Below are 144,179 nucleotides of genomic sequence, written 5' to 3'. Positions count from 1 at the left end.
TTGTCCTCCCAACCTCCTCTTCTAGACTCTTTAAGTCAAGCAGTTTTTAACGCTCTGCCACATTTGTTTTGTTATTCTCTATCTCTTTATCTGATTAACCCTACAGATTAAGGCTTTTATTCTATTTGCAAGACTAGGGGCAAAGGATCTAACCAGGGGTATCCAGGGAGAGAATATGTCATGGGTCCTTAGTTTCTGTTTCTGGTTGGGCCAGTAAAGCCCTTTCCTCATTCCTTTTTTCCGCTTATCACTAGAAACAGAAACTAAAAACCATGGCTTCAGGCTGCTAAAAGCCTAAAACAAAACAACAACAAAATAAGGCAGGTAGGACAAGCTTGATTCTAAGCCAATTCTTGCCTCTCCCACAAGAACTTCTATGAAGAACATTATTGGGTTGCTTGACAGAATTGTGACATGCACTATAGATGATAAAAGTATTGTGTCAATATTAAGTATCTTGAAGTTGATAACTATGGTGGAGTTATGGAAGAAATATCACTATTCTTATGAAATGGACACTAAAGTATTAACAGGTATTAATGGCATGATGCGTGCAACCTCTTCTCAAAGGATTTGGGATAGATAAGGCAGATACAGATAGACAGATAAAGAGATAGAGAATAACAAAACAAATATGGCACAGCATTAAAAACTGGTTGACTTAAAGCATCCAGAAGAGTTTCCTGTATCATAAAATTGCAACTTTTCTGAAAATTTGAAATTATTTCAAACTAAAAAGTGTGTTAGAAGAATCAATTTTTTCCACCCAGGATTTAGAGAGCTGGAAGAAGCATTACTCCCATCCTTAAAACAACATCAAAAAGGAGGCAAACTAACTTCAAATTTATAATTTTTTGGAAGTCTTTCGAAGAGCCGAGGTTGCACAATAACTAAATGACCCAACAACTGAGGAGAGACAAGCACTTGCAGGGATAGAAGGGGACTCACCACTGCCTTCCCTGGGTTGGATGTAACCAGTAGACACCTGTAAGAAGAGTTCCGCCAGAATCGTTGAATTGGTGAAGGGACAAGTGTGAGTTGGTGGAATAGTGTTGAGACTTGCTGTCATTCAGGTGATTCTTTCAGTCCCAGTCCCATAAAAAAAAAAGTTAAACCACAAAGAATGATCTAGAACTCTGGGGTTAAGAACAACCAGTGTCATTATCTCATTGAAGGGACAAGAGGAGGGCACTGTCATCAGAACTTGGACATGGGACATGGGACAGCAGTGTGGCTGTGGGAGGAGATAGCCTCTGACAGGAATGGAGACTTCTCTGGAGACATGGCCAGCTGAGACCACCCCATAGGAAGGAAGCCTGGAAAAAATATACCTGGAATTCACCCTCTTCATTCCTTTTGAGAATCTTCTGCTGTTATTGCAGAAATGGGCTCGCTGCCCAAAACACACAGAAGCCAATACTATAGCACCAGCTTTTGACAAAAGAAAGGTTTATTGCGAGGCCAGTTGGCAAGGAAAGAGGAGACTCAGCTCAAATCAATTTCCTTGATTTGGGGTCTGAGGCGGGTTTTAAAGGGTCACAGGTTAAGGAATTTAGGAATGTTGGTTTGGCAGGGTCTGATTGGAGGGCTTCACATTTGAGCATTCAAGGTAAGTTATGTTGAGGTGGATTTTAATCCCAGATCTTCTAGGCCAGTGGACTTCTCGCTTTTGAAAGAGTCCTGGAATTCACGTTCTGCTCATGTCCCAGTCTTTTTCGTTCCACAGGGAGGATTCATTGGCTTATTGTTGTTAGAGGTCAAAGTTTTTCTATTTCAAATGCCCAGGCTACGTGACTTGCAATTTTGGCTCTCTTATACCTACAAGGTAACTCGATGTTCTGTTATCAAAAGAGTAGGCCTAGTTTGGGCTGGTCCTGTGGTTACACTGCAGCCCCCTCCCTTTGGCTGAACCCAGACAGCCAGGGAGCTGGGTGGTGTGGTCTAACCGGGCTGCCTCCTGAGGCACACAGCATGGAGTGGGGCCGACTGAGGAGAGGAGCCAGCAGAAGTTATCCATAACACCTGCCAGGCTGGTGGGTAAGGGACAGCCGGAAAGCATAGGAATTAGATCAAATTTTGAGTTTGGAACCTGCTTCTTACTAACCATATGCCTTCAGGCTGACTCCTCTCTCTGGTCCTGTTTTTGGGTTTATAAATGTTGGGAGCATAGCATCACTTGTAGGATGTGGGTTTAAAATGAGATAAGCTATGTGTGTAAAGTGCCTGGCCCATAATTAGCTCTCAATAACTGGGATCTTTTAAAATATATATATATACATACACACATATATGTATATGTATATATACATACACACACACACACACACACATATATATATAAGAATAACCATGCGTTTATGGAAATGTCAACCTCTCACAGTGTGGCAATGCCAGAGAGAATGGCATCCTCAAATGTGAATGAATAGTGAGGTTAAAATAAGAGAAACACTCCGAGCATTTACCAAGGATATTATACTTTTATACTTTCAGTCCAGTAAGGTCCACATCTAGGAATTTATGCTAAGAAAATAATCATTTGAAAAGCAGATAACAAGGTGGCCTATACCCTTGGTTCTGCAGGCAGAGAAATCTAGACAGAAATTCCAGCTTTGTCACTAAATAGTGATACGGCTTTGAGCAAATTCCTCAACTTCTCTCAGCCCTCCTCTATCTTTCTATAAAGCAGAGATGAAAATAGTACTGGTAGATAGTTCTTCTAGGAATGTAAAAATGTAGCACAGAACCTGAGTCATATAAGACACTCAACAATATTAGCACTTTTATTTACAGTAGTGGAAAATAAGGTACAACTTAAGTATCTAAAAAATAGGAAAATGGTGAATTTATGAAATAAAATATTATGCAGCCATTAAAATGATGCTTTAGGATAACATCTTCATTACCTTGTAGACAAAGGTAATTAAGATATTATTTTTTAGGACACAAAAAACTTAAACCAGAACAGTTGGATATAAAAACTTCATTAAAATTAAAAACTCTTACTCATCAATAGACACCATTAAGAGAGTGAAAAGGCAAACCACAGAGTGGGACACCCATATCCAGGATATAATATATAAAGAACTCCTGCAAATCAACTTAAAAAGGTAGACAACCTAATGAAAAAATAGTCAAAACAGGCACTCTACAAAAAGAATGTCCAAGTAAAAAGGTGCTCAACATCATTTGTCAGCAAGTAAATGCAAATTAAAACCACAAGGAGAAACCATTATACTCAGAAGAATGACTAAAATAAAAAGACTGGCAATACCAAGTGTTGGTGAGAATGGGAATAGCTAGAACTCTCATATGATGCTGGTAGGGGGGTAAATTGGTGCACTACTTTGCAAAATGGTTTGGCAATATCTACCAAAGCTAAACATACATTTATCATATGCTGTAGCAATTCTACTCCTGGATACATATCCAAGAGATACATACGGCTTACGTCTAAAAAGAGGCAGATGCAAGAATGTTCATAACAGTTTTACTCATAATAGCTCCAAATTGGAAACAGCCCAGATGTCCATCATAGTAGAATAAATAAATGTTGATATCTTTATACCATGGGATACTGCACAGCGGTAAAAAAGAATGAAGTACTAGGACACTAAAGAACAGACAGATACTACAGAGCTGATATTTAATTAAAGAGTCAACTATAAAAGAGTACTTGTGATATGGTTCCATTGAAATCCAGCTCAAGAATAGGCAAAATTGGGCACGGTGCGATTGCTCACACCTCTAATCCCAGCACTTTGGGATGCTGAGGTGGGTGGATCACTTGAGTCCAGAAGTTCAACACCAACCTGGGCAACATAGTGAAACCCTGTCTCTACAAAAAATACAAAAAATTAGCTGGGCGTGGTGGTGTGTGCCTGTAGTCCCAGCTACTCATGAGGCTAAGGCCAGAGGGTTACATGAGCTGGGAGGTTGAGGCTGCAGTGAGCCGTGATGGCATGTGGAAAATTTTTATATAATGCTAAATGGGAAACAATCAAAATACTGTATAGAGAATGAGCACAGCATTACCGTAAATATTCAAATGAATAACAGGAAGAAAATAATCTAAGGTTTAACAGTTGATCTCTTTGAGAGTGGGATTAAATGTTTTCTTAATGCTTTTTTGTTTCTTTAAAATTTTCTTCAATGAATATGCACTACCTTCATAATTAAGAACAAATATTTTTAAAAATTAAAGTGCTTTTCTGAGATTTGCAGGCCAGAAATGAAATGGAAAGAAAAGAAATAGCCTGACAAAATAGCATTCTTTATTGACTTTCAGACATTTCAGCAGAGCTCTGCCTATGCATGACCACTCCTGTCTCCCCTCACCTTGCAGGGGATGGGTTCTGAGTACTCATTAGTTTGAGGTTAAATGGTCATTGTGGTTGGGGGAAAGCAGAAGCCTGTCAGGCCCTGTTGGACCCTACCTGAGGCAATGTATTCAGTCTTGTCTGATTACCTTGCTTCTTATTAAGACCACATTCCCAGGTAATTAGCACATATAAAAGAGCCAGTCAGACCTGTGGTGGCCATACCCAACCCTCTGCTGGTTGGTTCTCCATTGCTTTCCTGCTAACTGCCCCCACCCCCACCCCACTGCCACAGACTCAGGCTCACAGGCTAGAGGGGAAGGACCCTTCTCCCCCAACTTAAAACTACAGCAGGGAGAAGACATTAAGGAGAGGGGAGGGTTCAGGACCTTACTTTTTAAAAACAAAAACGTTTTATTATGGACATTTTCAAATATATATAAAAGTAGAAATAATAGAATAATGAACCCTAAGTTACACATGACCCAGCTTCAACAATTAACAAAATATGGCCAATCTTGTTCCTTCTATTCTCCCTCATTCCGTCTGGATCTCTACCTATTATTTTAAAGTAAATCCCAATTATCATATAACTTCCATCTGTAAATATTTCCAAATAGAGATAAGAACTCTATTTTTAAAACAGAACAATAATAACATTATCATATCTTTAAAAATTAATAGTAATTCATTAATAGTAATTCATTGGCTGTCCTCTAATATCCAGCCAATGTTCAAATTTCCCTATTGTCTATAAATAGCCCTCCCCCCCCTCCCAGCTGATATGTTTGAATCAAGATCCAAACCAAGTCTTTGTACCTTAATTTGTTGGTAAGTCTTTTAAGTCTCTTTTAATTTCTAAATTTCTCCTCCCTCCTTTCTTCTTGCAACTTATTTGTTGTAAAAAATCAAGCCATTTATTTTGTAGAATTTCCTAGATTCTGCTTTGGCTGATTGCATTCCTGTGGCATCATTTAATATGTTCTTCTTTTCTGTACTTCTTTTAAACTAATAGTTGGGTCTAGAGGTTTGATTAGATTCAGGTTAATTATTTGACAAGACTACTTAAAAGGCAGCACTGTGAGCTTCCTATTATATCATATCATGATGCATATACTATCTGATTATCTGTTTTTTGATGATGTAAGATTAATCCATGAGTTCAAGTTATATTATCTTCACCCATTTATTATACAGTTATAAGATTGTAGAGAATATGTTTCTGCAGAGTTAGGGCTTTCTGAATAGATTTTACTAAAGTGTGTTTCCCGGCCTGAGAGCAAGCTTAGAAGGCAATTTACGACTGATCAGATAGTGAACACATTCCAAAGAGATTGATCTAACTCTGGCAGTAAGAGGCTCAGGGCCTTGGAGCCATCTCTGAGTTGTCAAACTGAAGACACTGCGCTCTTCTTTTCCCTCAGAGGTTTACTTTCCTACCAAAGGGTTAGGGTAAGGATCCCTCCATCTGATCTCTAAGGATTCTCAGAAGGTGAGGGGGAGAGTGATGTCTTTGCTTTTTATAAACAAAACAAAATCCATATTTCTCTATATCTCACTTATAGAGTCAACCTACCACCTGTACAGGGCATTTATTCCATCTGGCACTCACATGGTACTCTGCAGGCAGGCTGGGTGAGGGGGACCAATGCTGCAATGTTACTTTGGCTGTTGATCTTTCTGTGAGTGTAAAAAGAAATCTGTCTCTGGTCCAAAAACCTGATGTGTATAATCAGAAAACATTAATAAAAATGAATATTAAAAGCCTAACAATTGCAAAGGAAATAATCAACCGATTGAAAAGGCAACATATGGAATTGGAGGAGATATTTGCAAACGATATATCTGATAAGACGTTAATATCCAAAATATATATGAAACTGCGAATAACTCAATAGCAAAAAAAAAGCAAATAACCGTATTTAAAAACGGGCTAAAGACTTGAACAGAAATTTCTTATAAGAAGACATACAAATGGTCAACACGTATATAGAAAAGGTGTTCAACATCACTAATCATCAGGGAAATAGAAATCTAAATCATAGAGATATTATCTCACACCTGTTAGGATGGCTTTTATCAAAAAGATAAAAGATAAAGTGTTGGTAGAGTTGTAGAGGAAAGAGAACCCTGTAAGCTGTTATAAACCATAAATTGGCACAGTCATTGTGGAAAACAATATGGAGGTTCCTCAGAAAATTAAAAATAGAACTACCATATGGATCCAGCAATCCCACTTCTGGGTATATATCCAAAGGAAATGAAATCAGTGTGTTGAAGAGATGTCTGCCCTCCCATGTTTATTGCAGCACTATTCACAATAGCGAAGATACGGAAACAACTTAAATGTTGTTTCAACCTAAATTTCTGTCAACAGGTGAATGAATAAAGAAAATGTGGTGTATATACTTGTGTGTATGACACACGCACACAAACACTCACAATAGAATATTATTTAGCTTTAAAAAAAGAAGGAAATCCTGCCATTTGCGACACTGAAGAACCCAGAGGACATTATGCTAAGTAAAATAAGCCAAACAAATAAAGACAAATATGTCATGATCTCATTTATTTTTGGAATCTAAAATAGTCAAATTCATAGAAGTGCAGAGTAGAATGGTGGTTGCCAGGGCCTGATGGTTGGGGGAATTTGGGAGATGTTGGTCGGAGGATATAAAGTTTCAGTTATGGAAGATGAATAAATTCTGGGATGTAATGTACAGCATAGTGACTATAGTTAATAATACTGTATTGTATACTTGAAATTTGCTAAGAGGATAGATTCTAAGTGTTCTCAACACACACACACACACCCAACTATGTGATCTGAAGGATATGTGAACTAGTTTGACTGTGGTAACCATTTCACAATGTGTGCATATATCAAAACAACAAGTAGTACATTTTAATTATACACAATTTTTGTCAATTATACCCCAATAAAGCTGAAAACAAAGAGCCTAACAATCCTCTATTGGCCTTGTACCTTGTGATTTCTAACAGCTATTTGTGATCATTGCCTACAATCATTATTTCATTAGGAGCTGCAAAATAGTAATATTTGAATTGTATCTTTTATTTTGCATTTAATAGCTTGAATTTCTTATAAAAAAGAAATTTATCTCATTTACTATGTGGCTGCTCTGAAATATATTTCATATAGGGAATGCGGGAATTATTCATTTAATTCATTTACCAATTTTAGAATGTGTTAGTGTCCTAGCATCCTTCAAAGGCAATCAATGAGATTTTAAAAAAGTATTGGTATAAGCACATGGATTTTAATGTTTTTATATATTTCAATGTACTATAGGCATTATTACCCAGTCTTTGACCAATGAAACTAAGTTATCTCTTGAATCCTCTGATATGACCCTAGTAGCCTTGTTTTCTGTTATGAAAGATGTTTCAGGTTCATCTTGTACATTTCATGTCTCAGACCTGAAATCAAACATTTCTCCATGGAGACCTAGTTCCCTGTAGTGAGAAATGGTCTTTAGAGACTCCAGTCTGGGTGTTAGAGGTGCTCACTGAGATGGGGTTGCTCATTGCTTCTATACCTTTTGGTGGACAGAACTGGGAACTATTTTTTTAAGAGTAGAATACATTGAGATTTCATATTGGTATATCCAAATCTAAGATGTACAACTTTTACTCAACTTCTTTAATTTTATATGTCTCTTTTTTGTATGCTAAAAATCTCAATTTTTAACAATATTAACATATCCAATTATTTGATTATTTTACTATATATGTACATAATAGTTTACAAATAACACAATATTTTTATTAAAAGTATGCTTAAGTAAGCTTATTGAATATTATGGGTTTTGTTTTGTTTTGTTTTTGCAATTCTTTGACATTAGGATCTACTTCACCAGGGATATATACAGTCAAACTACTATGTTTTAAAGTCACATTATTACCTGAGAGAGGTATGTGGTTAAAGTACCAATAGGATGTGTGGTTAGATTTATTTTCTAAATTTTATTTTTAATTTTCATTTTTTTTTGCATTTTGTTTTATACTTGTACAGAACATTTACATGGTTCTGATGCCAAAGCCATAAAACAAGATGCATTCAGTCAAATCTAGTTTCTATCCCTGTCTCTCTTCATCCTGTTTTCTTTCTCTTCTATAAGTAAAAATTTTCCAATAGATTTTAATTTATCTTTTATTTAAACATTATAAGCAAAAAAGAATATGTATATTGGTAGGCTGAATGATGGCCCCAAAGCTATCCAGGTCCTAATCGCTGGAAACTGTGGAAGTTACCTTTATAGCAAAAGTAATTTTGCAGGTGTGATTAAGTCAAGGATTTTGAGATGGGGAGATTATCCTGGATGATCATCCAGGTGAGCCCTAAATGTAATCATAAGTATCTTTACGAGAGGGAGGCAGTGGGAGATTTGACTGTCAAAGAAGAGAAGGTGATGTGGTGATGGAAGCAGAGATTGGTGTGATGCACTTTGAAGATGAAGAAAAAGGTTACAAGCCAAGGAATACAGGTGGCCACCAAGAAGTTCAAAAAGACAAAGAAATAGATGTTCTCCTCAAAGCCTCTAAAAGGAACCAGCCTTGCCAATACCTTAATTTTAGTCTCATAAAACTCATTTCAGCCTTCTAGACACTAGAATTGAAAGGAAATAAATTTGTTGTTTTAAGCCACTAAGTTTGTGGCAAATTTTTACAGCAGCATTAGGAAACTAAATGTGTGTGTGTGTGTGTGTGTGTGTGTGTGTGTGTGTGTGTGTGTAGCAAAAATATACATGCTCATAATTTCCAAAATAAAGAATTAATTAAAATCTATAGAAATTGATTCCTCATGGGGGAGGGAGGAAGCAAGGTGAAGAAATATGGAGATGAAAACAGACTTGACTGAATGTGTCTTATGGTTTTAACTTTGGAACCGTGTAAACATACGTATAAACGCACATTGTTCTGCACCTTGATTTACCTAACAATATACCCTGGTGATTATGAGCAGTTTAAAAGATCTTCTCCATTCCTTTTTATAGCTGCATAATACTCCATTGCGTGAATGTACAGTATTGAGTTCATTCCAATCTTCTCTTGATAGAAAATTGGGCTGTTTCCAGGCTCTTGCTATTTATTATAAACAGTGCTATAATTAACAAATGTTTGCATATATTTGATATTTTTGTTAGCATATCTGTATAATAAATTCTTATAAGAGGAATTGCTATGTCATGGGGTAAATGTATATGTAGTTTTGCTGTATATTTCAAATTCCCAATCCCTTCTATGGAGGTTATGCCTTTATTTTGCATTCCCACTAGCAATGTATGAATGTGTCAATTCTTCCACAGCCTTAGCAACAGAATATTTTGTCCAACTTTTGGATTTTTTTTGTCATTCTGACAGGGAGAAAAGTTATCATGGTTTTAACTGGTGATTCTCCTACTGTAAATTCAAATAGTTTTTCAAATGTTTAAGAACCATTTGCATTTTTCTTTTTGTTAACTGCCTTCACATCTTCCAGAGCATTTTTTCTATGAGGTTATTGGTCTTTTTTCTCTTAATGTTTAGAGTACAGTAAGCTAACTTTTGAGAGAGAAAATAAACAAGTAAACATAATAGATAAATGAATGAATTCAGCTCATAATTTCCAGGAGGGGAATGAGAATGAATAGGTGACAGAGTGAGGGTGTGGGGAGAGCTTCTTTAGCTGGAGAGGAACAAGGAAAGTCTACTGGAGGAAGTGACTTTTTAAGATGAGATATTAAGAGAAGCAGGCATGTAAAGAATGAATGTGTCTGGAGGTAGACTTAATAATCCAGGCAGGGAAAACCTCATATGCAAAAGTCCTGAATTAAATAGTTTGAGATGTTCAAGGAATAAATTTAAAAAACCAAATTGGCTAGCTTCAGGATAGGGTCATTTTTGGGGACAGTAAGTGGAAGAAGAATTATGAAGCTTTAATCATGTTCTGGTTTTTGTCTTTTTATTTGGGTGCTGATTATGTCTGTGTTCACTTTGTGAAAATTCATCAACATATGCACATATGATATATCCGTGCTCTATACATGTGCTATAAGTCAGTAAAAAATTTGCCAAAGAAAAATGTGAAGGAGACAGAGGAGGGGAGCCAGTGTTACTGAAGCCTACTGAATGCAGGGATGATGGGAGAATTGGGAAGAAAGCAGGAGATGCAGGGCTTTAGAAGTCAGGATGAGTTTGGATTTTATTTCAATAAGGTGAAAGATTATTGCTAGATTTTAAACAACAGAATGGCATGTTGTTAAGAATATAGAACCGAAAAAGTACAACACCAATTTTACTTAAACCTGCAGTTTGGAAAAGGTTGTTTTGGGTGCCTGGCCCCCCATCCTACTCACCATGACACCTGAGTGAAATAATAAGAAGGGGTTCTTAAATGTTTTATGAAAATGGATTTCTCTACTATCAGTATCTGCAGCCTTCCCTACGCTGTGAAATCCCCTGACTGTAGATGAATGCCATTAAACCCTGGTTTTGAGGCACTTGTTTGGGGATCCTCCATAGGCAAGGAGAGGAGAAATGTATTCAAACTGTACACTGATGATGAGAAAAGAGTGAAATTAATACCAATAGCATGTTAAAATGTGAATCAATGGGAAAATGTCTTTTAAAAATGTATTCTCCTTTTTTTAACATTTTTATTCAGTCAAATTGGTGTGCGTGTGTGTATGTACACGTGTGCATGTTTACAGTTCTATGAGTTTTAACACATGTATAGACACACATAACCACAAAAACAATCAGGATGCAAACAGCTCCATGACCTCTGAAGACTTGCTCTGCTGCTCCTTTGTAGTGAAACCCTTCCCCTGCCCCTAACTTCTTGCAACATCTCTTCTCCTACTGAGGTAAGCATAATTATAAAATGGACCCCATGACCTTTGTCCTGTTCTGTTATCCCCTATTTAATGCCTCACATCTTGAGTGTGGGCACAACCTATGACTTAATTCTAGCCAATAGAATATGGCAAAGATTACGGGATGTCACTTTCCTGATTAGGTTGTTATATGGTAAAGTTTATGAGTTGCTACTCTCACAATTACACTATCTTATATAAGACTCTCTCTTAGAAGACTGGAGCAAGAGACTCTCCCCTGTTTGCTGTGAAGAAGCAAACTGCCATGTGTGATTACCAGTGAGGAGGGCTATGTGGCAGGAAACTGTGGGCAGCTTCTAGCACCTGAAAGCATTCTCCAGCCAACAGCCCATGAGAAGCTGGTGCCCTCAGTCACATAGCTGCAAGAAGATAAATTCTGCCAATAGCCTGAATTAGCTCAGAAGTCAATTCTTCCCTGGTTGAGCCTTCAGATGAGAATGCAGCCTGCTTGACATGTTGATTGCAGCCTTGTGAGACCCTGAGCAAGACCCAATTAAGCCAAATCCTGACTCCTAACCCACAGAAACTGTGAGATAACAAATGTGTATTATTTTAGGCCACTAAGTTTGTGGAAATTTGCTGTGCATCAAGAGAAAATGAATATACCTCCCTAGAGCTCTGCCTTTTCCAGATGTCATATAAATGGAATCATATGCATATAAACATACAAGACTAGCTTTTTTCTTTTTTCTCTCTTTTATTTTCTTTTCTCTCCTTTCCTTTTCTTTTGTCTTCTTTTCTTTTTCTTTTTTTTAAGAGATGGGGTTTTGCTGTTTCCCAGGGTGGTCTTGAACTCCTGGGCTCAAGTGATCCTCCCAGCTTGGCCTCCCAAAGGGCTGGGATTACAGACATGAGCCACCACATCCTGCCAGGCTAGCTTTTTTCACTCCTTGTGATACTTTTGTGATTTGCCCATAGTGTTTCGTGTATCAATAGTACATCTTTTTGTTGCCATGTGGAATTTTATTATATACAGGGACCACAGTTTGTTTATCCATTTACTTGTTAAAGGACATTTGAGTTATTTCTAGTTTTCAGCAGTTATGTCTGGAACTACTATATACATTTGTATACAGATGTTTGTATAAACATAGAGTTTTATTTCTTTGGAACAAATACCTAGGAATATGATTGCTGGTCCATAAAATAAGTGTAAGTTTAACTTTACAAGAAACTGTCACACTGTTTTCCAAAGTAGCTGTACCATTTTGCATTCCTACCAGCAAAGAATAAAAGTTTTTTGCTAATCCTTATTATTAGCAGCTAATCCTTTTTATTACCAGCACTTGGCATTATCTTTTTGTTGTTGTTGGTTAGCCATTCAACAGGTGTGTAGTGATATCTTGTTGTGGTTTTAATTCCCATTTCTTTAATGGCCAATGATGTTGAACATCTTTTCCTGTGCTTATTTGCCATCCTTACATCCTCTTCAGTAAAGTGTCTGTTCAAGTCTTTTTGTCTATTTTTTAATCGGGTTGTTTCTTCTTATTGTTGAGTTTTGAGAGTTTAAAAAAACATTCTGAAAATAATTCTTTTGTCAGATGCATGATTTGAAAATATTTTCTTCAAGCCTCTAACTTGCCTTTTTATACTCTTAAGAGAGAATTATTGTGACATAATTCACATACCATACATTTCACCCATTTAAAGTGTACAACGTAATGTATTTTACTGTATTCACAGAGTTGTGCGATCATCACATAATCAATTTCAGGACATTTTCAGCACCCTCAAAAGAAACTCCCCAATCCTAAAATGTTTTAATCTTGATGAAGTATAATATATTAATTTTTTCTTTTATGTATCATGTTTCTGGTGTTGTATCTAAAACTTATTTGCCTGACCCAAGATAAAAATTTTCTCTTTTCTAAATGTTTTACAGTTGTACACTTTACTTTTAGATTTATGATACATTTTGAGTTAGTTCTGGTATAAGATACAGAGTTTAGGTGAAGGTTCCCTTTTTTCATATGGTTGACAAAATTAATTCAATCCAATGATTGACAAATTAAACAATTTAATCCAATTAAGACTAATTTGTTCAATAGACTCTCCTCTCTTAATTGAATTACTTTTGCAGTTTTGTAAAAAGTCAACTGGCCCTATTTGTATGGGACTATTCTTGGCCTCTCTATCCTATTCCATCAGTTTATGTGTTTTTCCCATTTGCCAGTACTACACTGTCTTGATTACTGGAGCTTTATAATAGGTGTTAAAACTGGGTACTGTGAGTCTTTCAACTTTGTTCTTTTTCAATATTGCTTTGGCCATTCCAGTTCTTTGGTATTTCCATAAAATTTTTAAAGCTTGTTTGTTAATACTGAAAAAGGATTTCTGAGCTTTTGATTGAATTTGCATTAAATCTATAGACCAATTTGAAAATCTTGTTGACATCTTACCTCTTGAATCTTTCAAACTGCAAAGTATGCCTTTCTGTTTAAGTTTTCTTTATTTTTTCATCAGTAGTTTGTGGTCCTCAGCATATAGATCCTGCATATGTTTTGTTAGATTTATATGTAAGTATTTCATTTTTGAGTTCTTGTTAATGGTATTGCTTTATTAAATTTCAGTTTCCAATTATTCATTATGAGTAAAAATATCACTGATTTTTAAAACGTTGAATTATAATCGCGACCTTGCTAAACTCATTAGCTCTAGGTTCCTTGGGTAGATTCTTTGGAATTTTCTACATAGACAGATAATCATTTTGTCTGTGATAGGGTTAGTATTATTTCTTCCTTTCCAATCCAAATACCTTTTATTGTTGAGTAGGAGCAGTGAGAGTGTCTTTTTGTTTTGTTCTAGATCTTAGCAGGAAAGCAGTCAGTCTTTTGTCATTAAGTGTGATATTGGCTTCTGCCATGATCTCAGCTTGTAGCAGGACGAGCCACAGACAAAACTCCTCAGACACTGAGTTAAAGAAGGAAGGGGTTTATTTGGCCGGGGGCATAGCAAGACTCCTGTCTCAAGAGCTGAGCTCCCCAAGTGAGCAATTCCTGTCCCTTTTGAGGGCTCACAACTCTAAGGGGGTGCATGTGAGAGGGTCGTGATTGATTGAGCAAGCAGGGGGTATGTCACTGGGGGCTGCATGCACCAGTAATTAGATCAGAACAAAACAGGATAGGGATTTTCACGGTGCATTTCTATACAATGTCTGTAATCTGTAGATAACATAACCTATTAGGTCAGGGGTCTATCTTTAACTAGGAGGCCCAGGGTGTGGCCCCGGGCTGTCTGCTTGTGGATTTCATTTCTGCCTTTTAGTTTTTACTTTTTCTTTCTTTGGAGGCAGAAATTGGGCATAAGACAATATGAGCAGTGGTCTCCTCCCTTAGGCTCACTGCAATCCTCACCTTCTGGGTTCAAGCAATTCTCCTGCCTCAGCCTCCCGAGTAGCTGGGATTACAGGCACCCGCCACCACGCCCAGCTAATTTTGTTGTTTTTTTTTTTTTTTTTTTGAGACAGTGTCTTGCTCCGTCACCAGGCTGGGGTGTAGTGGCGCAATCTCGGCTCACTGTAACCTCCGCCTCCAAGGTTCAAGTGATTCCTCTGCCTCAGCCTCCCGAGTAGCTGGGACTACAGGTGCGAGCCATCACGCCTGGCTAATTTTTTGTATTTTAGTAGAGACGGGGTTTCACCATGTTGGCCAGAACGGTCTCCATCTCCTGACCTCATGATCCGTCTGCCTCAGCCTCTCAAAGTGCTGGGACTGCAGGCGTAAGCCATCATGCTTGGCCGTGATATTGGCTTTTAAAAAAATTTTTGGTAAATGCCCTTTCTCAGGTTAATTTTCCTTCTATCCCGACTTTACTAGGAGTTTTTATCATAAAAGAATGTCAAATTATTTTCTGCATTAACGGATATAGTTATGTGGCTTTTCTTCTTTAGTCTTTCATATGGTAGACTACATTGATTTTCGAGCGTTAAAACCATCCTTGCATCCTTGAAATAAACCCTACATGCTTGTGGAGCATTATTCTTTTTTTTTTTTTTTTTTTTTTTTTTTGAGACGGAGTCTCGCTCTCTTGCCCAGGATGGAATTCAGTGGCGTGATCTCGGCTCACTGCAAGCTCCGCCTCCTGGCTTCTTGCCATTCTCCTGCCTCAGCCTCCGAAGTAGCTGGGACTACAGGCGCAGGCTGCCACACCTGGCTAATGTTTTTGTATTTTTAGTAGAGACAGGGTTTCACCGTGTTAGCCAGGATGGTCTCGATCGTGGAGTATTATTCTTTTTATGCATTGCTGGAATCAATTTGCAAATATTTTGCTGAGATTTCCTACATCTATGTTAATGATGGATTTGGTCTCTAGTTTTCTTCTCTTGTAATACCTATGCTTTTGGTATCAAAATAAGACTGACCCCATAAAATATTTCCTATTTTCTATTTTCTGGAAGTGATTGTATAAAATCTATGCTATTTTTCTTTAAATACTTGGTAGAATTCACCAGTGAAACCATTTAATCTTGGAATTTTTTTTTCAAATGTTCTTAAAAAAACTATAATTCAATTTTGTTAATAAAGAACTACGCCTGTTATGTATTTTTTTCCTTGGGTAAGTTTTGTAGATTGTAGCTTTCAAGTAATTTGTTCATTTCATCTAAGTTATTGGATTTATATGTGTAGAGTTGTTGGGCGTATTCCTTTATTTTCCTCTTCATGTCCATGAGGTCTGTATTAATGTCTCCTTTCTCATTCCTGATATTGGTACATTATATTTTCTCTCTGTTTTACCTGGTCAGTCTGGCTAAAGACTAATCAATTTTATTTACGTTTTCAAAGGACTGGCTTTTGTTTTCATTCATTTTCTCTATTGTCTTTCAGTTCTTAATTTAATCAATTTCTTCTCATCCTTAGTATTTCCTTACTTCTCCTTGCTTTGGGTTCACAATTACCTTGTTTGTTTTAGTTTGTTAAGGTGAAACCCTAGATTGTTGATTCAAAAATTTCTTCTTTTCTAATAGAAAAGCAGCTATAGCATTTTATGCTATAATTTTCCCTCTAAGCACTGCTGTAACTGCATCTCACACATTTTTAATATATAATATTTTCATTTTCCTCCATTTCAAAATATTTTCCAGTTTCCCCTGAGACTTCCTATTTGATGCGTGGATAATTTAGAAGTGTTTTAACTTCTTAGTATTTGGAAATTTCCCACTTGTTAGTATATCCCTGTTGTTTACTTCCAGTTTAATTCCATTATGAATAGGGACAAATTGTTGCGTGATTTTAATTGTTATATTTGTTAATGTTTGTTTTATGACTCTGGATGTGGTATATCTTTATGAACCTTTAATGCACACCTGGAAAAACTGCACAATCTGTTGGGTGGAATGATATTACAGTGTTAATTAGATCTAGTAGTTTCATGATGTTAAGTTATTCTATATTTTTGCTGATTTTCTGTCTTTTTGCTTTATCAATAACTGAGAAAGGAGTGTTAAAGTCTCCAAGTTTATTTCTATATTTCACTATTCTTTCAGTTCTGTCAGTTAATACAACTGAGTTTCTTGAATTTGTAAGTTGTTTCATATATTTTGAAGCTCTGTTGCTTGGTGCATACACATTTAGGATTAATATTTGTTTTTGAATAATCAATCATTTTATTATTATAATGTCCCTTTTTATCCCTTTTCCTTGCTCTTAAGTCTACTTTGTCTGATATTAATTAGTATAGTAATTCCAGCTTTGTTTTGATTAGTGATTACATGGCATATTTCTTTTATTCTTTTACTCTTGATCTACTTGTATCATTATATTTTCACTGACATTTGAGAATTATGTTGACAGCACATAGCTGTGTGTTGTTCTTTCATTTTTTATCCATTTTCAGAATCACTGTCTTTTAATTGATGTGTTGAGATAACTTATATTTAAATAATTATTGGTATGTTTTGATTTAGGTCAGCCACATTATTACTTGTTTTCTCTTTTTTCCCTCCATATTTCTTCATCCATTCCCCTTTCTTGCCTTATTTTGATTTCTTTGAACATTTTTTCATATTTTAATTTTTTGAGTTTTTTACTTATCTCTTTGTATATATTTTCTTTTCAGTGGTTTCTTTACAGATTATAATATACATACTTAACTTTTTACAGTCTGTTTTGAATTACTATCCAACCACTTAAAGTGGATTATAGAAAGCTTGTATGGTTTCCTTTACCTGCCCCTTATATTGTGTTTTCTCCATGTTTTGCACCAATTGCTATAGAAAACCCCATTAAACAATGTTTTAATTTTTGTCTTTAATTATCACACATATTTTAAAGAATTCACAAGGAAAAAGCCTAATTTATTATACTGAATTAGATATTTACCACATCTGCCACTCTTCATTCTTGAAGTTCCAAGTTTTCCTCTGGTGTCATTTGCCTTATGTTTGAAGAATTTCTTTTATGGCAGGTCTAATGACAATGAATTTTCTTTGTTTTTTTTTTTTCATCTGAGAATGTCTTTATTTCACCTGTATTCCTGAAATATATTTTTGCTGGTTACAGAATTCTGAACTGACAATGATTTTCTTTCAGTAGTTTAAAATGTTCCACTGCCATCTGACCTGGATTTCTGAGGAGAAATCCAGTCATTGTAGCCATTTTTTTCCTACATGTAATGTGTTATTTTCCTCTGGCTGTTTTTTCCCCTTTGTTCTTAGTTTTCATCTGTTTGTGTCTGGGTATGAATTGCTTTGGGTTCATCTTCTTTATGGTATGCTCAGTGCTATGGTTTGGCTCTGTGTCCCCACCCCAATCTCATGTCAAATTGTAATTCCCAGTGTTGGAGGAGGAGCTTGTCGGGAGGTGATTGGATCATGAGGGTGGTTTCTAATGTCTTAGCACCATCCGCTTAGTGCTGTCTCATGATAGAGTTCTCACAAGATCTGGTTGATTTAAAGTGTGTAGCCCCTCCCACTTTGTTCTCGCTCTCTCCTGCCAGCCATGTGACCATGTACCCACTTCGCCTTTGCCTTCCACTATAATTGTAAGTTTCCACAGGCCTCCTCAGAAGCAGAAGCCAATATAGCCTGCAGAACCATGAGCAGATTAAGCCTTTTTTCTTTATAAATTACCCAGTCTCAGGTATGTCTTTATAGCAGTGTGAGAATGAACTAATACATCTGAGTTTCTTGAATCTGTAAGTTTAAGTATTTCACTAAGTTTTGAAAGCTTTCAGCCATTATTTCTTTCAATACTTTTATAAACCACACTCTTTTTCCTTTCCTTTTAGGACTCTGATGACTCAAATTTAGAGTTTGTTGTTCTTGTTGTTGTCCTTCAGATCCCTACGACACTGTTCTTTTTTTTTTTTTTTTTTTTTTGAGTCTGAGTCTCACTCTGTCACCCAGGCTGGAGTGCAGTCGTGGGATCTCAGCTCACTGCAACCTCTGCCTCCCAGGTTCAAGCTATTCTCCTGCCTCAACCTACTGAGTAGCTGGGACTACAGGTGTGCGCCACCACACCTAGCTAATTTTTATATTTTTTGTAGAGGTGGGGTTCCACCACGTTGGCCAGGCTGGTCTCAAACTCCTGACCTCAAGTGATCCACCTGCCTTGGCCTCCCAGAGTGCTGGGATTACAGGCGTGAGCCAGTGTGCCCAGCCATTTTTTAAAATAATTTTTTTCTTTGTTGTTCAGATTGAATAATTTCTATTGACCTACCTTCAAGTTGACTGACTCTTTCCTCCCATTTTTGTTCTACTATCGAGGACTACCCATACGTTTTTCGTTTTGGTTGTTGTATATTTCAGTTCTAAAGTTTGCATTTGGTTCTTCTTTTATATCATGGCTCTCTCTGCTTAGACTTTGTGTCTTTCCAGTCATTTCAAGACTGTTCTTTCTTATTTATTGGCGCATTGTTGTAATAGCTGCTTTAAAATCTTTGGTAATTTTAATATATGTGTCATCTTGTGATTGATGTATTTTGGTTATGTTTATCCTTATGAATTGTTGAGATTCTTCTGGTTCTTCATTTGGGACATTTTGAATATTGTATTGAGACTCTGGTCCTAATTGATTCTTATGGAGAAAGTTGATTTGTTTGCTTGTTTCAGCAGGCAATGAACTTGGTTAGGACCCATGTCTGACCTGCCTTTAGTGGGCTGTGGTTTTAATATCAGTTCAGTTTTCCAAGTTTTTACAGTGATATTCAGACATGTCCCATCTGTCTACCTCCCAGTGACCAATCTGGGAACCAGGTGGTTGCCTAGTTCATAGTTCAGTTCTTGAAACTTTTGGTATGCTGTCTAGGGTCAGATCAATGCATTTATATTCCTGGAATAAGCCAACATGCTCATACAAAACTTTAGGGGATTGCTTTCTCGAATTTTCCGTTTACCATGATCTCTGTGACATGTTCTGGCCTCCAGGGATTGCTTCTCCTGGTATTCTGTCTAGAAACTGAAAATTTAGCTTCCCAACTCTGTAGCATATTTCTGACTGCATCTTTCCTCCAAAGCCAAGCAGTGGGAGAATAGACACAGATAAAAAGCAATTCAAATTTTCTCTATGCTCTTCGGACTATAGTCCCTCTGGTCAGAGAGAAGGGTTCTACTCCCTCAGAGTTTTAGGTGCCTATTCAGTTGCTGCTGCTGTTACTATCACTGTCACCACCATGGGGTTTCCTGGAGGGTTGGGTGGGAGATAAAATAAATGACTAAAAATAAAGGGGAATTTCTCCCACTCTCTCTGAGTCTTATGGGCTCCCTTTCCCATCCTCAGGTCAGAAGGAGACAGCTTCTCTTGGAGCTTGCTTCGGTTTGGGTGTTTGTCACCTCCAAATCTCATGTTGAAATCTGATCCCCAATGCTGGAGGTGGGCCTAATGGGAGGTGTTTGAGTCATGGGAGTGGTTCCCTCATGAATATATTAATGCCTTCCCTTGGGCATTTATTAGTTCCTGCATGAACTGGTTGTTAAAAAGAACATGACATCTCCCCACCCCACTTCCCTGATCTCTTACCATGTACTCTCTGCACATGGTAGCTTCCCCTTCACCTTCTTCTTTTTTTTTTTTTGAGGCAGAGTCTCACTCTGTCTCCCAGGCTGGAGTGCAGTGGCGCAGTCTCTGCTCACTGCAACCTCCGCCTCCCAGGTTCGCGGGGCTTGAAGCCAAGTGTTTGGTTTTTGTTTTTCCTGAAGCTTGCACAGCTTTAGACCTTGTCTGCTAACAGCACTTGTCTGTTAGGAGATGATTCTGCCTCCTTTCTTTTCCTCCTACTCAGTCCAGAGCTTGCAGGGTCCCCAGCAGCCAGGCAGTTATTTGGGTGTTAAGTAGCCTTATGCTATTTTTAGCTCTTAGAGGATTGCAAGTGCTTTATACACATCTCTTTACTTCTTGTTTGCTTTATCTTTTCATTTTTGTTGTTGCTGTTTTTTGTTTTTGTTTTGAGACAGAGTCTCGTTCTGTTGCCCAGGCTGGAGTGCAGTGGTGTTATCTTAACTCACTGCAAGCTCCTCCTCCCAGGTTCAGGCAGTTCTTGTGCTCCTGGATAGCTGTGATTACAGGTGCATACCACCATGCCTGGCTAATTTTTTATTTTTTTATTTTTTGTATTTTTAGTAGAGATGGGGTTTCGCCATGCTAGCCAGGCTGGTCCTGAACTCCCGGCCTCAAGTGATATGCCCGCCTCAGCCTCCCAAAGTGCTAGGATTACTGGCATGAGCCACTGCACCCAGCCTGTTTGCTTTATCTTTTCTAAAGCTCAAAACAAATAGGAAAGAGCTTCACTTGCTCCCTCCAGGCAGCTACTGAATGAGAGTCTCTGCAGAGCCAGCACTTAGTTGACACCAGCCCAGCTCCAGGCTGCAAGTGACTTGGAGGAGGATCCGAGACATGCCTCTTCTTCCTCCATCATGGGAGGCAGCGTTAGCCACAATGTCTCACCTTCAGCCCACGACCTTCCAACAGATACATGCCAAGTCTCCTGTCCTGCTTCCTGCCATTGCTGCCTAGGAAACAACTCTCCAAAGAAGGAACCACCACTAGTTTGACTTGCTCTTCTCCAAGCTCCTCTTACACATCTCAGAAGGGGTTCCTGAGCTAGTGGCTGTTTTCTTACACTCTTCATATGTACAGCACTGCTGATCATATGTTACTCTTTACATTTGAAAATGTCTTAACATTCTATTATGCACTCCGTTAAGACTTTTTATTTTTTGAGACAGAGTTTTGTTCTGTCACCCAGCCTGGAGTGCAGGGACATGCTCATAGCTCACTGCAGCCTCCAACTCCTGGGCTCAATAGGTCCTCCCACCTCAGCCTCCCAAGTAGCTGGTACTATAGGTGTGCACCACCATGCTCAGCTAATTTTTTATTATTACTTTCTATAGAGATGGGGTCTTTCTATGTTGTCCACGCTGGTCTCGAACTCCTGGTCTAAAGTGATCCTCCTGTCTTGGCTCCCCAAAGCACTGGGATTACAGGTGTAAGATGTATAGATGATACAAATACATGACTATTTAATAGTCATCTGCATGACATATTTTTTGAGGTGGAGTTTCAAAGCCTTGGAACCAGTCCTACATTCATGAGTCCTTTGGAACCAGCTCGGGTCAAATGGCTCCTTCTGTGTGTACCCAGCCTTCCTTTCTGGGCCCAAGCAGGGACCTGGCTTTGGGTCACACCTGGCTCTCCCATATGGAATAAATGCAAGTTCTCTCCCTTACACTGCTCCATTCCAGTTCTTGGCCTGCCTAACTCATATATCAGCTGCAAACAGGCCAAGGAGAAGAGGAGAGGACCTGGAAGCAGTTAACATGTGGTTTATTTGCGGGTCAACTCTAGCTTATTGCTCTTGTGACAGCATGTAATTGTAACGAGACCTGGTGCTGTTGCTCCCAATTACTGCTTACATCCTGAATCTTGGTGTGTCTGGACTGTGTTTTCGGGTTGGGTTATCAGCGCTGCAGTTAGCCTGATTATTTGGTAATCTTGGTATATGCCTCTTGAGCCCAAGCTCTGGCTTTGTATCTCGATGCTTCCTCAGAGGGTTTTCCTTATAATAACTGTAATAATGGCAGTTACTCTTTACCAAGTATGTGCTGTCTGAGAACTATTTTAGACCATTTTACATGCATTAGCCTATGTGTTTCTCCCAGTAACTCTGAAAGATAAACTGCCGCGGGTCAGAGAGGTTAAGGAACTAGCCCAAGCTCACACAGCACAGCTAGTTCAACAACAGACTTGAAAATAATACTCAACTCTGCTTGACTCCAAAGTGTGTGCTATTTCATTTCCTCTGCACCAGACTTGCGACCTTCTGCTCAGAAGGGCCTGGAGAGTATGCTGAGTTCTGGGTATTTCCATGGCTGGAGATTTCACAAGCTCATGCCTGACCCATGTGGCCTGGAGAATTTCCTTGGGTTGGGTTTCTGGTTTGCTCCTGCCTTCCCTGTGAGGCAGCAGCAGTTCCACCCGAGCCGCTTCCCTCTTCAGTATTCACTGTTCAGCTCCTGTCAATCCCACTGCATAAGTACAAATTCAACTTGTCCACCCCTCACTGAGAAAGCCAGGTACACCCCCATGGAGAAAATTGCATGGATGTATTTGCAATTAACTCAATTGATGATGTATAAAAATACTTAAAGACATTTGGGAATCTGGGGCTGGAGTTTTGTTCAAACTGGCAGTAGCAGGTCGGATAGGACAAGATGTAGAGTGCAGATTTTCTATTAAAAATATAGGGGAGAAGTGACTTTGTTGAAGCCTTGGTAGCAGCAGGTTGCCATGGTAACACAGGCACACTGATCTGAATTAGAAGGAAATTACTATAGGGTCGAACTACACCAGAGGGAAAAAAGAGCTTGTGTGTGAAGGGGATGGCAGGGAGGAGAAGGGAGTGAAGTACTGGGCTGGGAAGGAGAGGAGAAAGAAGAAGTTGTCTCCAGAACAGGAAGAGCAAGGACGGGGACCATATTGAGGCAAGGAGTGATCTCTCTAGGGTTTTCTCTTCTTTTTTAGAAATTTCTATAACTAAAAGTAAAAAAGGCAGAAACAGGACTGGCAGGTGAGGTTGTTCCCCATCTCATAAATGAGGACTGCTTTAGTGTGCCAAGCATGTAGTGTGCCAGGCATGTAGTGTGCCAGGCATGTAGTGTGCCAGGCATGTCTCCAATCCTCCCCCAAGTCACTTGCAGCCTGGAGCTGGGCTGGTGTCAACTAAGTGCTGGCTGACAGCTCTGCAGAGACTCTCATTCGGTAGCTGCCTGGGGGGAGCAGGTGAAGCTCCTTCCTATTTGTTTTGAGCTTTAGAAAAGATAAAACAAACAGGCCAGGCGCAGTGGCTCACACCTGTAATCCCAGCTCTTTGGGAGGCCAAGGGGCGGGAGGGCGGGGGGCAATCACTTGAGGCCAAGAGTTTAAGACCAGCTTGGCTAACACGGTGAATGGTGAAACCTTGTCTCTACTAAAAATACAAAAAAAAAAAAAATTAGCCAGGCATGGTGGTGTGCACCTGTAATCCCAGCTGCCTGGGAGGCTGAGGCACAAGAATTGCTTGAACCTGGGAGGTGGAGGTTTCAGTGAGCCGAGATCATGCCACTGCATTCCAGCCTGGGCAACAGAGCAAGACTCTGTCTCAAAAAAAAAAAAAAAAAGAAAGAAAGAAAGGAAACCAACAACAACAACAAAAAACCAACAACAACAAAAAAAGAAAAGATAAAGTAAACAAGAAGTAAAGAGATGTGTATAAAGCACTTGCAATCCTCTAAGAGCTAAAAATAGCATAAGGCCACTTAACACCCAAATAACTGCCTGGCTGCGGGGACCCTGAAGCTCTGGACTGAGTAGGAGGAAAAGAAAGGAGGCAGAATTGTCTCCTAACAGACAAGTGCTGTTAGCAGATGAGGTCTAAAGCTGTGCAAGCTTCAGGAAAAACAAAACCCAAACACTTGGCTTCAAGCCTCATGTCTGCTATTACTAGCTATGTGACCCTGGGAAAGTTACTTAACTTCTTGGTGCTCCAGTTTCCTCAACTGTAAAGAAGAAATAATAATTGTTCCTGTCCCATGAGGTTGCTGGGAGGATTAAAAAAGATAAAGTGTTTACAATGATTAGCACACAGTAAGCACTCAATACCCAATAACTGTTATTACTCTAATCCATCTGGGGAGCCACACTCAGGCCCTAGGCCATCAGGCAGATTGTCACCATAGCTGTGGAGGGCAACAGGTATCACTGTCTTTTGTTCTTCAGCCTCAAGGTTTGAAGTATTGACATTGTCAGAGCATGTGGTTCTCAGGACCCAGCTGCACAGACAGTGTTGTTACCTCTGAAGGAATTAGATGATTATATCATTAAGGACTCATTTTTTTCACTTGTTTTCCTAATGAGCAGTGTAATCTGGTTAAGAAAATAGGAACTTATAGCTTTGGGAAAATATGTATGAATTTTCACCAGTGGAAGAGATCAAAGAACAACATGATCAATTTGTTCAGGAAATGAACCCTGGAACATGGGACTTGGCACAAAGAAGTCCTCTGGCTAACCTCTTTTCTTGTTGAACTTAATCCAGGGATGGTCAGATGTGTTCTGATGCTTGTCTCCTTCTAGACCTAGAGCCCCTGAGAACCAGGGTCACGGCTTGTTCATTTCCTTGTTCTTAGTCCCCAGCACAACACCAGGCACATAGTAGGTGTTCAATGAACATTTGATCAATGGATGAAAGAATGATAAAACGAGTAAGAGTTCACTGCCATAGGCTGCCTATCTCTTCCCAAAGTCAACCCCTTCCTGCAACTCCAGCAGCTGAATCCACAACTTACCTGTTAGTGCACAGGTAAGTTGTTGTGTAAGATAAGGGATTTTTTTTTTTTTTTTTTTGAGATGGAGTCTTGCTCTGTCACCCAGGCTGGAGTGCAGTGATGCGATCTCAGCTCACTGCAATCTCTGCCTCCCAGGTTCAAGCGATTCTCCTGCCTCAGCCTCCTGAGTAGCTGGGATTACAGGCACGTGCCACCACACCTGGCTAATTTTTTTTTTTTTTTTTTTTTTTTTTTTTTTTGCATTTTTAGTAGAGACGGGGTTTCACCATGTTGGTCAGGCTAGTCTTGAAATCCTGACCTCTAGGCTTTAAGCATGGGAAGGCTAGGCCTCTCATCCTTCAAACCTCAGTTTCCAGCTTTCTGTATTTCAGTTGTTATCATCAAAAGCAAACATTTATTGAGAACTTGATCCCATGTGCAAGGCTGGATTCTGAGGATTCAGGTAAAGTAACGCAGCTCCTGAAGGGGCTTAGAATCTTATATCTGTTAGCTTTGGCTGCATAACAAGCCATCCCCTAAAGTACTGACATATAAAAACAAACATTTCTTATTTTGCTTACAATTCCATGGATTGGTTGGAATGGCTTTTCCGATCAGGCCAGCTTAGCAGGGGCTGGATGATTTAGGTTGGCTTTGCTCACACATTTGGTAGTTGGCCAGCTGTTTGGTGGTCTCAGGGGTTTCTAACACACCAATGGCCAAAACAGGTCATATTCAGATTCAAGCTCAGATTCAACGAGTGAAGACCTCTTGAGGATAGAAATGGCAAAGGGGCATACATACATACAGGCATGGGAGAAATTACTGTGGCCGTTTTGCAAACTATCTACCCCAGGTCTCTTTGGGACAACACGGGTAATGCATAAAAACATAAATAACTATATGAAATAGCACCAGATACATGCCAGAAAAGCTTCACAGCTGAAGTCAGACTTGAGTTGAACAGGAGAGATAGCCTGAGATTGGATGGAGGCAGGGGAATGTTTCAATTTGAAAGAATACTGCAGATGTGGAAATGCATTTGATGTGTTCAGGGGGCCTACGAATGTATGGCTTTGACCATGGTAGAGAGCTCACTTAGGGGGAAAAGGGTAACTGAGGACAATAAAGCAGTTGAAAGCCAAATTAGGCGAAGTTCTGATGGAAGGAATTTGAGCTTAATTCTCTAGGCAGCAGGGAGCAGTGTAGGGTTTTTTTGGTTCGTTTTTTGTTTTTGTTTCTTTTTGAAAAACAGGGTCTCACTCCTGTTGCCCAGGCTGGAGCACAGTGGGGGGATGTCAGCTCACTGCAGCCTTGACTTCCCGGGCTCAGGTGATCCTCCCACCTCAGCCTCCCGAGTAGCTGGGACTACAGTCATGTGCCACCATGCCCGGCTAATATTTGTATTTTTAATAGAGACAGGATTTTGCCATGTTGCCCAGGCTGGTCTCAAATGCCTGAGCTCAAGAGAAATGCTGCCTCAGCCTCCCAAAGTGCTAGGATTACAGATGTGAGCCACTGTGCCTGGCTACAGTGTGGGTTTTTGATCCAGGGTCAAGCAATAAGAAGATTACTCTGCAAATAGTGTCCAGACTGGAAAGGGAAGTTCTCTGATTTTGCCACAGTATACAGACACAACACCACACTTGCCTAAAGTATACGAGATCAAGCACAAGAAGGGCCTTTCAGTGATGGGTGGAGGGTGGGTCTTTGTTATAGTTGCTATGTTTTGTTTTTTCGTTTTTTAAGTCTATGTGTACCTTGGTTACAAATATACTAGTACTTACCTTCTAGGGTTGTAGTAAGGATTGAATTGGTGAATATATATTAAAGGCTTCAGCACAGCACTTGGTTTTTGGTAATTCAGAGTAGAGGGATTTTAGAAAGGGAGTCACAGTTGGGCTGGGCGCGGTGGCTCACACCTGTAATCCCAGCACTTTGGGAGGCCAAGGCGGGTGGACCATGAGGTCAGGAGTTTGAGACCAGCCTGGCCAACATGGTGAAACCCTGTCTCTACTAAAAATACAAAAATTAGCTGGGTATGGTGTTGTGCGCCTGTAATCCTAGCTACTCAGGAGGCTGAGGCAGGAGAATCGCTTGAACCCGGCAGGCTGAGGTTGCAATGAGCTGAGATCACGCCATTGCCCTCCAGCCTGGGTGACAGGGAAAGACTCCATCTCAAAAAAAAAAAAAAAGAAAAAGTAAAAGAAAAAAAAAAGAAAGGGAGTCACGGTAAGCAAGAGAAAAGCCATGTGTACTGCAGTGTCTCCCCTCAGAAGGTCCCAGAGCCCTTCCAGCTAGCACAAGGGAGACCCAGCCCATCTGACCTCACAAGTTGAGCTTTTAGCTCTCTTCCAGGATAGCAGGGCTGGTCAGGGTGTGGGGGTAGAACAAAGGGAACCAGGGGAGTAGAAACGACTGAGAACATGAAGCAGAGAGACAAACGATCTTTCAGAACACCAACATCAGACAAGGTCACTTAGACAAAACAAGGCCACTTCATAATTTTGCTTAGGCACAGACAAAAGTAGTTATTGTGTCACCCACAAAATTATAAGCATTCCTCCCTTGGCTAATATGAGTGACTGCTGTTTCTTTACCAATTATAGCTTTATTCCTGCTCTAGCGAGCCCTCTCATAGATAAGTTTTGTTGACATAACCAATCACAGAATTGTCCTTACTTTCTGATATTGTGCAATCCAGGGAAAGCCTCTGCCTTCTTGGTTCCTCTTTAATAATCCCCAAAGCCCAAATCCCATAATAGGATTTTTCTAACACACTGTTATTGAGATGCCCCATGGTTCCCCTGGTGTATTTCTATCTCACTATGAGAAGTACACCCAACACCTCATCAGCTACAGGTGTGTTCTTGGTGGACTTTTGTTGGAGGGCATTTATACACTGTTGACCATGGGCACTTTCTTTTCCTTTTTTTTTTTTGAATTTCTTTTGGAGATACGGTCTCACTCTGTCACCCAGGCTGGTGTACAGTGGCACCCTCACAGCTTGCTGCAGCCTTGAACTCCTGGGCTCAAGGGATCCTCCTGCCTAAGCCTCCTGAGTAGCTGGGACTACAGATATGCACCACTGCACCAGGCTAATTTTTATAAAGACTGGGTCTTGCTTTGTTGCCCAGGCTAGTCTTGAACTCTTGGCTTTAAGCAATCCTCCTGCCTTGGCCTGCCAAAGTGCTGAGATTACAGGCATAAGCCACCAACCATGCCTGGCTATGAGCACTCTGAATCCTGAGACTGAGTGTATTCACTGGGATTCTCCAGAAAAACAGAACCAATAGGATATATATATATGAAATTCACATTTATTATACGAACTAATATATTGTAATGTTTATATACATGATATAAATAAAATAAGGAATCAGCTCATACCATTGTTGAAGCAGAGAAGTCCCAAGATCTGTAGTTAGCAAGCTGGAGACCCAGGAGAGCTGATGGTGTGGTTTCAGTCTGGGTTCAAAGGCCGGAGAACCAGGAGAGCTAATGATGTAAGTTCTCGTCCAAAAGCTGGCAGACTTGAGACCCATGAAGAGCCAATGTTTCCCAATGAGTTCAAAGGTGGGAGAAGATTCATATCCCAGCTCAAGGCAGGCAGCAGGAGGAGTTTTTACCCCCTTACTCACAGGAGGGTCAATCTTTTGTTCTATTCAGGCTTCAGCTGATTGGATAAGGCTCACATTAGGAAGGACAATCTGCTTTACTCAGTTTACCAATGTGGATGTTAATCTGATCCAAAAACACCCTCATGGACACATCCGGAATAATGTTGGACCAAATGTCTGGGCACCCTGGGGCCCAATCAAATTGACACATAAAATTAGCCATCACACTGTGGTTTGATGTTGGCCAAAGACCTAAAGAAAGACCTGGATGCAGCCAGCATGCTGAAGGTGTGGACAGTGAACAAACAGATGCTGAGATGAAAGGGACCCAGGTGACCTCTGCAGCCTATGTCTGTTGCCTTGGCCCTGGAACACTGTGTTCTTATTTTTGAAAGTTTGTAAATAGAAGGAATTTTGTACAGGACCACAGCAAGAGGTGGCATGTAAGTGCTGGTTTGGAGCGTTATCTGCTCTACCACAGAGACTTGGGGCCTTGGAGGCAAAGGGAGTCTCTGTGGCCAGGAATCAGAGTCCAATTTCTTGAGGGCCCTGGGCACAGTCCACAGAATGAAAGGAGGCTAAAGGGGGAGTCATTTGGGAAATCTGAACAGGAAGTGACCATTCTTTTCCAACAATTTGGACATGACCCAGATGGGTCAAGGTTGTCCATCAAGTTGGTGTCATTTTCAGGGCCAGTTTCAGGGTTATGCCACCTGGGTAGTCACACAGAGTCTATGTACAGGGGCCCAGGCTTTGTTGTCACTGTCTTGAAATTTTTAATATCTTTGAACAAGGGACTCTGCATTTGTATCTTGTACTGGAACCCACAAATTGTGTAGCCAGTCCTGGACATGTGGTCTGCAGCCCTAAATGGCGACACCCATTCTAGATGTAGAGAAAGAGACTGATTCTAGAGTGGACCCATGAGTCCCCCGAGTCCAGGTGTGGTGCCACCAGGGCACCCCTGGCTACCTCAGGTCAGGCTGGGTTAGACCACGGCAATTGAGCCCCTGAAATTGTTTTTCTTTGCAATTGAATTGTTTTTAGTAAATTTAAAAGTAGAAATGTCAACTCTTTCTTCCTCTAAACCTTAGCACCTTGTGTGTGGCTCTCATCCATGCTGGAGTTGCAGGAGGAAGATGGGAAATGTGTTAAGAGTGGGGTGGAGCCAGGAAGTGGGCAGTGGGCAGACAGTGACAGTGGAGGAGGCCAGAGGTGGCTCAGGGAAGTCCTAGAGGAGAAATGTGTGGGTGGTTCTGATTTGTCAGGAATTCCATCACAATTTTCCATATCCCTTCATATTATAATAGACTGGCTTCGTGCCCCACATTAGGCCTCAAGATGCAGGAAACAGCAACATTCAAGCATTAGGAGAGAATGTCAAGTACCTGGATTTAAGCTAGTGAATGTACTATTACTTGGTTAGTTTAAATATATGGTACACGTATTTTTCCGTTTTACTTCATTACCACAGTATAACAGCATTGTTTTCTACCAGTGTGATTGCACATGCATTATGGATTAGTTTTAGCGAGGTTTTCATGTGAAACCGAATTTTGGGTGCCAACTAACCAAACTGTAAATGCACTTTTGGAACACAACTTGTTTGTAAGCTGGGGCCATGCATGTTTAAAATTAGTAGAATACTGGATTGCAAAGTCCCAATGAGAGTGACACAGCCTGAATGCACTATATATATCCTTAGGAGAATTACAGAGGGAACTGGTCTCCATAAGGGCCTCAGTCATATGCAGTGATGATGTCTGGGGACATCTGCAGAGTTTGCAGAGTTTCTTTTTTGTTTAAGTCCATGAAACCGTATTTGACTCTATGCCACTCTGTGAGGTGTCTGGAACCAGTTCTTGGTATCCATTTTGACAGCCAGGAAACCCAGGGCCTCAGATAGAGACTGCCTGGCTGATCTAAAGGCAGAGGGTGCGTGTGAGCTGAAGGAGCCATTGCACGGGAGGATTTTAGGAAGCAAGGCCAGGGAGCCTCCTGCTTTGAGCTGCCCTCCTCTTTACCACTCTGGTCTCTGATGTTTTGTTTTTGACTGGTGTGTCTGGGCTCATGTTTTATGAGAAGACTCTCTAAATATTTTTTTCTGCCTTTTCATCTGAGCTGGAGTTCACCCTGTCTTCATTTTCCCTCAGCAGGAATGTGGCAGGCAAGTGAGTGGAGTAACTTCTAGATGTGACTGACTTTTATCTTTCCAAAATCTAGGCTCTTAGGTCAGTCCCAGGTAGTTCTGGAAGAAGCACGAAGGGAGAAGAATTTTCCCCAGGCTAGACAGAATCTCCCGGGGCTGGAGAAAGATGGTCTGTTGAGTAGGCTGAACCAGCGGGGGTGCGAACAGGAAATGGCTTCATTTTACTTTCTTTGTCTGTCTTGAAACATTTTTAGTTGAATTTCCATTCCTGACTCCTTAACATGTCAGGCTAACTTTTACTTTTAGTTTATAAACTTCCAGTGGCATTTAACTTAAAATGTCACCCCCAATTTAATCCTAACTCTTTCCATCTTCCCTGCACAGGGCACTCATCGCAGCGTGGAGGCAGGAGTGTGGGCAGTCCCCTTCGCTTTCCCTCCTCCACCTCTCAGTGTGCCCCAGCAGTGAGAGGCCACATCCCTCTCCAGTCACTGACAACTCTTCAAAGGGCTCTCCCATTTGAATTTCTTTCCTTCTCTTTAACCTGAGCATAGAGCTGAAGGTAGTGGACCAGTTTAGTCTCCTCAGTTATGTGGGGATGCTTTTTAGGGTGTCAGGGTGTGGAAGGGAAGAAGGAATAAATAGAGATACACACACATACACACGCACACACACACGCACACACCCCCCACAGTGCTCTGTGGAGTCCTGACACCTGCGAGATCTGCGCTGAGCTGCTTGGCAGCCTCCAGAGAGATGGATGGACCCCAGAGAGGAGAGGCTGCCAACCGAAGACCATAAGCCGAATTTGGTTGTCGAGACCAATGTCTTGTTTAGCACGTTGTTATAAACAATTCGAATGTCACCCCAGTTTGTCATTGAGCAGTGCTTCTTAGATCCTGGGCCTCCATGGGCTCCACTGATGTCCATTCACAGCCTGGATCCTGTGACCCTGCGTGGGAACTTAGACTAAGGCTGCCTTGGCCCAGATTCCCACTCCTAGGGGTACCTGGGGCACAGAGGCTGCCAAGGAACCTGGGACCTGAAGAGGCCATTTGAGAGCAAGGACAAGAGCTGGTTCTCCCTCAGTACATACACATACCCTGGCACTGTGTAACCTGGGGAGGGGAAGAACATTCCAGCAAGGACAGCTCATGTCATTCAGCAACTCAGAAGATCTGGGGCTAGGAGCTAGCTATTCATTTGAAAAAATCAAGCAACTTTTCTTTGCAGTAAACTTTTCTTCAGTTAGTGAGACAAAAAAAAATCTAGAAGGTAAAATTAACAATTTGTCAAGTTATCTTATTTCTCACATTATCTCTCAACTGTCCTTTCAAACATCTATTTTTGCTGGCGTCTTCATCATTATGCACAGTCACTGCCTTTAAATAACTGGATGTGTTTGTCCATTCATTCTTTCAACCATTCACTAAAACCAGGTGGCCACCGCCTGTGTGTGATGGGAACTTAGGACAAAAACAGACAAACCAACAAAATACAAAAATAAAAAGTCAGACAGTGTCTCTGCCCTGGACAAGTCTATAGCTGGAGGAAAGAGAAGGTATGATCTTCAGAAACACACTTGCCGCGACCACAAGCAGACACACCCTAAATCATGGCCTTCTGCTTCTTAAACTGGAACTTATTTATTTAATAGCACCTCAATGTGGTGTGGATACACTGGTCCAGTGGCCACTGTCCTCTGCACCCCCAACTCCCCATCAAAGGGAGATGGAGGATGGGGAGGTTTGAATCAGAACTGGTGCGTCTCTGCCTGGACAACAGAGAGAGCCACTTGAAAAGGTGGCTGTGTGTGTATATGAATATGTATCTGTGTAGAAACGTATATGTATATATTTGTGTTATGTATGTGTAGATGTGGGAGAGTGAGTGTGATTTTTTTATGTGTGACTGTGTACATGTGTATACATGCATGTGTGCTATGTATATAGAGGTGTGCGTGTATTTTGTGCGTGTGTGTATATGTGTGTATGTGTATTGTGTGTGTGTGTACACCTGTGTAAGATATGATGCCAAGTCTTGGGACAAGCAGGGGGAGCCGAGAGCTAAATGCTTCTTAGTCCCACAGCACAAAATTGCAGTCAGAGGTGGGGCTGTGGGCATTGTGGCCAATGGTCAAGACTGGAGCCACACTGACAGGAGCAACATTTCCCAGGGGGCCTGTGAAAATGGATTCCTTCTCACTGTGCAGTAAGTGTCCCTGATAGCTGAGATCAGCTCTTGGCTCTCCTGGAGGGCCTGGGCCTGGCTGAGCCTGAGCTGTCTGCATTCTGTAAGGCACAGCAGGGAACCTGGGCTGGAAACCCTGGCTGAGACAGGCTGCCCATTCCAGAAGCATGACGAAGTCACTCCCATGCGTGGGGCCATGAACCCAGGGCAAGAAGGGAGGGTTCCGAAAGCATTGCAGGCCTCAAAAGGCTTTCACCCAGTGGGGCAAAGGAACCCTGGGGCTGCCAGGACCTCAAACTTTGCTCCTCCTTCCTTGGGATACTGTCTGGAACTGTCTGGCTCCTAGTCAATAAAGCGAACACAAGAACAACTGCCATAACGCTGGGTAGAGTGAAGGGGAGCACCTAAAATTCAGGGCTATAAAATATAGGGTCAAGTTATGAGGAAATAACTGAGTAGTCAGGGGTGGCTCGTGCAGCCAACAGACAGGTTGAACTTGGCTCAAGTTTATGCAGGGTGCATTCCTGCAGCGAGGAGAGGTTAACATTTCCACATCCTGGAAGGTGCGTGGGATGCCTGGTCTGGGAGGGGCAGGAAGCTTAGCTTGTCAAGAGGCTGCCATGAGACTACCACGATTATCTATGACATAGGAGTCCCAGAGCCACCCCAAAGCCTTTGTGAATGACAGACACTAACATCCAACTTCCTATTTGCTCAGATGTCACCCTGTGAGAGGTGAGTAAAAGGAATACATATTTTGACAGAGACCAGTTTCCCTCTGTGAGACTGTCCAGATGGGACATTCTGGTCTCTGGGGGGTACCTCATGATATGAGCACCCCAGTGTCATGGAGCAGTCCTGGGTTCACACTTGGTGACCCTGGTCAGGCAAGGTGATGGTGGGAAGACCTATGTGAGTTATTTGTGGTGTCCCCTGTGCATCTCCTTCGAAGTAAAGGCCTGTCTATTTGCCTTTGTAGCCTGTTATGGAACTGGGGAGCCCATAGCACAGCTGGGGTGTGGGAGCTAGTGAGAAGAAAAGACCCCTCCATAACATGGGGACTGTGGGCCCCTCTGCAAAACTGACCTGAGGATGAATGTGGCAGTGCATGTGACATCCTGGGCAAACGGCTTGGCACATAGGACATACTCGGGACATAGAATGCCTGGGCAATTTTGCAGACTTGTTTCTCCAGCTGAACCTTGGCCTCACCTAAACTTAATCAGCCTGCTGAGCCATCATAATAGTAGAGTTGCTTATACCAGTGGCACAAAAACATGACCTCCCCTACTCTTTGTGAAGGAGGAGGAAATGAATTTAAGAATGCTCATGATCCTAAATTTCAGGTGTGTTTTAGAATAATTTTGACATTATTTACTCCTTTCCTAATAATCTTACAATCTTCAGACTTTAAGCAATTCCAATATGGGAGTTGTAGTTATAGGACATTGAGCTTGGTCGTTTTGGGAGTTTTACATTAAATAAGTGATACACTTATTAATAAGATACAGCTGCCTTGAGTGAAATCACAGGATTTCTCCCCAAGGCTCCCATTTGAGTTGGTTGTTCTCCTTTGTTGTGAGATTACTTCAAGTGTCTACACCCTAAGGTGGTATAACATTTCAACCTGCATTGCTTCTGGATGATTTAAACACCTCAAAGTCCATCAGCAGGAAATCAATGGCACACTCAAATTATGAAAATCTGTGGAGAGTTCAATGAAGTAACAGTTTAGCAAGGTTCGGGCTGCGTATCAGGAGATCACAAGGGAGCTAGGGGACTAAATGTCTTGAACCCGCTCTCCCTCACCTATTTCCTGCTGAGTTTCCCCATTGGCTGAACCTACCTGGGCACCAGAGGGCAACAGAGCCCTTGGTCTCTTCATCTGGACAGTTCTTGGGCAGAAAACGGGAGAACGTCATTCGATGGGGGAAGGAGTGTTTACCAATTTCAGATATGCACATCTGGGATAGAGAATTGAATGAGCTCTCTAGGATATGAAAAATATAAGGGATAACTCCTAAAGGAAAACCAAAAAAATAACCTGTGTTTCATGCTAGGCAGATCTAAGCACAACTAGCCTAATCAGACTTAGGCTAACAGTTGGCCTCCAGGGACTCAGTAAGAAGGGGATAACCATGCAGGCACATGGTTGAGCTGGCTTTCTCTGGGGCAAGAAGGGAAACTGTGATGTCTTCCCCAACACCCTCATTAGGGCTGGGCTCTGTGGCTGAGAGAGTTTCCATCTTGCCCATTCTCTGTGCCCAAAATACTCACCGTCCTTTTTGACTCCTGATTGCCAAGACCTGGTGTGACCCAATGCTGAGCCAGCCCAGGTCACAACACCACTAAAAAAAGATCAAGAAGGCAATAGGAAAAGGAGAGAAAGAGAAGAGAAACCAAATACCTCAGAGACCTCAGCCAAGGCAGGCCCACAAGCACACACAAATAGATGTTCAAGGATATGTACATGAAATAATAAGAATCAGAAACATAAGGAACTGGAAAACAGAGAGATGAGATGAAGAGACTTCATGGATTTTGATGATAAACGTATATTTTAATAACTGCTGATAGCTTGGGTTTAGGCCATCAGAATAGATGCTCACTGCCTTTTGCAATACTGACCAACTCACCAACAATAAAAATAACTTTTCTTTGGGAGGTTGAGGTGGGAGGATTGCTTGAGGCCAGGAGTTTGAGACTAGTCTGGGCAACATAGCAACACCCCATGTCTACAGTAAAATTTTAGAAAGAAAAAAAATGACTTTCAAACTCTATATTTATTCTTGAAATCAAGGCATATTTTGTTAATGAGTTCTAAAGATGTTTTTAATAGTATGTGATAAAGCAAATCAAAGTGTGGGGTTTTTTTTTTGAAACTTATATTCAAGTAGGAGTAATTCTGCCTGGGGACAGATAACATTCACTTGGAGGTATATCTGAATTGGACCCTGCGGAATTTCCAGCCCAAGGGAACAGCATGAGGCCTGGAGCATGGAAGGTAGTCAGGGCTCAGTCAAGACAGCAGTGAGTCCAAACCTGGGCCCAGAGGAAGCATGGGCAGTGACAAGGCTGGAAAGATGAGCCTCATAAAATGTGAACATGATATTTGCTTTCTCTGCCTCATGGCAGAGTATAATGAAATGTAAGTAAAAATGCTTTGGATATTAGGAGACACTGACTTTTGTCATATATGCTTTTAGATTTTTCATTGAAAAATCAGGTCAGTCATTTTGCCATTAAGAAAGCCAAGTAATGTTTAAGAGATACGCAGACCTGACATATAACATGGGCAATCACTTAGAAGAGAAAGTCGTATATAAAAAGACATCCTCCCTGGTATTTGCTTTCCAGTGGAGCTGCTGCAGAATAAGCAGGCATCAGGAAATTGCATCGGGAATTCCTATGCAATGTGCTATAAGGCTGCTCTTAAAGCAGTCAACCACATATCAGGTGCTCTGAGGCAATATGGGAAAAGCAGTTTATAATCTAATTAGAAAAACATTCAAGAACCAATGAGAAAATAGCATAAGGTAGTGCTTAACAAGAGGCTCAGTGGCGTAGTTCTGGCTTTCAGGGTGACAGGAATTTGGAGAAAGGTCTGTGAGGTGTTGACAGAGTCTCAGGGAAGTTAGATGGATGCCAGCTGGGCCTGGAAGGATGGAGCAAAACTGAAGAGTGCAAAAGAGAGAATATGTTGTTTGAGGGGTGGAGACCATGAGTGGCAGAGGAAGGGGTGAGAACCAGCTGTGCTGAGGACTCCTGCCTGGCCAAGGGTCCCGAGTGAGGGAGCTGAAAACATCACTAAGGCATCTGGAGTAGTACTCATTCTCAGAATCTGCTGGTTTCTGAAAGATTCAGGTTAAATGTGACAGAGGCTCTTTATGAACTCAGCCCACCACTAGAACATTATTCAGATGCCAGCTTCATTCTTCTTGTGAGCTAGCAGGGATGATTAAAAATAATGACACTAAATACTGTTGGTAAGGATGTTGATGCTGACAACAGCAATTGGAATTGTCAGTTGTTGACATTTCCTGGATTATTATGGTTATTTTAAAATAACAACCAGAGAGCCTCAAAACAGCCATAGATATCTGCACTGGAAAATTCGACCAAACACTTATGGAAGAAATAATACATAATATTATAAGTCTTCCAGAAAATCAAAGAGGAGGGAATACTTTTCAACTCAGTCTGTGAGGACAGCATTACCCTAATACCAAAAGCAAAAACTCATGACAAATTTGTAGCAAATTAAATCCAATGTTACTACAAGGGTAATACATTATAATAAAGTGAGATTTAACCCAGGAATTCAGGGTTGGTTTAACATTCAAAAACCAATCCAATTTGCCATATTAACAGAACGAAAGGAAAAAGTATATGATATCCTTACTAGATGCAGAATAAGCATTTGAAGAAATCCAACCTCCATCCCATATTTAAGACTTTCAGAAATAAAAGGGAACTTCCTCACTTGATAAAGAACATCTACAGAACACCTGCAGCTAACATCATACTTAAGGGTCAAAGATGAATGCTTTCCCTCTAAGACTGGGAGGGAGATAGGGATGTCTGTGCGCATGGCTTCTATTCAGCATTGTACTGAACAGTCTGGCCAGTGCAGTGAACAAGAAAGAAGGAGCAGGGCTTTGATTGGCTCAGGTCTGGCACTGAGAAGAGGGGAGAGGTCTGCCAGGAATGCCTCTGATGTTCTCCAGCACACAACGGGACATCAGATACATTGCTGATGCAAACCAGCGGGACCACTATGTAGCTGTGTGACCTTAAAACATCCTTTAATCTCTTGGAATCTGTTTCCTAAGTGATGGAGTGAGCATAATAGTAGCCCACTGGCAGATTTGTTGTGACGCTTAAATGGAGTAAGATTGTGTCAAAGTGCTTTCAAACTGGAAAGGGCTATTCCAGCGTTTGGATTTGCTACATTCATAATGAGTGACCAGGGAAGCAGTGGGATCCATTAGGAATGTAACAGGGAGGTTTGAGGATTTGGGATTTGAAGACCAAGGTCTAGACTACGTGCTCGAAGAGGGGCTGGGGGTTAGGCTGGAGAAGGGGACTGATACCTGCTAAATTGTAGCAGGACCCTGGAGCATGCTGTGCAGGCAGCCAGCTTGGGTTGCATCTCTTCTTCTCTAGGGTGGGGCAAAGGCATGCTGGTTAGCAAGAGGAAGGGGCATGGGACATGAGAATCCTGGATCAGCTCTCTTAGCAGGTGTACCCTCCTTATTATTCTGTTCTCTCTCTGTTGACTTTTACAAGCTCTTTCCATCCTAAAGACTTCTCCTGGCTCAGAGGAAAGTGATCTAACAAAATAACTCAAAAGTGAGACACCAGGGATTGGTGATTAAACACTCAACCTTTCTGGGGGAGCATCTGCCTTTTAAGAGGCCTCAGGGTCAAAGCCGTGCCTACAGTGGCTCTCCAGGAGTTTGGAGAGGTGCTGGGGCTCCTATATGTAAGATATTTTTGGTCTTATTCTTCTGTAAGGAGTCCCCTCCTCCCATACTGAGTTAATTCATTGCTTGCCCTATAGCAGGGGGTAGGGGAAGTGGAAGAAAAGCCCTCATGACAGAAGGAGGTACAGGAGGAAGGACCGTATAGGCATGAGGTGAGGCTGGGGAGAGAAAGGGCAGATGCGGCAATTTCATAATCTGCCCATAGCTGGCCTCAGGAAGAGCACCCAGTGACACAAAAGCCAGCTCATCGGGCCAGCCCCACAGGGAATGGCCAGGAGGGCCAAGGGCTAAGGAGGACAACACCAGTGTGTGTGATGTGTGTGCATTTGTTAGTGTGTGGCTGGGCATCTGGATGGGTGGGAGGAAGAAGATTTCCTTTGCTCTCAGAATAAGTACCTGGTGAGATCTTTGCTTGAAGGATAGAGTGAAAGCATTCAAATCTTTAATTGAGGAATCATGAACCACTATGTTCTGGGACTAGGAACAAGCCCTTGCCTTGCAGATGGCTACTTCAGATAATGGGAAACTATAGTGGCTTGCTCTGGCCACCTCTTGGTTTGACAAGTCCTCCCACATATCTTGCATGGTTTTGAGAAGTTGTGTCACTTCTGGACATGTGACAATTGTGTACTTTGGGGGCGGGGTGGGTTGAAGGTGTGGATCCTGGGAGCTTTAACTATAGAAAACAATAAGGAACAAAATACTGTTCTGATGCTCTTTAGTTGTGATTTTTTTAAAACTCCAGGAAGGGTAAACAACTGGCAATCACTTTAGCTCTTAGTATCATCAGTAGCCATAGCCCTAGCGGTCCAATATCTGAACCCATTTTTAGGTTTGAAGACTTCATCGTTCTAAAAAGCCAAAAATGTAAGATAGAAATTTTCCAAGTCTCTCTTGCTGTGAGGGCCTGAGCACAGGCTACAGGCTCCACCCACCCACCCAGTGGCCCACCTCAAATTTCATGCAGGAGAGCTTTGTGAGAGGAGGCAGGCACAGGCAGCAGCATCCCACCTGCCTTGCCCAGGCATGAAAGAGTAGGTGTGTGTCATCCATGGTGGTTGTAGCACTGCCTCTGCCACTAGCTCTTTCACACTCTGACCATCCTGCCAGCTCAGCCTTACTCTCCAGAACAAAATGACTCCACTCTGGGACCAAGAACTCTTCTTGCAAATTTCTCTCGTTCTTTCCCACACTTGTTTCCAAAGCCCTTCAGGTTGTCAGTGTCCCTGCACCAATTAAATCTCTGCACTTGAAGCAGTACATCTATGGCAAATGTGTATATGTCTGTTGTTTAGTGTCCGCCCAGAGCTGTCCTGGGCCTGTCACAGGGAGACACCAGAAAGTATGTGACAAAGGTAGCACTTCTCATGAAAATCACAAAAAAAGCCAAGACTTTCATAGATGAAAGTGGTCTTATAGATCATCACTGCTTTATAAGTAATAACTTCCTGGTCCAGAACTATTGCATCCTTCACTTGAGGTTTTACCTGAGTGTGATTTCTGCTATATCCCACTGCCTCTCCGCTTGCTCGGGGCATTTATTTGGCAAATATAGTTATGTAGTATCAAGTGCAATGAAAAAATCCTTGGTGTAGATGAGTGGAACTCTCGTTTGCTGCTGGTGGGAAGGTAAATTGGTACAACCACTTGTCAAATGGAAGTATCTATTAAAGTATACTCTGTGACCCAACAATTTCATTCTTGATATAATCCAACAGAAGTTTACCTATGTAGGCTAAAAGATATGTATGCACAATGTTCAAAGCAGCTTCATTCAAAAGAGCCAGAAGACCCTGGAAACAACCTAAATGTCCAGCAGATGAATAGTTACACTGTGGCTTGTTCTCACAATGGAAAACCGTACAGCCATGACAATGAAGTACTGCTACATGCTGCAAAAGGAATCTCATCCAAGGCAGACACACAAGAATACATACAGTACATGACTGATTACATTTCTATAAATCTCAGAACTAATCTCTGGTGGTTGAAGCCAGGAAAGTGGTAACCTTGGGGATTGGCAATGGGCATGAAGCAGGGGCTTTTAGGTGCTGATAATGTTCTGTTTCGTAAGCTGGATTACCAAGTATGTTTACTTTGTAAAAATTCACGTGGCTGTCCACATATGATTTGTGCACTTTTTTTTATGTGTTATGCCTTAAAAAAATGTTTACTTAAAAATATCTGACAACTCAGGTAAACAAAATTGGTTAGCTCATTTTAGAGATAAGGAAACTGAAGCCAAAAAGAGGTTAAAAAATTACCCAAAAAGGCCATTAATCAGATCAGCTAAACTAAATTCTCAAAAGTCCACACACTGAAGCACATGCCTCTGGTCTTGGGACACCCACCCTGTCCCCACCAAGGCCTCACTCGTGGGTTTCTGTGATTATTTTAGACATATTGACATATTTCTAACACCTGTGGTGGTTGATCACTTCAGTCCACAACATATTAAAAACAGAAAATCTATTACGTGTATGGGTGTGCTACAGGAGATGTCTGAAGCCAGCCCTTTAATGGCAGAAATGAAATCAGAAGGCAAAAACTCAAACTGCACACTAGTGCAGGGCCATTTAGCATAGGGAGAAATGCCTTATCGACCTGCTCATGAGAGGTTCCTTGCATTATAGCAGAGCACAAAAACTGATGTTCAGTTCACACTGACAATCCCCAATCCTTACAAAAAGTTCAAATCCTCAGTGCAAGTAGATGGAGAATGAACCAGAACTCTTCAGAAAGTGCTTCACAACAGCGTCAGGGAATTGCAAAAGTGAACATGGGATAAGGCAAGGGGCTAGAAGCCACTTTACACACAAGTCCAGGGATTGAGATCGAAAGAGCCAGGGCAGGTGCTGAGCCAGGCTGGGACCCCAAGATCCCTGAGAGAACTGGGATGGAGGGCAGGGTGGCTGGACTGGGTCAGAACCCAGTCAACATTTGGGAGCCCAAATGTGAGAGATGAAAGGAGAGATAAACAGATAGGTCATAGGGCATCCTAAGTAGTTTGAGTCTTTCTCTATAGAATGAAGATTTTCTAAAAAACTGTGAGCACATTTCATCTCTTGTTCTTCCAAACAATGGCCATCGTCTTTCGACAAAGTGAGGGATGGGGACTGTCCCACTATCCTTTGGGTTCTGTCCAGTGCCATGCCAAGGAAGAAGACAGCTGACAGCCCTGCCTGTCACAGGTCCTTTGCCCAGAATGGGTCTCCCTCCCGTGGCCATACCCTCTTCTCACCCTGCCCCTGTTCCCAGGGCTGGGTCACACCTGGGAGCTGGACTGGTTAGCTCACCTACTTTGGGGCAGCAGCAGCAGCAATGTCTAGAGAGGGGTGCATATAGGATACCTGGAGGAGGCCTCAATTTCTCAGTCTTTGGGGATTTCTTGGTGAACTTAGACAATGAACATCTCTAAGCTTTCATACTGTCTCTGTTTTATTCCATTAGTGAATGTGCCCAAAGCTTGTGGATTGATCTTCTCTGATACTATCTTAATGTACAGCTGACAGAAACAAGGTGTCACATGTGAATAAAAACAACCAAAACAAGCAACACAGCAGTGGGGGTTAGAAACCATGATGCTGGGGAAAAGAATCAAAGCAGGCTGACAATTTAAGAAGGCAGGTGTTGTCACAGCCTGGGGATTAGCAAATTTGAGGTTATGAGAGAGAAAACAGGGAAAAAAATATCAGAGATGGGAGAATTATAGTAATTATAATTGTTTTCTTTCTCTATGGTATGCACAAACAGTAAGTGTTAAAACAATAATTCATTTTAAATAATGGGTGGGACCTCTGGTAAGAGAGAAGGGGACAACCAGTGCCCAGAAGGGGATTCACAGAGGTGGGCAACAAAAGAGAGAAAAATACCATCCTGGGAGCAGAATCCTGCCTTTCACAATGGAAGGCAAGCACCCCACTATTTGGAAAGTCCTGTGTCAGCCTTTCTGGGCCATATTTGTAATGTTAAATTGGTGTTTACTTAACAGGCATGGATTTAAGAAGTAATTCCAGTAAGCAAAATGGCCCTTAAAACTATTTTCTCTCCTTCAGACTTTGCAAAGCAGTATTATCTGTTGAGGTCAAAATTCAGAGAGTAGATTGCATGAGTTTCGATGCACCAAGTATGTCTTCCTACTGTGTAAGATGTGCAGTGCCCAACTCGAGGGTTGCCATGCATACACACAGTAACCACAATAAAGGGTGCTTCTGGACTTCAGCTGTGCCCAACCTGCCCAAGCAGATGTGCCACTCGGCACTGCCAGGAGGTTTCTCACAAGTCCCTTCTCAGCTCTCTCTCTAACGGTACCTTTAAAGTGTGGCTTTTCCAAATCTTCCTACGACCCTTCCTAAGCCTCTACCACTCTCCCTCCACCTTGCAGGGGTTGCTACCTGTTACCTCTCCTGTTACTGAGAAAACCCAGGCTTAGAGATGGAAATCACATCAACTTTCTGCCATCTCAACTGGATCTCCTCCTGGACCTGCCTTCCCCTCTCCAACTCCAGTTGTAAAGGAGGCTGGAGCTCCATGCAGCTGGCTTCTGCTCCTCATCTGGTGTCTTCCTACCTAACACTCTGAGCACAGGCCTGTGACGCACAGCCTGGGCAAGAAGCCCCTCTTTCTGGCTCTGCCTTTCCACACTGAGCAGAGTGACTAGGGACACAGGGAAATGTGTCAACCCAAGTCCATGGCTCCCTCCTTTTAGAACATGCTCTGGTGCTTGGGACCCCAGAACCTCATGCTCAAACGGCCCTGTGCCCCCTGGGAGGGCCCCTGTGGACCTTGTCCTTGCGCTTGATGTATATCCCCAAAGGCTTGAGGGGGTGGTCAAGAGGTTTCCACAGGTGTACACACATGTTTCCTCCAGATGCCCTGAGGAGTACGGGGGAAAAAGGGGGCTCAGGGCTGGAACAGCTCTTCCCACCCTACCACATTCTGAGCAGAACTCCAAGAAATCTGAGCATTCTAAATTCAACTCTGGCCTTCTGAGTTATAAAGATACATTTGCCAAGATAGAAGCGTAGGACATATTTTATTTTACATGTTATTAGCTTGCTTTGTACACTTAAATATCAAGGCATATGATAGGTAGGCCTCCATTTGTACTCTTGCCCTGAACCCTGGAAATCTCACGGTCAGGCCTATTTTCAATTACTCTGTCCAGCTTTTAAATATTTCCATGCGGCTGTCAGGCAAGAAATAGCAGTCAATGAAGTGAGCAAAGGCCTGTCCCCAGCATCCACTGGGCCCGAGCTCTCTTCTGCTCTCTCTATTAATACTGATTGTTTACAATGAGGCACTTAGCAGATTGCCACCGAGGGACTGCAATACTCTGAAAACAGCGACAAAGAACAAACTGTGTCTGCTCAAGTGAGCCTGTGACCCACAAGCACTTACCAAACGATATACTTTGGTCTGTGATGGAGAAAACACAGGCTACTTTAGGAAGGTTCCTCAGAGATGGTGTTCCAGGAATGAGTGCTACTCTCACACTCCTGAGAGGACTGCCACTGGTCTCTGAGGATTCCATCAGCTTCTCACTGCAATGGGTTTGTTTTCAACTGCACGCCCCAGAGCTCAGAGTAGACAGTGCACACTGAGCTGCCTCTTTCAGTATCTGGGAGTTGGGGGATTTTGAGCATCTTGACTGCAACAGCTTCAAGGTTTCTTCCCTTCATCAAGGAGTCCCATATCAACTGGAACAGCCATTTTTCATACAGTGAGCATGACTAGCACACTTCACACAAGGTGTCAAGAGAAGAGCAGTGTGTCTTCCATGCAGTAGCAGCATGATCCCAAATATCTACTGTGTTTGCTGAGATCTTTGAGAGACAGTAAATTCGGCACTCTGTGTCTCAAGTCATACATAGTAGCTTAGCAGGCACATTATTCATTCTTAATCATTGTCTTAACTGGGATCAAGACTCTGGCTGAGGCTGCTTAACTGGTACACCGCAGTCAGGGCATCAATATCCCAGAGAAAGCCCCGGCAGCCTTTGCCAAAGGAAGTGTGGCATTGGTGAGGGACGCAGGAGCTGCAAGTACCAGGAAGGAAGCTGAAGAGGAAGTGCAAGAGAGGGCTCACACTACGGCAGGGGTGAGACACACCCTGCAAGTTTTCAGGAACAACTGAGGAGGGAACTTAGGGGAGCCTTAGGCCCTGTCTCAACACATAAGCTAGCAGAATGTTGAGTCATCAGTATTAATTTATCTTTACCAATGGACAAGGAAACCCATGAGTTACATATGCAGCAAGTATATGGGATCCTGGTATGTGCCAACACTGGTAGTAACTGGCACTACCACGGTGGTCATGGGGCAGGTTTCTCAAGCCAATGTCCTCCAGCATTTCTCCCACTCTCCTTGTTGCTGTCATCTGTTGATGCTCTGCCACTCAATCCCTGATGACTCTGGCAACTGCCTATAGGAAGCTTAAGTCCAGCTGAGAAGACAAATATAATATCTTTCCTTCCCTACTAGAAATGTATGTACTGGGCTACATAGAAAGATCCTCCAAAAAAAAAAAAAAAAGAAAAGAAAAAAGAAAAAAAGGTAATCAACAGGGATTAAATAACTGAGAGAGACTGATGGAAATGTGGAACCAGACCAGAGGAGAGGGAACACTGAAAATATAGCGTGTCAGCCAAGATAGGAAGGGTGCGTGGAATTTAGTGAGACCAGAGGAGGGTGGGGTCGGGAGAAAAGCAGCTTCCAGGCGGGAGGAGCAATGTGTCAAGGCCTGAGGGAGGAGGGGCACAGCTGGTTGTTGGAACTAACAAAAGTGAAAACTGAGCAGGAGTGCAGGGACCTGGGACAGAGGCAAGCTGGATTGGCAGGTCTCTAAGGACCTTTGGAACCACCTCGTGGACAATGGGCTTCATTCTAAGGGCCACGGGAAGCCGCTGAATGGTTTCAAGCAGGCGGTGTGATCTGAAAAATGCACATTTGTATCTTTAAAGAAATCATCTGGAATCGCATGTTGGAACTGGGTTGCAGGGACCAAAGGTGGAGGCAGAAAGAGAACGCATAAGGCCACTTTGCAAGTCCAGAGAGAGATGGTGGCTGGAATACGGTTATGGTGTGGAGTGGAGGAAGGGGAGGAGTCAAGGATGACTCCCAAGTTTTGGTCTGAAGAACTGGTGGCTAATCGTGGCATTTGCTGAGACAGGAAACACTGAAGGAGGAATCTGTTTTAGAGGAGCAGAGAGGATGATGAATTCTGTTTTTGCCATGCGGAGTGAAAGATACGTGTAAGCATCTGAGTTTATACTAGGGAAAGGAATTTTACGTCTAGGTATGCTTTTTTTTTTTTTTTTTTTTTTTGAGACGGAGTCTTCCTCTGTCGCCCAGGCTCACTGAAACCTCCACCCCCTGAGTTCAAGCGATTCTTGTGCCTCAGTCTCCCAAGTAGCTGGGGCTACAGGCAGGCCCCACCATGCTTGGCTAATTTTTGTATTTTTTTAGTAGAGACGAGGTTTCACCCATGTTGGCCAGGCTGGACTCGAACTCCTGACCTCAAGTGATCCACTCGCCTCGGCTTCCCAAAGTGTTGGGATTACAGACATGAGCCACCATACCTGGCCTTGGGTATGCATCTTTGGAGAAAGAGCCAGATAAAGGATGCAAATCTGAAAGTGGTCTGCATTTAGGTGGTAACTGAATCCCCAAGAAATGGTGCAATGGCTGGGGAGAGTATCAACTGAGAAGAGCAGAGGGCCTTGGACCAAGCACCAAGGAACTCTCAATATGTAAGGATTCTGTGCAAGAGCCTGGTTTCAAACCTGGCTGATCATTAGAATCACTTGGGAAACTTTTAAAATGTGAATCTACAGGAGCATGTGACTATATATTTTGAAAAACCTGTAGTAGCATTAGAGACCATTTGGTAACAGAAGACTGCCCAGGAAAGAGGAAAACAAAAAGATGGTGATGTTTCAGATACCAAGGGAAGAATTTCAGAAAGAAAGGAATCAGACAAGATCAGGCCTGAATTTAGTAACAGGAAACCAGATGGCGGTGCATCCACTTGTCTGACTCCTTAAAAGTAGGGAGTTGGTGTTTGAACTCAATAAGGGATGACAGGAAGCAGCCCAGCAGGTCCCCCTGTGCTCACGTGCACAGCGTGAGGACAGGGAAAGGGAAGGGGAAGGAAGGTGTGTCAGATGGCAGAAAGCTTTTCATTGGAAGTAGCATCTGAACTGAGGCAAAATGGATGGTAATCAGGCAAGGAGCTAAGCATTCCTAGGAGAGGAAATAATAGAAACAAAAATATGACAAGCTAAGAAAACATGTACATTCTAGGAAATAGAGTTAGTCCTTGGCTGGAACACAAGGAATTAAGTGTTGGGAACCAAGCAACAGAATGGGGCACAGCCCAGTTTTTGTTGTTGTTGTTGTTGTTGTCGTTTTGAGGCGGAGTCTTGCTCTGTTGCCAGGCTGGAGTGCAGTGGCACGATCTCTGCTCACTGCAATCTCCCGGGTTCAAGCGATTCTCCTGCCTCAGCCTCCTGAGTAGCTGGGATTACAGGCGCGTGCCACCATACTCAGCTAATTTTTGTATTTTTAGTAGAGACGAGGTTTCACCATGTTGGACAGGATGGCCTTTATCTCCTGACCTTGTGATCTGCCCGCCTCAGCCTCTCAAAGTGTTGGGATTACAGGCGTGAGACACCGCGCCCGGCCCAGAGTCCAGTTATTAAGGACCTTGTATGACAAGCCAAAACGTTCTTACCCTGAAGGTAAAAAAAAAATTTTACCCTGAAGGTAAAAGGGCCCTGAAGAATGTAAGAAAGTAAGTGGTATGATTATATTTGTAGTTTAGAAATCCCATTCTGGCAGCCAGTGTGAAGGATGGTCTGGGGTCAGGAATGGATTAGGGAAAGATGGCGGCCGAAACGTCCATCTGGAGGCTGTTGCTGAGATGCAGACATGGGATACAGATTCACCAGGGCAGGAGCCGTGAAGGAGAGAAGTGAGCTGAGGAGGTGAGGAATGGGAGGAGGTGGGGACAGTAGAGTTTGCTTAGGTGACTGGCTTGTTGGAGGTGAGTCCTTGAGTTAAGGAATGAGGAAAAGACTAGCTTTAGATGAGGATAGGGATGGAGATGGGGCGTGGGAAAGAACATTTCAACACTGGTAGGCTTATTCCTTTCTCCAAAGAAGAAAATATGTCAGTAACAATATTGCTAGTTTCCCTAACTGCTCCTTCTCTCTCACCTCTAAGTCATTGTGCAGCCTGTTTATTTCAAATATCAAGACTAATATACATCAGCTTCCTATATTCAAACATAGTAGCTTCCACCAATCACTGCAGGGAGTTAGTTCATTCGTTAAATACATCATTAAAAATACTTATAATGCACCAATGATAAGTGAACAAGACTGATAAGTGAACAAGACATAACTGACCCTTCCCTCATACAGATTACATTCTAGCAGGAGCCAAAAAAGACATTAACCATCCGATTATAAATCATTTAGTTATATGATGTCGCAAAGGTTCTGTAAAAACATAGGGTAGAATGAGGCAAAGAACAAGGCGGGTAGGGGGACTGAGGTTCCTAAATAGGTTTTAGTAGATCTGTGACCTCCCTGAAATCTGTAAAATTTTGTCTGTGTCTGCATACATTTAATGGGGTGGTGGGGAGGTGGGGGTGTGGGGCAGGGGGAGGAAGCACAGATTCCATGCTCAAGAGTCTGTGAATCCTAAGAGATTAAGAACCGGCCGGGCGTGGTGGCTTAGGCCTGTAATCCCAGCACTTAGGGAGGCCGAGGCGGGCAGATCACCTGAGGTCGGGAGCTCGAGACCAGCCTGACCAAGATGGAGAAACCCCGTCTCTACTAATACAAAATTAGCCGGGCATGGTGGCACATGCCTGTGATCCCAGCTACTCGGGAGGCTGAGGCAGGAGAATCGCTTGAACCCGGGAGGCGGAGGTTGCAGTGAGCCGAGATCGCGCCATTGCACTCCAGCCTGGGCAACAAGAGCGAAACTCCGTCTCAAATAAAAGAAAAAAAAAAAAAGAGAGAGAGAGATTAAGAACCACTCTACCCTTCATGTCCATTTGGGCACTATTTATATACAAACCTTTTCCGCGTGGGAAGGCAGGGAGGGATAGAGGGAGAAGCCAGTAGTAGCTTGGCGGTCTACTGAGAACGACCCCAGCTTTAGGCTTACAGACATCAAAAGTAATCACTCTTCTATATGAGAAAAGACAACACGCTCATTAATTTTCTAAAACGTAGTTACTTAAAAAGATTGGGAGATTTTCTATTCCTCTATCAATGGGGATTTCCAGGCACGTGCCCCACCCAAGGCCCACGCCCAGAGCGCCGGAGTGGCAGGACAACGCCCGCTGACATCTTCCCGTCCCGACGGCACAGGCTACTCCGAGCTCCGCCTTTTAGATTGCACCGAGAGAAGCCAGCTACAGCTTTGAGTCCAGGCCGGGTTTTCAAGCATCAAGACGGAAGTAACAGCGGAAAGGAAGTTCCAAGGCCCGCGCTGGGAAAAAGGTGGGGGGACCAGGGGAAGACTCGGAGTGCGATGGCGGCGCAAATTCCAATTGTGGCCACCACTTCTACTCCCGGAATAGTCCGGAACAGCAAGAAGAGGCCGGCCAGCCCTTCCCACAATGGCAGCAGCGGCGGGGGCTATGGCGCCAGTAAGAAGAAAAAATCCTCCACTTCCAGCTTTGCGCAGGTACGCAGTCGCGCTCCCAGCCTGCGCGTGCGCGTCGCGAAACGGGACTTGGCGGGGCGGAGCCGAGCCAGGGCGCGTGCGCAATGTGGGGCGCTGCGCTTGCGGTCTCCGGTGGGGTTGAAAGATGCTGCTCCACGGAGTGAATGACTACTCTTTCCCTTCGTTTGGACACATGGGCTTACAACGCCTTGTGTTGTAAGGAGAGAAGAAGAAGTAGGGAGGTTATTACTGACTTAGTATTAATAGAAGGACTGCCTCTTCCCCTCGAGGTTGCCTTTAGCATGAGGTTCAGGACTAATGAGTGTCAGTCATTCAGAAATTTGCGTGTCTTCCCCTCGTCCATTCTGCAGACATCTACCCAGTGTCTTTGAGGCGCATAGCGCTGTAATGTCCTGCATGGATGAATACAAGATGTATTGATAAGTATGCTTTCTCTCATCCTGAGAAAAGTGCTTTTTTGACCCTGGGTTTCCCAATCCAAAGGCAGGTTTGGTCTTAACTCATGGGCTTGTTAAGGTTATGAAGTAATGAGTGTAAAGCATTGAGCTCAGCGCCTGGCTCAGACGTGAGGGCCTCTGAACAATCTAGGCTCCGTAATTCCAGCAATGAATTTTCAGCAGGGAGTGGCTTGATTAGTGTTTTCTCTGGCTCCTGCATTTTCTTCAAAGCAAAAAAAGCAGAGATAGAGTGTGTTACTTTGTGCTCCTCAGCATATGGTGTGACACCGTTCACCCAGTCAGTCAGTGGCTGTTCTAGAAATCTTGTTCCTTCTTCTGTAGGTGATTGGTAGTGCTTTTTTTTTTTTAACCTTTTAATATTAAATACTTTGCTATAGTAAGATTTACACACAGTACAATGCACAAATTTTCAAGAATACTGGCTGAACCACAGTTCTTCAAGAATCCTGTCTCACGCCTGTATCCCAGCACTTTGAGAGGCCAAGGTGAGAGGATTGCTTGAGGACAGGAGTTGGAGACCTGCTCCCCAACCCCCATCCAAATTTACAAATAGCTGGGCGTGATGGTGCACGCCTTTAGTCCCAACTACAAGAGCATCACTTAAGCCCAAGATTTCAAGGTTACAGCGAGCTATGATCGTGCCATTGCAGTCCAGCTTGGGCAACAGAGTGAGACCCTATCGCAAACAAAACAAAACAAAACAAAACTACAGATCCAGTGCCCTTTTACATTTGTATACACCTATGGCCACTGCCTGGATCAAGATAGCATTTCTAAGAGCAGGTGACGTTTTCCTGTCAGTACTGTCTTTCCTTCCTAACAGTTACCCACTGTTCGGCCACCCTTCACAATAGACTGACTTTGGGTTGGAGCATAATATAAATGGAATAATACAGGACAATAGGGAACATATTCTTTTGCATCTGTCTAGGTTCCTTTTTGAGACAATGTTTTTGAGAGTCGTTTAGTACATCTGTTGCATTGTATAAACATACACCCGATGAATATTTGAACGTTTACAGTTCTTGGCTTTGTGCAGAAGCTGCTCTGAACATTCTTGTACAAGTCTTTGTGTAGATAGATGCTTTCATTTCTCTTGAGAAGTAGTGGAATTGCTGAGTCAGAAGGTAGGCATCCATTTAACTCAGAAACTGTTAAACAGTATTTCTCAAAGTAGTTGCACTGTTTTTGCATTCTTACCGGCAAAGTATGAGAGTGCCAGTTGCTCGAAATCCTCAACAATACAGAGTATTGTCAGTCTTTCACTGTCAGTCTTTAACTTTTAGCCATTTTGTTGAGTGTGTAGTAGTATCTCCTTGTTTTAATTTATTTCTCTGATGGCTAATGATATCAACCACTTTTCATGAGCTTGTTGGACATTCCAGATCTTTTGTGGAGTGCCTAATTATTTTTTCTAATTGGCTTTTAAAAAAAAATTATATTGATGTGTAGAAGTTCATTACATTATCTTTCTTGATTAGACTCCTTTGCCAGATGTATGCACTGTGAGTAATTGCTCCCAGTCTGCGACTGGTGCGTTTTGATAACCAGTTGTGCCAGGACCAAGGAGTGTCACTAGGACATATGGGGCGGAATAATTGTTTTGACCCCAAAGGGATTGTTGATCAACTTCCACTACCACAAGCTTCTGAAAGTGGTCAAATGCCTTCAGGAGACTGGAAATTCCCAGTAATCCAATATGGTGGAAATCTTAACTCTCTATTCCCTGTGGGCCTTTTTTGTATCCAAGCAGCAGCCTCAGGAGAAGCTGGAAATGGCAGAGCATTTGATGAAATAGTGCCTTCTTTTGTCCTGACTCTCCTTTTCCCAACTGATATTTAACTAAAGAAGACAGGGTCTTCTTCTGTCACCCGGGCTGGAGGACAGTGGCACAATCATGACTCACTGCAGCCTCGACCTCCTGGCTCAGTGGATCCTCCCACCTCAGCCTCCCAAGTAGCTGGGATGACAGGTGCATGCCACCATTGTATTTTTGGTAGAGGTGGAATTTCACCACATAACCCAAGCTGGTCTCAAACTCCTGGGGTCAAGCAATCTGCCCACATTGGCCTCCCAAAGTTTAGGGATTACAGGCATGAGCCACCGTGCCCGGTTGTCTTAGATTTTTGCCTTGCTGTGATCCTTTCATTCTAGTTCCCTTTTCACAGCGTATAGGAAATAAGCAGGCATAAGCACAGTACCCCCGAGGGCTGCCAGGAATCTTCTTGAGGTCACCCTCATCTGTGTCACTTGCTCAACCTTTCTGTTCTGTTTCAGTTCAGTTCATGTAGCAGTAATTTATTGCACTGTTTCTGTTCCATCCCCAGCAGTATGCTTAAGACATTTCAAAGGATTATAGCTTGTCCCCACACTACCAAAAACATCCCAGGAGAGAATGACGTACATACATTGTGTTTAGTTTTCTACTGCTGCCATTACAAATTATCACAAATTTAGTGGCTTAAATAACACTCATTTAGTAGCTCATGGTTCTGTAGATCAGAAGTCCTGACACAATGCAACTGGGTTGACTCTCTGCTCTGGGTATCACAAAGCTGAAATCAAAGTGTTAGCCGAGTTCTTGTCTGAAGGCTCTGGGGAGAAATTTGCATGCAGGTGAATTCAGGTTGTTGGCAGAATTCTGTTCTTTTGGGGCAGCAGGACTGCGGGGCCCCTGTCTTCTTGCTGGCTGTCAGCTGCTGCCCGTGTTCCTTGCCACATGGCCTTTTCCATTTTCAGAGCCAGCTATGGAGAATCTCCCTTGTGTCCAATTCTTCTCATGCTTCAGATATTTCAGACTTCTTTTATTGCTGACCCCTGGACTCAGATTTAAAAGATTTATGTGATTAGGCAGGCCTACTTGGATAATCACCTTTTTTTAAAAGTCAGCTGATTTGAGGCCTTAATTGCATCTGCAAAACCCCTTTGTAGCTGCACCTAGATTAGTGTTTGCTTGGATAACTCGGAGAAATTGTGTGCACACCAGGGGCAGCGTACTTGCAAGGTGGCAGGGGTGTACTGGAATTCTACCTATCACACAAATGAAACCATTAGGAAGATATAGTAATGTCTAACCTTGAGCCAAAGCTAATTATAGGTAATTATAGTTGTTGGTGCCCTATTGTGGTGAGACACAGGAGGATGATTCCTCAGTGCTGGTGATGGTACTCAAAGGAGAGGTAGGGAGGCAGAGGGACTTGAAGTTGGCTTGGAGAGGTTTGCTGGAGAAGGCATTCCAGGTTCAGAGCTGTGCTCATTGTGAGATTAACCCAGGTTGCCCAAGGTTTCCCTAGTGGGGAAGCAAGTGTTTTTCTATAAATGATTGTATTTCTTGAGTTAGAAGAGATTTTATAGGTCTTTTCATCACCTAAATTTCCCTACGTCAGTAATTTTAGCTATTTTGATTCTTAAGTAAAGGCAAAGTATGTAAAACTTTCATGGAATTTTAAAATTTACAAAGCACATTTACGTGTAGGACATTAGAGTGCTTTTGAGATTGTTAAAGATAGCTTGAATTATCATGGATTCTTAAGGTGGGTTTAACTTTCCTGAAATATGCTTGCTGTTTCTAAAGTAAAATTGAGTGCTTAGTTGAAATTTAAAGAAGTTTAGAAATTTAGATGCTTAGAAGTCCTGAGGAGTTGAAGGGAATATTTTTCAGCTAAAAGTATTCTGAGAAAAGCATTTATAGAAGCCTTCTTTACATCAGTGTTAGGAAATACTATTAAATAATTTAGTAGTACAAAAACAACTTTGTTTTATCATTTCATCAAGATGGCTCTCTCTAGTTCAGCAGAAATTACTACTAATGTTCATGCTTGCTAAGGGGTGGTACAAATCATCTTAGAATCACAATTCTGTGGATTTATATTTTCACTATAACAGTTGTGGATTAATAATGTTATGAAAGTGCAGTCTTCCATTCACTCTGGTTGTTACTTTGAAGGGATTAATTTTGGTGGGTTGGGGAACAGATAACTGTTAAAGTGAAAGGAATAAGGATAAATAATAGTAATTAATATTTATCCAGCATTTACTACATGCCAGGCACTGTTCTAAGTACTATGTCATTTAATCCTCCAAACAACCCTCTGTGAATTGATCACTTCATTCTACAGGTAAAAACGCCAAGAGCATAGAGAGACTGTGTAACTTGCCTAAGGTCACACAGTGTTAGTGTCAGGATTCGAACCCAGGCGTGCCGTCCAGAGTCTACATTCTTTTTTCTTAACTGCCTCTCTTGATATCACTCTGTTACTTTGTATATTAGAAGATTATTAATTAGATCTCTGGTATAACCAAATTCATGGTGCAGAGAAATGCTTTTGGCAACAGTTTTACTGAATCAATATAGGGCAATTTAGGCTTTTCAAATGTGTATTAAAGTTGATAAAATGTACTGAAAAATCTAATTAACCTATAGACTGAGAGTTACTTAATAGCCTCTTCATTTGTGAAGCAGCTAATAAAACATCTAAAGTGGAGAGGCAGTAGTTGCATCTTTAGGAGGATAGGGCAGATGATGAGAGAATCTTCTGTAATTGGAGGGGCAGCCAGAGAATGCTGGACTGATTTGGTTTATTCATTGAAAAAATAGTCATCCTACTATTCAACTTTTGTAAAACACAAAAGCAAAAATTCAACAAATCCTGATAATTTTAAGTCTTAAAATTTATTCTTTTCTATTTTTAAAATTACCTCTTTTTCATTTTTAAAATTGACATAAAAAGTCACCTAATCTCCTTCCCCAACAACTATTATAATTTGTGTTTTCTACAGGTAGATACAGTTTTTCATCATTATATTTGGTATATAGCATTACGTGCCCCGTTTTTCACTTAGCATTATTTTGTGAACATTTCTATATGTTGATAGTCTTCTCAATTAGTCTTTTAAAAGTCAAATAGTCTTTTATGACTGTTGACTGCATTATATTCCAAGGAATTAACTACTCATATTTAATTGACTTTATTATTGGATATTTAGGTTGCATTTTGAATTTTTGCTGTTTTAAGTAACCCTATAGTAACCTTGCAGTTTTAGACCAGGGTCAGCTATTTGCATCTATAATTCTATGACATAGATATAACTTGACATTTGACTTTTCAGTAATAAGACAAAGGATATTTTTCTCCTTTCTTTATAACCACAGACAGAATGTCCCAGTTATCCTTTAGTCTGATTCAGAGTCAAGCACACTACTGTCTGGAGAGATGAAGCCATTGATTTGGGTTCTTCAGTTGGGCAGAGCAGAGCAGGGAGAGACCCAGGCCTTGTGAACTCCAGTCTATTAGCATAGGCGTGTGTTTCCTGAGTAGCAGGCTGGATTTCTCTTCCCTGAGACTTACATCAGCTCTGTTAGTGCTGCAAAGAGGGGGCACCCCTTAGTGCTAGGCGTTCCTTCCTCTCCTCTTAGGGTGTTCATATCTTGGGGCAGGACAGTTCATCTTGTAAAGTCCTTAGTGATAATAGTGCTTTAGTAATATGGAAATGATGCATCATTTTAATTTTATCTTATTGCATCCAAGCCTCACAGACTTTATCTTCCCTTTGACTAAAGGTCTGTCTCCCTCTCATCCTGTTGTTAGTAGACACAGGAGTCTCAGTTTGGCTAAGGGTGTAGTAATGTGGGGGTCGGGGGAGAGGACAGTGAAGCATAAAACCAGCTCTGGCCTGGGGCAGGGGTGTCTCTGGTTAGAGAAGGAAGGGAGCCTGCCACAATCTCAGAAGCAGGAGGCAGCACTGGTATGATGTGGCTCAGTTCACTCCAGGGTGGCTTCCTTTCTCTGCCCTCTCTTCAGCCTGACTTCCCAGTGGGCAGAGGATGGAGTGAGCAAGCTGGCAGGAGGGGTACCTTTCAAAAACCAGTGCTTCCCTGTGTCATTTTCATCCTCTTCTTGACTCTTCTCTAGCTTGCTGCCTGGAATGGCTGACTTAGACCTCTGGTCCTCTCTTCATACCACCCTCTCCTTACTCTCAGCAGATGTGCTTGTCTGCCTGAATCTAACGAGGGCCCCTGTCTGGCATTTTTCTCCCCTGTCTCCCTGGGGCCTTGGAACTAAACGCCTATGTCAGAAGAATCCCCTGTATTGCTTTCCTTTCACTGGGCACACAGCACCTTTGAGCTTCCTCACTGGGATTGGGGAAGTGGAATAAACCGTAAAGGAGAAATGCAGTATTTGGCCAGGCGCAGTGGCTCACACCTGGAATCCCAGCACTTTGGGAGGCCCAGGTGGGCAGACCACTTGAGTCCAGGAGTTCGAGACCACTGTGGGCAACATGGTGAAACCCTGTCTCCACAAAAATATAAAAGTTAGCAGGGCATAGTAGTGTGCACCCGTAGTCCTAGCTACTCATGAGTGGGGGCTGAGGTGAGAAGATGGCTTGAGCCCAGGAGGTTGAGGCTGCAGTGATCTGTGATTGTGCCACTGCACTGCAGCCTGGGTGACAGAGCGAGACCGTATCTCAACAACAACAACAAAATAATAGGAAAAGAAATGCAGTTTTTGAACATCTCTGGAGTGGAAGAAAAAGCTAACTCCACTGCCTGAGGATAGGACCCTGGGAGCTGGCAGGTATATGGATGGTTCTGTAATCGCTGTTGGAAGCTTTGGGGACTGCGTTTTCCCTTTCCCTTTAGTGTGTCCTTTTTGCTCTTTAACAGTTCAGATTGTTTTTTTCCTCCCTGATGGCAGCAGTATTATATCAGTAGTTATATTCTTTATGAGAAACTCAAACAATAAAGTTGAAACTTAAAGCATATCTGGCCCTAGGAAATCTCTTTCATAGCCCGTTTACCCTGAATTAGACCTGAAGTTGTCCCTAGTGGGGGTGTTTTTTTTTTCTTTTGACGTGGTGCTTACTGGGTAGCTCTCAGGGTTATCTCTCTTGCTAATTTAATTTAGGCCACTCGTAGGCCCAGTCTCCTGACAGTCCAGGGCATTGAGTAGTCCTGTGGCACACTCTATGAATGGTTAGATGATTGGGAGAATGGTTGCTTTCCTTCTGCTAATGCTGGCGGGTCTCCTTGGACCGGCTCACCCCATGTTCCTTCCAGTGGGCCTGGGCTTTCTCCTTTGCCTTTATACCACCACCTCCTGAAAGAGCAGATCACTTGTCACCCTTCCTGCCCTGCATGCCAGCTCCACCTTCCTTCTCAGGAACCAGGAGTCATGACCTCTGGCTCATTCGCAGCTGGGTGTGCCTCTTGGGGAGGCTTCACTTGGTCACTGTATTTTTTTTTTTTAATCCTCTAAATATTTCAGTGTGAATTTCTTAAAACCAAAGTCATTCTCTTACATAAGGACAGTTAGGAAAGACCGTGCATGGGGGAAAGATGAAGTGAGGGGCAGTCCAGACAGAAGAGGGGTGTTAACAGAGGAGGGCCCAGATGCCCACATGCAGAGGCCCTGGAGAGGAGTGTGGGAAGGTAGTGAGGAGAGATCATTCCAAATTTTATCAAATTCAGGGAGTTAACTCTGATGCAACACTGATATTTAATACACAGACTTTATTCTTGTCCCTTATCTGGTTCAGAATCCAATCCAGGATCACACGTTGTATTTAGTTGTCATATCTTTTTAGTCTCCTTTAATCGGAACACTTCCTTAGTCTTTTTATCTTTTATGACTGATATGCTTTGGCTGTGCCCCTGCCCAAATCTCATCTTGAATTGTAGCTCCCATAATTCCCATGTGTTGTGGGAGGAACCCAGTGTGATATAACTAAATCATGGGGGCAGTTTCTCCCATACTGTTCTCATGGTAGTGAATAATCCTCACAACATCTGATGGTTTTGTAATGGGAAACCCCTTTCACTTGGTTCTCATTCTCTCTCTTGCCTGCTGCCATGTAAGACGTGCCTTTCGCCTTCCACCATGATTGTGAGGCCTCCCCAGCCACGTGGAACTGTGAGTCCATTAAATCTCTTTTTCTTTATAATTTACCCAGTCTTAGGTATGTCTTTATCAGCAGCATGAAAATGGACTAATACAATAAATTGGTACCGGTAGAGTGGGTTGCTGCTGTATGTAAAGATACCCGAAAATGTGGAAGCAACTTTGGAACTGGGTAACAGGCAGAGGTTGGAACGGTTTGGAGGGCTCAGAAGAAGACAGGAAAATGTGAGAAAGTTTGGAACCTCCTAGAGACTTGTTGAATGGCTTTGACCAAAATGCTGATAGTGATATGGACAATGAAATCCAGGTTGGGGTGATCTCAGATAGAGATGAGGAATTTGTTGGGAACTGGAGTAAAGGTGGCTGTTGCTATGTTTTAGCAAAGAGACTGACAGCATTTTGCCCCTGCCCTAGAGGTTTGTGGAACTTTGAACTTGAGGGAGATGGTTTAGGGTATCTGGCAGAAGAAATTTCTAAGCAGCAAAGCATTCAAGAGGTGACTTGGGTACTGTTAAAAGCATTCTGTTTTAAAAGGGAAACAGAGCATAAAAGTCCAGAAAATTTGCAGCCTGACAATGTGATAGAGAATAAAAACCCATTTTCTGAGGATAAATTCAAGCTGGCTGCAGAAATTTGCATAAGCAATGAGGAGCCAAATGTTAATCACCAAGACAATGGGGAAAATGTCTCTAGGGCATGTCAGAGACCTTTGTGGCAGCCCCTCCCATCACAGGCCCGGTGCCTAGTAGGAAAAAAACATTTCAGGTGCCTGACCCAGGGACCCCTCTGCTGTGTGCAGCCTAGGGACTTGGTGCCCTGTGTTCCAGCCACTCCAGCCATGGCTAAAAGGGGCCAAGGTAGAGCTTGGGCCACAGCTGCAGGGAGTGCAAGCTCCAAGCCTGGCCAGTTTCCACATAGTGTTGAGCCTGTGGGTGCACAGAAGTCAAGAATTGAGGTTTGGGAACCTCCCCCTACATTTCAGAGGATGTATGGAAATGCCTGGATGTCCAGGCCAAAGTTTGCTGCAGAGGCAGGGCTCTTACAGAGAACCTCTGCTAGGACATTGAGGAAGGGAAATGTGGAGTTGAATCCCCCAAACAGAGTCCCCACTGGGAAACTGCCTAGTGGAGCTGTGAGAAGAGAGCCACCGTCCTTCAGAGCCCAGAATGGTAGATCCACCAACAGCTTGCACTGTGTGACTGGAAAAGATGCAGACACTCAACGCCAGCATGTGAAAGTAGCCAGGAGGGAGGCTATACCCTGCAAAGCCACAGGGGCAGAGCTGCCCAAGACCATGGGAACCCATTTCTTGCATCAGTGTGACTTGGATGTGAGACATGGAGTCAAAGGAGATCATTTTGGAGCTTTAAGATTTGACTGCCCTGCTGGATTTCAGACTTGGCGTGGGTCCTGTAGCCCCTTTGTTTTGGCCTATTTCTCCTATTTGGAATGGGTGTATTTATCCAATGCCTGTACCCTCATTGTATCTAGGAAGTAACTAACTTGCTTTTGATTTTACAGGCTCATTGGTGGAAGGGACTTGCCTTGTCTCGGATGAGACTTTGGACTGTGGACTTTTGAGTTAATGCTGAAATGAGTTAAGACTTTGAGGGACTGCTGGGAAGGCATGATTGGTTTTAACATGTGAGGACATGAGATTTGGGAGGGGCCGGGGGCGGAATGATAGTTTGGCTGTGCCCTCACCCAAATCTCTTCTTGAATTGTAGCTCCCAAAATTCCTACATGTTGTGGGAGGAACCCGGTGGGATATAATTGAATCATGGGGGCAGTTTCCCCCATGCTGTTCTCATGGTAGTGAATAACTCTCAGGAAATTTGATGGTTTTATAAGGGGAAACCCCTTTCACTTGGCTTTCATTCTCTCTCTTGCCTGCTGCCACGTAAGACGTGCCTTTTGCCTTCCGCCATGATTGTGAGGCCTCCCCAGCCGCGTGGAAATGTGAGTCCATTAAACCTCTTTTTCTTTATAATTTACCCAGTCTTAGGTATGTCTGAATCAGCAGCATGAAAATGGACTAACACAATGACCTTGACACTTGAAGAGTACTGGCCACTTATTTTCTAGAATATTCCTCAATTTGGGCCTGTCTGATATTTCCTCATGGTTAGATTTGAGTTATATATTTTTGGCAAAAATAGAGAAGTAATGCTGTCTTCTCAGTGCATCCTGTTGTGGCACTTGATGTCGAATTACTAATGATGTTAGATGTGAGCACTTAGTAAGGTGGTATCTGCCAGGTTTCTCCAATGTAAAGTTATTCTTTTCATGTTTGTATTGAAGTATCTTGTGGGAAGATACTTTGAGACTATAAATAGCCTATTTTATTTCATACTTTGCCAGCGACTTTTAATATCCATTGATAGCTTTTGCTTGAAATAGTTATTATTGTGGTGGTTGACAAGTAGTGATTTCCTAATTTGAATCTTCATTCCTTTTAGATTTATTAATTAGAATCCTATTGTGAGCAACAGCTTTCTCTTCTCTTCCATTCATTCTTTTTTTTTTCTATTAAAATTTTTTTTTTTTTTTTTTTTTTTTTTTTTTTTTAAGAAATTGGGTATTGCTATGTTGCCTGGGCTGGAGTGCAGTGGCTATTGCCAGACACAATCATAGCGCAGTGCAGCCTCCTGGGTTCAAGTGATCCTCTCTTCTCAGCCTCCCGAGTAACCAGAACTACAACAGGCCATTTATTCATTTTTTAAAATCAGTATTTATGTCATGGATTTTTATTTTATTATATGGGTTATAATCCACTACTAGCTTTATTCATTCCTTCTTTTATAAATTTATCTGTAGTAGCTTTACTGAGATATAATTCACATACTATAAAATTCACCCTTTTAAAGTGTATAATTTAGTGGTTTATAGTATATTCACTGAGTTGTGCAACCCTCACAATATCCTATCTAATTTTAGGATATTCCTATTATCCCAAAGAGAAACTCATTACCCATAAGCAGTCACTTCCCATTCCCCTGTTCTGCCAGCCCCTGGCAACCACTGATCTACTTTCTGTCTCTGAATGTGACTACGTATCTCATATAAATGGAATTATACAATATGTGGCCTTTTGTGTCTGGCTTCTTTTTGTTAGTGTAATTTTTTTCAAGATTTATCCGTGACAGAGCATGAATCAGAATGCCATTTCTTTTTGTGATTGAATAATATTACATTTTATGGACATACTACATTTTGTGTTTTATTTTTTATTTCTTTTAGAGACAGGGGCTCACTCTGCTGCCCATGCTGGAAGGCAGTGGCACAATCATAGCATACTGTAACCTTGAACTCCTGAACTTGCCTCAGCCTCTGGAGTAGCTGGGACTACAGGCACATGCCACCACAACTGGTTAATTTTTTATTTTATTTTTTGTAGAGAAAGGGTCTTGCCATGTTGCCTAGGCCACTTTTGAACTCTTGGCCTCAAGCAGTCCTCCTGCCTCAGCCTCCCAAAGTGTTGGGATTACAGGCATGAGTTCCTGTGCTTGGCCCTGCCACATTTTATCTCTTCATCAGCTGATGGACATTTAGGTTGTTTATGCCTTTTGGCAATTATGAATAATGCTGCTATGAATATTTGTGTACAAGTTTTTGCATGGACATATGTTTTTCATTCTCTTTGAGTGTATACCTAGAAGTTAAATTATTGGGTCATATGATAATTCTGTGGTTAACATTTTGAGGAACTACCCAATTGTGTTTTTTTTTTAATGGTGTTTTTGCACTATTTTATGTTCTTACCAGCAATGTATGAGGGTTCCAGTTTCTTCACATCTTTGCCAATATGTGTTATTGTCTTTGATTGTAACCATCCTAGTGAGTGTGCATTGGAATTTCATTGTGATTTTGATTTGCATTTCCCTAATGACTAGTGATGTTGAGCATCTTTTCACGTGCTTACTGGCTGTTTGTATATCTTCTTTGAAGAAATTCTTTGCCCTTTTAAAAATTGAATTGTCTTTTTGTTGTTGAGTTGTAGAGTTCTTCATATATTCTGGATTTATATATATACTGGTTTGTTGCTTAAGTTTTTGAGATTGGTCCATTAGGAGCCTCTTCAAACTGGCTCCCGTGTCCTTTAGTTTGCCCCTATCATTTTTTGGGTGCTGTTATGGACTAAGTTTTGGTACCCCCATGACCCCAATATTTATTATTTTGTCCTGACCCCTAGTATACCTCAGTTACATTCTGGAGATAGGGACTTCAGGGAGGTAATTAAGATTAAATGAGGTCGTCTGGGTGGGCCCTAATCCCGGATGACTGGTGCCATTATAAGAAGAGGGAGAGACTCCAGGGGTGCACACAGCCTCAGGAGAAACCAAACTTGTCAGCACGTTGTTCTTGGACTTCTAGCCTCCAGAACTGGAGAAAATAAATTTCTATCATATAAGCCACCCAATCTATGGTATTCTGTTACAGCACTCTGAATAAACTGATACAAGTGCTTTCTTTCTGACACCACAAGATGTTCTAGTCTTATACTTTCCTGCTCCAGACCTAGAGTCAGCCATTTCTTCATGGATCACTGGTTCTTAGAGAATAATACACTTGTCTCTCAGTATATGTGGTGGATTGGTTCCAGGACCTCCTATGGATACCAAAATCCATGGAACCTCAAGTCCCTGATATAAATAAAGTAGCATAGTGTTGCATATAATTTGTGCACATCCTCCTGTATACTTCAACCATGTCTAGATTACTTATAATAGGTAATGCAATGTAAATGCCATGTAAATAGTTGTTATATTGTACAGTTTAGGGAATAATGACAAGGAAAAAAGTTTGTACATGTTTAGTCAAGTCGCATTTTTCCCCCACCAAATGTCTTCTGTCTGTGGTTGCTTGAATCCATGGATGCAGAACTCCTCTATACGGAGGGCTGATTGTATTTAGAAAGGATGATCTGAATGTTGCTTTGCCTATTGTTCATTGTTTCCAGTCTTCTCAGTGCACAGAGCTAGGAAATATATGTGTGTGTATACCTGCACTACCCACACCTCTATATGTATTTCTGTAATTATCTGCCTGTATACTGAAAACTGTGAGCTCATACTGATAACCTCTAGTTTCAATCCAATTCCACAGCACTCATTCTGGCCTTCCGCCTTTTCTTATTTGCTTTTCTACATTTGCTATGTATCTTAGAATACACATAAAGTAGTTTCAGAATTATTAACATGTGCCCCTGTGAGAAACAAACTTACCAACTATGTATGATTCTTTTTGGCCTTTAACCTTGGATTACATAGTCAAAATACCATATTCATAGTTACTCAGGTTATTTCTCCCTTGCCTCCCCTTCAGTGTGGTTATGTTATTTGAAACACAAGTGAATTTGTGTTTATAGGGTTTTTAAAATTCTATTTTTTATCCCCTGCCACATCCTTGTTGATTTTATTATTTATTTTTTCAAGTATATGAAACCTTAACATGGTTCAAAAAGTCAAAACTCTACAAAAAGCTATACTCAGAGAAGATATACTCTCTTCTATTTCCTTCCCATCTCCCTCTCCATTCCACTGTGTTCCCCTCTGCCCCTGCAGGTAACCACACTCAGTTGTTTCTTTCCAAGTTATCCTTCCTGTGTGTTTGGCCACTGTATCCCAGCCAGAGATGCTTCCTTGTAAGGAGCTTCTGAGCATATACATCTCCAGTGCTGATGCTGGCATTCAGTCATGCCACCCTGTCTTGTTCCTTAACATTGATCAGTTAATCAATGAATCACTCATTATTTGGTACCTACTCTGTGCTAGGCACTGGGTTAGAAGCAGGGACAGAGGCTGAACTATGAAGTAAAGCTGCATGTTTTGAGCCCTCTATGTATCCTCACTCTCTGAATCTACCCCTCTCTCCTTGTCCCCCTTTCTTCTGATCTGTTGTTCCCTGCCTGTATCATAAAGCTGTTGTTGTTTTGTCTAAACTATGAATCATATATACAATATATACTAGATGTTACTCTTACAAATAGTCAATGCAATATAACATTGACAGCTGGCTAAAACTGCACAAGGTAATGTTCGTTACTGATGAAATGTGATGGGAGAATCATATCTTCCTTATCAGACTGGGTCTCCCAGAGTACAGGTACCTGGTAGAAATATGATTACTATAAAGGAAAAAAAATCATACAAGCAATAAAAGTTAGTTATGTAAAAAAATACTAAATCTAACCTTTGTTGTAAAATTAAAACAGACATGGACGAATCCCAATGAAAATAATCTTAGTACAGCATAAATGAAAATGGAAAAATTGGAGACTATTTTTGCTGTATAGAAAATGGCTAAATGGATATCGCACCAGAAAAGACAAAATGTAGGAAGGATGGGGAGCAAGAGGCGAGGCTGGAGAGGAGGCCTGAATTTGTTCCTAATCCCAAGGGAAGTAGAAACCACTGGCCAGATTTAAGTAGCGGAGCATCATCATGCTTGCGTTGAAAAGTATGTCACTGGCTGAGCTGTAGAGAATCGGCTGGAGTAGGCAAGATGTGTACTGCACAGTCCTACCTCTGAATTGTATAGCTCAGGAAGTTACCAGATAAACGCAAAGGACTGTGGGAGGAAGGGAGAGGGGGGTGCGGAGGGAGGGTGGGAGGAAGGAAGAGATAGATCACTGTGGGTACAGATGGTAGGAAAAGGATGAGGAATGGGCAGCCTCTCAGTTCTTAGAGTTGACATTTGCACTAAGCTTGGAGGGAAGAAAAGCTAAGAAAGACCTTAGAAGTGGAGAGGATGAGGTGAAGGGGAATCCAGACAGAAGGTGGCGGCCACAGAGGAGAGGGAGCACAGGGCCTTGGCTGGAACCCCGGCTCAGGTGGAGAGACCTGGAGAGGGGTCAGAGAAGGTGTTTGAGGAGAGAGCACCCAAAGAACTATTGCAGCAATGTGAGTGGTTCTTGTCTTCTCCACTCGTCTTCCCCCAACATGAATGAATGTAGATATATTCATATTCCACCATACTCTCTTACTAAGATAAGTAAGATTTTCACTTACTAAGTAAGTTGAGCTCCTTATCAGCATGAGGGAACCAGAATAAGTTGCTAAAATTCCAGCTGAGAGTAGATAAGCTGTGGTTTAGTTACTCATGTAGTGTCTTCCAAATTCCACATGACAACATGATGACTTTTAGCCTTAACTCTTTTTTTGAAGGGTGCATGCAACCTTTGGAACATGATTTGGCAGTGACTTGTAAAGTTAAACATACACTTACCCTATAACCCAACCATTCCACTCCTAGGTATTTGCCCAAGAGAAATGAAAACATCACAGAGGCTTTATTTGTAATAGCTGAAGACTGATAATGAACCGAATGTCCACGAACACGAAAATGAATAAACAAATTGGGGTGCATCCTTACAGTGGAATACTATTGTGTTGAGTAATGTGCAAATACACTGAAACAAACTGATCCACCCAACAACATGGATACATCTCAGAAACTTTTCTTTGTTTTTGAGACGGAGTGGAGTCTCGCTGTTGCCCAGGCTGGAGTGCGGTGGCATGATCTCGGCTCACTGCAGCCTCCGCCTCCCAGGTTCAGGTGATTTTCCTGCCTCAGCCTCCCGAGTAGCTGGGTCTACAGGCTCGCGTCACCATGCGTGGCTAATTTTTGTATTTTTAGTAGAGGTGGAGTTTCACCATGTTGGCCAGGCTGGTCTCGAACTCCTGACCTCAAGTGATCCAACCACCTCAGCCTCTCAAAGTGCTAGAATTACAGGTGTGAGCCACCATGCCTGGCCACATCTCAGAAACTTTATGCTGAGCAAAAGAATCCAGACACTAGAGTACATGCTGTTAAATGCTATTTATACGAAGTTCTCCAACAGGCAAAAGTAATGTGGTAGAAATTAGAACAGCGGTTGCCGTTGGGACTGGAAGGTATTGACGAGGATAGGAATTGTACTAGTGTAAACTTTTGGCAAAACTCATGACAACTACATTTAAGATCTGTGTATTTCACTGTATGTAAATCACATCTCAATTTTTTAAAAGTTAATTGAAGCCTGGCAAGATGGGAAATTGTATTACAGATCAGAAGTGGTTTCTTACTTTGGCTTGTTTTTTCTTTGTGATAGTTAGCTTAAAGGTTTTTTGCTTTAAACCATATTAGCCTTCTTGTCAGGGCACTCTCTGGCTGCTGCCAGCTGACCTGTGGCCCTCCAGCTTTTTTTCCGTTTTCCTTCCTTGGAATGCCCATGTCCTGTTGTGCCCCTTAAGCATACCAGCTCCAGTCTGGGTTCTCTGGCCAACTAGACCCTTAAAGGGGCCGGACCTTTGTTGTCTTAATATTTTAAGACAGAGTTCATAAGATCAGTGGAAGTCAGAACTGTGTGGTGTCATGGAGATTATGAGGGCTTTAGAACTGGCCCAACCTAGGTTTGAATCCAAAACTCAATCACTATGTGACCTTGAACCTGTTCCCCTGGGCCTCAGTTTTCTTTTCTGTATGCTGGGGATAATAGCACCTACTGTGGAGTGGTTGTCAGAATTAAATGAGCTAACTTGCGTAGGACAGCCATCCCTGTGCTTGGCACTTAGGGTACCCGGGAAACAGCAGCTGGAGGTCCTGGCCTGTTTCTCCTGTGGCTGCTGCACAGCAGGTGCTACTCCCCGTGTGGTGTGCCCTCCCCTAGGGCAGGCTGCCTGCTAGAGCTCTGGGCATACTGTCTTCCCTTGCATGCCCTGTGGCATCATCGTATGCCCTGTTGAGAGCAGAGGTGGGGAACTCAGCTGAAAGAAACTGACTTCTTCAAACTATTTTTATTATGTTTTAAGGGTATCAGCATGGAAGCCATGAGTGAGAATAAAATGGTGCCCTCTGAGTTTAGCACAGGAGCTGTGGAAAAAGCTGCCAAACCTTTGCCATTTAAGGATCCCAACTTTGTGGTAAGCATCAAAGGTATTAGCTGAATAAACATCCAAATGCCACACCTCAGCCTCTGATCTTGCTGGGCCTGTAGCCAAGGTGGCACTGGCATTCTGTCCTCCTTCAGTCTCAGTTACCTCCTTCTCCCCTATGGGCAAGATGGGGACAAGAGAAGGGTTCTTTCTGTTGATCTCTTAATGTGCCATATCCCAAGGATTTGGGTGTCCTTTGTGGATTCATTAAAGGATACTGTTTGGAGGGTGGGACATTTCCATGATGATTGTTCCCCTAACCTTTTCATTGGTCTTACAATCTTAGACAAAGCTTGAAATATTTAGCTAAATGAGAAGTACTTCCTCATTAGTTTCGTAAGGTAAATCCAAGCTGTTGTGCTGTTGAGTAGAACACAGGGTATTCTTCCTTTCATTCTTGAGACTGGTAATAAACTGCAGCAGTTCAGATTATACTGTTAAATTTTTTTTTAATGAATTAGTTTTGGAAATACAATATTACCAGTGTTCGCAACAGATTTTGGTATTCTTTTTCATTTTATTTTGTCATCTTTGTAGGATAAAAAAAAAAAAAAGAGGTACCTAGAAGAGTACCCATACTGCAACTGGGGCTTTCTCAACTTTTCCAGGATCCCCAGTTTACATGGCAGAGACTTGCCCCGAGAAGGGAGTTTAGAGATGCAGTCCTGGATTTAAATCTGACTTCGTAGTAAATTTATCTTAAAGTATGAAGAAATTCATGAATGAATTCTACAAAGTTAGACCCAATAAAGGCTTTTTTTTTACGTGCATATAAAGAAGTAGCCTTTTATTTCTACTCCAACACAAACTAACTCAAGGGTTTTGACAATCTGAAAACTTCTTTTTTAAACTAAGATTAACATGTTAATGTGTACAGTGAAATACCTTTTAAAAAAGTCTCAGGGGTCTTAATGATTGTTGACAGATGAGAGGTATATTAGAGTTATGATTAGACATAAACGTCAGATGTCGAAATGGTAGTCTCCATTGGTTTTTGTTTCTTCTAATCCATGCCTTCAATTCGAGCACTCTGGCCACGGTGGCGCAGTAGCTGGCAAGAAGAACAGAACCTGGAAGAACCTGAAACAAATCCTCGCTTCTGAAAGGGCATTGCCGTGGCAACTGAACGATCCTAACTGTGAGCTGTCTAGAGCCTTCCATGTGTTTGTAATGTTCAGAGTAGGAACTGTCTTATAACAACCTACATTATTGTATTGTGTTTGCATCATTGTAGGAAATAATTTTTAGCTTGAGAATTTTATAGTGGCATCAGTCTGGGCAGATTATGTGTGTATTTTCTCATAACTGTATCTGTATTGAGCCTATTTGTTTGTGTTGTCATGGATGTGTGGTTTTTAGGGTCATAGGTCCCGATATGATAATATTGGTGTTTCTACTAGACAAACTTCTTATTCAAAAGTCTACTCTTAAAATATGTTTCCAAAAACAAGGTAGCCCAAGTATAATACCAGATTTAGGAGGGTTCCTGACAACCAGCTTAAAGGCCAGCTCTTTTATACTTTGTGAGCCAGTGTTTAGTAAATACTTCATGCTGCAGTGTGTCCAGATTTATGTAAAACACTGTCATATGTTCTGTTCAGCTTCACTGGAAAGTACAAGTTCAAAGTTCTCACCATCTCCTACTCCACTGTACTTCTTTCATGGGGGTGACTCACATGGGTGACAAGTGAGCTAGTCATTCATTCATCTGGGTGTGGACATGAGGGTGTCAGGGTGCTCAGATCCAGTTATTGGCTTGTTTGGCATTTCATCACCATCAGCCCATGTAGTGTGAGATCGTGAAAATAGCTGGTGGGCAGATGAGCTTTCCGGTGGTTCTGCTGGAATGGAGGGTCCCTGGTGACAGGGCGGGGCTAGATCTGGAGCCTGCACTTGGCCTGTGACATACTGTCTTGTTTCTGAGAATCCTCCCCTACTTCTCTAGTTAATCTCCAGAGACTTCTGTGACTACTTAATCACAAAGGAAATTTTCAGGAATATTATCAAATACTATTTTAGAAAAAAAAAGAGAAAGGATTTGAATGTTTTTAGTTCAGTTTAGTTATCTTTTTTTTTTTTTTTTTTCCCCAGACTTCAGTATTGATGCTCCTCCATCCTTTAAGCCAGCTAAGAAGTATTCTGATGTTTCAGGTCTGCTTGTGAGTATGATTATATCTCTTATAACATTAAATGGAAAAGATTTCACAGTAATGTCTAATTAGACAAGTGTTGAATATTGACCATAGCTGGTCCTGCCTGGAGCCTGTCTACAGTGATAGGTGATAGGTTTGTGCAGTGTGTTCATTGCTGCAAACAGGCATCTGTGGGGGCAGCCTGCAGGGAGGATTGAACCAGAAAGCAGGAGACTCCAGCTTCTCTTCTTTACCTCTGCTAGTTAACTATATGAGATAACATGAAAGAAACAACTATGTATTTCTTTTTTTACTGCTGAAGTTTTAAAAACCTGCATTTTAGATGATGATTGTATTTACAAAACCATGTTTAAACTTCTCTAAACAGGTGCTTTGGCAAAGGTTGTGACATTCAAACTTATTTTTAAGCATCAGAACCCCTTTTCCAAATGAAATCTTTTACAGAATCCAATATATAACAGCCTGGAGCCCACCTTTCTGCTGTGGTCCCGTGTGGATCTGGCCGCCTGTCTTCCTCCCCAGTCCCCACCACAGTGACTGCTCAAGTGCTTCTGGGGAACACAATTCAGAAACTGCCAGCAGAGCTGAAATAGTGGGAAGTGGGCAAGTTGCTAAAGCTCAGGAACCTCAGAACACCCCCATTTCCTTATTTGCAGAAGGTAGAACCTAAGATTCATCTTTTTTTGTTTTGTTTTGTTTTGTTTTCTTAAACAAATGGATGAACTTAGAGATTCTTTTAATTAGCTCTTGCATGTCAGGGTCTTAATCCTTTTTCATCTCATAAATTTGGAAAAATAATTTAAATACTTTACATTTTAATGAAAATATGACTCCAACTTATCTAACAAATTGACCAAATTAATTATATACAGAGGAGAATTGCCTCCTTTGTTATTATTATGTAATATCCCTGTTTGTCCCTGATAATATTCATTGTTCTGAAGTCTACTTTGTCTGAAATTAATATCGTTACCCCCACTTTCTTTCGTTCATGTGTGGATGGTATATCTTTCTTGATCTTTTCACTTTTTTTTTGAGACAGAGTCTCGCTGTGTTGCCCAGGCTGGAGTGCAGTGGCACGCTCTTGGCTCACTCCAGCCTCTACCTCCTGGGTTCAAGCGATTATCCTGCCTCAGCCTCCCGAGTAGCTGGGACTACAGGCACACGCCACCATGCCTGGCTAATTTTTGTATATTTAGTAGAGATGAGGTTTTGCCCAGTCTATCAATCTAAGAACTGTTGTCCTTAGGCTATTCATCTTTAAAGTGATTGTTGATATGGTTGTATTTAAATCTACCATCTCACTAGTTGTTATTTGTTCCATTTGTGTTGCTTATTCCCCTTTTTCTGCCTTCTCTGGATTTATTGAGCATTTTTTAATAGACTATATTTTTCAGAACAGTTCTAGATTTATGAAAAACGGAGACAATAGTATAGAAAGTGCCCATATAACCCAAACTCAGTTTCTGCTGTTATTAACATCTATGGTATATTTGTTACAATTAATGAACCAATAGTTATATATTATTATTAACTAAAGTCTATAATTTATTCACATTTCCTTAGTTTTTACCTAAAACTATATCAAATTTAGTCATCCTGTCTCTTTAGACTCCTCTTGGCTCTGCTGGTTTCTCAGATTGTCCTTGTTTTTAATGACCTTAACAGTTTTAAGGAGCACTAGTCAGGTATTTAGTAGAATCCTCCACTACTGGAATTCCTCTGATGTTTTCTCATGATAAAACTGGGGTTAATTGAACATTTTAAAATTCTGTTTGTTTTCTTATTATTTACACCTCTTTTACAAATTATGAATGGTTACTTTCATGTTTACAATATACATTTTAAATAACCTGAATCTATTTTCAAATATTTTGCCACTTTGTGCGTAATGTGAGGGACTTCTAGTAGTGAATTTCTAATTCCACTCTCTCATTCTTTGTTGTCATATAGTTTACTTTTACATATGCTACAAACAAAATGTATGGCTGTTAATTTGTGCTTTAGACAGTTACCTTTTAGAGAAATAAAAATAAGAAAAAAAAAGAACTTTCTTTTATCTTCATTTCATTCTGTTTCCACCTTTTTTCATTTTGTTGTCTATTTCCAGGTTGCAATCTGATGTCATATTCTTTCTACTGGAACAATTTACTGTGCTTTTCTTATAAAGCAGATTTGCTACTAATGAAGTCCTTTCTTTTTTTGTTTTGTCAAAGAGCCTTTATTTCTTCATTTTTTTTTTTTTAAGACAGGGTCTTACTCTGTTGCCCAGGCTGGAGTGCAGTGATGCCATCTTGGCTCGCTGCAGCCGTCTCGACCTCCCAGGCTCAGGTGATGCATCTACCTCAGCCTCCCAAGTAACTGGGGCTACAGGTGTGTGCCACCATGCCTGGCTAATTTTTTGTATTTTTTGTAGAGATGGGATTTCACCCTGTTGCCCGGGCCTGGTCTCAAATTCCTGGGCTCAAGTGATCATCCTGTCTTGGTCTCCCAAAGTGCTGGGATTACAGGCGTGAGCCACTGCACCCAGCCTTGTTCTTCCTTTTTGAATGATATTTTCAATGAGTATTTTTGAATGACATTTTCAAGTCTGGGCTGACAGTTTTTTCTTTCATCACTTTTAAGATGTCAGTGGTTAAATGTTGTCTTTTTGCTTCCATGGTTTCTGATGAGAAGTTTGATATAATTCTTACCTTTGTTCATCTCTATGTAATATTTCTTGTTTGACTGCCTTCAAGATCTTCTCTTCGTCTTTTGTTTTCAGCAGTTTGAATATGACTGGGTATTATTGAATATGACTCAGGGTATTATTTTTCTGGTATGTATTCTTGATGTTCTCTGAGGTTTTGGATTTGTGGTTTGGTATCTGTCAAGAATTTTGGAAAATTCTTGGCTATTATTTCTTCAAATATTTCTTTTGCCTTGTCTTTTTCCCTTCTTCTAGGATTCCAGTTACACACATGTTAAACTATTTGATAGTGTCCCAAAACTCTTGGATGCTCTGTTCTGGTTTGTTTGCTTTTAAAAACTCTTATTTCGTTGTGGTTCAGTTTGGATGGTATCTACTGATGTGTCTTCAAGTTCTTTACTCACTGTATAGAGTATACCAGTGAGCCTGTTGGAAGCATTGTTTATCTCTCTAATTGTGTTTTTAATTTCTGGCTTTTCTATTTGATTATTATAGTTTTCATGTCTCTGATGAAATAACTTTCTTTTAAATTATTTATTTATTTAGAGATAGAGTCTTGCTTTCTAATCCAGGCTAGAGTGCAGTGATGTGATCACAGCTCACTACAGCCTCAAACTCCTGGGCTCAAGCGATCCACCTGCTTCAGCCTCCCCGGAAGCTAGGTCTACAGGTGTGTGCCACCACACCTGGCTAACTTTTAAATTTTTTTTTATAGAGAAGGGGTCTTACTGTGTTGCCCAGGCTGGTCCTGAACTCCTGGCCTCAAGTCATCCTCCTGCCTTGGCCTCCCAAAGTGTTGGGATTACCAACGTGAGCCACCGTGCCTGACCTGAAATAACTTTCTATCTTGCATGTTGTCTCTCCTTTAACTCCTTCAACATATTAATTATAGTTATTTTGAATTTCCTGTCTGATAGTTTCAAAACCTACATCATATTCGGGTCTGGTTCTGGTGATTTCCTTGTCTTTTAAGACTACTTAGTTATTAAGTATACATATATATATACACACACACACATATATACATATATATACACATATATACATATATATGTATATATGTATATTTTAAGTCCTTGAACACATAATAGCTGCTTTAAAGTATTTATCTGCTGTCTCCAACATTTGGTTCATCTTGGCCAGTTTCTATTGACTGCCTTTTTTCTTAACTGTGCGTCACATTTTCCTGTTTCTTTGCATCTACAAGTTTTTGATTGTGTACTGGACATTATGGATGATATATTGTAAAAACTCTAGATTCTGTTATCTTTCCTTGAAGAGTATTTTTTTACTGTGGTAGCTCAGTTACTGACTGATCACCTTTGTTAGGACAGGTCTGCAGAAAGCCCATGATGTTTCCCAAGCTCCTTTAACTTAGTTACACTTAACTTCTAAGTTCTTTATCCTCTGCCAGTCTTATTGAAGTTTGGTGTTAGGCTCTGTTGTGGTGAGACTAGAATAGATGGTACTCAAGGGCATGATTTTTTTTCCCAAGCTGTGGCCTTTCTGTTGCCTTAGCTAGGTGCCGGGAGTGTTACAGAGATCTCTCTATTCTGGCTGGGCTGGCACTTCAGCAACTCCTAGCACTGCTCAACCTCTGGATTTTCTCTTTCCCTCTTAACCACTCTCCAGTAAGACGTATATAGTCTTGCCTTGAACATGCATAGCCCAGCCCATGGTTATGGACTCACGTGGAATCCCAAACTGACTTTTGCCTCCCTTCCAGGGCAGCTCTCTCTTCTGTTACTCAGCTTTGCCAATAACAGGTATTTCAGTAGCCCCTGAATCTGAGCTCTGTGTAAGCTCCACCTCTGCCCCATGGTCAGGAAATTGTCACAGGCAGAGAGAGTTTGGATGATCCTGGAACTTACCTTGTGAGCTTCTCTTTTCTCAGGCATTGCAGTCTTGTGCTACCTCTTGTCTGTTGCCTGAAAATGGCTACTTCATGTATTTGGCCTGTTGTAATAGTCGTTTATGGCAAGAGAGCTCATCTGGCACCAGTTATTCTGTTATGACCCAAAGTGGAAATCTATCCCTGTGTCATTTTGAGTTTCTGGAGGCCACAGTTTATGGCCAGACTGGGAGGGTGGTTCCTCAGAATGTCAGCTTTATCCTTATTGTTTCAGGCAGCTCATCTGCTAGTACAGTGGTTTTCACACATTAGGAGGAAGGAGAATCATTATTCCAGGCCCCTTTATGACATTGGCAATGGACTTGTCACATTACACATTACCTAAAACCTCTTGCCCCACTGTATGTAGGAAATAAGAAATTCTGAATAGACAGATAACTCTCCCAGTTCATTAAAGGACAATCCCACAGAAGAATCAGCGAAAAGGATATAAATAGGCAATTGCCAGAGAAGAAATATAGATGACCAATAAGTAGATATTCAGCTTCACTAGTAATTAGGAGAAAGACTCATCAAACAGGGAAGAAATTAAGACATTTGATTATACATTTTGGCACCAACAAACAGAAATGGGTATCTTCATACATTGCTGTTTTGAGGTGGGAACATACACTGGTACTGCTTCTTTGGAGGACAATTGGAGCAGTCTGTTGAGATTAAAAAAAAAAAAAAGGCCTCTGACCTTGCAATATGCCTTATAGGCAGCTCCCTAGAGAAATAGTGTGCACATAGCAAAAGAAACTACCATCAGAGTGAACAGGCAACCTACAAAATGGGAGAAAATTTTCGCAACCTACTCATCTGACAAAGGGCTAATATCCAGAATCTACAATGAACTCAAACAAATTTACAAGAAAAAAACAACCCCATCAAAAAGCGGGCAAAGGATATGAACAGACACTTCTCAAAAGAAGACATTTATGCAGCCAAAAAACACATGAAAAAATGCTCATCATCACTGGCCATCAGAGAAATGCAAATCAAAACCACAATGAGATACCATCTCACACCAGTTAGAATGGGGATCATTCAAAAGTCAGGAAACAACAGGTGCTGGAGAGGATGTGGAGAAATAGGAACACTTTTACACTGTTGGTGGGACTGTAAACTAGTTCAACCATTGTGGAAGTCAGTGTGGTGATTCCTCAGGGGTCTAGACCTAGAAATACCATTTTACCCAGCCATCCCATTACTGGGTATATACCCAAAGGACTATAAATCATGCTGCTATAAAGACACATGCACACGTATGTTTATTGCGGCACTATTCACAATAGCAAAGACTTGGAACCAACCCAAATGTCCAACAACGATAGACTGGATTAAGAAAATGTGGCACATATATACCATGGAATACTATACAGCCATAAAAATGATGAGTTCATGTCCTTTGTAGGGACATGGATGAAACTGGAAACCATCATTCTGAGCAAACTATCGCAAGGACAAAAAACCAAACACCGCATGTTGTCACTCATAGGTGGGAATTGAACAATGAGAACACATGGACACAGGAAGGGGAACATCACACTCTGGGGACTGTTGTGGGGTGGGGGGAGGGGGGAGGGATAGCATTAGGAGATATGCCTAATGCTAAATGACGAGTTAATGGGTGCAGCACACCAACATGGCACATGTATACATATGTAACAAACCTGCACATTGTGCACATGTACCCTAAAACTTTAATAATAATAAAATTAAAAAAAAAAGAAATAGTGTGCACAAAGAACTTCATGCAGAAATGCTTATGAGAGACCGCATTCGCAAAATGCTGGAAGCAACATCAAGGTCTATCACAGTGGATATTTTCATACTGTTCTTGAGCTCAATGCATAGTAACAACATGGCTAAATTTCCAGGATGTAATGTTGATTGAAAGATGCAAAGCAATATAAACAGCATGGTGCCACATATATAAAAATCAACACACACACACAAATTGGGTTATTTCTCTTGTGTGTTTACATGTGTGTATAGGGGTAGACATAAAAAGTCTGGAAAGGTGCCCACTTAGCAGTGGTTTCTCCTGGGGAAGACAGAGGACTTTTGGATGGTAGATGGTGATAAATGAGGACTTTAGTCTTATCTGTAATGTTTTCTTTTAATTTTTTTTAGAGGAGAACGTGTTCGTCTGTTGCTTATATAATTTAAAGTTACATAATTAAAAAGTAAAGCCTAGTTCACATTTACATTGACACACACCTGTTCCTAGCCAGCCATGTGACTATTTCCCCTGTGCCTAGGCATGGCAGCAAGACATGCAGGGTCACACCTGTGTTCAGCACTTGTTACAGAGCTATGAAAAGTATATTCTGGGTGAGACGGGCAAGCCGTGAATACTGCCTATCACCCTACAGCAAGGGGGGCCTGAAGCTGTTTGCTGGCTTCCCTGTGGGAAGTTGGCGTTTGCTTATTTCACTCAGGCTCAAAGGATGGCATCCAGAGGAGGGTGGACTGTAGGTGTGAAGCTCTTTACTTGTTCAACTCCTGGGTGTCACTTGGCATCCTTCCTTCTATTCAGAATCCTAGATGTTGGCCCCTGGGTCCAGTGCAGTCTGTTCAGGTTTTTGTTGGTAACCCTTTTGTTGGTGCCACAGGATCTCTGTATTCTGCACTGTTTATTCAGCAGCCCTCTTGGCAGTGAGGTCTGAACTTGGGCGGGCCGGGGCTCAGCACAGTTTGCTGGTAGGAGTGAGGCAGCCACAGACATGGAGCTCAGCCGAGGCTGGTTTGTCTATGGAGGCCAGATGGTCCACGCCAGACACACATGCCTACACTCTGCTCGGAACTGCAGGGCAGCCTCTCCTGCTAGTTAACCTAACTTCCCTCACTGCCAGGATCCCTCAGAAGAGACTTGTCACTGTTTTTCTAATTAAGCCTTTCCTTATATTACTGTCGTTAAAGGAAATGTAGTACAGAAAGGTAACATCTAGATCAAGCCAAGGGATCGAAATTTTATTTTATATAGAGCCATTAGTTAATCTTAGCCTTTTAGGAATAATCCCATTTCCTAACGCACAGCAGTTAAATACTTAGGGGGGGTTCCCAGTGGCAAAATGGAAGACTTTTTAGGGCATGAGAAGCCTATAAATAAGTTCCCGACAGCTTGTTGCTTTTTTATTGAGTGTTCCCTCCCTTCCTAAATCACAGGATTACTGTGAGTCTAGGTCCACACAAAGATGATCCACATTAAAGCAGACATCTACACTTGAATAATTGGATGTTATCTGTCTAGACTTTAATGGCATCTTTTATAATTTTTTTAAAGGAGCTCAAAATGATTCACCCTCATGTCTTTTGTTTCAAAATCCGTAGAAGCCCATGTGCTTTGAGGTATATAGTTAGTGAATTATTTTCTCCGCTTGGCACATGGGGAACAGAGACCAAGAGAGAATTTTGATATGTCTGGGAAACAAGTTCTCTTTTCTGTGATGGTCCCAATTGTCTGTTTGTTTATTCATTCATTAGTCATTCATTTTGTTATACAAACCCTGACTGGAGGCCCTCTGTGTACTCTGCGTTGCACTAGGAGCCAGTCTACAATGATAAGCAAACTGTGGTTCCTGTCTCATGGACCCTCATAGCCTAGACCATCATCAAAGAGTCATGTAGATAATAAACTTTAAAGCAACAGAGATGTGCATTCCACTGGAATATTTTTGCTGCTGTGAAAGTGGAGGGTGAGGTTCTGACCTCCTGTAGGGGTACAAATAGGCTTCCCCAGAGGTGTAGCTTTGGGGCTGAGTCCTGAAGAATGAACTGGTGATTACTGAGAAAAATGGGCTGCAGTTGGGGTCCCCTGCCAAGGAAAGGACAGATGGGGCATGGTAAGAGGGAGGAGCTTAGAGGCCGGGGACAGTTGGAATCAGAGAGTGGGGACATGTGGCTGAGGAGGAGGCTGAGGACAAAGGAAGGCCCATAGCTGAGGAGCTGCACTGAGGACTTGGGCCTTTGTCCCAAGAGCAGAGGAGCCATTTTGAGAGATTTTATGCCGAGGAATGACATGATCAGAATTGCACGTTGCAAAGAAGATCCTGGCTACAGTTCTAGGGGAAGGGTGGGTGTGAATGGCCGGTGATGCACTACAGAGTTGCTCAGGGAGGCATGGAAGTGGCGCAGGGGGTGTTGGAAGAGCTGGAAAGGAGCATGCTGGAGGTAAGTGGAGCACAGCAGGGAGGGGCACATGCCCAGCATGCTGGGCGTCGGCTCCTGCCTTGAGGAGCACAGACCTGGGACATTTGTTGGAAAGAGGCAGGAGTCTGAAGGCAGGGAGGGATGACCATCATGAATTCAGTCTTGGACCTGTTGCAGCCCTTGAGGCACCAACAAGAAGGGTCCCAGAGTCTGATGTGGTTATTCCCCTTCCTCTCGTCCATACCCTGAAGTGTTTCTAGAGTCTGGGAAGGTTAATGAGCCTGTGCCACAGTGAGTGATTTAGTGTTCTTGGTGGCAGAGTAAGACATAATGAAAATATATATCACTTTCAGTGAAATAGAAAAAATTTTTAAACTTGAACTTAAAATATCCCTACCAGCAAAAACTTTCTGCCCTTCCCTGTGCCTCTTTCCACCCAGGCCAACTACACAGACCCCCAGAGCAAACTGCGGTTCAGCACCATTGAAGAGTTTTCCTACATTCGGAGGCTGCCCTCTGACGTCGTCACCGGCTACCTGGCCCTGAGGAAGGCCACGAGCATCGTTCCCTGAGCCCCAGAAAGGGAGATGAAGTGGAAAGCTGTTTCAAAAACAGACTCTGGACTCATGATTTTGTTTCACGGAAACAAACTCGTTCTGCTGTCAATCTGAAAATGCCAGTGCTGTGCCTTGGAAAGAATGTTTGGCTTTAATTTAAGGGTTTTTTTTTTTAGTGTGTGTTTTCCCTCCAAGTGTGATATTTCCTGCTGAATTAAATTATACTTCAGTTGTTGCCTCAAGTAAAGGGGTTTGACAAGAAAATACAATAAAACCATACTTTTCATTTATCCCAAGTCCCTGAATTTTTGTTTTAAAGTGGTGAACCCCGTATAACACATTTAAAGACTCTGCAGTGAATCCACAACAGGTCTGGATTACTTCTAATCCTGGTGACCCCCCTTTTAGAGCATGTTAGTCTTTGTCTCTGATCAGAATGCTTAGAAGAATTCCAAAATTGGGTCCAGAGAAGAAAGAGGCAAGTAGCTTGTTCTGTCCCACTGGGCTGGTTCTCACGTGTGCCTCTGCCTCAGATCGGCCTCCCCTCATCTTTGGAGGTGTGGAGTACCAGCATTGACACTCTGTCCCAAAAGAGCTTTTGTCTTGGTACAGGATGCCACCCCTCTGGCTGCAGCCTGCTCCAGAAAGGGAGTGTTTGCATCTCCATCCTCCAAGAAGAGGAAGCATTTTCTTGGCCGGGGAAAGGAGAGTGTCAAGACAAGTCCTGGGCCTCTCTGGGCCCTATACCGGCATTTCCCCAGGGAGGACAGTGGAAACAGGCCCTGGGGCTTCTGGACCACAGCTGCCTCTGCTTTGGGGAATTAGGCACCAGGTGTCCTTTCTCTCTGGGGAAAGCCCTTCTTCAGGCTTAGAGAAAATAAAGCAAGTCAGCTGGGAGAGCAGCCTGTGCAAGTGGCAGCTGCCTGGAACCAGGCTCCTTTTCCTCCAGGTTGGCAGCCCCAGCATCCTTCAGCACCTTGCCAATAACAAACCGAGAGCGGGAGAGGTGCTGTGAGGCCTCCGCCTGCCTCCATTACAAGGGACCTGAAAGGATGGCCAGAAGAGGTGGGGGCCTTTCCTAAGCCCATAATCACCGAGCAAGCATCAGAATCACCTGGGAGCCTCCTGTGACACAGATTAGGGAGCCTGTCTCCCTGAAGTACCTGATCAGTAGGTGGTCTGGGGTGGGGCCCAAGAATTTGCATGTTTGCTTTGATGATGCTTTGAGACCCACTTTGATGAAGCTTTGAGACCCACTTTGCTGATGAAATCAATGGTCTCTGAAAGACCAGAGGCTGCTGTTTGGTTTCCGCTTGCACTTCCTGCCAGCTGTCAGCCTAGGAAAAACGCCAGCTTCCGTTTTGGTAGAAGCAAGAAGGGAATGAGCCAAGGGTCCTTCCTGCTTTGCTTCCACCTTCTATTGTACAGAGAAAACTTGGGGCAGGTCCACTTCTTTTCCATGAAGGTCCCCAATTGGGCAGTGCCCTGAAATCACTTCTAACGCTGATGCTAGGCACCACCTCAGACCTACTGCTCAGACCCTCCAGGGGCAGGGCCCAGGATTGAAGAGGGAAGCCCTGCTCCACACGTGTTCATCAGGAAGGACCCACAGACTGCTGCTCCTGGAGGCCTCTCAGGGTTTATGGATGTGTGTTTGTTCCATAAACCCTCAGAGGGTCACCTGGAGACCTGCTAAAATGCAGGTTCTTGGGCCACATTCTAGACCTTCTGACTGACCCAGGGAGTGGGCCCCAGGAAGCTGCATTTGACAGATATCCCGGTGTGATCATCATGCACACAGGAGTGAGAGAACCAGCGTTCTCCCCGGGCAGAAGGGAAGCTCGTGTGCAGGACACCTCACACCTCCTTTCCCATTCCCCTGCCAGGCTCTCCCTGCTGACATTGTTTCGCGGGAGAGCTGTGAATTCTGAAGATTAGGTTGCTTCTCACCCCAAGCTCCAGAAGTCCAGGCTGAGCCAAACCAAGCTTCAAGTTGTGAGTATTTTGAATAATGAGCCCTTGCTCATTAATTGATCCTGTACTAAAATAGCCCTTGCTGTCCATGCTGTACCCCGGTGGTTCTCAGGCCGGGCTGCACGTTAGAATCACCTGTGTGTGGGGGGGGGGGTGTCCAGGAGGGGGATGGTGAGGGAGGTTTAAAAATACCCAGAGATTCTGATTCCACTGGCCTGTGCAGGGGCCCGGACATAGTATTTTGAACTCCCAAGATGCTTCTCATGTGCAGCCAGCGTTGAGAACATTTGCTGTAACTATGAAGAGAATATTTCGTGTAAGGTACATTTTCTCATTCTCAGATCAGCTGGCTCTTTCCATCCCAGGGCCATGAGCAAATTGCAAGGGGTTTCTTTGGGGTGTGTGTGCAGGTATGTGTGAATTTAGGGTTCCTTTTTACATGGCATCCCACACTGGAGTCAGAAATATGAATGCCATTGCAGATTCCTCCCTCTTCATTCCTACATCACCCTCTTCCTCTTCTACTTGGCTCCAATCCTGCTTCAGGATCACCTCATACCCTGCCTGACACTTTCAGTGTCCTCCTAACAACTTTGAATGACTTTGTCCATCACGGCATATCTACTGGTCATTTGCCTCTGAGAAGAGGTCAGTTCTGGTATTGGTCTGCAGGATCCAAAAGAAAAACTCAGACCCTTTAAGAGAAAAACAATTAGCTGGACTTGAGAAATCCTCTTAAGACCAAACTCAGGTCCAGTCTGCTCTGACTGGAGTTTGACTCTTTCTTAATCTGGTATTGGGCATGGTTTAAAACTACCTGTAACGTTGAAAATATGCTCTTCAGAGCCAGAAGGAAGTCCCTGTAGGTGAGGGGGACCCATTTTCCCCCATCTCCCAAGTTAAAGCATGGATCTGTCCAAATTTTAAATGTGTTTCATCATTGATTTGGCACCTGGTGGAGGGCTAAACATGTTTGCAGTAAGAAATCTCTTAATTTCTGAATCCATAGTCATTGGAAAAAGATACCAGACATTTGTTACTTTTTCCAGTGACTGTAAATTGGGAGAGCTTAACTTAGTAAAAATAAAGGGTGACGAAAGAAATCAATGGACTATGGAACTTGACCCCATTATCAAATAGGACAGATATCCTGGGGAGAGATTACAAATTATGCCCTCTTACAAATGCATGAAACAATAGTGTCATCTAAAATAATATTCTATCTGATGGGAATGTGTGGGCCTTATTTGGATCCTCATTCAAACAACAACAAAAAAACTTTAAAATTTTGAGACAATTGGGAATCTGATATATTTTGATACTTGATAATATTTTAGAATTCTCACAAATAGTTGTGATTATGCTATTGTAATGTTAAAATAATTCATATTTTTAGAGACACCTACCGAAATATTTATGGATGGAATGATATGATATCTGGGATTTGCTTCAGAATGATATGAGAGAGAGGAAGTGGATGAGAATCGTGTTGAAATAAGATTGGCCATGAGTCAATTATAGTTAAAGCTGAGTGATAAGTCCATGGGGGTTCTTTATACTATTCTGCCTTTGGTATATGTTTGCATTTCTTCATAATAAAAAAGCTTTCAAAAAGAATGTGATATTTTTATTACTAAAAATTGTGATGAAATCTTACCCAAAGTTAGTGCTTTGCATTAGCTTGCACTGGCTTACAGATGCTGAAAGTTTGAGAAATGCTGCCTAAATGGTATGAGGTCTTGAATAGAGGAAGTACCCAATTCCTAAAACATCTAACAAAGAATATAGAAGAGAAGAACCATGGACAGGTAAAGTTGTCCTGTAAATGTTCTTAATAGAGGTCTTCATTGTGTGTTCGGTTGTCCCAGAGGGCTGTGTATTTAAGAGTATTTTCTCTGTAGAGGTTAGGAAGCCTGAGAGTGAGGAGACCAAAGACTTCAGCTTTGAGGTTCTAGTGGGGTATAAATCTTAATAGAGAGGGCTGCGGATGCATTGAATGACTGACTATGGCTCGAATAAATACCTGTTGTTATAATTCCTGATAGAATCTGCAGTATTCATTTATGTACATAGAGAAGGAAATTAGGTTATCAAAGAACTATGCACCTGCACAAATTGTTTGGCTTCAAGGAATTGCTTTTGCTGAATTTCAACAGGGTTTATGCTTTTGTGCCCATATTAAGGAATTGGATTGAAAGAGGTCAGGAGATATGGTCCTACAAAAATGCCTATTACATTTGTCTCAGAAATGTCCCACAGAACCCCACTCCCCCACCCCAGTCCTGTAGGGTGAGCTTTTTCATTCAGGACCCAGACATGGAGCCTGATAGCCTGGGTTTGAATCTCATTTCTGCATCTCACTAACTGTAGTCTTGGGCACATTACTAACTTACTCTTGAATTCTTAGTTTCCTTATCTGTAAAATGAGTGTTATAATAATGTCCACCCCATGAGATTGTCAGGATCAAATAAGAAAATGTCAGAGAAACACTTAGGACTGGGATCACCCCCCTCCCCTCTGGTCTGTGCATTAGAAAGGCAGAGTTTTCCTGACTTGTACATTCTGCTTGGTTATATTTCTCATTTCCTTGGCTCCTAGGACTCTTGGCTCATGCCCGCTTGTAGTAACTGAATAACATCATATGATAGATGTTTCCATGTGCTCATCTTATTGCTGGTTCTATCAGCTATTTCCCTTGCCTTCTTCATTGCTTATTGTGACCATTTCTTTTCATCCTTTATTCTCTTATTCTAATAAGCTTGCTCAACTTTTTTATGAGACAAGGGAAGGAGTAAATAACTAGCTAAAGAGGCAACGATCTGTGATTGAGGCTGTGGGAGAGAGAGGGGTTGAGGGATTTGTGGGGTGAATAGCAGAGGACTTTAATGGAGGAATTCCTCTAGAATAATGAGGGACAGAAAGAGCCAGTAGAAACCGCTCACTGGACCTCTTAAAAATCACTAATGTTTTACGCCTTCTTTGGTATTCACCATGTATACTACCATGTTTCCTATGTAATAGCAAACCTTAAAACCCTAAAAAAACAAAAAAGGGGGGCTAGTTGTTTACTTGTTTTGATGACCAGCTTGAGCAGGAAAATGAGGGATCCTTCTTCCTGGATCCACAGAACTGGATCCAGCCTGGTTTTCTTCCATAACTCAGTGGCCTCTGTCTACTTGTACTTCTGTTCCAACTGCTGTCAAAGCCTTTCCTGAGAAGAGTCAGTGTTTTCCTGGCCTACAGGATGCTGACTACTGACAGGTGCACAGTGTGCACCAAACACACCACTCGCCTCCCCTGGGGTCAGGAAGATGAGTCACATCCATCAGCCCTGGTGGCTTGGAGCCTTGGATATTTCCAGTATGAATCCAGGAGGGCATAGCCTGGGGTTCTGCAGTGTGGAATACTGCAAGGGCTTTTATCAGGGAGCCAGCCAAGGCCTTGGTGACTGATATCTCCCCTAATAACATCTGGAAAGGAAATTGCTCACTAGAGATAAAGAAGAGAATTTCTGCTCTTTGCAACAGAAAATTATTACAGACAACATCAGACCTCAAAAATGAGCTTCCTCAAAGTACGCATTTGTACAATTCCCCCCGAACTCCTTGCTTGGCTGTTTGGAAGGTTTTGTAGAAAAACAGTAACCTGGCCAGGCGTAGTGGCTCATGCCTGTAATCCCAGCACTTTGGGAAGCCGAGGCGGATGGATCACCTGAGGTCAGGAGCTCAAGACCAACCTGGCCAATATGGAGAAACCCCATCTCTGCTAAAAATACAAAAAATCAGCTGGGTTTGGTGGTGCATGCCTGTAATCCCAGCTACTCGGGAGGCTGAGGCAGAAGAATCACTTGAACCTGGGAGGTGGAGGTTGCAGTGAGCCGAGACTGCACCATTGCACTACGGCCTGGGCAACAAGAGTGAAAGAAAGAAAGAAAGAAAGAGGAGAAAGAGAGAGAGAGAGAAAGGAAAGAAAGAAAAAGAAAAAGAAAGAGAAAGAAAAAAGAGAAAGAAAAGAAAGAAAGGGAAAGAAGGAAGGAAGGAAGGGAGGAAGGAAGGAAGGAAGGAAGGAAGGAAGGAAGGAAGGAAGGAAGGAAGGAAGGAAGGAAGGAAGGAAAACAGTAACCTAAGGAATTTTCTTTGAAATTCAGTGCTGCCATTTGTTTGCTTATGGAGTGGCACAGAGCCAACAGCATTTGGCTCTGCCTCAGAGGCAAACATGGCTACAGGAGCCAAAGAGAAACACAAAGGAGGACACTCTAGGAATGGAACCTATAAGTGGGGACTTCTGGGTGCACGTAAGGTCTTGGAGAGCACAGGCAAGGCCTCCTGGTAGCATCACCTGGGCCAGGGCCCTTCTCAGAGAAAAGGGGACTGAGCAATGTGGATGCTTTCCCAGAAAACTGATTTCATTGGCCTACAACGAGGTTTATATTTTATTTGTAGAAGTCTTTTGTTTATTTTTCTTCTTTATCTTCTCTATTTTAAGTGAGTAGACAGTTAAAAAAGCCTACTACTATACAAGAAGTCCGATTTAGACATTGAAAAATACATACAATACGTTGGTAAGTGAACAACAATAAAATCACAAATATAGACAACCACCTTTTTGTAGTTTAAAAAAATCAGTAAGAGAGGATGTGAAATAATTTATGTTAAGGAGTTGATGATTGTCTCCTTTGGAAAAAGGAGTGGATTTGGGGTGGGAGGATGAAGAAGGAGAACTTGAGTGTCTTAGAATTTTTGGAAAGAGTACAATATAATTTACAAAGAGTGAGAGAGACTCAATTTAGGAGCTCTGGGCTGGGAGGATTGCTAACACTTTCCTGTGAACTCAGGAAAATTCCTTAAGGTTGGACCATCTGTCCTCTGCTGCCTCCGTCCATAAGGCAAGCCCACCGCCACCCATCAGGATCCAGGGTCGCTCTGCCCTGCTCTGTGTCAGAGCCTCTAGCCCTCCTGATAGCACAGCCACTGCACTTGACGGCACGCCATGCACCCCACACGCGTTGTTTCCATCTAATGCCCACAACAATATTGAGGCAAGTGTAGCGGCGGGCTCGCTCTACACCTAAGGAACCTGAGGTTCAAGAGAGAAACTAGAGGCAGGGAAGGCTGTGAGCCAGGCCCCTGCATCCACACCCAGCACTCCTCAGCCCCTTTGTCCTCTGGCAGGAGAAGGTTGGCTTGGAGCTACCTGCGGAGGGCAAGGAGAAGCAGAGGAACACTGCCTGGGACACGCATGAGAAGCACATCACCCCGTGTCACATTCTGTGATGGTTAATTTCATGTGTGAACTGGGCTAGGCCACAGTACTCTGATACGTGGTCATATGTTGTCTGGATTTTTCTGTGAGGGTATTTTTTAGATAAGATTAACATTTAAACCAATAGACTTGGAGTAAAGCAGATTACCCTTCATAATATGTGTGAGCTTTATCCAGCTAGCTGAAGGCCTTCAAGGAAAAAAAACTGAGGTCCCCAAAGAGAGGAAAGAAGCCTCTAGGCCCTCCTCAGACTCACATCTTCCCTGGGTCTCCAGCCTGCCCATCTGCCCTGCAGTTTTCAGACTTGCCAGCCCCGACAATCTTATGAGCCAATTCTTTAAAGTAAACCTCTCTCTCTATATATACACACAGCCTATTGGCTCTGTTTTCCTGAAGAAGCCTGGCCAAGACACTTTGTTTAAAGCAGAAGGGTGAGTGTACACATTTAATTTAAACTACCTTTCACTGGCATTACCACACCTAGCAGTGAGCATTGCACATCTTATATGCTTCACAAATATTTGAGTGGAAACCAACAATAAGGCTAAAATGCTGAATGGCTTTGCCAGATGTAGTATTTATTTAAACTATTGTTTTGTTCTCTTATGAGTCATTGAATGGGAAGGAACTGAAATTGTCTTGAAATTGTGAGGGGGTAGAGAGGGCTGGGAGCAATGGGTGGTGAGGTGTCCCCCATTTCTAAAGATTCTGTGACCCACATTATTCCAGAAATTCTAGTTTGTGTTTTGTCTTTTTCTTTGTTTTCTTTCTTCTTTTTTGTTTTTTTCTTTTCTTTTTTTTTTTTTTTGTAGACAGAGTCTTGCTCTCTCACCCAGGCTGGACTGCAGTGGTGCAGTCATAACTCACTGCAACCTGGAACTCCTAGACTCAAGGGATCCTCCTGTCTCAGCCTCCCAAGGAGGTATAGATAGATACATTTGGCTAATTTTAAAGTTATTATTATTGTTTTATAGGGACAGGGTCTTGCTTTGTTGTCCAGGCTGGAATGCAGTGACGCAAACATAGCTCACTGCAACCTGGAACCCTGGCCTCAAGCAATCCTCCTGCCTTGACCTCTCAAAATGCTAGGCTTACAGCCATGAGCCACCATGCCTGGACTGTCTTTTTACTCAGAGTAAGCAGGGACAGGGAAGACCAGAGGGAGAGCTCTAGGACAGGCAATGTTGGCCTCTTCCCCTACCCTAGCTGCCCTGAGCCTCTTGCTGTGCAGGTCCCTCCTTAGGGAGAGGCCTGATCCCATTTTGTCATTAGTCACAAACACCACTTACTGGCCATTTGCATAAGCTGGGCCCTGCACTGTTCCCTCAGGACTTCCTCAGTACCCTCTGTGGCAGGCACTATTGCTTCCAATTTAACCCTGGGGGAAGCTGAGGCTCAGCAATTTTGGGCCATCAGCCCAAGCAGCACAGGATCATAGTCCAAGCTTGTCTTGAAGCTGCTGGGAAGAGGAGAGGTGTCTAGCAGGATGTGCCCTCGCTTTCCTTCCCTGGGATCCCCATCCACCTAACCCCACTGCCTTTTCTTTTTTTCTTTTTCTTTTTTTTTGAGATCAAGTCTCATTCTGTTGCCTAGGCTGGAGTACAGTGGTGCGATCTCAGCTCACTACAACCTCCGCCTCCTTGGTTCAAGTGATTCTCCTGTTTCAGCCTCCCAAGTAGCTGAGATTACAGGTGTGTGCCACTATGTCTGGCTAATTTTTGTATTTTTTATTAGAGACAAGGTTTCACCATGTTGGCCAGGCTAGTCTCAAACTCCGGACCTCAGGTGATCCTCCCGCCTTGGCCTCCCAAAGTGTTGGGATTACAGGCGTGAGCCACTACGTCCGGCCCCCCACTACTTTTTGAAGAGAAGAGCCTAACAAAGGGATCAAGACTTTGTATCCTAGCTTCACCATCCTCAGAAATCCATCCTAGGTATAGAAGAGTCCTTTTTAATTCCCATTAACACTTCTGGCTTAGCGTCTCCTTAAATGAGTTTCATTCAACACAACATTTCATTTCCCACAATGTGGCAATCTCATCCCCTATCCCCTTTTACCTGGAGCACTCCCTTTTCCCCAGCACTTAGCTCAGCAGTCGCCTCCTCCAGGAGGCTCCCCCGTCCCCTCCTCTGCCCTCTGCCTTCCTCCATGGAACCCTGGCAGTCCCCCAGCTCCACAGTTGTTGCCTTGCATGGTCACCAGGGTAAGACCTTAAGGGCAGGGACACTCCACAGTGTCTGGCAAATGATGGAATGGACAGTGGCCTGGTCCATAGGCCAAGCTGGAGGCAAGGCGGCCTGTGGCCTGGAACAGTGACTCAGGCAGGAGGAATGTGGCTCAGGCTGCCTGCAGCTGCGATAAGGAGGACAGGATGGGGCTCTGCAGAGGACATCCTGCAGCAGCCAGGGGACTTTCCATGCAGAAGCACATGTGGAAACCCACAGCCTGAGAGAATCCTGGCCTGCATACTGCACAGAGTCCTTGAGGGTGAGCAAGAAGAAAAGACTGGAAATGCCATCCCTCTGTCACCAATCCACAGTGGGTTTGGGGAGGAGGCATGGCCAACATCCACTGGGCTGCACAGACAGTTTTATTACCACCCCACCTGGCTCCTGCCTTCTGGGGCCCTGCAGCCCATGAATTAATCCCTTTCCAGGCTAGCCTGGGGTACATCCATCCCCTTTGGCTCATAACCCATGGAGTCAAGCCTCAGGCACATTTCTCCTACCAGCCTGGTTTGGGCCATATCTATGTAATGCTTTTGCCTTCATTTACTTAGGTTGCTCCCTTAAACAGGCTCACATTTTACACATAACCTCTGCCTCCTAAGCAAATACTTATATTCATAAATTACTCCCACCTGAACCACCACCACTGCCACCACCCACAGGATTCCTGGGCTTCCTTGTAGCATAGATAAAAGCTTTTTTGGGCATCCACTTACCAGGCACTGGGTGGGAGCAGGCAGCAGGGCACATCCTCCCTCCTTAGAAGCAATATTTACTCAGCAATTCTCCACTCAGCAGTGTAAATCACTGTGGCTTCCCAGCAGGCATATGATCTCTGCCTGGTCGGGTTTCTCTCCCTTTTCCATGACTGAATCTGAAGCTCAAGCCCCTTTCCCCACAGCCTCTCCCACATATGCCTGGAAACTGAGGTCTGGCTCATCCTTCAGGGAGCTCCATGCTTCCCTGGTAAGGTAAAAAAAAAAAAAATCATCCTATTAATGCCCACAGTGATGTCATGTTGACACCGTGTACCCTTGATAGGATGTGATGAGAATGGCATTTCACCTCTGTGGTCTTCTTCCCAACACCCAATAGCCTAATTATGAGAAAAACATCAGACAAATCCCAACTGAAGGACATTCTAAAAAGTACCTGACCAGTAGTCTTCAAAACTGACAAGGCCATCAAAAATAAAGTCTGAAAAGCCGTCACGACCAAGAGAAGCTTAAGCAGACATGACAACTAAGTGAAATCTGGTGTCCTAGAAGGGACCACGGAACAGAAAAAGGACACGAAGCAAAACATAAGGAAATCTGAATAAACTATAGACTTCAGTTAATAACAACATATCACTATTGGTTCGTTAATTCTAACAAATGTGTCACACTAGTGTTATGATGTGAATAATAGGGGAAACTTGGCGTTGGAGCTGTAGAACTCTGTGTAGTATCTTTGTAACTTTTTTGTAAATCTGAAACTGTTTTAAATTTGAAAGTTTATTTTAAAATCATAATAAAGGTTACTGCAGGAAAGAATGGAGCAGCAATTGCTTGGTCAGATGTCATGGAAGAAAATCTTACTCATGAATCCCAAATGCTGCCTTTCAAACTTTAGTTACGATAAAGTATCAACTAGTTACTAAGTGGGAAATCCACTTTCTTTCTTTCTTTTTTTTTTAACTGCTATTTTAACTATTACACAATCCACAAGAACTATTATTAATATGTACTTTAAAAATTCTGGTTTGACTTATTCTGATTCGAAATGTAATATATTACTTGTTAGGACTTGAACAGATTGTGAAAGTTGCTCCTACCTTAAGAAATAGTATTATTTGCAGAACACCCCTTAAAAGAGTTTTTGAAAATGACTCAGAATGCCCAGTTACTCCACCACATTCTACCCTGTAGGAATTGTGATAAAGAAGCAGTACTTTCCGGTGATAGCTAGGTGCAATAAAACCAAACAAGTAGATTCCATACCTCATCGTGCATATGCAAAGCTAGCCCATTCTTTCCTGCAGTAGTTGGTGAGGTTATCAATATGTGTCTGATTTTCATCCATCAAATATTTCTTGGGCTGCCATTGTTTTATGGGGAGAGACGATTTGAGAAGGGGAGAGATGCTCTCAAAGGGAAATTTGGGAAGAAGCTTCTCTTGTTCTCAGTACAGATATCTCAAAATATAACATTAGTGTCTTGATTTGCATATTTGTGGTACATAACACATTATAATACCATTCAAGTTATAAAATACTTTTTTTTTTTTTTTTTTTTTTTTTTGAGACAGGGTCTCACTCCATCACCCAGGCTGGAGTGCAGTGGTGCCATCTTGGCTCACTGCAACCTCCCTCTTCCAGGCTCAAGCAATCCTCTCACCTCAGCCTCCCTGTAGCTGGACTACAGGCACGCACCACCACACCTGGATAATGTTTGTATTTTTTCGTAGAGACAGGGTTTTGCCATGTTGCCCAGGCATGCCTCGAACTCCTGGGCTCAAGTGATCGGCCTGCCTCAGCCTCCCAAAGTGCTGGGACTACAGGCATGAGTCACCGCTGCACCCAGCCATAAAGAAATAAATGGAAAAAAAGTCCTGGCAACGGTCTTTGAAAAACTGAAATATACTCCATGAACCCTGTCATGCAGACCTGCCCAACTCTGCAATCTTAGCATCTCATTGTTTTGTTTTGCCTGTCACGTCTACAGCTCATCTGTCTCTTGGGCTTCTTCCTATCTCGGTCCTAGTCCCCATCCCCTGTGTTCTACTCTTTGCCAGCTTTTTTTCTGGTTTTATGTTCTTACTTGTCCAGAGCACGACCTTCATCTGTGTATGAGTCAACACAGAAAACCTGACCCAAAAAGGCCAGGTCCAGGAAGGGTGCAGCTCAGCTTTTACTGAGTGTCCTGTATGCCCAGTACTTTGTCAAGTCCTCCTTACGGGTTGTCTCATTTAGTTAGCAATGGATTTGGCATTTCAAGAGGAAACAAGGATTAGAAGGTTCACAAAACAATCAGCCAATCAAAGAAGCCATAGAGCTACTGAGTGACTTCAACATCTCCAAACTCATTTCTGAGTATGGCCCACACTTGGAGAATGATCTGATAGGATTCATTTCTCTGGGCTGTTCCCTCATTTTCCCTTGAGTAGTAACTAGTGAATCAAAGGATCCCCAAGTTAAGCAAAATCCAACTCATCCACTCCTAGCTGAAGGTTCTAATGCTGCTCATTTCCATAAAACAAAGATTTCCCAGAACCTGAAGTGGCTTCCTGTTGGCTACTTAAACAGCACAACATATGGTAAAATCAGACTATTAGTTTCTATAAAAAAGTTTATATATATATTAAAAAGGCCTACTAGAATTTTGATTGGAATTGCATTGAGCCTATAGATCAATTGGAAAAGAATGAGTATCTTAATATTGAGTTTTCTGAAACATAAACTTGACTCATCCTTCCATTTATTTAGATCTTCTTTAATTTCTCTCAGTAATGTTTTATAGTTTCCAGTATAGAGGGCTTGCGCATATTTTATTAAATTTATTCCTAAATATTTTATGGTTTTTGGTTGCTATTATAAATGGTCTTTAAAAAATTCATTTACAAGCGGTAGTATTCACTTTTGTGATATATATTTCTATGATAGATTCTCTTTTTTTTTTGAAAAACTGGGATATAAATTACATATATTAAAAAGCCCTTTAAAGTGTCCAACCCAGTGGTTTTTAATATATTCACAAGGTTGTGCAACTGTCACGACTATCTGATTTTTAGAACATTTCTATAATCCCCTCAAAGAAGCCCCCAATCCATTAGTAGTCATTTCCCCCTCCCTCTAGCCCCTGCCAACCACTAATCTGTTTTCTGTCTCTACGGACTTAGCTACTCTGTTTATTTTGTATAAGGAGAATCATATAAATAGAATGATATAATATGTCACCTTTTGTGTCTGGCTTCTTTCACTTAGAATAATGTTTTCAAAGTTTATCTTCATTATGGCATATATCAGAATTTCATTCCTTTTTATGGTTGAATAATATTCCATTGTGTGGGTAAACCATATTTTGTTCATCCATTGTCCATCAATGACACTTGAGTTTCTCCCTCCTTTTGGCTATTATAAATAGTGCTGCTATAAACACTCATGTACAAGTTTTTGTTTGAATATTTGTTTTCAGTTCTTTTGAGTATATATCTAGGAGTGAAATTGCTGAGTCATATTATAATTCTGTGTTTAACTTTTACAGGAACCACCAAACTGTTTTCCACAGAGGCTGCATCAATTGACATTCCCACTAGCAATGGATGAGGGTTCCAGTTTTTCCAGACGCTCACCAACACTTGTTTATTTTGGTTTTGTTTTCATTATAGCCATTCTGGTGGGTGTGAAGTAGCATCTCATTGTGGCTTGACTGAATTTCTCTAATGAGTAATGATGTTGAGCATTTTTCATGTGCTTATTGGCTATTTGTATATCTTTGTTGGAGAAATATCTGTTCAAGTTTTTTGGCCATTTTAAAATTGGGTTGTCTTTTTGTTGTTGAATTGTAAAGTTCTTTAGATATTCTGAATACTAGATCGTTATTAAATATATGATTTGAAAATATTTTTCCCATTTTGAATGTTGTCTTTTCATTTTTTGGATAGTGTCTTTTGGTGCACCAAACTTCAAAAATTTTTTCGAAGTCCAGTTTATCAATTTTTTATTTTGTTGCCTGTGCTTTTGGTGTCATATCCAATAAGTCATTGCCAAATCCAATGTCACAAATATATTTTTGCTGCTTTCTTGTAAGAGTTATACAGTTTTAGCTCATATGTTTAGGTCTTTGATCCATTTTGAGTTAATTTTTGTATGTAGTGTAAGATAAGGCTCTAACTTCATTCCTTTGCATGTAAATATTCCATTTTTCTGGTACCATTTGTTGTAGGAACTGTCATTTCCCCATTAAATGATTTGGCATCCTTGTCAGAAATCAATTGTCCATACATGTGAGGGTTTATTTCTGGGCTCCCAATTCTATTCCATTGGTCTATACGTCTGTTCCCATGCCAGTACCACACTGTTTGATTAATGCCGATTTTTAGTAAGTTTTGAAATCAGGAAGTGTGACTCCTCCAACTTTGTTCTTTTCAAGATCATTTTGGTTATATGGGTTACCTTAAGATTCCATTTGAATTTTCGGATGGGTTTTTCTATTTTTGTAAAAAATATCATTGGGATTTTGATAGGAATTGCACTGAATCTGTAGATCGCTTTGGGTAGTACTATCATATTAACAATATTAAGTCTTCCGAGCCATAAACATGGACTGTCTTTCCATTTATTTAGATTTTCTTTAATTTCTTTCAGCAATGTTTTGCAGTATTCAGTGTACAAGTCTTTTGCCTCCTTTGTTAAATTTATTCCTAAGGATGCTATTCTTTCTGATGCTAGTATAATAGTTTTCCTAATTTCATTTTCAGATCATGCATAACCACCACCATAAACATGATTCCAACACCCCAGAGTATTCCCTCAATCTGACCTTTTGTAAAGTGGCGCTTTTTAAAATTTAATTTTCCAATTGCTTGTTGCTAGTGTATAGAAATATGACTGATACTTTTATTTTGGCCTTGTATCCTGAGACCCTGTAAATTCACTTATTAGTTCTAGACAGTTTTAATTCTTTCTTTCCAATCTTTATGCCTATTATTTCTGTTTTGTTTTGTTTTTTAAACAGGGTTTGGCTCTGTCACCCAGGCTGGAGTGCAGTGGCTTGATTCCAACTCACTGCACCCTCCACCTCCTGGGCTCAAGTCATCCTCCCACCTCAGCCTTCCAAGTAGCTGGGACTACAAGCATGAGCCACCACACCCAGCTAATTTTTTTTCTTTTCTTTTTTTTTTTTTTTTTTTGGAGGGTGCAGGGAGCAGAGTCTTGCTCTGTTGCCCAGGCTGGTCTCAAACTCCTGAGCTCAAGTAATTCATACACCTTGGCCTCCCAAAGTGCTAGGATTACAGGCATGAGTCACCTTGCCTGACTATTACTTCTTTTTTTGAGACAGTCTTGCTCTGTTGCCAGGCTGGAGTGCAGTGGCATGATCTCGGCTCACTGCAACCTCCGCCTCATGGGTTCAAGTGATTCTCCTGCCTCAGCCTCCCAAGTAGCTGGGACTACAGATGCATGCCACCACGCCAAGCTAATTTTTAGATTTTTAGTAGAGATGAGGTTTCACCATGTTGGCCAGGATGGTCTCGATCTCTTGACCTCATGATCCACCTGCCTCAGCCTCCCAACATGCTGGGATTACAGGCGTGAGTCACTGCACCCGGCCTATTATTCCTTTTTTTGCCCTATTGTCCCAGTGGATAGTGATGTCCAGTAGAGCGTTGAATCAAAGTGGTAAAATTGTACATCCTTGCCTTGTTCTCCACGTTAAGGTGAAATTTTGAAGATTTCATTATTACATATGATGTCAGCTGTAGGTTTTTATTTATTTATTTATTTAGAGACAGGGTCTTGCTCTGTCACCCAGGCTGGAGTACAGTGGCATGATCCACTGTAGCCTTGACCTCCCAGTCTCAAGCAGTCCTCCCACCTCAGCCTCCCAAATAGCTGAGACCACAGGCACATACCACCATACCCTGCTAATTTTTTATTTTTTGTAGACATGGGGTCTTACTATCTTGACCAGGCTGGTCTCAAACTCCTGGGCTCAAATCATCCTCATGCCTCAGCCTCCCAAAGTGCTGGGATTACAGGCATGAGCCACTGCACCTGGCCTAACTGTGGGCTTTTTTTGAAATGCCTTTTTCAGGTTGAGGAAGGTCCCTTCTATTCCTAGTGTACTGAGAGTTTGTATCATGAAAAGGTATTGAATTTTGTCAAATGTTGTTCCTGTATCTATTGAGATGGCTGTATGGGTTTTTTCTTTTTTCTGATAATGTGATGAATTATATGGATTTATTAATATTGAAATAATAAAATGACACTGCATTCTTCGGAAAAACTTCACTTGGTCATGTTGTGTTATTCTTTTTAAAAAATGCTGGGTTCAATTTGCTAATATTTTGTTAAAGGATTTTTGTGTCTATATTCATGAGGAATATTGGTCTGTGGTTTTCTTTTCTTGTAATGTTTTTTGTCTGGTTATGGTATTAGGATTGTGCTGGCCAAAACATTTAAAAATTGGGAAATGATTTCCTCCTCCCCTATTTTCTGAAACAGTTTATGTGCAATTGGTATAATTTCTGCATTGCAAGTTTGATAGAATTTAGTAGAGCCATCTGTGACTGAAGTTTCCTTGCAAGTAACTGCACATTCAATTTTTTAAATCAACTTGGAGATTTTCAGATTTTCTATTTCTTCCTGTGTCAGTTTTGTTATGTCATTTTTTTAAGGTATTATAAATATGTTTAATATACTTGCTTGGCATCCATCTTTAGGCCTTACGTAAGTTGTTTGAAACCCAGCCATTCCCCACCTCCTTTAGCCTAGTTAAAACTTCCCCTTCCTGTGATGGTTATTTCTGATATAGCCCACTTGTTCTTCATCCCACTGACCCCAAATCCAACACACCTCATAGCTGCTAACCATGATAAAACCTAATGATCAACACCAGAGTCATGAAAGTAAGTTCCCCTCTTTGCACATATTTTCTTTAAATTAGGTAATCCACAATCCCTGTGAGAAAGCCTAAAGGGTAACACCTATGGACCTTAGTATAGGCATAGCCTCATAGGTCCTCCCTCCTACCCTTTTCCCTCTCCTTATCCTTCCCCATTTCCCTCTCCCTCTTCCCCATCACTTGCTGGTTGAGCTCCCTACTACCTCTACACTTCCCATCAGCCTCCCATCAGCACCCCTAACTTCCCTGGGAACTATAAGTAATAAATTCCTTCTATCTCATGCATTTTTGGTTACACTTCTTCATCGTGCCTCACCTGACACACACACTTGAACCTAACTTTACCCTAGTCAAGGCTCTCCTAGACAGTGGATATCTTGGCTTACGGACAACTTTCCAGAGACAGCCCTCAAAACCAAATTAGATCAGGTGCAGCGGCTTACACCTGTAATCCCAGCACTTTGAGAGGCCAAGGCAGGCAGACCATTTGTGGTCAGAAGTTCAAGACCATTCTGGGCAATAGAGCAAGACCCTGTCTCTACCAAAAAAAAAAAAAAAAAAAAAAAAAATACAGCACAAGGAATTTGCCTATCTTGTCTAAGTCGTCAGTATTCTTGAGGATAAAGTTGTTCAAAATCCTTTATTTAATGTTTCCATGCCTGCAGCATTGCCAGTAATAACCTCCTTTTGTTCCTGATGTTTGGAATTTATTTTCTATCTTGTTAACTTGCTCAGTCTGATGTCATTTTCTATCAGCCTTAATTAAGGATTTTCTTTACCATTTCTTGGAGGGCAAATCTGTTACGGATGACTCCTTTTGTTTAACCAAAATGCTTTTATTTTTGCCTTGATCTTTAAAAGATATTTTGGTAGTTTATAGATTCTGGGTTGCAAGTGTTTTTCTTTCAGCACTTTAAAGATTTTGTTCCATTGCCCTCTGGCATTCGTTGTTTCTGATGAGATGTCAGCCCTAATTTTTTTTATGTATATAAAGTGTCTTTTTTTCCTTTGGCTACTTGAAAGATTTTTGTATTTAACTTAGGCTTTTCAGCATTTTGATTATAAAGTGCCTGGATGTGATTTTCCTTGTATTTATTCTGCCGTGACTTGCTCAGCTTCTTGGGTCTGTGGGCTTATGTTTGTCTTTGTGAACTATCATGAAAAGCTTGGCTGCCTCTCATTCACATAGTCTTCCTCTGTGGCCAGCCTGCTCTTCAGCAGACTAGGTGCTGGCCTCCACTGGGCCTTTTGACTCAACCATGATGGGCTCATCACCACCTGAAATTCAGTTAATCAGGGCTTCTTTGCATCTGCCACTTACTCACCAAATGGAAGAGTATGATTTTTGTTTCCTCTAGTTTTATCTTGTGACCATGACGGTGAAAACATTTTGCGTTCTTCCTCCTAACTCTGAAGGAGAATTCCTGGCATTTTCTTATCCTCCTCATTCTGTATACATGGAGGGATTGTACTTTCTACCTTATAAAAGTGAGGTGTGGCCATGTGACTTGATTAACCAATGAAATGTGAAGGGCATGAAGTATCCTCTTTCTGGGCAGAATATTTAAGCCTTGTGTGTGATTGGGCACCATCACTTCTCTCTGTGTGATCAGCTAATAACAGCCCCCCAGAGAAATCCACATGTTAGTCCCTAGAACCTGTGAATATGTTACTTTACATGGCGATAAGTATGCTGCAAATGTGATTAAGAATCTTGAGATAGGCAGATTATCCTTGATTATCCAAGTGGGTTCAACATCATTACAAGAGTCCTCATAAGAGAAAGTAGAAGAGTAAGAGAATAAGAGTAACAGAATAAGAGAAGATATGACCTTGGAAGCAGAAGTTGGAGAAGGAGAATTTGAAGAAAGAGAAGATGCTACATTGCTAGTTCTGAATATGGAGGGTGGAGTACTGAAACAAGCAATGCAGGTGGTCTCTAGAAGATAGAAAAGACAATAAAAAGGATTCTCTCCTAGGGCCTCCAGAAGAAAGACAGCCCTGCCAACATCTCTTTATTTTATTTTATTTTATTTTTGTTTTTTTTGTTTGAGAGAGAGTCTTGCTCTGTCTCCCAGGCTGGAGTGCAGTGGCATGATCTCTGTTCACTGCAACCTCTGCCTCCCAGGTTTAAGCGATTCTCCTGCCTCAGCCTCCCTAGTAGCTGGATTACAGGCATGTGCCACCATGCCTGGCTAATTTTGGTATTTTTGGTAGAGATGGGGTTTTGCCATGTTGGCTAGGCTGGTCTCGAACTCCTGACCTCAAGTGATCCACCTGCCTCCGCTTCCCAGAGTCCTGGTATTATATACATGAGCCACCATGCACAGCCCCAGCATCTCGATTTTAGTTCAGTGAGGCCCAATTCAGACATTGACCTCTACAACTATATATAATACATTTGTGTTGTTTTAAGCCACTTAAATTTGATATTAATTTGTTATAGCAGCAATAGGAAACAAATATATGCTGTCATGAGAACAGCAATGCTCCTGGTGGGAAAGGCTCTGTCACCTGCACTCCTGAAGGCAGGTGACACTCAGCAAAGCAGAGCCCCCACTGACCATGGTGGATGGAGTATGAGCAAAAAATGAGGCTTTGGAGGTCTGGACGCAGTGACTCAAGCCTGTAATCCCAGCACTTTTGAAGGCTAAGGCAGGCAGATCACTTGAGGCCAGAAGTTCAAGACCAGCCTGGCCAACATAGTGAAACACATCTCTACTAAAACTACAAAAATTAGCTGGGCAAGGTTGTGCTTGCTTGTGATCCCAGCTACTCGGGAGGCTGAAGCAGGAGAATCGCTTGAACCTGGGAGGGGGAGGTTGCAATGAGCCAAGATCGCACCACTGCACACCAGCCTAGGTAACAGTGCGAGACTCTGTCTCAAAAAAAAAAAGACAAAAGAAAATAAGGCTTTGTTTTTTTTAAGCAACCGAGATTTTGCAGATGTTTGCTTTTATAGCATAGCTACATGTCAATACAAATACCATCAAATACCATGTAAAGAATTTAAATCTATCTAACTTTGCTGTGGGACTTGAAAATTTTTTTTCAGTGGGCCCTGAACCTTTTTTCAGGCCCTAGAAGTGATGAAGTATTGGATTATTCTGGCAGGAATCTTACAAATGGTTGAGAATTTATAAACCAAAAAGTACTCAAGACAAGTCTCAATCAGTTTAGAAGTTTATTTTGCAAGATTGAGGATGCACGCCCAGGAGACAGGTCTGTGCCTTTCTTCAAAGGTGATTTTGAGAGTTTCAATATTTAAAGGAGAAAGGGCAGATATTGGGGAAAGAGGAAGAAATTTTAAAAAGCTGTAGGTAGATAAGAGTCAAACGATTGTTCTTTTGAGTCTTTGATCAGCTGTCCACATGTGAGAAGGGTAGAGGAATAGTCACTTATGCATTCATCCAGCTCAGTGAATCTGCATTTTTACATAAGATGAAATAAGCATAGGGCAGAGGAAGAATCAGGTATGCATTTGTCTCAGGTGAGCAGAGAGATGACTTTGAGTTCTGTCCTTCGTCCCATACCCATGAAGATAAGCTATCAATTCACTTTGTCAGGGTGAAATTCAACAGAACTGTTCTAGGGTAAAGATCTTGGGGCCCATGAGAAATTTCCTAGTGGGCAAATTATGAGGGAGATAGGTTTGCATGACACAGTTTCCAGCTTGACTTTTCCCTTTGGCTTAGTGAGTTTGGGATCCTGAGGTTTATTTTCCTTTCATAAATTAACTCAGCAAGTTGGTTGGGGACTTTGTGTGTTGTGGCTCCTCAGTTCCATAGGGAATAAATACAGAGATTTATGATGTTCTGCTTCTTCTCTCAGGGAGTGGGTAGTTTAACTGGAGGGAGAATCTGTGGATGCATGAAGCCCAGGGAGCAATAGGTGGTATGGATTTAAGTCACTTCAGAGGGCCCTGATAACAGTGAAGAAGAGTTACTATGGGGAAAAAAAAACTTGGTGAAAGAAGATAGCCTCTCTTAATCAGTAATAAGTTTTATCAAATGTTGCTGTTCAGCGGGTCAGAGAGCTACAGTCTCCATTTTACTTTACTACAGTCTCCATTTTACTTTATTTCAGAACAAGTCAAATGACAAAAACAAAACACCAGGCTGAAATCATAGGCTTCTACAAGCAGGTATGCTTCAGGGTTTGTCCTGGGGCCAGTGTACATATAACCCTGTATTTCCTTTGCTTATCTGTAGAACAGAGTGGTAAATGTTCTCAAAGACCACCTTATGATTCTATAATATTGTAATAAGGACTTGGCAGTTTGCAGAAGGATAAAACATTCATTGCACTGGATCCTAAGGTAGCGAGGAATGCATTACATTTTTTAGAGATTTCTCTCATAATCATAGGATACAAATCCTCAAAAAGATCTAATGGATCATCGAATCTAATGCCCTATGAGGACCAGAGGGTCCAGAAAAACCCCGGGGGTGGGAGTTGTCTTCTAGGTTCTGAGATGAATAATTCCAGGGGCTGCATGGCACCGGGTTGGGGATGAAGACAGCCAGCCGAGTGAGAAAGAGTGTGAACCAGGGCCCTCAAGGCAAGAGATAGATTAAGCAGAGACAAGGGAGGAATGCCCTAGGGAGAAGAAGAGGGGTCCTTAGCATGACCGTGGGTTGGGTCCATTGTCACAAAGCCTGTTCTGTCTCCAGGTGCCTGGACTTGGAGAACCAGGAGGTGAGGGGACTAACTACTTGAAGATCACATGGAGGAGGAGTCTGATCCAGGCCCAGGTGGGCATCCATCCTCTTCCTTCTTGGCCCAGTGAAGACTATCCATGGACCCCCATTTACAAGCCTTGGGGGCCTTTGCACTAGCTCTTCTTTCTGGTGGTAAACCTCTTACTGCACACGCCCTTGGCTCACAATAGCTCCTCCTTCTTTTCTTGATTGTCACCTCCCACACGAGGATTCCCTGACCACAGCTGTACCTGACCCATCTACCTTGCCACTGCCCATTCTTTTTTTTTGAGGAGGGGACTGGGGGACACAGTTTAACTCTTTCGTCTATGCTGGAGTGCAGTGGTGCAATCTTGGCTCACTGAAAGCTCTGCCTCCCAGGTTCACGTGATTCTCTTGCCTCAGCCAACCCAGTAGCTGGGATTACAGGCGAGCACCACCACACCCGGCTAATTTTTGTGTTATTAGTAGAGACAGGATTTCACCATGTTGGCCAGGCTGGTCTCGAACTCCTGATCTCAAGTGATCCCCCCAACTCAGTCTCCTAAAGTGCTGAGATTACAGGCATGAGCCACTGCGCCTGGCACCACTGCCCATTCTTCTCTTCTTTTTCCTTTTCTGCCTTTTCTTTTTCCAGGGCATCTCTCCCTTCTTCCAGCATGCAGTGCAATTTTCTTTACTCTGCTGGTGGCTCATTGTCTATCTCTTCCCAATAAAGTGCAAACTCACAGGGTGGGGACCCTCTGGTTTGCTCACTGATGGTCTCTAGTGCTGTACCTGCCTGGCACAGCTTGGGGCTCCCTAAGAACCTGCTGAATGGACAAAAGGGACATTTTCAAATATTAACCTGTTGAAAACAGCTTATTCCATATCCAGTTCAGGTAACTAAGGAGGTAGTATACTTTATATACTATCGTGACTTAAATTAGGGCCGCCAATGCTATGTGGGAGAATACTGATAACTATTTGTGGCCTCCAACTAAATCATTCTTTTCCTTTTTGTTTTTTTTTTTTCTTTGAGACAGTCTTGCTCTGTTGCCCAGGCTGGAGTACAGTGGCACGATCTCAGCTCACTGCAACCTCTGCCCCCAGGTTCAAGCAATTCTCATGCATCAGCCTCCCAAGAAGCTGGGACTGACTACAGGCATGCACCACCACACCCAGCTAATTTTTGTGTCTAACAGGATTTCGCCATGTTGACCAGGATGGTTTCAAACTCCTGACCTCAAGTGATCCACCTGCCTCGGCCTCCCAGAGTGCTGGGATTATAGGCGTGAGCCACCGCACCTGACCTAAATCATTTTTTATTTTTTTAAGAATATCGTGACTTGACCAAAGGCTTGAGTCTTCTTTGCTCCCTCCTGCTAGGTGTGGAAGCAGACATCCCCTCCATGGCTGGGTGAGTGGGCTGCAGAGGATCTAGGTTGTCATCCCTACCCCCACAGGAGTCAGGACAGGGGTCACACATTTCTGTTTAAGCTTCTTCTTGGGTTATCCCTCCCAGAGGGACAGGAGAGCAAGGAGCTCAGTGTTACAGCATCCACTCCCCCAACCGCCCCCCACCTCCCTCCCTCCCTCCCCATAATACACACACCCCTACAGAGAGCCTCTGGGGACGTACTGCTCAGACATCTGCCACAATATGTGTCACCCCCTCACTGGGCTCCCCCAGTGTAAAAGGACAGGCACTGCAACTCCTGTCCCTTCCATACTTAGGGGCATTGCCAGAGGCCAGGACCAGAGGACTTTGGACACAGTGAGATCCAAGATGCTGAATCTCACTGTCAATTTAGGATCTGTTTGCAGCCTCCCAAGGTCATGCCCAATTGCTGGAAGAACTCATGGCTACAACTCTCTCTCTCTCTCTCTCTCTCTCTCACACACACACACACACACACACACACACACACACACCATGACCTCTTTCCTGAAGCAGGTGGCTCTCCCTCTGGTCTGCGACAGCTTCTAAGTTTGCCGAGCTGCCCTGCACTTCCAACCCACATGCTGGCTTGCTCTCCATTCAGCAGCAGCAAGAGCAGCAGGCCTCTAATTTTGGTTGCTAGACACGTTGTGGATCTTTCAGAGTCTGGGTTTAGAGACAGACACCAGGGAGGCACAGTGCCAGAGACAGAGATGGCAGCTGGGATTGCCAACCCAGGGGCGGGCTTCCCATGGTGCCATGAAAAAGCGAGGAGACAAATCTCCTTATGCCTCTGCCTCCCTTCCCTTCTCCCTCCACTTCTTCTCAGACTCCACGTACGGCATCTCATGCAGGTGCCACAGCAGCCCTGCATAGCATTTGCTGTATCATCCCCATTGCACCAGGGAGGGAAGGAAACAGAGGATGCCTGGTCTTTTCATATACCATCCACGATACACTGATGGCCCACCTCTCCTTCTGTCCAGCTCTCAAGCCTAAGGGCCAGCACACAGCTCCTGTGTCTGCACATCAACCTTGGTGGGAGTTGTAGCTTGATTTGGAAGGAACCTGCATAGCATAACATCCCACATTCTTAGCTGAGTCTTTGCCAGGGCAGGGGTACTCAAGGTACCCTGACTTCTTTATGGCCCAGTCCCCACCCAGAGCAGTGACTGACGTGGTGCATGAGCAGACCTTAACCAAATTGATGCCCAAGGAATCCTTGGCCTTTACTTAGGAAAGTCGAACACCGTTTCCTGGGGAGCTGCTGTGGACTGACTTGTGTTACCCCAAAATTCATATGTTGAAGCCCTAACCCCAAATGTGACTGTATTTGGAGATAGGGCCTATAAGGAGGTGATTAAGGTTAAGTGAAGACGGGGTGCTGATAGGATTTGCGTCATTATAAGAGAGCTTGTTCTCTCTGTCTCTCTCTCTCCCCTCTCTCTCCCCCCTCTCTCTCTCTCTCTCTCTCTTTGCTTATGTGTGCAGGCACTGAGGAAAGGCCATGCAAGGGCATAGGGAGAAGGGCAGCTGTCTGTAAGCCAGAAAGAGCCTTCACTAGAAACCAAATCAGCCAGAACCTTCATCTTGGACTTTCCAGCCTTCAGAGATGTGAAAAAATAAATTTCTGTTGATTAACCTACCCAGTCTATGGTATTTTGGTAAGGCAGCCCAATTAGACTAACATAGGAGCCACTATGAGCCTGGCCCAGTATGGCCTGGCCCATAAATCCAGGCTCTGGGGCCTCTGATGGACTCTGAAGACAATGGTCTTCCCTGTGGTTCTTGACCCAGGGCTGCAGGCCTGGGCAGGCACCTGCGTTTCCTCCCATCCACGTCCTGCACTGCTCACTAAGCATTTATAGTTTAGTCTTTGAAGACTTCCTGGAAATGACTTCTGCTTTTCTTCCACAAATTGATAATCTTCCCCAGAGATTGTACTGAAGCCTGCAATGAAACTTCCTCAGACCCTCACCTTCTGCCCTAAGACACTGTAAAGAGACCACAGTGATTGCTCCCTGTAGTTCCCATGATGCTCTGGAAGGAAGCCCAGGGCTGCCAGGACAGGTCCGGGTGGCACTTGGTATCGTGTGGGTTGGGGCAGGGGCAGGCTTGGGCTCGGGTTGGAGGGTAACACTGAGGTCTGCACCCTGGCATAGCATAGGCCACTCCCTGGTCCCAGACACACTCCCCTTCCTCCAGTTGCCCAGGAATGAGTCGCGGCTCTCTGCAGAGCATGGCGATATACTGCACTGAGTCTGTACTCCACTATAAAGGAGGCTGATGCTTCTGGGCCGAGACCTCATTGGTTCAGTTATTTTAATGGATTCAGCTTAGCGTGGGAGGAGAAGGGAAAAGAAAAGGAGGGATAACACGGGGGAGAGAAAAAGGCAGGGGAGAAAAGTGGGGAACAGGAGTTGCAGGAGTGAAAGCACAGTGACCTCCAAATCCCACAGCACAAGGCTAGGAGGGGACACAGACCTCTGCACTCAGTGATACTCAAGCCATCTCTCCAGTCTTTGGTTTCGTCTTCAGATAATGAGACATGTGAGTTCCCAACACCCAGAGCCACCGTGCTCCAGACATCCACCACACTGATCGAAGCACATGGGCTTTACTGCTGGGGCCAAATAGCAGACAGGAAGAGGGCTTATAGACACAAAGCCTCTCAGAGCCTCGGCTCACTTTAGATTGTTTGTGAATTTTTTTTCAGCCTAGCATGTTTTTTTAAAAGGCAGCACAATAATCGGGCTAACATCATCTGGCATTAGTGGGAACACTATAAATATTTCTATTTTGAGTCAGGCCAAAACATTATTTTACAATATCATTTAATCATTTCTTCCAGCATTCACCTAATTACTACAAATGTCAAGCAAATGTTTGAAATGAAAGGAACTGATATGTTAAGAAATAAATAAATTTATGGTAATAACAACCACCCCCGGTCAGGCTAAGTACCTAAGGTTCTGGATTTCTTCCAGGGGCTTCCACAGAGCCCAGGAACGTTTTTGCCATTCACTTATACAGCTGAGCTGACCAGTTGCTGTGACAGGGAGCTTTGTTGATTTGGTTTTCACTTTTCAGCATGAAATACAGTTCTGTTTTGATTCTCCCACCTTTAGGGGTCTCTGAATGTTTCTAACTAGAATGTTTCTGCTCATTTGCAAAAAGTCTTGCTCCCCTGGGACTGGTGGGTGCCTGGAACTGCTGGTGAGGTGAGGGTCTGCTTGGACCACAGCTCTGCTTGGTCATCCCACAACTCAGGAGTATTTCTGGAGTTAGAACTTTCCTGAGGTGATAAGTTTTCACGAAAGATAGCACTAACTTGACTTTTGAACTCAATGTGATTTTCTTGTAAATCTAGCAAAGTGCTTCATCTGGGGAATTCTTGCACAGGTTCTGTCTTGTCATCATCACCACATTACGCAGTTTGTGGGCGTGTTGGCTTTTGTGTGCACTGGTGATTCCAGCAAGCTTTCCCCTGATACACGAACACTGGTCAGACATCTGACTTCATATCTGGTGTCTGCATCAGTGCTTCTAAAAAGCAAGCAGGTGAAAGGTATCAGATGTTTGGGGAAGGGGCTGGGGGCTGAGGAGAGTACAGTTCAAAATAAAATAGCCACAGCTTCTTTAAAAAGTAAATACGTAGGGCTGGGTGCAGTGGCTCACACCTGTAATCCCAGTGCTTTGAGAGTCTGAGGCAGGAGGATTGTTTGAAGCCAGGAGTTCAAACAACCTGGGCAATAAAGCAAGATTCAGTCTCCATAAAAAATTTTAAAATTAGCCAGGTACAGTGGCATGTGCCTGTAGTCCCAGCTACTTAGGAGGCTCAGTTGGAAGGATCACTTGAGCTCAGGAGTTTGGGTCTCCAGTGAGCTATGATGGCACCACTCCACTCCAGCCTGGGTGACAGTGAGACCCTGTCTCTAAAAAACAAATTTTTTTTAAGTAACTATGCAACTAATAGGTGATCCAGCAATTGTTGTCTTAGGCATTTATCCCAGATAAATGGAAACTTGTATTCAGATTAAAGCATACACAAGAATTTTCATAGCAGCTTTGTCTATAATGGCCCCAAACTAGAAACAATCTAGCTGTCTTCCAGTTGGAGCATGGTTAAACAAACTGTGGTACATCCATACCATGAAATACTACTCAGCAATAAAAAGAAACTGACTATGGATACACACAACAACCTGATAAATCTCCAGGATTTATTCTGAGTGAAAAAAGTCAATCCCCAAAGTTTGCATACTACATGATTCCGTTTATGTAACATTTTTGAAATGACAAAATCATAGAAATGGAGAAGAGGTGATGGGTTACCAGGGTTTATGGAGGGAGTGGTGCAGCAGCAAAGTGTTTGGCTAAAAATTGGAGACATGGGAATCCTTGCGGTGGTGGAAATACCTGGTGTCTTAACTGTATCAATGTCAATATCCGGGTTGTGCCATTGTACATAGGTTTACAAGATTACCACTGGGGGAAACTGGGTAAAGTGTACCAGGTATCTTTCTGCATTCTTACAACTGCATGTGAATCTTCAGTTATCTCACAATAAAAACTTTAATTTTTAAAAAATAGAGTGGCCAAGGTGGGCTCACTGAGAGGGTGATATTTCAGCTAATACTTGAAAGAGGTGAAAGAGACGGCCGTGCAGGTATCTGGGGAGACAGTGTCCCCGGCAGAGGCCCCACTTCAGGTGAGCACCTGGCCTGCTCAGTGGCACTAAGGAATTGGTGTGATGAACAAGGTGATGCATCAGGGACATAGCTGGGGCTGGACCCAAGGGCCCCAGTAGGCATGGTAAGGTCCTGGGCTTTTACTATTAGTGGTCTGGGGAGCCTCAGAGGGTTCTGAACAGCACCCTCTGTGGGCTGACTTCGGTTTCAACAGATTCCTCTGGCTGCTGAGTAACTAGACTATAGGGGCCCATGGGGGACAAAGCTGGCATCACTGTTAGACAGTTCACCACAAGTGGGCAAGTGAGTAAAATAGTGAGGAATAATAATGAATGTTATGAGACAAGCAAAGAACGGGCTGGGGAGGAGACGTATGGGGAGGGGAGACAACGTCGCTCCCTTAAGGAAGAAGGTGACACTTAGGCGAGGCACAAAGTAGGAGAAAGAGCCGGGTTAGAGAGTTCCCAGTGGAGGCAACAGCCTGTGCAAGAGCCCTGAACAGTGTGGGGAGGAGGAAAGACAGGGTCCAGAGACGGAGTCGCTTGCCACCATCATCACTGGTCAGCCATCCCTGCTTGGCCTCTCCCAAGGATAGCACTTTGCATCCAGGGCACTGGCCTCACACTCCTGCCATTTTCTTCAGAGTCACAGAGCCAGGTCTGGATAGCACTTCACTAGGGGCCCAAGAACAGCCCTGATTTCACAGTGAGCATGAGTTATACTTTCCTCTGTGAGGGTGAGAAGTTGTGGGAAAAATGAAACTCAATCTATTAAATGTGTCTGCTTCCCAAAGCTTCAAACCCACACATGGCAGGACCTGGTAGCCCAGGAGAGAAGGACAGGGCAGGTGGGCTTCTGTCCCAGACAGCAGACACAGGACTGCTATCTTGGATATGTAGAAGTCAAAGTCAGAGTGAACAGACTTTAACAAAATATGCATATCATGTGTATCAGTTTTCTGGGGCCGCTGTAACAAAGCACCACAAACTGGCTGGGCTGAAATGACAGGAACTTATTCTCTCAGTTCTGAAGACAAAATGTCTAAAACCATGGTACAATCAGGGCATACCCTCCCTAAAGTTCTTAGGGGTGGATCCTTCCTTGCTTCTCCCAAATTCTGATAGCCCCAGGTATTCCTTGGTTTATGGTAACATAAGTCCAATCTCAGCCTCCATTTTCACACACTGGCCTCTCTCTGTGTCTTCACATCACATCATCCTCCTTTTTTTATTTATTTTTATTTATTTTTATTTTATTTTATTTTTGAGATGGGGTTTCACTCTTGTTGCCCAGGCTAGAGTGTAATGGCGCAATCTCAGCTCACTGCAACCTCCGCCTCCCAGGTTCAAGCAATTCTCCTGCCTCAGCCTCCCAGGTAGCTGGGATTACAGACACCTGCCACCACGCCCAGCTAATTTTTTTGTATTTTTAGTAGAGATGGGGTTTCACCATGTTGGCCAGGCTGGTCTCGAACTCCTGACCTCAGGTGATCCACCCACCTCGGCCTCGCAAAGTGCTGGGATTACAGGCATGAGCCACACCGCCCGGCCTCTTCCCTCTTCTTATAAGGACACCAGTCATATTAAATTAGGGCCCACCCTAATGACCTCATTTTCACTAATTACATCTGCAGTGACCCTATATCCAAATAAGGTCACTCTCTGAGGTACTGGGGGTAGGACTTCAGTGGATCCTTTTGGAGAACATAGTTCTGACCATAGTCATGTCACACCAGGAAAGAGACAGTGATGAGAAAGGACTGGCAGCTTTTGCTTTGCAGGATCAAGTCACAGATTTTGCTCCAGAGAAGCCATTCTGAGCTCATGTCCACACCCTGGGTCTGCTGACTCTGAATCACTCCCACTAATACCTTTAAAAATATGCTTCAATCTGAGTGCTTCTGTTATTGATTTTGTGTAAAACTTATTTTTATGCTCCTAAGCCAGGAAATTTTTGTTAGAGGTACACTGCTTTACAGGCACACAAGGCTGAATGACTGGTCTTTTATCCCTTCCTCTGCCATGGCCACAACACCTCCCATTTGGGAAGTAAGTGGGGGTAGATAAGGCCAGGACAGGTTCTGGAAGTCCCAGGAAGCCAGGGGAACTTGGACTGGCTTAGGGAGGCAGTAGGGAGCCATTCAGGTCCCCAGCAGGGGAGTGATATGGGAGACACAGAGTTCCCAGGGCTGGGCAGGGCAGGATGAAGGAGACAAAACAGGGCAGTGAAGTGTAAATGACAGGAGCAGGAATTAAGCCATCAAGATGAAGTTGCAAGCATATTATCTGATATTTTCAGACTGAAACAGTCTGAAAGACAAAGATGAACCTGAAGCTCCTCTTTGGGAGACAGTGAGACTCAGGGAACGATGTGTTGTCAGTGATAAAAACGAGGGCATGCAGGAAAAATAGGGAAGAAGAGCTTTAAGTAGAAGGGGAAGCTGAATGGCTTCAAACTTCATCCGAAGGCAAGTGTGTGGTGGTTCTTGAAGAAAAACCTTCTTCTTCAGATGTCTTCTTCCTCCTCTTCAGAGATGGCTCTTTGCTCTGCTTCCAGGATCCTGGATGTCTCAGTCTCCCCAGGTGACCATGTGGCCTCAGAAGCCAGAGCTAGATGTGCTCCTGATCTTGTAGCCCCTCGTCCTATGCCTCATCAAAACCAGGGGTCATTGGAATGGACTGAAGAAGGAGAAAACTAGAAAGGATCTGAGGGAAGTGGTCTGGCTGAAAGCTTGACGTGGACAGAGTCCTGGCTCTCAGGCAGACCCTTAAATTCTCCTGGTGCCACAGACATCACAGCTGAATCCATTTAAAAGAGGATGGCAAATATATAAATCATGACCTCAAAATTCCTTCAATCTCTGACAGGACACCAGGGAAATATTTTATTATCCCTCAATAACAACCAGGGTCAGGAATAAATTTGGAATTCTTTAATTTAGGCTCCAGTTCATTTGCTAAATTAAATGCTTGAAATAATTTCCTGCTATGAAAATATGAGACTCTTACTATTCAGATAAATAGACTTTTCAAATCAAAGGCTTGAAATCTTAAGAATTATCTCAAAATGCCTTTTGAAAAACCTTTTCTGTTTTGGATCATAAAATGTCAAAGGCACACTATCATGAACCACAGTTTCTCTAAATTTAGCTTTACTTATTAGTATGCAGTCATATCTAAGTTAATAAGATGTCATGCTTAAAATAATAAAATCCATTTCTTTGGAAATATACTGTATATAGATGGGACTACCAGCTATGAAGGAGTGAAGTGGTTAACAAATCCTCTCCCTGCAAAGCAATTATAAAGCTGGACAAAATTGTCGAAAACAATTATTTCAGGGCTCTGGAAATTGACAAGGGGCAAACAAATTGAGAAATTTATGTTCTCAAGAAACTATGGAGATTCAAGTAAACACAGTGGAAATACATGGCATTCTTGCTGAAACTGCCTCCACCAGTCAACATGGTTGTTTGACCTGGACAGCACAGGCCTTCACTTGATTTGAAGTGAAAAGTAGAAACCCACAGTCAGCAGCAAGTGGGAAAAGCTTGCAGATTTCCTAGACTGAAGTTGCAGTCCTGGTTGGGATGAGCAGTATTGAACTAACCAGAAATTTAACAGGAAGGTCGTGGAAATGAACTAGCATTGAGAGCTTGACAAGCATTCCATATCCCTGTCTGTCTGGGAACCTGTATGCATGCACAGTGGAGACCCAAGAGGGCCCAGTGTTAACATAACACCTAGGGCAGAGATGAAAACTGGCCCAAATTTGAATACATTTCCCATTTCAATCACAGATCCACCAGTGGCAAAGTATGGTATTTGAACACAATTTCTGACCAGTTTTTGAGTGCTCATTAAGCTGTGCAGACACAAAGGTGACCCATAAGAAGCCAACCCTTCCACCTGTGCAAAAAAACAAGTAAGAATTTTTTTTTTTTTTTTTTGGGAGATGGAGTTTCACTCTTTCACCCAGGCTAGAGTGAAGTGGCAGGATCTTGGCTCACTGCAACCTCCGCCCGCCCTCCCAGCCCCCACTCCCCGGGTTCAAGCTATTCTCCTGCCTCAGCCCCCTGAGTAGCTGGGATTATAGGCGCCCACCACCCACCACCACACCCAGCTAATTTTTGTATTTTTATTTTTAGTAGAGACGGGGTTTCGCCATGTTGGCCAGGCTGGTCTTGAACTCCTGACCTCAGGTGATCCACCTTCCTCGGCCTCTCAAAGTGCTAGGATAACAGGTGTAAGCTACCACGCCCAGCCAACAAATAAGAATTTTTAAAAAAAAACTGATCAGGGGTATCAGCAGATGCACACTGAAGGGTAACAGATTCTGCAGATCAAGTCCAGGCAAGTTATAAACTAATATAAGGTAGCAACAACCAAGACTCTCTGAGGATGAAAGGAAAAATGAATCCAGAGTTCTTATGATAATATTATCTAAAATATGAAATTTTCAATAAAAGTTCATGAGTCATAGGAAAAAAATGAAGAAAGTATTATCCATACTAAAGGGTGGAGTGGAGGGCAGGAGAGACGTCAATGAAATGGTCTTTGAGTGCTTTAGATGTTGATTTAACAGACAGACTTCAAAGCTGCTATTTTAAATATGATTAAAAAAAGGAAGGAAATCATGCTTAAATAATTTAAAGAAAATATTATGAAAGTGACTCAACAAGTAGGAATATCAATAAAGAAATAACATTTTTTAAAAAGAACCAAATGGAAATTCTAGAGCTGAAAAATGCAATAACAAAATAAAAAAAGATTATATGGAATCCCTACTAAAGATAGAATGTTATGCAATCTGAAGAACAAAGAGAAAAAAGATTGAAGAAAAATGAGCAGTCTCAGAGACCTACGAGACAGCATCAAGCATAACAACTGTGGAAGAGGAGTTTCAAAATGAGAGGAGAGGAAAAGGGCAGGAAAATAAAATTGAACAAATAGTACTCAAATCCTCCCAAATTTGAGGAAAAACGTTAACTATAGATCTAGGAACCCCACCATACCCCAAGTAGGAAAATCACAGAGATCTTCACTTAGTCACATCAAACTGTTGAAATCAAAAAGCAAAGAGAAAATCCTGAAGGCAGCAAGAGGAAAACTAATCATCTATAAGAGAACAATAGTACAAATCATGGTTAAATCCTCATTAGTAACAGTGGAGGCCGGAAAGCAGTAGAAAGACATATTCAAAACACTGAAACATTTGTCAGCCAATAATTTTATATTCAGCAAGATTATCCTTTGAAAAGGAAAGTGAAATGAAGACATTTTCAGATAAACAAAAACTGAGATAATATATCGCTAATGACCTGCCTTACAAAAAATACTAAACAAAATCCTTCAAGATGGGAATGAAAATTACTCCAGTTGATAACTTGCATCCACAAGAAGAAATGAAAAATACTGAAAATGGTTAACATATGGGTAATTATAAAAGACTTAATGAGAATACATTTTTTCTTCTATTATTTCTTTAAATGGTATGATATGCAAAAAAACTGTACTTTTGGGTTTAAAATATAAATAGATGTAGTAATGTATGATACTAACAGCACAAAAGTGAGAGTAGGGTAGGGAGGAAATTGAGCTAGATTGGAGGAAAGTTGCTATATTTTACTGGATTAAATTAGTTTTAGCTTGAAGTGTGTTGTGGTATGTTAAAACGCATATTGTAATTCCTAGAGCAAATGCTAAGATGATAACTCAAAATTATAGTTTAAAAATCAACCAAGGAGTTAAAATACTATACAAAATTATTTGCTTAACACAAAGAACGGAGTAAAGGAGGAATAGAGGGACAGAAAAGACACAAAGCATATGAAAAACAAATAGCATAATGACACATTTAATTCTAATCATATTAATACTTACATTAAAAGTGAATGGAATAAATACTTCGGTCAAAATCACAGATTCTCAGACTAAATTTAAAAAGCAAATCCAATTATATTTTGTCTGTAAGACATACATTTTCAATTCAAAGACACGTGTAGGCTGAAAACCAAAGGAGATCTGCTCTGACCACTCTTATTCAGTGTAGTACTGGAGGTTCTGGTCAATAAAAGAAAACAAGAAAGAGCAATCCAGTGTATTGTACACAGACTGGAAAAGAAGAGTTAAAACTTTGTTTTTATTCACAGACAGTATGATCCAGTATGTAGAAAACCTTTTTACATATATATAGCATATATACATATACATAGTGGTACTAGGTCAGGAAATGTTTCAGGATAAAAGATCAATATATAAAATATCCATTTTTCCTACATATTTCCTACATATGCACAATGAACAATCCAAAAATGAAATTTAAAAAATTTTGTCCACAATAGTATACAAAATAATAAAATATCTAGGAATAAACTTAACTAAGAACTACAAGACTTGTACATTAAAAGTACAAAGATTATAAGAGAAATTAAAAATCTATATAAATGGTGACATATTCCATTTTTATGAATTGAAAGACACACTATTATTAATATGGCAGCGCTCCCCAAATTGACCTATAGATTCAACAGAATCCCTATCAAAATCTCAGTGGGATTTCTTATAGAAATTTGCAATCCAATCCTAAATGTATATGAAATGCAAAGAACCTAGATTAGCCAAAACAATTTTTGAAAAGATGAACAATGTTGGAGGACTCAAACTACTCGACCTCAAAACTTACTACAAAGCCACAGTAATCAAGACAATGTGCTGTTGGCATAAAGGTAGATGTATAAAGCAATGGGACAGAATTAAGAGTTCATAAATACGTCCTTACATTTATGGTCAATAGATTTTTCACAAAGGCGCTAAGGTAGTTCAGTTAAGAAAGAATAGTCTTCAACAAATATTGCTAGGACATTTTGATATCCATATGCAGAAAAATCGATTTAGATCCTTACCTCACAACATGTACAAAAATTAACCCAAAATGAATCACAGGCTTAAAAGTAAGAGTAAAAACTAAAATTTCTAGGAGAAAACATTGTAGACAATCTTTGTGGCCTTGGATTAGGTAAAGAGTTCTTAAGTATGGCATGAAAAAGACAATATGTTACCAAAATAAGGAATTAATTGGCTTCATCAAAATTAAAAACATTTGCCCTACAAAAGAGACCATTTAAAAAAAGATAAATCACAGACAATGAGAAAATATTTGCAGATCCATGTCTGATTAAGGGTTTGTATCTAGAATACATAACAAACTTTTATGATTCAATAATAGAAGATCAAGCAACTTAATTTTAAAATGGGTGAAAGATTTGAGTAGCTATTTCACCAAAAAAAAGATATTCTAATGACTAATAAGCCCATGAAAACACGTGTCTACACAAAGGCTTGTATGTGAATGTATATAGCATCTTGGCACTGGGGGCTGGCTCTGCAAGTGGAAGGAATGGAGGCTTGGAATGTCCTTTGGAACTTGAATAGATCTGCACTGCACAAACCAAATCTATCATGAATAGTCAGTAATGCTGATAAGAACAACAGTATTATATATTTATTCATGGTGACCATGTCATTCTGTCCCAGTATAGGCTTTGCCATTTCTAAGGCACATTGTTGACCACCATGTTATCTGAGCCTCACTCACCCAGTGGGTAAAATTCTTCCCAAGACTGGCCTCCCTGTACACCTATACCACCTTACGCACCCCTTCTACCCCCATCACCTAGTCACCTCCTCACCTCCCTCCCTTAGCCTAAGAATATCCCAAGTGGCAGTGGCCAAGCTACCTAGCCTGTTGTTCCTGATAAGGTAAATCTTTTCTGGTTAAGACTAAACCCTCCCACTCTTCTAATCTCTGTCTCTTTGAAACAAAAAAAATAAGTCTTATCACCCTGACATGTCTTATAAAGAGTAGAAAGGAGAGAAAAATAAGAACATTTACTATGACTGAGTTCCATCGCTGGGACTTGTAAAAATCAGTGCAAAACCACAGTAGCTAAGGAGGAGGGAGAAATGTGGTTTACTGAGATTTGCTGAAAAGAAAGAATTTCTCTCATGGGGCAACTTGCTTGGAAATAGAAGGAGCTGAAATTTAGACATGTGATTCTCATTACCAGCTACATCCTTTCAGACAGGAGGCAGAAATAATTGGATCCATTTCTATTTTAATTATAACTCTTTGGCTTTAAAGAAATTGCCAATGGAAATCTGCAGGCCACTACAAACGCTGCCGTTTCAAATTCCCCAGATTTTAATGTGGCCTGGATTTCCTTCAGCAGGGCTGAGGCCACTGCCACAATACATGTTTGCTGCTGTTATAGACTAAAAGTTTTCCCCAAACAAAAATGAACTGATCTCTCTCTTTCTCCCTTTACCTCCCCCTCCCTCCCTCATTCTATTTTTCCTTTTGAAATAAGTAGAAAGACCTTTTATATTTTGCCAACCACAAAAAATAGGAAAGAGAAGGAAGCTTTTCACCACGAATGACAGTAGAGTGCTGGCACACAGTGCTTCCTTTCTGTTGCCCTTAGGTGTCTGAAGTGGTCCCCCAACCTCTCTAAAGTTTCAGATTGAGGAATAATCATGAGTTCTGAGAAGTGCTTGAAACTGGAGGATGGGGTCCCAGTGAAGTCAAACAGCACAACCATCACTGAAACCTCTGCAGTTGAACCTCATTAGAGCTTGTCCTCCTCACTTTCTTCCCATCAGTTTCTCTGTCTCAAAGACATTCTTGGCAGAGTTGGAAGGGAATTCCAGCAAGATAATACCATCCAGTGCCCAAGGCAGGGGATGCAGTGTGGCCCCCCAAAAGATCACTGCTCCCATGTTCCTGAGAGAGGAACCTGATGGATATCTGAGCTCCCCATGCCAGTCCTCTGATATTGGCCCCACTGATGAGATTGGTGGCTTGTTGACCACAGCCTGCCCAGGATAAAGGCTGGACTAGTCTTACTTTTGAAGCTGAGCAAATAAATATAGAAGCACAATCCATGCTGTGGCCACAATTTTGTTTTAAATTAAAATTTAAAACAAATTTTAATTTAAATTTGTTTTAATGTAAATTTAAATCCCAAAAACAAATGGCCAGAGACATGCACCATTGTTGGCTTTGAAGATGAAGAAGGGGCCATGAGCCAAGATAAAACAGTTATGTATGCTCGAATGTTTTGCTTGCTCTAATTTGCCCTGCACTTAAATGCTTTACTCAAATTCACTAAAATATAATTCAATACATCTTTAAAAGTCACTTTAGTAGGGAAGTAGAACAGCGTTTGTTTATTTGGTTGCTTTCTTGCTTTATGCATATATGCAAATAGAAATGTGAGGCATGCATGGAACACGCACACACACACACACACCCTCCAAGAAATAAACATAGCAAAGCATTGCTGTTTAATTAAACTAAACACAAGGTTTGCACCACATTAATAATACAACTTCCGAATACACAAAGTATATATGTGAGAATGCCAAAGTGTTAGTATTTGGAAATGTTACTGTTTGAAAACCTTACATTCAAGAGGTTTTAGCATGAGCAATAAGCAGCAAGGAATAAGTATAGATAACTGTGTGAGTATGCATGTGCCAGCAATGTCTGGCAATCAGCTATCCAAAAACAAGGAAGTCTGGGAGATAAACCCTTGTTTACAAAATGACAATCTTTGCCTAGAAATGATGCCCAAGAGACAGTTGTGCGTCAACCAACCACAAGCGGTTTTGTTCTTGTTTTGTTTTTTAGGTTTTCCCTTTTCCACACATTCTCTAATAAATCTGAACAAACTAACTTTGACATTTCCTAATGTTTCAAAAAAGGAAGTAAGCTAAAGTCATAAAACACCTTGCTCAACAATAATTTTCTTGGGTTTTTAATCTTGTTTGGAATAGATAGGCATGATTCACATCCAAGTCAACATGGCCTTTTGTAAGCTGACTCACAGAGAGGGGATGCTGGGGACCCTACCCTCATCCTGGTGGCTCTTCTCTATTTGAGCCCCAGCAAAGGCCACCAGCAATGGGCACCAGCCACCTTATCAGATGGGCCAAAGACTTGTTGTCATCACTGATTTACATTTCTATAATTTTTTTAAAGTTACATAGTGATTTTTCCCATCAACGAGGGCCCATTTGGCATTACTGAATCTCTGTTTAGAGAGAAAAAGGAAGGGCCTTTTCCTTCTCCAAACAAATTCTGAATGCAGCCAAGACTGGCAAGTCATGCAAAGGAGTTTCTCAGTTTGTCTTGCACCTTATTGTGAAGATTTCATATCTCTTTTCTTTATGATAGTGACACTGGAAAACTTTCCTTGAAGTTTCTTATGCAGAACTTGAATCCCTTCTCTCATGGTTTTTCCAGTCCTGTTATTATTGGCATCTCCTGGCTCCTACCCCTAACCATATGCCTAAAACCTATGGATAAGTAATTGAGGAGGGGACTGTGGCAGACACCCCCTCAAAAATGTTCATATCCTAATCCCTGGTACCTGTGACTGTGTTAGGTTACATGGCAAAGCAGAATTAAAGTTGCGGATGAAATTATGGTTGCTAGTGAGCTGATGTTAAAACAGAGAGAAAAATCTAGATTATTCAAGTGGGCCCAATATAATGTTAAGGGTCCTTAAAAGTGGAAGAGACAGTCAGAAAGGAAAATGTAAATCCCAAAACAAATGGCCAGAGACATGTACCATTGCTGGCTTTGAAGATGAAGGAAGGGGCCATGAGCTAAGGAATGTGGTGGCTTCTAGCAACTGGAAAAAGCAAGGAAACACATTCTGCCCTAGAGCCTCCAGAAAGGAAGCGGGCCTGCTGTCACTTTAATTTTAGCTCACTAAGACCGATTTGGGCCGGGCGTGGTGGCTCACGCCTCTAATCCCAGCACTCTGGGAGGCCGAGGCAGGTGGATCACCTGAGGTCAGGAGTTTGAGACCATCCTAGCCAACATAGTGAAACCCTGTCTTTATTAAAAATACAAAAATTAACTGATGTGTGGCACACACCTGTAGTCCCAGCTACTTGGGAGGCTGAGGCAGGAGAATTGCTTGAACCTGGGGGGTGGAGGTTGCAGTGAGCTGAGATGGCACCGCTGCACTCCAGCCTGGGCGACAGAGCGAGACTCCATCTCAAAAAAAAAACTGATTTGGACTTCTAACCTCCAGAACTGTAAGAAAATAAATGTGTATTATTTTAAACCACTGAATTTGCTGTAATTTGTTACAGCAGCAATAGAATATGAATACAAGATTGAACACTTCACTGCTAGCCTCTCTCCTTTGATACCACCATGCCTAATGGTCCACCTCAAATGACTAATTTTGTTAGGTTTGATAACGTCATAGGAAAAATATTTTTAAAATAATATCCTTATCTGATAGAAATCCACACTCAAGTGTTTATAGGTGAAATGACATGGTGTCTGGAATTTGCTTTAAAATATACCCATGGTAAAACCAAGTTGTGGGGAGAAATGAAACCAGATTATTGTTGATAATTGTTGAAGCTAGATGATGGGCACATGAGAGATTGTTATGTTATTCTCTCTACTTCTTGTGTGTGTTTGAATATTTCCATAAAACAAAGTTGAAAAAAATGTAGATGGAACAAAATCTAAAATGTCCACCTGACATGGTTTGGCTCTGTGTCCCTACCCAAATCTCATCTTGAATTGTAACCCCCAGGGTGTCAAGGGAGGAATCTGGTGGGAGGTGAGTGGATCATGGGGATGGTTTCCCCCATGCTGTTCTCATGACAGTGAGTTCTCATGAGATCTGATGGTTTTATAAATGGCAGTTCCCCCTGCTCTTCTCTCTTCTGCCTCCTTGTGAAGAAGGTGCCTGCTTCCCCTTCTGCCGTGATTATAAGTTTCCTGTGGCCTCCCCAGCCATGTGGAACTGTGATTCAATTAAACCTCTTTCCTTTATAAATTACCCAGTCTCGGGTATGTCTTTATAGCAGTGTGAAAACGAACTAATATACCACCTTTATAGACAGCTATTTTATTTTATGTAAGCAAAGGGGTTTTTCAATTGTTTTTACATACAGCTTTGTTCATGAGACTCTTTTATTATTAACCTCATCTGTGCTAGAGAGGCTGGCCATGACCCTGGCTCTTGATTTTTACCATCTTCCTGAGATGTTGGGAGAAAGATATTAAACCTAAAGCACATAATAGGTGCAGTGCTACTGTCTTCCTCTGCTGGCTGAAACCATGCTGGGGGTTCTGACAGTTGGAGGAGGGAGAACAGGAGCAAGGTCATGCTGGAGGCAGGTGAGCAGGACATCCTCAGGGCCTAGCACCAATCAATCTTCTTAGTGCCCTCCCACCTCCCTTCTTGAGGGCTTGACTTGGTCCCGAAGCTTAAACAGAAATTCATCTTTTGAAAAAAACTTTTAGGCATGGGGCTTCACTCTGTCACCCATGCTGGAGTACGATGGCACAATCATAGCTCAATGCAACCTCAAACTCCTGGGCTCAAGCAATCCTCTCACTTCAGCATCCCGAGTAGCTAGGACTAAAGGTGCATGCCGCCATGCCTGGATAATTTTTTAAAAATTATTATTATTATTTTGTAGAGATGGGGTCTTGCTATGTTGCTCAGGCTGGTCTTAAACTGGTCTCAAGTGATCCTCCTGCCTCAGCCTCCCAAAATGCTGGGATTTCAAGTGTGAACCACCATGCCTAGCCAGAAGTTCATCAGTTTTAAAATTCATATTTTAATATCTATAAAGTAGGGATGCATCTTATAATCTGTGGTGTCTGTGACTGGGTGAGAGACGGTATATGTTCCTGCTTCTTGTAATCTGTATCTGGGCGCATGATAGTGCCCAGGATTGTATATATCAGGAGCACCTCAATTTATAGTCATCTCATTTGTTGATTTTTTTTTTTACGTTTATATAAGACTCCATGGTAGTTTATATTGCTGCTATAATAAGTTACTATAAACCCCATGGCTTAAAACCACACAAATATATTATCTTACAGTTCTGGAAGTCAGAAGTCCTGTATGGGTCTTACTGAGCTAAAATCAAGGTGTCAGCAGGCGGCATTCCTTTTTGGAGGTTCTAGGAGAGAATTCATTTACTGCTCATTTGCATTGTTGGCAGAATTCAGTCCCTTGGGTGGTAGGCCTGAGGTCCCCCTTTTCTTGCTGGTTGTAAACTGAGGGCTGTTGCCAGTTTCTATAGGCTGTCAAATTTTGTGGCTTGAAGCTGTCATCCTCTGTCTCCTTTTTCTTTCATCTCATCTCTCTGACCTAACTAGAAAAGGATTTCTGCTTTAAAAGAATTATGTAATTAAATTGGCCCACCCAGATTATCCAGAACAACTTCAGTGTCTCAAGCTCCTTACATTAATCACAACTGCAAAGTCCCTTTTGCCATGTAACATGACATATCCACAGGTTCCAGGGATTCGGGAATAGGCATCCTTGAGGTGGCCACTATTCTGCCTCCCAAAGGGTCCTCTACATACATCCCCATAGATGGGGAAAGCTGAACTAAAGCCATATGTCTGCTCCATCTTCTGAGAATACTTTGTCTAGGTGGACACATGAGCACCTAGGTGTATGGGGCATGTCAGGGAATGATGAATTTCCTGAGAGACCTCATGGAAAATGGAAGTCCTGTAGGTCTCACTGTACTTTTCTGAGATTGGTGAGAGTGAGTAAAAATCCTCGTTTCCTTCAGGGAAAGAGAGAAACTTTGGATTAACCCATATGTTTTCATCTGAACAGCAAGCTTGTGTTGACACACTCACACTTGTACACTGTCCAGCATGGTGTTCTTCCATCACTTCTTTCCCAAAGACCCATCTCCTGCAGCATCACTGTGTTTCATAGACATTGCAAGCACATTATGTCACTTCTGAGACCCAGATGCGCCTGGGCTCCTCCTTTACCAAGCCAAACATTCCTGTGAACAGGCTTGAGTGGAAGCCCTGGGGAGGGACACAAAGGCAGGCATCTCCATTCCAACTAGATGGAACCCAGGTGACCTGGAACCCTTTGTGGGCAGGGATGCATGCCAATCTCCCATTGTCTTTGACTCTTAAAATTTAATACCTCATAATAAGCTCTCCAAGAGAAAACTGATGAAAAATTTTGATGATTCTGTGGTTGGATGTTTCCTTCAGCTGCAGAATCTAGTATGCAGGGTGCTCAGTGACTGGCCTCACAAACCTTGTGGTGGGAATTACAACCCTGGCTTTAGGCAGGGTTTAATTACATGGCATTATCAAACTCTTCTCTAAAAAGAGATCTGGTATCATGGCTTCATTAGGGATATTTGAAAAAGAGAAGAAGATACCACTCCAGAGAACCTGCAGACACCTCTGAACAAGACAGACATCTGACTTGTCAACAGCAACTGTTAGTGTAAGAGGATCATGGAGTAATGATTTTGAAAGTGTTTCAGAAAAAGAATTGAGCTAAAATTTTTTATTTATTTTTATTTTTATTTTTAATTCTTATTTTAGGTTCAGGGGTACATGTGCTTGTTTGTTATATACGTAAATTGTGTGTCACAGGGGGTTGGTATACAGGATATTTTGCCATCCAGGTAATAAACATAGAACTTGATAGGTTGTTTGTTTGTTTGTTTTTTGAGATGGAGTTTCAGTCTTGTTGCCCAGGCTGGAATACAATGCCGCAATCTCGGCTCACTACAACCTCCGCTTCCAGGGTTCAAGTGATTCTCCTGCCTAATTTTTGTATTTTTAGTAGAGACGGGGTTTCTCCATGTTGATCAGGCTGGTCTCAAACTCCTGACCTCAGGTGATCCACCTGCCTTGGCCTCCCAAAGTGCTGGGATTACAGGCGTGAGCCACCACACTCAGCCGATAGGTAGTTTTTTGATGCTCATCCTCCTCCCTCCCTCCACCCTCAAGTAGGCCTCAGCATATGTTGTTCCCTTCTTTGTGACCACATATGTACTCAATGTTTAGCTTTCACTTATAGGTGAGAATATGCAATATGAACTAGAACTTTATATTCAGGTATATTACCATTTAGGGTGAGGATAAAATAAAGATATCCCCAGATACACTGAGTCTCATAGAGTTTTACTATACAAAAAAAACCCACACAAACAAACAAACAAAACCCTTTTTGATAACACTCTTAGAGGAAGAATTCTAGCAAGAAGGGAAGTAGTAAATACAGGAAGGCACCTTGGAATAAGGGATATAAGGATGAGTGTATAATTTGGTAACATTTACTGTTTATAAATATTAAATTTACTGTTGTGTAAGTAAGCAAGAGCTTCCAATTTGCTTGTAAGTGACTCCTCTTAAATATGAATAAGAGGGCCAGGAGCAGTCGCTTATGCCTGTAATCCCAGCACTTTGGGAGGCTGAGGTAGGTGGATCACCTGAGGTGAGGAGTTCAAAACCAGCCTGACTAACAATGGTGAAATCTCGTCTCTACTAAAAATACAAAAAATTAGCCGGGCGTGGTGGCGCATGCCTGTAACCCCAGCTATTCCAGAAGCTGAGGCAGGAGAATCACTTGAACCTGGGAGGAGGAGGAGGTTGCAAAGAGCCAAGTTCGCGCCATTGCACTCCCGCCTGGGCAACAAGAGTGAAACTGTTTCCAAAAAAAAAAATATATATATATATATATTTTTTTCTCATTCACATATATATGTGAATGAGAAACCAGAGATCACCTTATAATGGAAGAAAGCCTTTAACATAAAATATATAATATAAAATATATAAATCAAATAAACAACTAGGAAAAGGGAACTTGGAAACTAAGAAATGCAATGAGTAGAAGAAAATGTGTTAAAATTGAATTAATATTCTAGATAGACGTGATAGTTCATCCATTAAATAAGAAGAGGAGGCTATAAAAAAAGAAGCATTCAAAAAACAAGAGAGATCTCTTGGAAATTAGGAATATAATAGTAGAAACTAAAAATTCAACAGAATATTTAAAAGATAAAGTTGAGAAAGTCTCCAATAAAGCAGAATGAGAGAGAGAGAGAGAAAACAGAGAGAAAAGAACTATCAAGGAAATAATTCAAGAATATGTAAGATATTTATGGAGACAAAATCTCAAATTAAGAAAATAAAGGAAGAAACATTTGCTTCTACCCGGGATGGGGTAACAGGAACCACATTTACACTCCCGCCTCAAACAAACAAGCAAACAAACAAATCAAGACCAAATATATGAAACAATGGGTTTTAAGATATTGGACATCAGGCAACAAAAAGATTAATCCTGAAAAACAGGAAACAGATGAGGTGAGCCCTATGGTTGTACCAACTTACTGCCTTGAGAGAGTTCCCAGGCTACAGCATTGGAAGAGGAAACCCAGGCACAGCCTAGCAGTCTCCGTGAGTCACAGTCAGAACTGAGAGTCCCAGGTAGATAAAAGTGGCTGAAGTTCTTAAGACAAAGAGAGAAACACAGATATTTGTAGATGGTCACCCTGCATATTCAGTGGAGGAGTGATCAGCACAGGAGTGAGAGGAACCTGCCCAAGACTGGGGGTGGGGGGTGGGAGGAAGCTAGCTGAAAGGATTAGAGAACAGTGCCTGGCATTAACACTGAGCTGGGAATAGTGCTTATTCTCACCAGCCAGACTGGAAAAACTTAATTCACAGACTATTGGATAGGATACCCAAGAAGGTCTTGCTTTAGTAGTGGGAAATAATTAGTAGTACACAGAGCACTACTCTGGCCCCATTAGAATCATAAAAGTAAGACCTGAAAGGATGAGACTATTTCTAAGAAACTTAACTGCATCCCAGAACAGACCACAAAAATATTCACAGAATAAAAAACTATCGGCCGGGCACAGTGGCTCATGCCTGTAATCGCAGCACTTTGGGAGGCCGAGGCAGGTGGATCACGAGATCAGGAGTTCAAGACCAGCCTGGCCAAGATGGTGAAACCCCATCTCTACTAAAAATACAAAAATTAGCCAGGTATGGTGGCAGGTGCCTGTAATCCCAGCTACTCGGGAGGCTGAGGCAGAGAATTGCTTGAACCCAGGAGGAGGAGGTTGCAGTGAGCCAAGATCGTGGCACTGCACTCCAGCCTGGGTGACGGAGCAAGACTCCGTCTCAAAAAAAAAAAAGTATCCAGCACCCAACAATGTAAAATTCACAATATCTGGCATCAAAACATGGTCATCAGGCAATGAAAAGAAGTAGGAGAGTATAATTCACAATGAGAATAATGGATCAAACAAAACTGACCTAGAACTGACACAGGTGTTAGAGTAAGCAGACGAAGACATTAAGGCAATCATTAAACCTGTATTCTGTATTTTTCAAAAAGTTATATAAAAACATGTGAGATTTTTTTAAAAAGACCTAAACCAAATTTCTAGAAATGAAAAGCTACACTGTTTGCAATAAAAATATGCCCTGGAAGAATTAATGGCAGATTAGACTTGACAGAAGAAAAGGAAAAAAAATAGCGACCTTCATTAAACTGTGGAACAGCTTCAAGCAGCATGACATATGTAGAATAGACTGCTCAAGTTCCCACACTGAAGCACGATGGCCAACTAGAAGCCCCTAGCACTCATTCCTCTCACAAAGACAGCCAGAACAATGAATAAACAACTAGATTTTAATGAGATTAACTGAGAAAGAGCACCAGGGTGCATCAGAGGAGTAACAGAAACCCCAGTGAGCACAGAAACTTGGGATAGCCACAGAAGGAAACACTGGGCCTCTACAACCCCACCCCTCAACTGGGATCAGCTGGGAACCAGCAAGAACTTCTCCTTAAGGCAAGGAGGTAAGAAAGAAGATCCCAGCAACCCCCATCAATACCTTGGACATCTGTAGACCTCATTACCAGGTCCCCTGCAGTCCTCACAGGCACTGAGCTCAGGTGAGGGAGCACAGTCCAAATACCTGTGCTTCTCCGAGAGAAGGAGCTGACATTGTGCCCTGCCCACTGTAGCTCACGTGACTACTACACTATGCCATCTTGGAATTGGAACTACAGCTGAAGTGTCTTACTCTGGGTGTGAGTAGCCATAGCTCCCTTTCATCCCTAAAAGCCACCACTAAACCACCTCACCCCAGTCCTGAACTGAAGTGGCACATTGCCACCTGGTGAATTGGTGGCCTGGCCATGCTGAGCCACTGTGTATCCCAAGGCTGAGCTAACTTTGTACCCTGCATCCCAGGGAAATAGAGCAGTGGCTGAGGTGAGACGCCCTACCCTACAGGCCAAACAAATCTAGTATCCTGCTTCCCTGAAGCTGGACTAGCCCTCTAGATTCTGAGCTCTGGAGAGTCAAATGATCACTGTGCTGTGCTCTGCCCTCCCCAGGGCAAAACGACAGCTGTGCTTCACCATTCTGGGGTACTTGCTGTCAATGCACCTGCCCTCACAGTCTGGGACACTGCCAAGCCCCACCATCCCAAGGTCTATAGTTACTACTACATGGTGCCTTATCTCGTGGCACTCATGGCACTCAAGTTGTTACTGAGCCCTATTGGCTCAGGTTCCTGAATTGCAGCCATACCCTTCTCCCCAGGCCCAAACATCCAGAGCATCCCTTACTCCCTGGAGTTGGGCCAATGCCGTGCTCTGACCCCCAGGGATATAATCATAGCTACAACCCAGCCCTCTGGGCCTGAGATGCTAGAAGTTACCTCAAGGTGACAGATTCTATCTCTGTGAGCAACCTACAACCAACCCCACCACAGACAGCAAACCAGTACCCCAACACCCAGGTGCCAAAATATGTTCACAAGACACTAAGCCTAGGACTCCAGCCTCACAACTACTGCAAGCACCTGCACCTGGAACCCAGTGTCATTGCAGCTGCTTGTAGGCTGTATCAGACCTGACACCAAGAGATTTCCTTGGCTAAATCCCCTCATTGTGTGGAAAATGAGACTATAAGGACCCCCAGATCTCATGAGAACTCACTCACTATCATGAGAACAGCAAGGATGAAGTCCACTCTCATGATCCAATCACCTCCCACCAGGCTCCTCCTCCAATACTGGGGATTACAATTCAACACGAGATTTAGGCAGGGACACAAATTGAAACTATATCACAATGCATCTCAAGGAACTAGAAAAGCAAAAGCAAACCAAACTCAAAATTTGTGGAAGGTAAGAAATAATAAAGATCAGAGCATAAATAAATAAAATTGAGACATAAAAAGATATAAAATATCAATGAAACAAGAAGTTGGCTTTTTAAAAAGATAAACAAAATCAGCAAACCATTATGTAGACTGACCAAGAAAAAAGAAGATCTAAATAAATAAAACAGAAATGAAAATGAGGTATTGCAACTAATATCACAGAAATACAAAGAATTATTTGTCTATTACATTACAAACAACTATATGCCAACAAATCAGAAAACTGAATGGAAATAGATAAATTCTTGGACATATACAACCTATCAAGATAGAAATAATAAGAAACAGAAAACCTGAACAGACCCCTTATGAGTTATGAGCTTAAATCTGTAATAAAAAGCCTCCCATCAAAGAAAAGCCGAGGCCCCAATGGCTTCACTGAGTTATTCGCCCAAACATTTAAAGAGCCAATAACAATATTTCTCAAGCTATTCCCAAAAAGTAAAGAAGATTCAAGCTCATTCTTCCTGGTAAAAAGGAAAATTAAAAGTAAAGAGGAGGAACTACTTCCAAACTCATTTTATGAGGTCAACATTCTGCTGATACCAAAACCAAAAATACAACAAAAAAAGAAAACTATACGCCAATGTCTCTGATGGACTAGTATGCAAAAATCTCAGATGAAATACTAGCAAACTGAATCCAGCAGCACATTAAAAAGATTATTCACCATGATCAAGGGGGATTTATCCCAGGGATACAAAGATGGTTCAAATCAATAAATGTGACACATCATATCAGCAGAATGAACAAAAACCATATAATCATCTCAATAGCACAGAAAAAGCATTAGACAAAATCCAACATCAACTTTTGTGGGTTTTTTTTTTTTTGAGATGGGTTTACACTTTGTTGCCCAGGCTTGAGTGCAGTGGTGTGATCTTGGGTCTTGGCACAATCTCCACCTCCCAGACTCAGGTGGGCCTCCCACCTCAGTCTTCTAGGTAGCTGGGACCACAGGCACATGCCACCTTGCCTGGCTAATTTCTGTATTTTTGGTAAAAACAGGGTTTTGTCATGTTGCTCAGGCTGGTCTCAAACTTCTGAACTCAAGCTATCTGCCCACATGAGCCTCCCAGTGCTGAGATTGCAGGTATGAGCTACTGTGCCCAGCTAATTCTTGTGGGCTTTTTTGTTTGCTTTTTTGTGAAAAAAAAATCCAAATCTTAGCAAACTAGGAATATGAGGGAAATTCTTCAACCTGATAAAGGCCATCTATGAAAGACTTAAAGTTAACATTATACTTAACGGTGAAAGACTGAAGGCTTTCCCCTAATATTAGGAACAGGACAAGGACAACATTTAACATTGCACAGGAGATTATGGCCAGTGCAATAAGAAAGAAAAATAAGAAACAGAAACAAAAATAAATTCCTTTTTTATATACTGGGAATGAACAATCATATATTGATATTAAAATACAATGACGTTTCCAAAAAATGAAAAGCCTGGGATACATCTGACAAAAGATGTGAAAGAGCTCTACACTGAAAAATATAAAACAATGCTGAGATAAATAAAAGAAAATCTAAATAAAAGGAGATTATATTTTGTTCGGTGGTAAGAAAACACAACATATAGTTGTGATGTCAATTCTCCCTAAATTAATCTATACATTCAATGCAATCTCAAAATCCAGTATTATTCATATAGAAATTGATATTTTGATTCTAAAATTCACATAGAAATGCAAAAACCTGAAATATTCAAACAACTTTGAAAAATAAGAGAAAAATTGTGGTTAACTCTACCAGACTTCAAGACACTGTAATGCTGTGATAGTCAAAACAGTGTTGTATTGGCATAGCAATAAACAATCAGATAAATGGAACAGAATACAGAGTCCAGATATAGACCCAAACATACATTGACAAAGGATTTTTGACAAAGGTACAGGGAAATCCAGTAGAGAAAAAGTATCTTAGTTCATTCAGGCTGCTATAACAAAAATACCTTAGACTGAGTAATTTATACATAATAGAAATGTATTGCTCACAGTTCTGGAGGCTGGGAAGTCCAAGATCGATGCACTATCAGATTTAGTGTCTGGTGAGGTAATGATCTCTTTTTCCAAGGTGGCACCTTGTTACTGCATCCTCACATGGCAGGTCAAGGCTGTTCCCTTCAACCTCTTTTATAAAGGCAGTAATCCCATTCATGGCATCTCTGCCTCATGACTTAATCACTTCCTAAAAGTCCCACCTCTCAATACTGTCACATTTGTGATTAAATTTCAACATCTGAATTTTGGGAGGACACATCCAGATCATTGCAGATAGCCTTTTTAACAAATGATGCTGGAACAATTGCATATCCACATGAAAACAAATGAACTATTCATACTTCACACTATATATAAATATTAACACAAAATGGATCTATATTAGTCCATTCTTACACTGCTATAAAGAACTGCCCTGGACTGGGTAATTTATAAAGAAAAGAGGTTTAATTGACTCACAGTTCCATATGGCTGGGGCCTCAGGAAACTTAAAATCATGGTGGAAAGGGAAGCAGGCATGTCTTACATGGTGGCAGGCAAGAGAGAGAGAGTGTGTGAGAGTGCAGGAAAAACTACCATTTATAGCCATTTATAAAACAATCAGATGTCATGAGAATTCACTCACTATTACGAGAACAGCATGGGGGAAATGGCCCTCATAATCCAGTCACTTCCCTCTCTCAACACATGGGGATTAAAATTTGAGATGAGATTTGGGTGAGGACACACAGCTAAACCATATCAGGGTCATTGACTGTGGTAAGAAGAATTATGTCCACCAAAAAGTTTCTATACCCTGATCCCCAAGACTGAATATGTTACATAGCAAAAATGACTTTGCAGAGGTAATTAAGGTTACTAATCAGCTGACTTAGAATAGGGAGGCTACCCTGGATTTCCATGTGGTTCCAATGTAATCCGCATGTGTCCTTAAAAGCAGAAGAAAAAGACAGAAATGGAAGTTAGAGGGAGTCAAAGCATGAAGAGTCAGTGTACCATTGCTTGTTTGAAGATGGAGCTGGGCCATGTGAGAAGAAATACGGACAGCCTTAAATTGCTGAGAGAAAGTCCCTTGGCTAATAGCCAGCAAGGAACAGAGATCTCAGTTGTATGACCATAAGTAATTGAATTACTTCAATAAGTAATTACTTTGGCCAACTTCAATTACTTGTGTAATTACTTCTTGAAGTAATAAGGAACTGTTGATTCATGCTACAAGATGGATGAATTTCAAAATTATCAAGCCAAATGAATGTAATTACTTATTGAAGTAATTACACAAGTAACTGAAATTGGCCAAAGACCTTAGTTTGCTTGGAAGAGGACCCAAAGACACAGAACTGCAGCTTTAGCCAATAACTTGATTTTAGCCCAAAGAATACAGTCATGCCATGCTGGATTTCTAACCTATAGAAACAGTAAGATAATCAATTTACATTGTTTTAAGCTGCTACATTTCTGGTAATTTGTTATGCTGCAGTAGAAAAGTAGTAAATAGGCCTTAATTTAAAACCTAAAACCACAAAACCTCTAGAAGAAAACATGAAATGTTCATCATAAACTTGAGTTAAGCAAAGACTTATATACAACACTTACACACCACACTTCTTATATACACAATTCCTTTACATACAGACGCGTTTCATAAAAGAACAATTTGATAAAGTAGACCTCATCTATAAAACAGTTGCTCTTCAAGAGACTGTTATGAGAATGAACACACAAGCCAGAGACTAGGAGAAAATATTTGTAAATTACATATATAATATAGAACTTCTATCTGGAATATATGTAGACTTCTCAAAGCACAATAAAACAAAAACAGACAAACCAATTTTAAAAGTAGGCAAAAGGCTTAAACACTTATTTCACTGAAGAGGATACATGAATGGCAAATAAGCAAAATATGCCCAACATCTTTGTAATTAGGAAAATGAAAATTAAAACCACAATAAGATACCTCTGCACTCCTGCTAGAATGGCTAAAATTAAAAAGACTAATCATACAACCTGCTGGTAAGGATTTGAAGGAACTAGAACTCTTACACTGCTTGTGGGAATGTAAAATTATACCAACACTTTGAAAAACAGTCTGGCAATTTCTTAAGAAGTTAAACATAAACTTACCCTCTAACCCAATCATTTCCTTCCCATGTACTACCCAAAAGAAAAGAAAGCATATGTTCCTGCAAACAATTTTATGCAAATGTTCATAGAAGCTTTATTTGTAATAGCCAACAACTGAAAACAACTCAGTTGTCCACTGACCAGTGAATGGGTAAATAAACTGTGGTATATCCATACAGTGGAATACTACTCAGCAATAAACAGGAAGGAACTGTTGATTCATGCTACAAGATGGATGAATCTCAAAATTATCATGCCAAATGAAAGAAGCCAGACAAAAAAGTACCTCCTGTATGATTCCATTAACTAAAAACTTTAGAAAATGCAAACTAATCTATAGTGATGAGAGGGCATCACAGGTTACACAAAGACAGGGATGTGGAGAGAGATGGGAGAAAGGAATTACAAAAGGACACAACGAAGTCTGAGGGGATTATGGATTTGTTCACTGTCTTGATATTTGTGATGGTTTCATGGGTTAATCCGTATGTCAAAACTTACCAATTTGTGTGTTTTAAACATATGCGCGGTTTGTATGATAATTTTATTTCTATAAAGCTTTTAATTATGAAATAAAAGAATATTTACATAAATGTACAAGGATGTAATGAGAACACTTTACAAAGTTGTTTCTTCCAAACTAATCTGTAAATTAAATGTAATCCTTGCTAAAGTTGCAACAAGATTTTTTTTAAAGATTTGGCTAACTTATTCTAAAATGTAGTAGAATACTAAAGATTCTCAAATAGATTAGTCAATTTTTTTTTGAGACATGGTCTCACTCTATCCTCTAGGCTGGCATGCAGTGGCATGATCATGGCTCACTGCAGCCTCAAACTCCCAGGCTGAAGTGATACTCCCACCTCAGCCTCCTGAGTAGCTGGAACCACAGGCACACGCCACCATGCCAGGCTAAATTTTTATTTTTGTCTTTTGTAGAAATGAGGTCTCACTATGTTGCCCAGGCTGGTCTCAAGCTCCTGGGCTTAAGCGAACCCTCCCACCACGGCCTCCCAAAGTGCTGGGATTACAGGCATGAGCCACTGTGCCCAGCCTGATAAGTCAATTTGATAATAAAAAGCAAAGAAGGACAAATTGTCTTACTAATTAATTGTGAAGACATACTGTAGACACAATATTAAAACAGTGGATATTGGCACAGGAGCAGGCAAATGGAAAATCACTTACGCCTAGGCAGTCAAGGCTACAGTGAGCTGTGATTATGCCACTGCAGTCCAGCCTGGGTGACAGAGGGAGACTGTATCTCAAAAGCAAACAAACAAACAAAATAAATAAAAAACTTCATGCTTCGATGGTGGAAGTGAACACTGATGCAGCCATTCTGGACAGCAACCTGACACTAGTGCAATTAAATGTGTACATACATCTGCGCACTGAAACCCTTTTATGTATACCCTGTCTGGAAAGCTGCACATTGCATACAACAATTAGAAGTGGAGTACTATATCAAATTTATGGCATAAATTTTAAATCAGCAAAAGTTAAAGTTGAGAAATCTTAAAGGAAGTGAATAATACCAAAACCAAAAACCCCAAGAAATGCAAATAAAAGATAAAAGATTGGAAAGTTAGACTTTCGGTTCAGTAGGTCAAATTACAGGATTCTAAAAGCACACTGCCATTAATGTGATTTAAAACACATAATAAAGAGCACCACAGATTTTTTTTAAGATTTATGAATTATGCAAGGATGTGCACCAGAGGTGTCAGAGTAGGACTCTGGAGGAGGGAGCCAAATAGGAGTGACACTCAGAGATGAGAAAAACACAGTTAAGCAAGACGGAATTCATGTGGGCTGATGAAGACCATGTGGGTTTATAAGGAGCGTCTGCCCTTACGGAGACAAAAAGGGAAAGGTTATGACTAAAATAAGTGTGGTGCTTAGAGAGAAAATAAATTGAAAGGTCAGCCATGTGAAAGCAACTTTGAAAGGGAACTTCTATATTTTCTCTTCCCTTCCTAATCTACTGTCTCACTCTGGCTCCAGAGGAACAAATGAAAGAGGAAATAAGATTCATTGCAACGGATTCTTTAAAAATGGCAATTCAATAATATGTTCTCACAAGGGAGTGAAAGTACAGAGCAGGCTGAACCTGGCACTTATCTAAATTTCATTTCACTCATAGTAAAGTGGCAAGAGACAGTGTGATTTATACCTACACCAGGAAAATGTCAGAAAGGTTTTACTAGTGGTGTCCTCCCAAGAAACAAGGTAGAGATGCCACAGAAACACCTCCAATACTTCCTATCACCTGTAAAATGAGATCATTCACCATCTTGCTCTTACTGACCCTTTCTAGCCTCAATTTCCATTCTACCCCTAGTAATAGGAGCTCAGTTTTACCCAAACAGACTGAATCAGTGTTCCAGCAACAGACCCTGAGAGTTCCTGAACACTTGGCTGGAAAACATCACTTGCTAATGCCTCTTTAGTGACCTTCTCAAACCTTACCCATCTCCCGTGACCCTTTCACATCTCTCCTGTCCTAAGTGAATGTTCCCACTTATGAACTGTGGAGCACTTGTTGCCTAAACTATTCATTGGCTAATAGTTATTTTTTTTTTTTTAGCATTTAAGGCATCATTCCATTGTGTCCAGATTCCACTGTTTCTGCTTTGAAGTCAGCTTAATTTATGGCTTAATACCTTTAATCAACTTTTTAAAATTCTCAATTATTAACTCTTCAAATACTGCTTCTATTGCACTTCCCTACTCTTCTCCTTCTGGGACACCTTTGTCTAACTTCTTTGTCTCTTACCCCAGCATCTGCTTTTTCTATCTTTCATCTCCCAATATTGTACTCTGGATATTGTCTTCTGATCCATTGAAAGTTCATGAATTCTCTCTTCAGCTATCTATTCTCCACCTAACTCCATCCACTGAGTTACTAATTTTGATAGCTGTATTTACAGTTCTAGAATTTTCTTTTTTATATACTTTATATGTCTCTGTCAAAATCCTCAATCTTTCATCTCTCAATGAACACAACAAGCATAATTATTCTAAAGACTGAGTCTTTTAACTTTATTTTCTAGCTCTCCTGTGGGTAGCTGGTTATTTATCTGGTTTTGTATGCTTGCCTGTCTCATTAGTTTTCTTTCTTTCTTTTTTTTAATTTGTTGGGTTTTAATGTTTTGTCTTGTTTTGTTTTTTTGAGATGGAGCCTCATTCTCTCACCCAGGCTGCAGTGGCACGATCTTGGCTCACTGCAACCTCCCAGGTTCAATCCTCCTGCCTCAGCCTCCTGAGTAGCTGGGATTACAGGTACCCACCACCATGCCCAGTTAATTTTTGTATTTTTTTTTTCATAGACACTGGGTTTCACCATGTTGGCCAGGCTGGTCTTGAACTCCTGACCTCAAGTGATCCATCTGCCTCGGCCTCACAAAATGCTGGGATTACAGGTGTGAGTCACCGTACCTGGCCTAGTTTTCTTTCTTTTTTTTTTTTAAGTGAAATCCACATAACATAAAAGTAATTATTTTAAAGTGCACAATTCAGTGACATTTAATACATTTACAATGTTGTACAACCACTAGCTCTATTTAGTTCCAAAATATTTTCATCCCCCTAAAAGAAAATCTATTAAGCAGTCACTATTCATTTCCTCCTCCTTATAGCCCTTGGCAATTACCAATTTGCATTCTGTCTTTGTTTCTATCTTTATATTTAAAATGGGTTGCTTATAGGCAACATGTAGTTGGGTCTTGCTTTGCTTGGGTCTCCTTCCCTGTACTGTTGCCTAAAAATCTCAAACCAATAAGCTGGGGCAATCATTTGTTTTCCTTTTCTCAAGGATCACTGTCTTTTGTTGCCTGATGTCCAGTGTCTTCAAACAATTATTTCATATATTTTGTGTGTTTTTCCCTTTTTTGTTGTTGTTGTTTCAGGTGGGAGGTTAAATATGTATCAGTTAGTTTACCTTAAATAGGAGCAGAAATCTGACCTTTAAAAACATAATTTATGTGCTTTAGTTTAGTAGTTAAATTTTCTGTTCTAATTTAATTTTAATTAATTAATTCAATTTTCATTGTAGCTGTTTTTTAAGGTATGGTGGTGTTTGATCACGTTTTAACCAAGACAAAGACCATTCTGAAATCCTCCCTGGTAGCTTGTATTATATAAAATATGCCCATTTCTTTCAAGTTAACCTCCTTTGCCTGTAACCAACAAATGGCAGCTTCCAGAGCCTCTTTTCCCCAGCAGCTGGTGAGAACAGCACGTGTTTATGAACTGCTGAAGATGTCCCTAGTCATCAGATCAGATGCACTCTGTAGCTGGACTCTCTCCTAAACTGAGATCATCACATCCACTGCCCCCCACTCCAGTTGTCCATAGAACCCTTGGGCTCTATGCAAGCCTGTTAGAGCTCAGGGAGTTTTTGATATTTGTTTTTAAATCCAGCATAATTAACTTTTAGGTGTTTGTAGATTTCTAAAAACAATCTTCATTTACATAAAGATATTTCTAAGTTGAGTTATTTTCTTCTCTCTCTCTCTCTCTCTCTCTCTCTCTCTCTCTCCTCTCTCTCTGTCATCAGCCTGTAGTGCTTCTAAATAATCCAGGCACTCTCTGCTGCCCGGCCTAGACTCTCTTGGGGCAGAGGTTTGTCAAAGAACCACTAGCACTGTGGTATGCATGTGCTTAGGTGCCTGCTACCATCGTGTCAGAGGGCGAAACCTGAGCAAGTCCCTCCATGCAGTCTGACTAGATTATTACCTTGGCTTTAACACACTACAACCAAGGAGCATTTAAAGAAAAAGCAGGCTTCCTGTCATGCTCAAGCCTCATTCATCATAAGAACACTCCCTCTGCAGTTATTGCCCCATCTCTTCCTGCCCTTTCTTGTCCAGATTTCTTGGAAAAAAAACTTGCTTCCTCCTTGTTCTCACACCTGGCTCAGCTGCAATCTGGCTTTTACTCCCTATCCCCAGCCTTTCACAGCGTCTCTCATTGGCCACTGCAATCACCTTCAGGCCTCCTCCTGCTTGCACCAGCTGCATCTGCTGCAGCAGACCCCACCTTTGTTTTTTGCTTCTCTGCCACTCTTTCACTCTCTCCGTCCTCAACAAACCTTTAGTGTCTAACTCAAGGCCTGACACACTCCCCTGATTTACAGAGTCTTCTCCTTCTTCACTCCCAATCCTCCATCAGGAGAGGAGTCATCAAAGCCATGGGAGTCAAAGGTTCTCCTGAAAGAAGAAAAAGGAGTGAGGACAGAGCCCCCAGGACCTTCAACAAAACAGGAGGGAAGAGAATGAAGTCAGCTAGAAGAGAATGGTGACACTAAGGACATGCCTACTGCTTCTAGGTGTGGCACAGAATACAGAAAATGTAAAATAGGCAAGATTCTTGTCTACAAATTATGATCACATCTGATATTCCATGCAAGCACAGAGCAATATGTCAAACCAGAATGCTGAATAAGATTTCACTGTCTCAACATTGCTAAGAGGAATATGACATTAACATATTGAAACTCTCCTCCACTGTGGGAAAAGAACCATGCAGATGTGTTGGTTCCAATTTGCTTACACACATGTGTGTGATACAGACAAGCAGCAGAAGACACTACCCTCCTATGGCGGGTTTAATCACCAGAACCTATTAACTACAATTTTGTCCAATTGCCAGTCTCAGCCTGGAAATCTTCTCCCTTTCTGTCAAGACTTTGCCCTCCTTCCCAGCTCAGCTTGAAGCTGCCTTTCCCAGGAAGTCTTCCACCAACCCCCGTGCGTCCCTTATGTGTGAATATTCACACTTCACACTGTGTGACTCAGGTGACTCTTAGACAAGCCTTCTGTCTTCTGTAGGTCTGGAAACTTCTCGGAGGCAGGGCTGATCCCTCAAGGCATCCAGCAAAGCACCTCCCCGACCATGAGCACTTGATGAGTATTTGTGAACTGAAGTTTGTCTGAAGTTCCTGCAGAAGGGTGAGGATTACTGCAGAGGGGTGCCATTGCCAAGGCTCACCCCAGCCTAAGCCACCCATGAGCCACAAAATGCCACTAGAGATTCCTGGTATGGCACCTTCCTAGCCCCTGCACCAAGCAAATAATTCTGTACTTTAAATAAAGGAGGGACGGCTGAGGGAGAATACTTCAGGCCCTCCCTGTCTACTTCTGCAGCACTTCCCAGCCCAAGAGCCCTTGGAGGGCATTTGTGACCTGGAGCATTAGGAGAGTCAGTCTGTCTGGGCTGAGTAATGGTCCAGGCCCTGGTCAGCTCAGGCTGTGTGTGTGTGTGTGTGTGTGTGTGTGTGTGTGTGTGTGTGTGAGAGAGAGAGAGAGAGAGAGCGCACACGCTTAGTAATCAGATAATTCCTGTCATTCCAACCATCCAAATCCCTTTCTGATCCATTTCTCCTCCCTCCCAGTTGAGCTTTCTGAAAACCTCACCGCACATGACCCTCCACTTGGTGACTCTACTCCCTTCCATCTCCTCCTCCTCATTGCATGGTGACTCGCACCTGACCAACCTGCTCCTCTCCACCTTCTGTCACTTCAGCACCGTAGATGCACCACACACTCTGGTTCCCAGTCCTCTATCATGTTGACAACCATCCTCTCCCTCCTCAACACCTCAGCTACTGACACCCACAGCCTAACTTCACAAGTAAATGCACCACCTTCAACAGCTTGCTTGGGAGCCTGAAGCTCGGTCATCATAATCCCCCATGGTTCTTGGTCACTATAGAATCCTGGCTCCAACTCCTCCATTCACTGGGCGTGGTCTGTAGGGCCAGCGTCTCACTTTCTTCCTCATTGAGCTAGCCCCACTTGCTTTCCAATGCCCTTACCTACTTTGCATACTTTGTCTTCACTGGGGCGAAACGTCAGCACTGGTTAACCAGAACCATCAACCCCATCAGACCTGAGGAGCAGGTGCTGAGGGACAGCAACGTCACAGCCAGGAAGACCCTTCCGAAATGTCAGATGAGCAGCAGCCCTACCCTGCAGGCTCACCACAATCCTTGGACAAGTTCACACTCCTCCCCTAAACGGTCTACTTCCACCCTCCCCTTTCTCAAATCCTCTCTCCCACCCACCTCAAGCTCTGCAGAGACCCACTGTTCCTGGAGAAAGGTAGAAGCAAAGTCCCTCACTCCTAGGGGTGGTGCTGGAACCCTCTTGGGCTCAGGATCTTGAACCACAATAAAGCCCAAAGCCATTGCCACCCCTCCTAGCCATCCCATGAACTCTAAACCTCAGCATGGGTTGCCAGCCTGGCCTTTATGTGCAGCAAAGGGGCTTCATGGGAAGTGATGAGAAAGCATCATTCATTTCCCCTACAGTGGGGTTAGTTCTTCCCTTTTCCCTCCTCTGCATGGCAGGCACCCACTGCAGACCAGCCACCTGCAGGGAGATGCGTCCTGATACATTTCTCTCTTTTCTTCTCCAAGCTCTTTTGTTTCTTCGGCTCCACCCTTTGCTGTGGGTTTTGGCCGCACCCAGGGTGGAGCTAAGAAGGGTGGGGCAGCAGGATTCTCACATAACTTGGAATTTTGTGATGATCTGGAATCAGCCCTCTCTGAAGCAAGTTCTTTCCTCCCTGTAAGGAACTTCGTAGGTTTTTTTCAGAGACTCCTTAGTCTCTGGGGCTCTCTTTCCAGCTGGTCACTCAAGACACCTTCCTGAGCCTTTATGTGATGAAGGAGCCTCCACTGTGCTGTGGAGTTTTGCTCTTCAGGCAGCTCTCTTGGGTGGGATATCAAATGACCCCAGCCAGCTTTCTCAGTGGAGCCACCCAAATCAGGTCCTTGGGAAACACTCCCACATTCCCTTTGCCCCTCAAGGTATCATGCAGGCCCCTCCCAGCAACCCTCTCAAAAACCTTCTCATCACTAGCCTTTTCTCAGCCTTTGAAACCTCTTTCTAGGTCAAAGATAGGAGGCCAGCTAGGGTCACAAAACCAGTCTTTGGCAGCCTCCTTCATAAGGGAGTCTCGAGCATGACTTGGGAATCAGCCCTATCTATCCTTCAGCACCCTTTCAAAATCCTGCAGTGCCTGGTTGTGTGCGCGATGAAGTTTAGTGCTTCATGGCTGCTGTGCTTCTAAAGCAGGAAGGCAGCAGAAAGCAAGGAAACACACATCCTAACGGGGAATACACAACCTGATAATTTAACATTAGCAAAGGTTCGACCCACTCCTCAGGCCCAGAAAGGCTGCCCCATTGCAGGCTGTATGGGATTTTGCACCACAATAGAAATGAATATATTTGTATACACCAGGTGTATACAAATAACACCCGTATGGTGCCCCCTGGCTCATATTAATGTCTAGAAACCTGCATGTGAGAAGAGGTGGTGATGATGACTGTGGTTTGGCTGGGCTGTGCACCCCACTTGCCTGGGGAGAGCTTTCCAGATGGTGAAGCCCCTGCACCCATCAATCAAGGTGCAGTCTGAGAACAGAAACCACTTGTTCTTTCAAGCAGAGAAGGATTTAGGGCAAAGAACTATTTACCAAGGTATTGCAATGGCTGGTGGGTGTGGCTGGAGGGGTGCCAGAGGAGGAAAATAGAGGAGGGTTAACTAGAGATGAAGAAGTCATTACCGACCCGGCTGGCCCCAAGCCTACACCAGCTACCCGTTGCCCCGGGAGCCAGAGGCTGCTGCTGTGGCCAGCATGGACAGCACTAAACCAAAGCCGCCTCTGTTCTCCACTGCTGGCAGGACCAAGCTGAGACCAGGACCAAAACTGTGGGATGTGTTGGCCACACACTTCCAGCCTCACAGCACACAGCAGGCATGGATGGCGGGTACAGGGCCCAGCAGGACAGAAAATCTGCTGGAGCAGATTCCTGGGAACAGCATGTCCCTCCTCTTCAGAGGTCTCCTCTTCTTTTCTGAAGCTTTACAGATAGATTATAGAAAATGACCAGCATGCATGGTAAGTCATTGACAAACTCAGAAAAAAGATCTTGGAGGAGACTCTTGGAGGTCACTCAGTCCCCCCTTGGCAATCCCTCTGGAGTTTCACAGATAAGGAATTAATAGTAAAAATAATAATAGTTACCTTTTTACATATAAAATATATGTAATTTTATATGTAAAAATTTACATATAAAATATTTCTTAGACACTTAGGGAACTCTACCTCATTTATTTCCCAGGACAATCCTATGAGGTGATTACTCTAATTGCCTTTATGTTACAGATGAGGAAACTGAGACTCCAAGAGGCCAACTCACTTGCCTCAGATGCCCTGGCCAGGAGGGGACAGCCTCAGCAGGATGGTCCATGCTAGATGACCCCTGGTCTGGCATGATTTCCATTACGCCAGTGCATTGCATAGCAGACAAGCTCAATCGGAAATGCTCTCCTAGACCCAGGCTTAGGGTCTGAAAGGTGGTTACAGACCATTACAGACCACTTTTCCACTTTTCAAGTTGAAAAGAGCCATTGCTTTGAAAATACTTGTGGTATTAGATTGAAATGCCAACGGCAGAGTATGAAGACCAGGCCACAAAAGAAAAAGTTCATTCACCTTGCGCCCTCTTGTGGAGAAGAAGGCAAAGAATACTACAATACTACCTCAGAAAACGGGAATTTAGTTCATCCTCTTCCTCTAACATACAGTTGCAATACAATGTAATGATATGTCTTCATCATAGTATGATTTTGAAAATTTTTTCACAAATGAACCAGGTAGTATTGTATTGTATAATTATTTTTCCTTGTCTGGAAACATCCTTCTGTGTTTTTGCTCCTGAAAAATCATAACATTGCTTTATTTTTTTGCTTAGTTTTCTAGGTACTTATCAAAATTAATGCTTAAAATCTCCACTGAAGCTGTATGGTCCTCTCAATATTGTTAAACAAGTCTGAATTCTCCAATAATTCTCCTTCTGAAAAATTACTGGAGTTATTCTCAGTGCTACTGCTCAAATTGAGACTACTTTTTCATTTGTTGCACAGCTAACATCCTGGAATTCCACATTTGCATGTCTTTTGATAAACAAAAATCCCAATTTCTAATAAGTTGAATTTATCATTTTTTCTTTCCCTTTGAGATTAGAGTTTTAGTGTCATATTTCTAAAATCTCTCCCTATCCCAATATCTTGAAAATGTTTTTTATATTATATTCCATCATCTTTAATATTTTGCTTTTTACAATTAGGTTTATAATTAACTTGAAAATGATTTTGTGTATGGTATGAAGTAGGGGTCAATTTTATTTTACAATTTCCATTTAGATAATTGATTCAGCATCATTTATTGAAAAAAAAAACTTTCTCCCACTCTTCTGCAAAGATCTTTGTGTCACATGTCAAGCCACCCATGTATGTATGAATCTTTTCCTGGTACCTTTAATTTCTTCCATTGGTATGTTTATTTGTCTTACATTAACACCATACTTTTTTAGTTATTACAACCTTTTAATGAATCAATGAATCTTCTTTTTTTTTTTTTTTTTTTTTTTTTTTTTTGAGATAATAGGGTCTCACTCTGTTGCCCAAGCTGGAGTGCAATGGCACAAACATGGCTCAACCTCCTGGGCTTAAGCAGTCCTCCGGCCTCAACCTCCCACATAGCTGGGACCACAGGTGCACACCACCATGTCTGGCTAATTTTTAAAAACTTTTTTTAGAGACAGGGTCTCTCTTTGTTGCCCACGCCTGTTTAAAACTCCTGGGCTCAAGCAATCCTCCTGCCTCAGCCTTCCAAAGTACTAGGATTGCAAGCGTGAGTCACCACACCTGGCCCTTTTAATGAATCTTGATAACCAGTAGAGCAAGTCTTATCACCTACATTCTCCTTTCAAGAGTGTCTTTGTTCTTCTTAACTCTGTATTTCCATATAAATGTTAGTATTCATTTTTCAATTTCCATAAAAAGTGTTTCCATTTTTATTGGGATTACATTAAGTCTACAAGTTAATTTGGGAAAAATTGCCATTTTTACAATATTAGGTTACGATAGGTTACAATTAAGTTATAATCAGTCCATGAATATGGAATTCACTCCATTTATTTAGGTCTTCTTTAATGTGTTTCAGTAAATTTCTTTTACTGGTTTCTCAATAATTTTCTCCATAAATATTGTTTTATAGGCTCTGTTCATTTTTTTAATTGTGTTAAAATATACATGACATAAAATTTACCATCTTAACCATTTTTAAGTGCACAGTTTAGTAGTGTCAACTACATTCACATTGTGCAAACAATCTCCAGTACTCCTGTAATTCTGCAAAACTGAAACCTTATACCCATTAAACAACTGCCCATTGCCACCTCCCCCTCCGCCCAGTCCCTGGCAATCACCATTCTACTTTCTGTCTCTATGAATTTGACTACTCTAGGTACCTCATATAAGAAGAATAATTCAGTGTTTGTATTTTTTGTGATTGGCTTTTTTTCACTTGGCATCATGTCCTCAGGATCACCCATGGTGTACCATGTGTCAGAATTTTCTTCCTTTTGAAGGTTGAATAATAGTCCATTATACTAAATACCACAGGTTGTTTATCTACTCATTCATTGATAGACATGTGTGTTGCTTCCTCCTTTTGGCTATTGTGAATAATGCTGGCTATTGTGAATAATGCTGCTACTAACATGGGTGTCCAGATATTTCTTCAAGATCCTGCTTTCAATTCTTTTGGATATATACCCAGAAGTGGAATTGCTGGATCATACGGTAATTTTATTTTTAGTTTTTTGAGGAACCACTGTTTTCCATAGCAGTTGCACCATTTTACTTTTCTATCAATAATGCACAAGAGTTCCAGTTTCTCCACATTTTTGCCAACGCCTGTTATTTTCCAGTTGTTTGCTTTGGTTTTTTGCTAGTAGCCATCCTAATGCATGTGAGGTGGTATCTTGTAGTTTTGATTTTCATTTCCCTAATTAATGGTGTTTAGCATTTTTTCAGGTGTTTGTTAGACCATTTGTATATCTTCCTTGGAGAAATATCTACTCAAGACCTTTGCCCATATTTTAATTGGTTGTTTGTTGTTGTTGCATTGCAGTTCTTTATATATTCTGGATATTAAACCCTGTCTGAAATGATTTGCAAATATTTTCTCACGTTCTATAGGTTGCCTTCTCACTCTGTTGATTGTATCCTTTGATGCACAGGAGTTTTAAAGTTTGATGTAGTCCAGTTTATCTATTTTGGCTTCGTTGCCTGTGCTTTTGGTTTCATATTAAATAAATCATTGCCAAATCCAATGTCTTGAATATTTTCCCCTGTTTTATTCTGAGAGTTTTATAGCTTTAGCTATTGCATTTAGGTCTTTAATTCATTTTGAGTTAATTTTTGTATGATGTGTAAGGGTCCGACTTTATTCTTTTGCATATGGATATCCAATCTTCCCAGCACTATTTGTTGAAAAGACTGTTTCCCCACTGGATGGTCTCAGCATCCTTGTTAAAAAGCATTTGACTATGTGTGGGGTAGTTTGTTTCTGAGCTCTCTATTCTATTCCTTTGGTCTGTAGGTCTGTCTTTACACCAGTACCATACTGTTTTGATTGCCATATTTTTGGAATAAGTTTTGAATTTAGGAAGTATGAGACCTCCAAATTTGTTCTGTTTCAAGATTGTTCTCATTATTTGGGAGTGCTTCAGATTCCCTCAATTATATTTCAAAACTTTTTGCTTAGAAGTCATGCCTATATTTCAACCTACAGAATGGGAGAAAATTTTTGCAATCTACTCATCTGACAAAGGGCTAATATCCAGAATCTACAAAGAACTCAAACAAATTTACAAGAAAAAAACAAAAAACCCCATCAACAAGTGGGCGAAGGATATGAACAGACACTTCTCAAAAGAAGACATTTATGCAGCCAACAGACACATGAAAAAATGCTCATCATCACTGGCCATCAGAGAAATGCAAATCAAAACCACAATGAGATACCATCTCATACCAGTTAGAATGGCGATCATTCAAAAGTCAGGAAACAACAGGTGCTGGAGAGGATGTGGAGAAATAGGAACACTTTTACACTGTTGGTGGGACTGTAAACTAGTTCAACAATTGTGGAAGACAGTGTGGCAATTCCTCAAGGATCTAGAAATAGAAATACCATTTGACCCAGCCATCCCATTACTGGGTATATACCCAAAGCATTATAAATCATGCTGCTATAAAGACACATGCACACGTATGTTTATTGCAGCACTATTCACAATAGCAAAGACTTGGAACCAACCCAAATGTCCATCAGTGATAGACTGGATTAAGAAAATGTGGCATATATGGACCATGGAATACTATGCAGCCATAAAAAAGGATGAGTTCATGTCCTTTGTAGGGACATGGATGAAGCTGGAAACCATCATTCTGAGCAAACTATCACAATGACAAAAAACCAAACACCGCATGTTGTCACTCATAGGTGGGAATTGAACAATGAGAACACATGGACACAGGAAGGGGAACATCACACACCAGGGCCTGTCATGGGGTGGAGGGAGGGGGGAGGGATAGCATTAGGAGATATACGTAATGTAAATGACGAGTTAATTGGTGCAACACAACAACATGGCACATGTATACATAACAAACCTGCACATTGTGCACATGTACCCTAGAACTTAAAGTATAATAAAATAAATAAAGAAAGAAGTCATGCCTATCTTTTGTTATATGCTTTAGGTGTTTAATTTCTAATGACTATTTAAAGGAAATTTTTTTTTACTTCCCAACCTGTTGCTGAAATGTAAAAATGCAGTTGCTTGTTGTATACTGAACTTGTTAATGCTCTTAATTTATCTATAGGTTATCCACAAATATTACCACGTCTTATTAAAAAATCCTTTTTTTTTTTTTTGAGAGAGAGTTTTGCTCTAGTTGCCCAGGCTGGAGTGCAGTGGCATGATCTCAGTTCACTGCAACCTTTGCCTCCTAGGTTCAAGCAATTCTCATGCCTCAGCCTCTTGAGTAGCTGGGACTACAGGCACCCGCCACCACATCTGGCTAATTTTTTGTATTTTTAGTAGAGACTGGGTTCCACCATGTTGGCCAGGCTAGTCTCGAACTCCTGACCTCAGGTGATCCACCTGCCTCCCAAAGTGCAGGGATTACAGGCATGAGCCTCCACACCCAGCCAAAAATCCTCCTTTCTAATCCTTAGCTTTTAAATTTTTTCCTTGCCTTTGTCTCTGCCAGGATCTCTAAGACAATGTTGAGTATAGGTAGTAACAGTGGAATCCTTGTCTTGTTTCTCAGATCCTTGTCTTGTTTCCCATGTCTAGAAGAAAGCTTGATCATCTCATTATTAAAGGTAATGTTTGCTGCGGGTCTTTTGTGAATACTCTTTATTGTATTAAGGATTTTTCCTTCTATTTCTAGTTTGCTAAGAGGTTGGTTTTTTCTTTTCAACATAGATAGAGATTTGATTTTATTAAATGCCTTTTCTGTATCTATTAAATCATGGTTTTTCTTCTTTGTTTTGTTAATATAGTGGATTGCATTTAATAATTTTCCAATAGTATTAAGTAAACCTTGCATTCCTGGAATGAACCCATTTCATCACGTTGTATGTATTACTGAGGGATTTTGCTAATATTTTATTTAGATTTTTGTAACTGTATTCATTAGTGAAATTACCTTGCCATTTTTTTCTTTTTTTTGTAATGTTTTTATTAGCTTTTGGCATTTCAGGGTTATCCTGGCCTTATAAAATAAAAATGAGAATATTTTCTATTTTTCTAACATCTGTAAGAATTTTTGAGGTTGGCACTATTTCCTCTTTAAATGTTCGGGAAGAGTGAAACTATCTAGGCTTATAGTTTTTGTGGGGTGGGGGGATGATTTAAAATTATAGATTCAATTTCCTTAGCAGTATTGGGCATTTAATGTTTCCTATTTCTACTTCTATCAGTAAATTGGAAAACTGTATTTTCAAGGAATTTCAAATGAATATTTCTAAATTTCAAATTGTTATTCTTTTAATCTCTGCCAATCTGTAATCATGTCTCCATTCTCATTTCTAATGCCAGTTATTTGTAGGGCTATCATACATCTTGATTTGCCTGAAATGGACCTGATGTGTATGGGACAGTCCCAGTTTATATCTATTTTCCTGGCATCCTATTCAGTTTAGCATTTTTCCCTAGAGAAACAAAATTTAACTGTCATCAATAGTTGAATTTAAATAAGCCATAACGGTTTTGGTCAATCTTCACTTTGGAATTCATTCAGGCTTCAGCCATGATGTGGCCCAGTAGCGTATAAGACACATGTGCACTGAGCAGCTTCCATCACGACTTTTGGCCACAGGGCTGGTGACAGATA

The 144,179-nt window shown here is 41.9% G+C and overlaps 1 protein-coding gene and 1 long non-coding RNA gene across 5 annotated transcripts; both read left to right on the top strand.

The window, feature by feature from the left end:
* Nucleotides 1–48,780: 48,780 nt before the first annotated feature.
* INO80C (INO80 complex subunit C) lies at nt 48,781–78,108 on the top strand. Of its 4 annotated transcripts, XM_004059331.5 has the most exons (7): nt 48,781–49,099; nt 57,414–57,467; nt 59,361–59,414; nt 66,248–66,358; nt 67,397–67,508; nt 68,462–68,529; nt 77,702–78,108. In XM_004059331.5, the coding sequence occupies exons 1-7, from the start codon at nt 48,944–48,946 to the stop codon at nt 77,831–77,833; spliced, it is 687 nt and encodes a 228-aa protein (XP_004059379.2). In that variant the 5' UTR covers nt 48,781–48,943; the 3' UTR covers nt 77,834–78,108. The 4 variants fall into 4 exon arrangements, with proteins under 4 accessions (XP_004059379.2, XP_004059380.2, XP_055224278.1 ...); XM_004059332.5 differs by lacking the exons at nt 57,414–57,467; nt 59,361–59,414 and having other exon boundaries at nt 48,794–49,099; XM_063699144.1 differs by lacking the exons at nt 48,781–49,099; nt 57,414–57,467; nt 59,361–59,414 and adding an exon at nt 49,180–49,320.
* A 581-nt stretch (nt 78,109–78,689) lies between these two features.
* LOC134757372 (uncharacterized) lies at nt 78,690–102,653 on the top strand. The gene is made up of 3 exons (XR_010131229.1): nt 78,690–79,813; nt 99,562–99,642; nt 102,500–102,653. It is a non-coding gene; the product is annotated as an uncharacterized lncRNA (long non-coding RNA).
* Nucleotides 102,654–144,179: the final 41,526 nt, after the last annotated feature.

Source organism: Gorilla gorilla, chromosome 17 (assembly GCF_029281585.2).
Source record: "Gorilla gorilla gorilla isolate KB3781 chromosome 17, NHGRI_mGorGor1-v2.1_pri, whole genome shotgun sequence".
NCBI lineage: Eukaryota > Metazoa > Chordata > Mammalia > Primates > Hominidae > Gorilla > Gorilla gorilla.
Note: the sequence above shows the minus strand (reverse complement) of the source record. Positions and strands in the feature narration are given on the sequence as shown.

Bases quoted from the DNA above. Each gene is read 5' to 3' on its own strand.
- INO80C (XM_055368303.2), top strand. From the start codon at position 57,745: ATGGACAATGAAATCCAGGTTGGGGTGATCTCAGATAGAGATGAGGAA.